The 138,448-nt window shown below is 46.7% G+C and overlaps 2 protein-coding genes and 1 non-coding gene across 3 annotated transcripts; 2 read left to right on the plus strand and 1 right to left on the minus strand.

Moving 5' to 3' along the window:
• Positions 1-14,020: 14,020 nt before the first annotated feature.
• On the minus strand, positions 14,021-48,351 carry KPNA7 (karyopherin subunit alpha 7). Its single transcript, XM_060078890.1, has 10 exons — positions 48,286-48,351; positions 46,398-46,523; positions 31,723-31,805; positions 31,025-31,293; positions 29,561-29,643; positions 27,026-27,289; positions 24,864-25,097; positions 23,160-23,342; positions 19,218-19,364; positions 14,021-14,149 (listed from the first exon to the last, which is right to left on the minus strand). Exons 1-10 carry the CDS (start codon positions 48,349-48,351, stop codon positions 14,021-14,023), a joined length of 1,584 nt encoding a protein of 527 aa, XP_059934873.1.
• LOC132477170 (U2 spliceosomal RNA) lies at positions 33,603-33,791 on the plus strand. Its single transcript, XR_009530195.1, has one exon. It is a non-coding gene; the product is annotated as a U2 spliceosomal RNA (small nuclear RNA).
• A 24,680-nt stretch (positions 48,352-73,031) lies between the features above and the next one.
• LOC132477082 (myosin-16) lies at positions 73,032-130,140 on the plus strand. The gene is made up of 43 exons (XM_060079379.1): positions 73,032-73,187; positions 75,797-75,940; positions 78,550-78,706; positions 79,309-79,336; positions 79,673-79,769; positions 80,491-80,583; positions 81,539-81,602; positions 81,977-82,075; positions 83,519-83,622; positions 84,425-84,563; positions 85,420-85,688; positions 87,304-87,474; positions 88,977-89,156; positions 90,870-91,014; positions 91,877-91,935; positions 93,075-93,162; positions 93,545-93,662; positions 94,846-94,966; positions 98,231-98,367; positions 99,703-99,784; positions 102,370-102,543; positions 104,211-104,438; positions 105,447-105,551; positions 107,945-108,031; positions 108,257-108,402; positions 109,756-109,846; positions 110,297-110,353; positions 111,008-111,094; positions 111,384-111,629; positions 112,513-112,630; positions 113,888-114,015; positions 114,379-114,575; positions 115,876-116,008; positions 117,055-117,271; positions 118,375-118,511; positions 118,604-118,707; positions 120,938-121,130; positions 122,070-122,273; positions 123,240-123,365; positions 124,274-124,444; positions 124,980-125,180; positions 126,213-126,371; positions 129,755-130,140. The coding sequence occupies exons 1-43, from the start codon at positions 73,056-73,058 to the stop codon at positions 129,824-129,826; spliced, it is 5,808 nt and encodes a 1,935-aa protein (XP_059935362.1). The 5' UTR covers positions 73,032-73,055; the 3' UTR covers positions 129,827-130,140.
• The last annotated feature ends 8,308 nt before the right edge of the window (positions 130,141-138,448 follow it).

The following is a 138,448-nucleotide window of genomic DNA, read 5'->3' on the forward strand; positions in this document are numbered from 1 at the left end:
AAGCAGCCACATAGCCCAGGGAGATCAGCTCGGTTCTTTGTGACCACCCAGAGGGGTGGGATAGAGAGGGTGGGAGGGAGACGCAAGAGGGAGGAGATATGGGGATATATGTATATGTATAACTGATTCACTTTGTTATAAAGCAGAAACTAGCACACCATTGTAAAGCAATTATACTCCAATAAAGATGTTAAAAAATAAAGTATACGGGAGGATATGCATAGGTTATATGCAAATACTACGTCATTTTGTATAAGGGACTTGAGCATCTGAAAATTTTGGTATCTGCAGGAGATCCTGGAACCAATCATCCACAGATAAGGAGGGATGACTATACTAAAGATATCTGGAACAAATAGATGGGAAATGTCAAACAATTCTGCTGAGGCAGAGATGAAATTCAGTGTCTCTGCAAGTATCCTCTTTGCAATGACTTTACAAAATGTAGTTTTGACCCTGCTTTCTGTGTAGGATTTAGTAGCTGATTTTATTGCCCCCAAATGTATCACTTCCCTGAGTCAGTGTTATTGGGCATTTGAAAGGTTTTCCAGTGGGGAAAAAAAATCTCTTTGGATCTGGCTGCAGCAGTTCTTAACCTCTTTTTGAGTCCCAAACCTCTTGGGAATCTGATGGCAGCAATGGAGACTTTCTCCAGAAAATTTCATATGGGCAAATACACACCAAATTTTGCATCCCATTTCAGTGGGTTCATGATCTCCTGAAGCCAATTTGTGTATCCTGTAAGGTCCCATCGCCCCTAGATTAAGAACTCCTAACCTAAAGGCAACGACCAGGCAAACAGCATTGGGAATATCCAATATGTATGTGTTCCGCAGGGCAGTAGCTCCTTTTGAAGGCAGTGGGTGTGCTGAAAAGAGGGCAGCTATAATCCACACAGACCTACAATTTACCCTAGCTTCATCCTATTACCAGCTGGTGCCAGAGCAAGTTAATTAAATCTCCAAGTCTCACTTTGCTCATCTGTAAAATGGAGATAAAAATACCTCTCACTCAAAGTTATCATGAGGCTTAAATTAAATCTTGGGTGTAGATTTAGCAGTCTAATATAGCAGGCACTCGGTAAATGGTAGTTCTTATTAGTACATGTAAAATGCATGTGCTAGTCTTTGCTCCAAAACCTGCAAGTTCTATTACCCTAGGGAAATCTGTTTGGAATACTGTGCAGGGGATCCCTTGTGGGAGCAGAGACAGCTATAAAAAATGCCTCTTGAGGACATGTCTGGACCTGAGCTGTTGCCTCTGAGGCCAGTGGCTAGATCAGACTAGACTTTAAGGTTTTTCGTAGATCTGGCATCTAGTATTCTTTTACTTTTCACCTAAACATCAGATTTTTAAAACAACAGGGTGTATAAAGTCTCATTTAATTAGCACATTTATTTATTCTTTTATGTCCAGAAGCCTTTAGGATCTTTCTCTAAATTACAGCCTAAACTTGATGCAAGTCTTAGTACATTATTATCATTGGTAAGGTTTTTTACTTGTTTTTTCTAATTGAATTTTTTTTTCTAATTGAAATTTTTATTGAGATAATTGTAGATTCACATTCAGTTGTAAGAAATAATACAGAGAGATCCTTTGGACACTTTGCCAGTTTCCCCTGATGGTAACATTGTGCAAAATCGTAGTATTCAATATAATATCACAACCAGGGTACTGACATTGATACAATCCAGTGATAGAGTTTCCCAGTTTTACTTATACTGATGTGTGTGTGTGTGTGCGTGTGTGTGTGTGTGTGTGTGTGTGTATTAAATTTTATACAGTTTTAACATGTGTAGTTTCAAGTATCCACCACTATGGTCAAAATACTGAACAGTTTCAATGCCACATGGATCCCTCATGTTGCCCTTTTGTACCCACACCTTTTGTCCCACTCTCAACACCTGGTAACCAGTAGTCTGTCCTCCATTTTTAAATGTTGTCAATTTTAGAACGTTACATAAATGGAATCATATAGAATGTAATCTTCAGGGATAGTTTTTTTCATGCAGCATAATTCCCTGGAGGGTCATCCAGGTAGTTACGTGTATCAATAGTTCCCTCCTTTTTATTACTATGTAGTGTTCTACAGTATGGATGTATCACAGTTTGTTTAACCAATCATCCTTTGAAGGACACCTGAGCTAACTCCAATTTTTGGCTATTACAAATAAACTACTATGAACATTTGTGTACAGGTATTTATGTGAACAGAAGTTTTCATTTCTCTGGGATAGCTACCCTAGAGTATAATTGCTGAGTGATAAAGAAATTACATGTTCAGTTTTATAAGAAACTGCCAAACTCTTTTCCAGAGTGGCTGTAGCATTTCACTTACCTACCAGCAATGCTCCTCAGCATTCTTGCCAGCATTTGGTGGTGTTATTTTTCTTTTAGCCATCCTGATAGGTGTGTAGTTGTTTTATGGCTGTGGAATTATTTGAGATATAGATTATTTCTTCAAATAGATGCAGCCAAGTAATTAGGGGCAACTGCAGAAAACTAATTCCAAAGTCTTTCTTTAAACATCATAGCTGAACCCCACAGTCCGTGTTCAGAAAGAGGTAAGGTCATGAGTGAAAATGAGAAAATGATTGAACTGCTATTATTCATTTAAAAAGGTAATTTTGTTTATAGAGTAGCTCCCACTTAGATGAACAATGTTCTAATCAATTAAATTGATTATCCAAATAAAAGTAATTAAGACTATTAAGAATATAATAAGCTCAATTTTAAAAATTCAGACATGACAATTTTATTAGAAATAGAAGAGATGTCCAAGGTTCTGGTCTATTACTCCTTCAAGATTTTATGATTTCTATTGGTCTTAACTACTTTTAAGTGTAAAGTTAGAATATTGTGTTACATCACCATCCTCCATCTCTGGGGATCTTTTCATCTTGGAAAACTGAAACTGTATCCATTAAACAGTAAGTCCCTTGTTTCCTCCCTCTCCCCCAGCTCGGCACCCACCATTTTACTTTCTGTCTCTGCAAATTTGACTATTCTAGTTACCTCATTTAAGTGGAATCATACAATATTTGTCTTTTTGTACTTAGCCTATTTCACTTAATGTCCTCAAGAAGGAGAACAGTATGGGGGTTCCTCAAAAAACTAAAAACAGAGCTACCATATGATCCTGCAATCTCACTCCTGGGCATATATCTGGAGAAAGCCATAACTGGGAAAGATACATGCACCCCAAGGTTCAGAGCAGCACTACTGACAATAGCCAAGACATGGAAGTAACCTAAATGTCCATCAACAGAGGAATGGATAAAGAAGATGTGGTGTATATATATACATACATACAATGGAACATTGCTCAGCCATAAAAAAAGAATGAAATAATGCCATTTGCAGCAACATGGATAGTAAGTCAGACAGAGAAAGACAAATATCATATGACATCACTTATATGTGGAACCTAAAAAAGTGATACAAATGAACTTATTTACAAAATGGAAACAGACTCACAGACATAGTAAACAAACTTACAGTTACCGAAGGGGAAAAGTGGGGAGGGGAGAGGGATAAACTAGGAATGTGGGAGTAACATATACACACTACTATATATAAAATAGATAAACAAGGACCTACTGTATAACACAGGGAACTATACTCAATATTTTGTAATAACATATATGTCTATAAATAACTGAATCACTTTGCTGTACACCTGAAGTTAATACATTGTAAATCAACTTCAATCAATCAATAAAAAACAAAAAAAATCATCTATGTTGTAGCATTTGTCGGAATTTCCTTCCTTTTTAAGGTTGAATCATATTCCATTGTATGGATAGACCACACTTTGCTTATCCATTCATCTGTCCGTGGACACTTGGGTTGCTTCCATGTTTTAGCTACTGTGAATAATGCTGCTATGAACATGGGTGTACAAATATCTCTTCAAGATCCTTTTTTCAATTCTTTTGGGTAGATACCCAGAAGTGGAATTGCTGGATCATATGGTAATTCTATTTTTAATTTTTGAGGAACCACCATACTGTTTTCTGTAGCAGCTGTACCTTTTTACATTACCACCAACAGTGCCCAAGAGTTTCAATTTCTCTACATCCTGGCCATCACTTGTTATTTTCTGGGGCTTTGATAGGAGCCATCCTAGTGGGTGTGATGTGGTATCTCAGTGTGGTTTTGATTTGCATTTCCCTGGTGACTCATGACATTTAGCATCTTTCCATGTGCTTGTTGACCATTTGTATATCTTCTTTGGAGAAATGCCTATTCAAGTCCTTTGTTTTTGAATCGGGTTGTTTGGCAAGGGATTTTAAAAGGTCCATTAGCTATGGTCCCTGCATTTTGTGGCTGACATCTAGTAGTGGAGACCATCACAGAAGCAAATCATTCAAACAATGTATAAATGAGACAGAAGAGCCAGACTGAAGGCTTCCCTTTCTCAAGGACACCAGTATGCTGTGGTTTGCAGTGGAGAAAAGGAAAGGTCAGCTGCTTCACCTGGATGCAGGGGGAGGGTGACTTGTTTGTTTTTACCTCATATCTTAAGTAGCAAGTTTCTAAAGAGGCTCAAAAATTGTCAGTGATTAATTCAGGAGCATCATCAATTTAAATATACTTGGGAGGTATGGTTGGTAACTTTATTTCTCATAAGGCAGCCCCCCAACACTTGCTTCTTTTTAAAAGCCTTGAGCAGCTTTCTCAACAAGCCACATCTATTTCGGCCATGAATTTTCATCTCAGGTTGTCACTTAGAGGTATAATCAATGTAGACGTTGCAATTTGCTCAGAGAGCAAAGTCTGTGATGTCTTAACTGAGCACAGGACAAGGCTGTCATACTTCTCTTTTAAAAGTGAGAGTCCTTGGAATCAAGTGGGAAAACAGTTTGATTTTCGCTCTGGAAAGTTCTCGCTGCAAAGAAAACAGACTGCCCTTACTGCAGTTGAATTTATGGATTCTGGTTAGATTCTCAACTCATGGATGAAAATTAAGAGACTTGAATGTTATCCTAAATAAACCACATTGCATCCAGATGGAATATTTTGATAATAATGGGCTGGTCTTAGGAGAAGCTTGTGTTGGAAAAAGGGTGAGGCTAAGTATCATTAGAGATGTTTCATGGAACCCATCTGGCTGACACATCCTTTCCCTGAAAGAGTTTCCACCTCCTGAATGCAATCCTTTGCAGAATACTTCATATCTAAGTGGGTGGGATAAGAGGGTGAGAGGGGATCGGTGCCAACAGTGAATGACTTAGGAAAGCTATGAACCTGCCATTGGCCTGGAATATGGTATTTGGGTAGCACTAGATTGTTTTGCCAAAGAGCTATTTCTCTTCTACTGGGAAGACTTGGTCTGGAGGTTCAAAGAAATAGTTGCTGCTTTGGCCCGTGATCGCTCAGATGAGAAAACTCCTGTGTCTTTTGTTGTTGTTGTTGCTGTTTTGGTTTTTTGTTTGTTCGTTTTGCTGCACACAGCTTGCAGGATCTTAGTTCCCCGACCAGGTATTGAACCCGGGCCCTCAGCAGTGAAAGAGCCAAGTTTTAACCACTGGATCGCCAGGGAATTCCCACTCCTCGGGTTTTGATAGAAGAGTACTTTTAGTTCAGAAGCCAGATTTATGGCCATGGGCAAAGAGAAAGCCCATGTCTACAGTCTACCAGGGTTATTAGGGTGGCTATGCTCCTCAGAAATCCTTCTAGAGAAGTCCCATGGAAATCACTTTCTAGCCTCCTTTGGATTCTAATTTCTCAATCACCCCAACATTTCTTTCCCCACCTTTCCTCAAAACTAGAGACTTGCCATGAATTGTTTAACAATCATCAGAGTTTCCTTCCCTCAAAATGCGTGGAGAACTAAAAACCCAAGGCATATAAGAACGAGGATAAACCCCAGAGCAATTAAGTCCCTGGCAATCACCACGTTAGGTAGATGAGCTGGATCAGACTTGGTATCAGCAGAGTGGGTTTAAATATTCCCCTGTTTGCTAGCTGTGGGATCCTGGGTGATTCCCTTAAATCTCTGAACTTCAACTTCTTCATCTATAAAATAGATATAATACCAATATCATACTGTTATTATCAGCATTACCTGTATGGAAGATGTCTATAACAATATTCTGTTAAGGTGTCCTGTGATTGTTCTTAATCTAGGGGCATTTGTGTCTAAAACTGCAAGCTTCCAGAGAGGGATTTTGGTTTCCTAAGTGTATTTATTTAACTGAATGTGCAGGTAATGACCAAGACTTTATAAACAATAAAAATTCCCCTAATTTTTAATAATTGTTAAATGTTATGATTCTCTGCCCCCTCCCCCCACCACACACAAAGAAAACCACTTTAAAAGTTTTCTAAACAATCAGATTTTTCAAAGACAAGCAAATCACGGATTTGGAATATTTTCCCAATTATGATTCACCCAAACTGAGTGAATGGGTATTTACTTTGGAGGAGAGACGCTTACACTCTAAAGTGCCTTTTTATTACTGGTAGCTCCCAACTTGTTCATCAGACTTTCATCGTATGTAGTTGTGCCTCAGGAATCTAGGACTCAAATCCACATTCATGTGACACACCAGGAGATCACACAATTCTAATGTCTCTGAGGTTTTTAAATTTTTAATTATTACTAAAAAAAACACCCATGACAAAATTGGGACTCCTGTCTATCTCCCACCAGAAGTTAGCAGTTTGGTGACTAGTCTCCCAGAAATTTTTTCTATACATATGCTACCAGATATATAATATTCTTACAAATAATAACATATATATATACACTGGTATTTCTTGATTCACCACCAGTTTAAGACTTCATCTTGTCCATCAACAGATGAATGGATAAAGAAGATGTAGTACACATACGCGTGTGTGCGCGTGTGTGCTCGCAATGGAATACTACTCAGCCATAAAAAATGAAATTTTGGGCCTCCCTGGTGGCGCAAGTGGTTGAGAGTCCGCCTGCCGATGCAGGGAATACGGGTTCGTGCCCCGGTCTGGGAGGATCCCATATGCCACGGAGCGGCTGGGCCCGTGAGCCATGGCCGCTGAGCCTGCGCGTCCGGAGCCTGCGCGTCCGGAGCCTGTGCTCCGCAACGGGGGAGGCCACAACAGTGAGAGGCCCGCATACCACAAAAAAAAAAAAAAAAAATGAAATTTTGCCATTTGCAGAAGCACAAATGGACTTGGAGGGCATTATGCTAAGTGAAATAAGTCAGCCAGAGAAAGAAAAATACTGTACGATATCACTTATATGTAGAATCTAAAAAATACAGCAAACTAGTGAATATAACAAAAAAGAAGCAGACTCACAGATATAGAGAACAAACTGGGGGGGGGAGGGGGCAAATAGGGGTGGGGGAGTCAGAGGTGTAAACTACTGGGTGTAAGATAGGCTACAAGGATGTGTTGTACAGCATGGGGAATAGAGCCAATATTTTGTAATGACTGTAAATGGAGTATAACCCTTACAAATTGTATAAAAAATTTTTAAAAAATTTTTAAAAGACTTCATCTGTTGACTCCCGATCATGAAAGATGAGGAGTTAGGTAGCTAGCACTTCCCTCCACCTGCCCCCACTTTTGTAGTTACTGTTTTCAGTTCTTCTATTTGTCCTTTTAAATATTTTTTCTTGAACCTGTCTTTGCTTTTCAATCAGTCAGCCTGAAACACGTGACCCCTCCAAGTTAGATGAAGGAAGATATTGGTACTCTACCTTCTGCTCCACTCCTCTACATCCCCACCTGCATCTTTTTTAAAAATTAATTTATTTATTTATTTTTGGCCACACCCCACAGCATGCGGAACTTCCCACAACAAGGGATCGAACCCCTGTCCCCTGCACTGGAAGCAGAAAGTCTTAACCACTGGACCATCAGGGAAGCCCCCCAACTGCATCTTTTGTCTGCTGAACTTTGACAGTGTCAAGGACAACATTCACCATCTCTTCTGCATGTAGAGTTACTTGCCTGTTTTGTCTGTTGGTTTCATGAGTTGTTTCAGAATCAAGATCAAAATCACACCACATCTTGTTTGCTTCACATTTGGTCATGAGTTTCTTACACAATTTTTCCCCTGTTGTTTCTAATTGCCTTACTTACTTTCTTCTTATTGATGAGAAACAGACATATTTTCTTCATCATGTCATTAACATCATCTGGCTTCTTAGTCATCCTATTACGTGGATCTATTTCATTCCTCTTGTTGAAGCCGTTCTACCTGAAGGTCTCTGCCTTTCTGTTCTAATATGGCACAAAGAGCTTTCCAGCTTCACTCCATAACTCTTATCCTGGGATTCCTTTTAATTGGAATTCTGGGTTGGTTCCACCATTTTTTGTATCTTATGTCTTGCTCTTTTTCTGGTGGGGGTTGGAGATAGATTGTTTTCATCCTTTTCTGAAAGAGTACATTCTCAAACAGCTTTGCTAGTATTTGAAAGGTAATCCCTCTGAGTTTATATCTGAAAATATGATTATGCTTTATATGGCTACAGAATTCTCAATTCTAAGTAATTTTCCTTCAGAACTTTGAAGGCATTTTTCCATAATCTTCTAGCATTCTGTGTTCCCAGAGAGAAATCTGATGTTAGTCTGATTCTCATTCTTTTGAAGGTAACATTTTTTCTTTCTGGAAATTTTTAGGATCTTCTGTTTATTCTTGGCGCCTGAAATTTCACAGCATTGAATGTAGATATTGGTCTTTTTCTTATTTATTCTGCTTGGCATCCAGTGAGCCCTTCAACCTAGAGATTCCTTCAATTCTGATAAGTTTTCTTTCATGATATCTCTGGTAATGTCTTTCCCTGTGTTTTCTCCTCTGTCTTCTTTTTTGGAACTCCAGGTACTCAGATGATGGGCCTCCTGAATTGATCCTGTCTCTTATTTTTCTCCCAACTTTTTCATCTCTCTGTAATTTTCTGGTCAGTATTCTGAAAGATTTCCTTATCTTTATCTTCAAACCATTCTCTTGAATTTTTTTTCCTGGCAATCATTCAATTTCTCAGATTGTTCCTGGTTCATAGCATCTTCTTGTTTTATGGCTGCAATATCTATCTTCTCAAATCTGTTGAGAATATAAGTTAGAGATTTAATTCCCCCTACCTTCTCTGAATTATATGTCTTCTAGCAAAAGTTGTTGTTTCATTCACCTTGGCCTTTCCCTTTCATCATGCCGATTTTCTTCTTGTGCTTGATCATGAAAATTTAACAACAGGAGCCTGGGTTAATTTTTCTGAACAGTTGGTTCAGATTTCTTATATATATACATCTATGTGTTCCCATTAGGATTCTCCCATGAATAGATTAGCTGACTGGGTGTGATAAAAGGTTTCATGACCAGCAGGTGAGTAAGAAGAAAGTCATTCTGATTCTTGATCTTTTGTACATGATTTATTTTTACTCTCTGGAAATTTGTAGGATCTTTTCTTTTACCAGAGTTTTGAAATTTCACAGTGATGTGCTTTGGGCATAGGTTAATTTTCATGCATTTTTCTGGACCCCTCGCTGGATCCTTTAAGTTTGGAAATGTTTTCTTCTGCTTTGGGAAATACTCGAATTATTTCTGTGATAATTTTCTTTTCTCTATTTTTTCTTTCTCTACTTCTGGAATAGCTCTATTCAGATTTTGGACCTCCTGGATTCCAAGATTTATATAACCTTTTTTATTTTATCTTCATCATTTTGCCCTACTTTATGAGAGATTTCCTCAACTTCATCTTCCAACTCTACTGTTGAGTTTTTCATTTCTACTATGTATTTTTAATTTCTAAGAGTACTTTTTGTTCTTGGGTTTTTTTAAATAGCATCCTATTTTTGCTTCCTGGAAGCAATAGCTAATTTCTTGAGTATACTAATGATACCAGGATTGTTTAATTTTTTTTCTTTGTATGACTTTTCTTCCAAATCTCCCACCAGTGCTATTTGTCTTGCCTCTATTATGTCAAAGACGTTCCTTAAATGTTTGATGATTCCTGGTGGCCCTTGGCCTGTTCATTTAAGAGTGAGGTACTAAAAAGCTGATCGGAAGCTCTGAGACCCTGGGATAATCTGACTGGTTGTTTCCTTGTGGAGCCAACAACATCAGTGTCTTTAGGTCTTTTCTCTTGGGGTGGTCAGATTTCCCAGAGAAGGATCTTCTAGTCTCCTACCTGGAGGATCTACACCTGGCTGAGAGCATTCCATTTACCCAGTGGGGTGTGGGGATGAGGGGGTGCTCACTGTTCTCTATGTAATTTATTTAATTTCCCTGCATTCAGCATGATAAATCTGCTTTCAACATTGCCCAATGTATTCTAGTACAAAGACCTTTTTCACCCAATTGAGAAAACTTCCAATTTACTGCCAGGGGACGGATCAGATGATCAGCCCCCTGGAGTAAGAGGACATAATGGTTTCTTTTTAACTTTTAATTATGGAGAACTTCAAATATCCACACAGGGCAAAAAAAAACCCAGAATAGTATAATAACTACCCCTACCATGGACCCATCACCAGCCATCACCACATTGTCAGATGCACAAAATATATTTCTTTTCTATTTCCCTTATCCCATATTACTTTGAAACAAATTCCAAACATCATTGCATCTGTAATCATTCAGTACATATCTCTTTAAAATGACATTTTAAATTAACATAACCCTAATATTAAACCTAAAAAATTAACATTTAATATCAAACCTCAATTCAATGTTCAAGTTTCCAATGTCTCAAATATCCAATGTGTTTTATTTTTACATTTGTTGTAATCAGAATACAAATAATATAAATACACATTCCAGCTGGTCAATATGTCTTTTATAGGTTCCCTCAATGTGCAGTTTTTTATTTGAAATTTATTAAATGAGGAAACTGAGTTGTCTGTCCTGCAGAGTTTCTTCCAGTCTGGATTTTGCTGATGGCATATCTGAAGTACAGCTTCACATTTTCCTCTGTCCTCTGGATTTCCTGTAAATTGGTAGTTGGATCTAGGTGCTTCTTTCTAATGTTGCCTCTTCAAGTCTACCGGTTCTTTCCTCTGTCTCCTCCATTCTGCTGTTGAGCCCACCCAGTAAAGTTTGAGTTTCAGTTATCATATTTTTCAGTTCTAAAATTTCCATTTGGTTCTTCTTCATCTCTTCTATTTCTTTGCTGAGACTTCACGGGCTCTAGGCTATCACCTAAATGAGGTCTTTTAAAATGTTAACACATGGTAGCATGGCAGAGCGTGGTAGCCAGCCTCCAAGGTGGCATCCAGTGATCCCTGTCTCCTGGTCGCACACACCTGTGTAGCCCCTCCCACTTTCTATGAGGGTTCGTTTGTACAACCAATAGCAGATGGCAGGAGGGGTGCTATATCCCTTCTGAGATTAGGTTATAAAGGTCTGTGGCTTCTGTCTTGGGCACTCCCTTTTTTTCTCCCCCATGCACATACCCTCAGATCACTTGTTCTGGAAGAAGCAAGCTGCCCTGCGGTCAGGTGGTACCTGAGGCCCTGCTCTGCCCCTTACTAAAAGATGCAAGACAAATTAGATAACCTTGTGAGTTCCAGCTTCTTTACTTGGAAATTGATCATTTTTGCCTCACCTACTTCTCAGGTCATGAGTCTCATGTAAAATAAAATACATGCAAACATTATATGACTATTAACTTATCTAATCCTTATTTCACAGATGAAAACCTGAAGACCAAAGGAGTGAGAAGAATCGACAGGTGAGGCACAAAGAGAGCAGAGGATTTAGAAAAGGAGCCAGATCTGGAGTCCAGAGCTTGCAACTTCAAGTCCAGTTATCTTCTCTGCTATGCCTAACGGGTCACGTGCTATTATGGTTAAACAGTCACTCCACGTTTCAGAAAAACAGCAGATGAATTATGGATCATACGTGGTTAACCAAGAGACTGACATTTCTTCTACGGTATATAACAAATTGGGGGTAAATGCATGAGGGTCAGAGTTTTTCCGTTTAGCTTTTACATCGTGAAATTGACAGAGCCAGTTATTCCTTCCTTCCTGTCTGTTTCTCTGCCAGTCACTGCAACATGCCTAGTCCAAGCATGTGGGCATCCAGCCAGAAGGTGACCAACACCATCTCTTTGCACCCAAACCATGTACAATAGGCAAATAACTCCTGTATTTAAAACCCTGCTAGACAAGTTGGTATCAGTATCTTTAAACTATAAATACTCCTTTGCTGTGCAATTTTAGTAAAGAATAGCTGAGAGAAAAGAGGCTAACAGTTAAGAACCAGCAAGGCCAGACCATTTGGGCAACAGTGACTAACCTTGACAGGGCTTCAAACTTTTTTTAATTAAAGTTTTTTTCTCTCAGAGAAGTATTTTTGTAAGCCACCTCACCTTCTGCCTTCCCCTCTGATAGGGGGAAAAAGTGATGTTTTAAAATGTTGAAAAAATCTGATCCGAATCAGGTTAAAAAAAAAAGGGAGGGGTATGTTGACTCAAACTGGAAGGGAAACTGCAAACATAAAACTAGTTGTCCTGGGGACCCTGGTCGGGGAACTAAGATCCCACATGCCGCGTGGTGTGGCAAAAAAAAAAAAGTTCTGCTAGAGTGGAAGGATTATCTTTTCTCTCATTCTTAGTTTTGTCTTTCATTTTTTAAAGTATATTTATATATAATAGATAAGACATTATATATACACTAGTAATATATTTGATATATAATTTATATATTTTTTGCATATTTTTAACTTAAAAATTCAAATGTTATACACTATCTTGACAGAATGAGATGTAATAGAGATTTTGGATTTAAATAATAACTAGTTATGGTTTAGTTTTTCACTCTTCATGTGTGTCAGTTAAGATTCTTTCAGTTGCAAGCAACAGAAACTAACTATAGCTACTTTAAGAAAGACAATCTAGGGAATTCCCTGGTGATCCAGTGGTTAGGACTCAGCGTTTTCACTGCCGTGGCCGGGGTTCAATCCCTGGTCAGAGAACTAAGATCCTGAAAGCCGCGTGGCACAGCCAAGATATATATCTCTCTACATATAAGACAATCTATGGGAGGAATATGGGAGAATGTATAGGACCAAAGGGCAGCCTTGGAGAAGCAGGAAGCAGGCAACCACTGAGGACATCCACTCCAATGAGTGTAAAGACTTGCCGCTGAAGCAAACACTTCCTAATTCTCTGTTTATTCTGGGCTCAATGCCTGGGTCTCAGATTCAAGGTCCTCAGAGAATGAGGTTCTGCTTAGCCAAAGATGTGCCCAACTAGGAGGTTCTGAGCTGATGAACAAAAGAGGGAGTTAAGAGGAATCTCCCAGGTCCCCTCCATTTTCATGTGGGAGAGCAGAACCCTTAGAGGATCCCATCCCCCCAACACAGCCCTCAGCAGCTGGCGGAGTCACCCCAAAAGGAGATGAGGATACTGACTGGAAAGCCCAGTGTCCACTGAATCATAGATTTGTTCTCACCACTGGATGAGAAGCTTGTGAGACCACGAACTGCCTTACAGCCATATTTTGGATGGACACCCACACATCTTTCCTCCTTACCTGTCAAGGACCAGCAAAGACTGTGCTTTGGGCATGACATTTCCATGTGACGCTTTAGAGCAAAATATAACTTGATTTAGTCTCTACACTCACATCATACAAATCGAGTCCAATCCTCCTTTAAACATACCCCACATCCATTCCCACACCACCTAGTACTGTGTTTCTAGGTCTTTCCCATCCCAGTCACTCTCTCCCTTTGACCACTGCCCACCCAGCTCTCCTTGAAGAATGTTCTATATTAACAGGCATTACATGACAAGGAAAAGGGAAGGGGGCCCACAGTCAAATAAATATAAGAAATATTGGTTAAATTGCAACTCAAAGTTTGTCTAGGTAGCTATAGACCATCCCACTCTGAAGATCTTCCTTGAAGATCCTGAAAGGTAACCACTAAACCACATGTTCTTAGGAGATGGATTCCACGTGGCTTTAAGGTACAAGTGGTTTAACTGCATTTTTGATAGATGGAGGTGAAAGTGTGGAAATTTTTATTATCATTCAAGTTTTAAAAGCTTTATACCTGTGGTACACCAAGGGGAAGGGGTTCTTAAAGAGGTGACTCTTTGGGTCTGGTCCCTGATTTAGGAGTTGTGGAGCTTTGGTATGTGTTTGTTAAGTGCTTTAAGAATTCATGGTCTTGGTCCCGGTCTGGTAAGGTTGTGCCAGTTTCTTCTTCCTTCAGGGGAGAAGAGACACTGTTATACCTTCAGGCTCTCAGCACATTATTCCTGCACAATTGACTCCTTCACATCTTCTGTGGATTAGAATTTGCTCTGTCAGACTTGAGGCTTCCTCAGAGGAGAGATCAAAGGAGAGAAGCATTGAACTATTGTTCAGGATGGACCTTAAATGCAGTTTGTGCATGTGGTGAAACATATATCCCGTAAAATTTAACCTTTTTCACCACGAAGTAGACAATTCAGTGGCATTACTTCGCCACCACCACCGTCTGTCTCCAGAGCTTTATCATCATTTCAAACCAAAACTCTGTACCCATTAAACAACTCCCCGTTCCCATCTCCCTCCCAGCCTCTGGCAACCACCCTTTTACTTCCTGTCTCTATGAATTTGACCACTCCAGGTCCCTCATGTAAGTGGAATCGTACAGTATTTGTCCTTTTGTGTCTGGCTTTTTTTTTTTTGGCCGTACCGCGTGGCATGTGGGATCCAGTTCCCCTAACCAGGGATCGAACCTGTGCCCCCTGCATTGGAAGGGCAGAGTCTTAACCACTGGACCTCCAGGGAAGTCCCCTGTGTCTGGCTTTTTTTTTTTTTTTTTTTTGCAGTACACGGGCCTCTCACTGTTGTGGCCTCTCCCGTTGCGGAGCACAGGCTCCGGACGCGCAGGCTCAGTGGCCATGGCTCACGGGCCCAGCCACTCCGCGGCATGTGGGATCTTCCCAGACCGGGGCACGAACCTGCGTCCCCTGCATCAGCAGGCGGACTCTCAACCACTGCGCCACCAGGGAAGCCCTCTGGCTTATTTCTAAAAGCAGTTTCACTATAAAGAACATTAATCTTACACTGAGTTACGGGTATGATAGGTGTAGCAATTGCTTCTAGATCAGAAGTCTTTAACTTGGAGCCCTTGGAGGAGTCCTCAGGAGCCATCTCCCCTTTAAGGGATGAGTTTCCTAATTACAAGGTTTTCTTAGGAGGCTTTAACCCAGAAGATGCTAATCACTGTTCTGGGTCTTCTCTGCTTTGAGAGCATCCTCTTGGTCCCAGACGAAGATTAGCTGCCACTCATTAGGAAGAGCTACCAATCTGGTCATATTTACTGTATGGCTCTGGATTTTGCTAATGATTCAAGTGTGACACCTAACAGAGTGTAAACCCCTAGTCCCATGTTTACCTGGCCACTTAGGAACTTTGATCTCACCTTCCTCATATGAAAAATATCTAATCAAAAACTACAAAGAGTCAATGAATCTACGACAAAGGAGGCGAGACTATACAATGGGGAAAAGACAGCCTCTTCAAAAAATGGTGTTGGGAAAACTGGACGGTTTACATACAAAAGAATCAAACTGTACTACTTTCTCAAACCATATACAAAAATAAACTCAAAATGGATTAAAGACTTAAATATAAAACCTGAAACCATAAAACTTCTGGAAGAAAACACAGATACCAGTCTTAGTAATATTTTTTTTGGATAGGTCTCCTCAGGCAAGGGAAACAAAAGCAAAAATAAACAAATGGTACTATAGAAAATGAAAACGCTTTTTGCATAGCAAAGAAAACTACCAACAAAATGAAAAGGGCTGCCTACTGGATGGGAAAAGATATTTGCAAATGATATATCTGATATGGGGTTAATATCCAAAATATACAAAGAACTCATACAACTCAGCATCAAAAAAAAAAAAACCTGATTAAAAATGGGCAGAGGAACTGAATAGATATCTTCCTAAAGAAGACATACAGATGGCCAACAGGCACATGAAAAGATGCTCAGCATCACCAATCATCAAGGAAATTGCAAATCAAAACCACAATGAGCTATCACCTCACACCTGTCACAGTGACTATTATTAAAAATACAACAAATAAAAAGTGCTGGGGCTTCCCTGGTGGCGCAGTGGTTGAGAGTCTGCCTGCCGACGCAGGGGACACGGGTTCGTGCCCCAGTCCGGGAAGATCCCACATGCCACGGTGCGGCTGGGCCCGTGAGCCATGGCCGCTGAGCCTGCATGTCCGGAGCCTATGCTCTGCAATGGGAGAGGCCACAACAGTGAGAGGCCCACATACCGCAAAAAATTAAAAAAATAAAAAAATTTTTTTAAACTGCTGGCGAGGGTGTGGAGAAAAGGGAACCCTCGTGCACTGCTGGTGGGAATGTAAGATGGTGCAGCCACTGTGGAAAAGAGTATGGAGTTTCCTCAAAAAAATTAAAAACAGAACTACCACATGATACAGTAATTCCACTCCTGGGTATATACCCAAAGAAAATGAAGACACTAATATGAAAAGATACATGCATCCCAATGTTTATAGCAGCATTATTTACAATAGCCAAAATATGGAAGCAACCTAAGTGCCCACTGATAGATGAATGGATAAATGATATGATATATATATATATATATATATATATATATACATACACACACACACACACACACACACACACACACACACACACACACACTGGAACATCACTCAGCCATAAAAAGAATGAAATCTTGCCATTTGCAACAACGTGGATGGACCTAGAGGGCACTGTGCTAAGTGAAGTAAGTCAGACAAACACAAATACTGTATGATTTCACTTATATATGGAATCTAAAAAGCAAAACAAACACAACAGAAACAGAGTCATAGGTAGAGAGAACAAACAGGTGGTTGCCAGAGGGAAGGAGGGGGAAAGAAATAGGTGAGGGAGATTAAGAGGTACAAACTTCTAGTTATAATATAAATGAGTCATGGGTATGAAATATACTGTATGGGGAATATAGTAATATGTAATATCTTTGTATGGCAACATATGGTAACTAGACTTACCTTGATCATTTCCTATACATTTAAAAAGGTATAGAAATATCAAATCACTATACTGTGTACCAGGAACTAACGTAGTATTATAGGTTAATTATACTTCAAAAACAAGCAGACTCATAGAAAAAGAGATCAGATTTGTGGTAACCAGAGGTGGGGGGGTGGGAGGGGAAGGCAAATTGGATGAAGGCGGTCAAAGGGTAAAAACTTCTAGTTATAAGATAGTTATTAGGAATGTAATGTGCAACATGAGTAATATAATTAACACTGCTGGGACTTCCCTGGTGGCGCAGTGGTTAAGAATCTGCCTGCCAATGCAAGGGACACGGGTTTGATCCCTGGTCCAGGAAGATCCCACATGACGCAGAGCAACTAAGCCTGTGCACCACAACTACTGAGCCTGTACTCTAGAGCTCACAAGCCACAACTACTGAAGCCCGCACACCTACAGCCCATGCTCCACAGCCAGAGAAGCCACCACAATGAGAAGACTGTGCACCACAACAAAGAGTAGCCCCCACTCACCACAACTAGAGAAAGCCTATGCGTAGCAACAAAGACCCAACACAGCCAAAAATAAATAAATAAATAAATAAATAAATAAAAAAGACACTGCTGTATGTTATATACGAAAGTTGTTAGAGTAAATCTTAAGAGTTCTCATCATAAGGAAAAAAATTTTTTTCTTCTATTTCTTTTATTTTATACCTATGATATGATGGATGTTCACTAAACTAATTGTGCTAATCATTTCATGATGTATGTACATCAAATCATTATGCTGTACACCTTAAACTTATACAGTGCTCTATGTCAATTATGTCTCAATAAAACTGGAAGAGAAAAACCACAATGGGATACCACTCCATACCCATTAAAATGGCTATGATCAAAAAACAAAACACAAGAAAACAAACAAAAACAACAACAATAACAAAAAGAAACAGAAAACAAGTGTTGGTGAAGATGTTGAAAAATGGGAACCTTCGTGTGTTGATGTAAAATGGTATATACACTATGGATAACAATATGGTGGTTCTTCAAAAATGAAAAACAAAATTACCATATGATCCAACAATTCCACTTCTGGGTATCTATCCCAAAGAGATAAAAGGAGGAATTCGGACATATCTGTACTCCCATATTCATAGCAGCATTATTCATAGTAGCCAAAAGGACAACCCAAGTGTCCATCAATGAATAGATGAACAAAATGTAGTATATCCATACAATAGAGTATTATTTAGGCTTAAGGGGGGAAATTTTGACAAATGCTACAGCACAGATGAAACTTGAAGACATTATGCTAAGTGAAAAAAGCCAGTCACAAAAGGACAAATACCATACAATTCCTCTTATGAGGCACTTAGTAGTCAAATTCACAGAGACAGAAAGTAAGATGGTGGTTACCAGGGCCTGGCGGGGAGTCGGGGGAGTGGGAAACGGGGCAATTTATTGTTTAATGGGGACAGAGTTTTCATTTGGAAAAGTTCTGGAGATGGACGATGCTGATGGTTGCACAACAGTGTAAAATGTACCTAATGCCAGTGAACTGTACACTTAAAAATGATTTACATGGTAGGGACTTCCCCAGCGGTCTAGTGATTAAGACTCTGCCTTCCAGTGCAGGGGCTGCGGTGTGATCCCTGGTCAGGGAACTAAGATCCCACGTGCTGTGGGGTGTGGCCAAAAATTAAGAAAAAAAAAAAAGATTTACATGGTAAATTTTATGTTACATATGTTTTACTATAATAAAAAGCTTTTAAAAAGTATCTAATGCTCTCTGATCATTATTCCCTGCTCCTGCAGGAATTTTGGGAGCCTTTTGTTGAGTTCATTCCCAATCAACATATTCGGGAAAGAGACAAAATGCAGTAAGTAGCAAAAAGTTTGTTCAAAAGCTGGGCCTGCCTTCATTGTTTGTATTTCTCAGTACAAAGTCACTTTAGCATCATACTCCTTTCTTCCCCCTCTCCCTCCCCCAAGAGAGGTGAGTAGGGGAAAACAAAAACAAGAGTGAAATTCTACACCAGAGGCAGCAGGACAAACTTCTATGAGATTAATGGGTCTAGAACAGCTTCCAGGAGCCAGGAAGCTGCCACTCAAAGGTGGCCTGGATAACATGGATGGGGAGAAACTCAGGGCCAAGTCATGAGAGAAGCCCGCCTGTCCATCACCCACATCCCAGGAACAGCTCAGGTACCTGCCAGGTGATCACCTGCCCAGGAGGTCTGGGCACTTACCTCAGAGAAGTGTCTCTCAGTAATGTTCAGAGCAGTCAGGGCAATCTGACGGTTCTCGTGAAGTTGCAAAGCCTCAATTCTATCAATCCCACCGAGTCCTTCTATCAGCAGACACATGTTTTCCTTCTGAGAAATCTTCTCTGCTGCCTGTGGGCCGTAGAAGAGTGAGACTCTAAACCAAAGCCCTTAGGACGTGGGGCTTCACCTCAGCAGAATCGGACGAAAGCCACCCATTCCAGAATGGGTGGCTGTAGTGTTATTTTCCCAGACTGATTTAAAATTGCATTGTCTTCCTCTCATTTTGGATATTTGTCATCTGTCTATTGAGGTTTATCTTCACTGCACAAAATACAGGGTTTTTTTTTTGTTTTTTGTGGGTTTTTTTGCTGAATATGCCATCATCTATATATCCATCACTAAACACTATTTGGTAGGTATCTCCCTTCTAATTAATGGAGATTGTTTTAAAAACAGAGAAAAGGGGCTTCCCTGGTGGCGCAGTGGTTGAGAGTCTGCCTGCCGATGCAGGGGACACGGGTTCGCACCCCGGTCCGGGAAGATACCACATGCCGCGGAGCGGCTGGGCTCGTGAGCCATGGCTGCTGAGCCTGCGCGCCTGGAGCCTGTGCTCCGCAACGGGAGAGGCCACAACAGTGAGAGGCCCACGTACAGAAAAAAAAAAAAACAATTAAAAACAGAGAAAAGAATGTGCAAGTGATGCTATGTAAATGCAGATGTTCTGGCCCTGCACTCCCTGGAAAGCCTCGAGGGGTCGGGCAGGAGACCCTGGGTGACAGAAGCCACACCATGGCAACTAATGAGGTCCCTGGAAACAAATGATGTGATTTGATTTAATCCAATGCTGATCGTTGGATTTCTCATCCATGGGTATTCACTCACTCAACATTTGTACATATACTATGAGCAAGGCATACAAAACTAGAAATAAAGGTAGGATTTAGAGAAAGCCTTTTCATAACTCACACTATCGGGGGAGACAATAATTGCTGTAGTATAGAAAGTATAATATCCTGGGATAAACCATATTGGAAAAGAATATAAAAAAGAACGTATATATTTGTATAACTGAATCACTTTGTTGTTCAGCAGAAATTAACACATTGTAAATCATCCATACTTCAATAAAAAAATTAATTTAAAAAAAGAAAGTATAATAAATGATCAGAGTTTTAATTTATAGAAAGAAGATGTGCACAAGAGGCTTGGAAAGTATCAAGTTCTTAATGGATAGTACGGTGCCAGGGTCCATCACAGGGTAACAGCATCCCCAAGAGAAGGAATGGCAAGGACAAAGTTGTGAGGGAATAAGTGCTGCATATTTATAGAAAAGGGAGTGGTCCAGCTAAACAGAATATTTGGGGGAAGTGGAGAGGGAGAAAGAAACAACTTTGGCATCCTGTAGTGTTCTGCTGACTATTTTGTGAACAGAAATAAAAACAAACAAATGAACACAAAACCCAAACCTTCCTATGGATCAAATTAAATATTGTTTAGGCCATAATTTATCTGATGAGAGTTTGCACTTCTGTCTAAGCCTTGATACCTTCTAGTCCTATCTGTACATCCAAAATGAGCTCTTGGCTTTCAGTGAAAAAATGGAGGTAAGAACCAATGTGCTAGGTGAGCCTCCAAGAAAACAGGGAAGTGGGGGATGCCCCAGGGCAGTAGGAGACCTGGAGAAGGATTCTGGACTTTGACAGAACAGCAGATGGCCCCCAAGTTACTTCAGAGAACCACAACTGCACTCTGCTGCCCACTTGAAACTGTTTTCTATCTCATCTTGACTTCTCTCAGTGTCCCACGTGCCACTATCTGATATAGGGGCTTCACTGGTCCATCAAATGGGATTTGCCCAGACTCTCCCAAGAAAAAAAATCCCAAGTGTTTAATTCAAATGAATGAGATGAACTTAAATTTCTATAGCCCCCCAAGTGTGCTTTCACACGTTTTTTATGTCCAACTTTGCCTCTGGCTGCCAAGTGGGTACTCTGTGTCTGTGGTTTGCTCAAAGTCTAAGCGTTTAATTGGGCTGTTTCCAATCTGTTCTTGACTCAGGGCAGTTCTTTCCAGGACAGTTACATGAAAAGGATGCTTTAAGTGAGCTTTTAAAAGGAGCCCTCTGGGGACTTCCCTGGTGGTCCAGTGGTTAAGCATCTGCCTGCCAATGCAGGAGACACAGGTTCAAGCCCTGGTTCGGGAAGGTCCCACAAGCCACGGAGCAACTAAGTCCATGTACCACAACTATTGAGCCAGTGCTCTAGAGCCCCCAAGCCTCAACCACTGAAGCCCGCATGCTCTGGGGTCCGTGTGCCGCAACTACTGAGCCCACGTGATACAACTACTGAAGCTCTCACGCCTAGAGCCCATGCTCTGCAACAAGAGAAGCCACCGCAATGAGAAGCCCATGCACCACAACGAAGAGTAGCCGCAACTAGAGAAAGCCTGCACGCAGCAACGAAGACCCAGCATAGCCAAAAATAAATAAATAAAAGGAGTCCTCCAGTGTTACTTTGAAACTTTTCAAATGGCTTAGTCACATATAAAAAGACCTTAACCAAATGAATATTGCCAGCCTCCACGATGGCCTGAGATGATCCCAGCCTCTGGGTATTTATGCCCCTGTGTAGCCCCCTCCCATGTTGAAATGGACTGATCTGTGTAACCAATAGGATGCTGTTGAAATAACCTCCTTCTCAGGTCATAAAAGACATTGGGGCTTCCACTTTGCTTTCTAAGGTCACTTGTTTCAGGGGAAGCCAGTTGCCATGATGTGAGGGCACCCAAGCAGTCCCAGGGAATCCATGTGGTAAGAATAACTTTCTAGGCATGTGAGCGAGTCATCCTGGAAGCTGATCCTCCAGCCTCCACCAAGCCTTCAGATGAAACTGCAGCCCCAGTTTCCATCTTGAACTTCATGAAAGCCCCTGAGCCAGAACCATCCAACTATGCTGCCTCCAGATTCCTAACCCCAGAAACCATGTGAGATAATAAATGTTTGTTTTAAGCCACCAAGGAGTAATTTGTTGTTCAGTATACAACCGACACAAATAGTATGTAAATATTGGCTTAACTTACATTTCAGAAATAAGACTTTTCTAGAATTCTAATTCAAGGCTTTGTGGTCCATTTTCCCAGCCACATAGCTGAATGGAAAAGGAACTCTAGTATGGTCCCTCAAGATCTATCATCGCTAACGTCCTGCTGCTTCCTTCAAGTATATTCTATGTTTCAGTCTTCCAAAAGAGCCAGCCACGTGGTTCATTGACTATTTTTTTCCTTGCTTCAGACCTTTGATTTGTTTCTCCATCTCACTCAGAGCAAGTCCAAGTTCTCACAGACCTTCCGTGATCTGGCCCCTGGGTCCCTTGAGCCTGTTTCCCACCACCTTTCATCCCTTTGTTCTGCTCTGGCCACACCCCGCTCCTTGCTTTTTAAGGTTTCCTTCACCTAGAGTGCTCTTTCCCAGGTATCCACAGGACTCACTTCTTTCAGGTCTTTGCTCAAACGTCCTTCCTCAGTGAAGTTTCTCCTAACTACTACATATAAGAGATAACCATCCCCTCTCCACTCTGGGCCATCAGTAACTACCCCTCTATCAGATATATTTTACCCGTAACTCTCTATCTGATGTGTCTGTTCCCCTCCCCCCTAATACATAAGCTCTATAGAACAAGGACTTTGTTTTGTCATTTCCTGAACATCTAAAACAGTGCTGGGCACACAAACACTTATCTGAGAAAATGAAGATGATGGACCTTCTTTGAAAGGCCTCTTGTCTTGTCATCCACAGGATGTGTGGACAAAGGGAGGGGGTGAGGAAGTGGAGAGGAAAAGAGAATCCTAGTTAGGTTTTAAGGACCAAATTAAACATCTTAATTTAGAGACTGCTATTTAGAAACCCACCTGTTCAGAACAGCTCACCTGGAGGATAAAAAAGAGGATGTCGAGAATGATGAGAACAATTTTGGTGTCTGGGATGGTGAGAAGATTTATTAGTGGCTCCAGGACTCCAGCCTGGACAAGCTGGATCAACTGGTCCACGGTGCCCCCAGTTGTGAAGTTAGCCACTGTCCAGACAGCCTCTTTCTGGACTTTAAATTCTCCCTGCAGAGAGAGAACATTTCCATTCTTGACAGATCCTGAGGAATTTAAATATAGTGATGCAAACATGGTTCAATTTCTAGGTAGGCTGGACTACCTAATTCCCAGGACTATATGTGCAATTTACACAGAATCCCTTGGCAACCTGCCTTTAGTTTTTGAGCAGAAGACAGCATCTTTGAGAAGCCAAGGAGGAGGAAAGGCAGACTCATGTGGGGTCTTAGAGTGAGGTTCTAAGTTCAAACAGACTCACTTTCTTAAGGCAGGTTATCGGAAAAAGAGAACCAACATCACCCAATCAATACAAATTAGGGATTTTAGGTTATAGTGACCCATGTCTACATTTCTAGTCTTTCTGCTCCAGTAAAACTTTGGACAAGAAGCTCCAGAGCTACAAAGTTGAGCACACTGTCTGGAGGGGACAGAGGAAAGCCACAGAGATATCACTCAATGCATCCCTTACATTTATAAAAAGCACTTGGCCCAGAGAGAAGGGAGTCATTTATCACAGATCCTTCTATCCCTTTGCAGGAGGAGTTATTCCCATTTTATGGCTGGGGAAAACTGACTCAGTTTAAAACAAAGTTAAAAAAAAGAACCACCAAAAAAAAAAACCCAAAAAACAAACAAAAAAAACGTATGGCTCCAAGCAAGCTATAGTTCAAAAGGTGCAGTTTGAAAAAAGATTACTTCTTGATTCTGACTGGATGTTTCTGATTAGAATATGTACAGACTCACAGCAGGATAGGAAATGTCCAATAGACTGGAAGATGCCATGATTTGGGTAGCAAACCTGGGCTAGCTTTTTGTACCTAATGCACACCTGGGAACCCATCAGCCAACCTGAGAGCAGGACACGGCCAGTGCCTCCTTTTCCCCATCCTACTCAGTAACCTCTGCCCACAACCCCGGGTCACCACTCCTGACTTGTTTCACAAGTCGATGGTTTAAACATAGCTCATCCACTAAAAGGTGACAAAAAGAAATGCTGACACTCGTAATTGCCCTGGGGAAAGGAAGTGGGAATCAGGAGGAAGAAGGAAGCTTTATTGTATTTCTACTGTTATATCTGGATTTTCTATATATATTACCCCTTTCATCAATGTGATTTTTACACTGCAAAGGCCACGTTTCTTCAGTGTATAATATCACTGTAACCCGATACGTTTTGCCTCCTAAAACAAAACAAAACCAAACCTCATCCCTTTTTGCCAAGGAGAGTAGATGGCACATTCTTTTAACGCTGGAGATAAGCCAGTATTTACCAGCTCAAGATTCCTCTGGATATTTGAGCTGTGGGATCACCTTTTCACTGGCCAATGCTTGCTGAGCCTTCTAAATTTTTAATGGATTGTCCAAAATGGGATGCCCCTTTCTTTTTTTCAGGGAGAGTTAGGAAACTTAATGTTTCATAGGTTCGTCGTGATCTCAATTAGTTTTGCTTCTCAGCCTGCCTCTGAAGAGCTAAAGGAGTTCAACACAGGGCCCGTTGGAGAGTAACCTTTTGTCATGTGGGTCACTTACGTTTTCTAGAACAGCCACCAAGGGAGGCAGCACACCGCAAGCGATCAGCTGCTGGATGTGCTGGCGGGGCCCCGCGGCCACGTTGCTTAGGGCCCAGGCTGCCTCCTTCTGGATGGAGGAGCGGGGGTGTGTGAGGAGCTGGGGCAGCACAGCTAGGATGCCCGCGTCCAGGGCCAGCTGGGTCTGGTGGTCCGTGCCTGTGACAATGTTCCCCACAGTGCGCAGAGAGGGGGTCTGGAAGAACAAGGTGAGAAAGTGTCACCAAGTACCGTGAATTCATCACCATGGAAGGTGACCATTGCACCAAGCTCCGTGCCCTCCCAAACATCCGTCGTGCTGTGCTGATGGTTTTCTGGAAGCCTGTGAACAATGATTATATCCACGATCCTTATTAATTCCGTGCATCCATGGCTGTTTACATAGTTTAAAGGTACTCGCCAGCCTCCCAGTAGTTCCAGCTCAAGTGGGATAGAGGTCAAGAGATATATTATCAAATGATGCCGTCCTTTTCATATCCTTACATTGGGAAAATTGGTAAATTGATGGTTGTCTTTACAATGTAATAATTTCTACTGAATTTGTATTTAGCACGAGTATCAAGTTTCTGTTGTAGGGACTTCCCTGGTGGCGCAGTGGTTAAGAATTCACCTGCCAATGCAAGGGACACGGATTCCAGCCCTAGTGTGGGAAGATCCCATATGCTGTGGAGCAACTAAGCCAGTGCTCCACAACTACTGAGCCTGCGCTCTAGAGCCCGCGACCCACAGCTACTGAGCCCGCAAGCCCATATGCCTAGAGCCTGTGCTCCACAACAAGAGAAGCCACCGCAATGAGAAGCCCGCACACTGCAACCAAGAGTAGCCCCCGCTCGCCGCAACTAGAGAAAGCTCGCGCGAAGCAACAAAGACCTAATGCAGCCAAAAATAAAATATAAATTAATTAATTAATTAATTAATTAAAATAAATAAATAAATAACTACTCAACAACCACAAACCACTTTGGGAATGAGGCTGGTCCCTATAATTAACCTCATTTAAAAAAAAAAGTTTCAAAAAAAAAATAAAAAATTTAATTTAATTTTAAAAAGTTTCTGTTGTATATGTTATTAGAACTAGTGAAATCTCAGTGGCATTTTTGTTTTGGTGTATTCATAAAGCTTCTCTCAATAACTTTGAAGGTCCCCAGGATGGGTCTATGATTGGGCTTAAGACAACTGTCCTAGGAGGGCTGACTGTGGATTTATTTTGGTTTCTCTGCATGGTAGTGGCAGCCCCAGCACAGCCCATCAACAGTTCTAGAGTTTTCCTAGCCTATCATGCTAGGTATCTGCTACTCGAGTGAGAGATGTTGGAAGTGCCATAGGCCAATCACAGCCTTGCCAGGACTGCCGCAGTTGGGCCCCAAGCCCCCACGATAAACAACTTCTTGAAGATGTTGTCTTCACACCTTCCATGCCCCCAGCACTATCCCCAAACTAACCTTGACTTCTGAGGAATGCTACCCTCATCTCAGAACAGATGATTGCTAAGACTGCATAATATACAATATTAGGCATAGAAATCAAAAGGGGTACCCATGCTTCAAACTACATTTTCAAGAAGTATATTATGTAAGTGACATATGTCTCAGAGTCAAGTATTTGACCTTGGTTTTACTTACTTTTCACCTATATCTGAAGTAGTCTAAGAGAACCAGCTGGGGAGAAGATAAGGGGGAATTATCTTTTATACTTGAGTAAGAAATTCAAATGTTACGAGCTTCACTTTAAAACACACACACACACACAAACATGCACAACAACTTGTTAACATCTACATGCATAGACCAGTAGAATGAAAGGCCACAAAAGAATAGTTCACTGGGTGGAGGGATTATAAGCAATTTTAATTGGTGCTCTTCTATCTTTTCTAGTTATCAGACCAAGAAAAAGTAAGTCACTGAATACCCACTAGGATTTTGGATCAAAGTCAATTCAAGTCTTTGGCTACAGTGTAGCAGAGACCAGGGAAATGCAGATGAACAGCTTTGTTCCAGGTAAAGGATGAACGTCAGCTGGGGAAGGCTGGGGGGTGGGGAGAGAACAGAACCTGCTAGAGTGACGATGACCCACAGACGCTAATCTGAAGGCCCCTACAGAGACGACACGACCCGGGACACTTACCAAGACATTGAGTTCTGAGCTGCTCATGAGCTCAACCAGCCTGGGCAGGACCCCCGTGTCCACCACTTGGCTGATGCGTGTATCACACCCATCAGTGAGGTAGGACAGAGCCCAGCAGGTGTCCGAGAGAACCTCTCCGTCTGGGTGCCACAGGAGGTAGAAGAGGGCAGGCAACATCTGCTTCACTGCGTGATCAGAAGGGTATGGGTTCTTGTTCCGGCACAGGTTGGACAAGGTCCACGCGATGTTCCGCAGGAATGTGACCTGTAACGAGGAGACTGTCTCCAGCAAGGGGTGCAAAGAAGGAAAACACCAATGGCAATGTGTCCTGACCACCTTTGATCAATAGGATTGACCCGCATGAACCCAAGCCTTTGAGCTTCAAACAGGAATTTATTCTAGGTAATAAGTATAGGAGGAACACAGAGAATGAGCTTTGTTTTATATGCAAACGTCAGATGGAGGTTTCCTTATATTCTTCAAAATGTCCTTCCCCACTTGACTCGATTGATGACCTAATTTCATTTCTCATTGATGAAACAAAGATCAAGCAGGAGTTACTTGGTCTTCCCACCAGCCTATGAACTCTACCAACATGTCCTAACCACGTTTTTGATCTTCTAGTTGAAGATCAGTCTTCCCATCCATCCCCAGGATCACCTCTCTCCTCTGGATCAGACCCACCAGTACAGAAACACACTCTGCGACATTCAACCCCTACCCTTGGCACCTCTCCAGCCATCACCCCACTTCTATTTTTCAGAATCCATCCTCAAGGAGGCATCCGTATTCACTGTCTATCTTCTTCTTCTACCCCTTCTAGTCTGGTTTCTTCCCCTACTTCTTTGGAGTTAGTGATGAAATCAGCTCCTTCCAAGTCACCAAATCCAAGCTTTTTGAAAAAGCTCTTTTTTGCCATCTGTGATACCAAGCCTGGTTTTGTATTGCCAAACGGGCTGTTTCTTCTCATTCTTCTTGGCAGGTTCTACTGAGTTCTGAATTTCAGAGCCCTTAGAACTTGGTCCTGGTTTTCCTCACACTCTAGAGCAGAGGTCAGCCAACTTTTTCTGTAAAAGGCCAGATAGTAAAGTTTTTCAACTTTGCAGGCCACGTGGTCTCTGTTGCAACTTATCCATTCTTCCCTCGTAACACTGCAAAAGCCACAGCAATATGTATGTAAATGAATGGGCGTGGCTGTTTATTTCAAATAAATAAAACTTTATTTAAAAAAACAAGCAGTGGGCCAGGTTAGATTGGCTGATCCCTGCTCTGGTTGACCTTGCCCAGCTGGATGACACATACATGCACAATCATCTAGACAGACCTGCATATCTATCTATCTGTTATTGCTGCAATGGTGCCTCTCACTGGCTTCAACTTAATAGGTACAACTAAGGCTCCGATTCCTTCTTCCCTCTATCCTCCCCACATCTCTAGGAGGACAGTGCTCTAAACAAACTAACCTGAAACCCGAGTGCATCCTCGCTTCTTTCTGTCTCCCCCTTCTATGCCCATCAGAGCAGCAACCCAGGTCCATCTGCTTCTCCATCTTCCTCTGCTATAATCCTACAGCAAGCAGCCAGAATGGTCTTTCTGGAAAATCAGGCCACTTTACTTCCTGCCTTGAAATCCTCCAAAGCCTTCCTTTTGCCACCAAGATGATGTCTAAGTCCCTCGTCCTACTTGTCATCTTATATTGCTCTCTCCTTGCAAGCTCCCTTGGTCATGCCAGCCTTTTTCCGGTTCAACCATATCAGGTTCTCTCTCACCTTGAAGGCAGGGCATGTATTCCCTTGACTTTTGGAAGCTGCCTTCTCTTCGTTTTTGTTTGAGGCAAATCTAGAACCCAAATTTCATTCCTAACCCAGGGAGTCCTCTAGTGTTGCCACAGCAATCGACTTGGACCCTAAGCTTCCAACCTAAACCCTATTTATTACCCAGGAACAGAACTGGTGAGCCACTAATTCTGTCTGTGCCCCTGGAACAGAGAGCTCAGTCATCTACTTTTGCAGGATTGTAAGCTTAGAGAAACTTGAATGGATCTCTTCTAATCCTCAATGCCCCCCGCAAAGAGAGATCAGCACTACTGCCCTTGAGGACAAATTTGGATCAACTCTTACCCAAAGTAATATTCAGTCCTAGGCCTTGTTCATCACTGCTGTCGTTAGGGGGCTGGGCAGCAACCACATGGCCTAGCATTGATTTGGAATTACATACCCCATTTCCCAACTTTGGGAACCTGTTACCTAACTAGGTTACCTCATTAAAAAGACGCTCACTGGGGACCTCCCTGGTGGTCCAGCGGTTAAGAATCTGCCTTCCAATGCAGGGGATGCGGGTTCGATCCCTGGTCAGGGAACTAAGATCCCACATGCCAGTGGGCAACTAAGCCGCACACTGCACCTACTGACCCCATGCACCACAACTAGAGAGAAGCCTGTGCACCACAACGAAGAGCCCGCATGCCGCAACTAAGACCCGATGCAGCCAAATAAATAAATGAATAAATAAAATTAATTAAAAAAAGACATTCACTGGTATACTTGATGAAACCAGGGTCAGCAGATGTGGAATGGCATCACTCAAGATAACGTCGTCTCTGAATTTTGGTCCATCACCTACAAATAGACAAGAACATGACACTCAAAGAGAGAACAGAGAGAGTCCTGGTTTGGGTGAGTAATTCTTCACAAGTCTCTGCAAAGGAGGAGAGGCCAAAACTCATTCCTGGTTTGGGCAAGTAGTATAGCCATGAACTAGACCCTGGGTCTCTGACATGTTGGTTGAGTAGGTGGCCTGACGTGGAAATCAGGCACCACACAGCAGGGATTGCTATAAGCAGAGTCTCTGGACCCACCAAGGAGCCAGCCAACTGGGCCCAGGCAGCACACTCTAAATGCTGGTGGCATTTCACAGCATGGTTCTCAGGAGACAAAGGCCACTATGGACCAAATTGTCTTCCCAGAAGGCTTTGACATGGGGCAGTAACTTCCAAATGCAACTCAGAACAAAGTCTGGGAGATGGATAGATTCTAGCCATCAGTTGTCTGCTACTTTGGCTAGAATACCAATTTTAGACCCTAGACGTCTCAGCCTGTAATTCTTCAATCATCAGGCAAGGTATAAGTTATACTACACCACCCGATTTTGCCTGTTCTTACTGCACTAAGCAAAATGAGAGACGAAGTCTCTGTAATAGTTGCTTTATTTCTGCAAGCTTTTAAAAAGTAGACTTATTTTATATTCTGTGTTTGCTAATTCCATCCTCTGAAGTCCTTGGAGGTCTAATCACATTGTTTGCTTCTGCTGACTCAGTCATAGTGGATTGTTGACTTTCTGAACTTGAAATTGCTAATATTTGGCCGACCTTAATTTGTCAAAATCCTGAGGGGCCCAACTGAGTTTGTTTCCCCCAGAGAGCGTCACATTTATATTCAGCCAGGGATCCTGGAGTTCCTAACCTGACAGCACTCACTCCCCAGCTTGTGTTTTCCCAGACCATGCAGGGAATACAGCATCCAGTCCCAAATCCATGAGGCCACTCTTAGGATTGCGTTTTCAGGGGAGACTTTTATCCTAAGCTAAGCAGACATTTTCATGTGTATTCCCTGGGCAACTTTCACTGAAGGTAGAATTCTTTTAGGGTACTGGGTGATGTAAGTGTCTGTCATAAAATCCCCACATTGCATGAGCCAAAGACTTGTCTTTTGTTCCTGAAGCCACTAAGCCCTGAGGCTGTAGGACCCCAGTCTTGGCAGGTGTCCCTACGCAGCCTGGAGCTTCAGAACATACCATGTCTTCTAGCTTCAGCTTCAATTTTTGGCCTCTGAACTTGACTCTGAATTTTGGAAAGGCCCGTTCTACTCTTCCCAGCATTGCTAGGTATTTATACTTAAAGTGTCTGATCTACAATACTACCCAAAGAATTCCTATCGCATGCCACTCACAAGGCCCACCATTTTCTTTGCCCCTTGCCCCCCACCGAGGGGAGAGGCTCACCTGCTATATTACCAAGGGCCCACACTGCCTGTTCACACACAGTCATATGAGGGGAAGACAGGAGCTCAACCAAGGGCTGGATGGCCCCTCCGTCCACGACAGCACGCGTCAGCTCCGAAGTACCAGAGGCAATATTGGTCAGAGCCCAGGCTGCCTCGAGCTGCAAGCGGGGATGAAGGGATGACTTCAGGAACTCCACCAGCCTGGGAATGAGCCCTGCATCAACAATCAGCTTCAGAGGAGGGTTCTTTTCCCGGGACAGCATTTTCCTTCGCAGTGTAAGAGAAAAGACAAGAACATGTCCTGTGAGGCAGGTAAGAAGAACCTCCTTTACGGATGTTCTTGGCATTCCTAACTATCAAATGAAACAAACCGCTGGGCCAGAGCTCCTTCATATCCTAGAGTTCAGCCTGTAGCACTCTGCAGTGATGAAGCAATATTTTTCCCTTTAGTTATTATCTATGAGCCGCCATTCCTGTTGAGGCCAATTTAAATTAAGCCATTCATCTCTGACCACAGTTGCATATCTTAAGTTGTTCTCAAGGACAGTGTAGAGGAGCAATTTCATCTCACTTTTGGATGGACTGGCCTTTTCTTATATTGTGTGGGCATTTTGCCACTGCCAAGAAACCAAATAGGCTGCTGGAACCCATTTCTAGCTATGCATCTGTCAACAATACAAGTCTGTTTGGCGATACCTGGCTGCCTGGGTGGCCTGGAAACACAGTTCTGGATCTGAGGCATTGACACCATTGATTATTTCTTGTAGGGTGAGTCTGACCTGCAAGGAGACATACATTCAAGTCAGAGTCTCTGCCAAAAGGAACCATAGGTCATCTAGTCTAGCCATCTATCTGATTAGAAGAAGCTGGCTTGAACACTATGTCTCAATGGGTATGCTGGTCTGTATTAGGGGAAGGAAGAATATTTGGTGGTCTCACTGATTTGTGGGACACTCCCCATGCTCTGGGGGATAGGTAATTCCTATCATCACTTGGATCTCCAGCACCTTTTTATCCCATGCAGTAAGAACATGCTAGTGGGTGGCAGCAAAAATGGGAGAACAAGGACCTCAAAATTCTCTCCTCCAGAAAAGCAACAAGAAACCTGAAAAATAGAATCAACTTTTTTAGAACTCTGGAAACTGACCAAAGGTTTGCAGCAATTTGTTTTATTCAAGCTGAAAAGGGTTTATTCAAGAAAAATGTCTAAATCTCAGTAAGAATAGCAAGGCTTATGGCATTTTGCCTTGTCTTATTCCCACTCCTCCTCCCCCAGCTCCGTGGTAGCTTTGAAAACCAACAGCCCAGCAGCCACTGGAGGAGGCAGAACGGGTTGGTGCTCCCTTAAAGCCTCATTCCCAGAGAATTATTATTATTCGATGCTTCTCGTGGTTTCCTGGGAGATCCCATTTGTAAGAAAGACTCTATTTTATTTGACTCAGAGCTCACACAATGCAAAAAGTCTTTTCCCTGGAGGCATTTGTTAAAAACAGTTAGAGGAAGTGGTTCAACTTCACAGCTGCTTGGGGAGGGGGGTGGGGGGGTTAGATAACAGTTGGGGGCAAACAATAGACTAACCAAAAAACTTAAAAGGCAAAGCTGGGAATGAGATGTTCATCGGGACTTTGAGAACTCCAACATGTTCCTGAAAATCTAGAAGGTCACATGCATCTATAGAACTGCTGCACATGCTCACAGAAAATGGAAAAGACCCTGAGGTCTCACCTCTGGCTGACTTTGAGGCTCTGTGCAAGCAGGAAGTGAAGGTTTAAGGCAGCATTGTCAACTTCCTGGTTGAATGTTGAAGGCATGCCCCAACATGCACACAGAATGCCTTGGCAAAGATTGGGTGAATTTTTGCTTCCAAGTGTGTAAGGAAATCTGTCCAATCATTAGCTGACCACTAAGCTAACTGAGCAGAGAATTCAGTGCCTACACATGACAAAGAATACAAAAACTTTACAAAATCAACTCAAAAGTCACTGAACGAACAAACAATGAGCAACAACAACAAACCCTGGGCAAGGGGTGGAGGGGCAGATCTTATATCCAATGTTGCCACATTATTGTAAATGACTAGTTGTTAAAGAAATTACAAGACATTCAAAGTATAGCACGTATACAAGCAAAAAACAAGGCAATTAATAGAAACTGTCCCTGAGGAGCCCAGACATTGGACTTACTAAACAAAGACTTTAAATATGTTCAAAGAACTAAAGGAAAGCATGTCTAAAGAACTAAAGGAGGGCTTCCCTGGTGGCGCAGTGGTTGAGAGTCCGCCTGCCGATGCAGGGGACACGGGTTCGTGCCCCGATCCCGGAGGATCCCACATGCCGCGGAGCGGCTGGACCCGCGAGCCATGGCCGCGGAGCCTGTGTGTCCGGAGCCTGTGCTCCGCAACGGGAGAGGCCACAGCAGTGAGAGGCCCGCGTACAGCAAAAAAAAAAAAAAAAAAAAAAAAAAAAAAGAACTAAAGGAAAGTCTAAGAATGATGTCTTAGACACAGAACAAATCATCAGTGAACTTAAAGATGGGTCTATTGAGATTAACCAGCATGAGGGAAAAAAAGAATGAATAGATCTTAGCCAAAAGGCCAAGAAGCAAGAATAGTAGCTATTCCTATCAGTTTAATATCTGTCACATCCTCTATCCAAGGACAATATATTAAATGGATTTTTGGAACTAGGAGATGGAATAGAACTTGCTCCATCCACTCCACGCATTGACCCAGGTATTACTGTACTTCCAGGAATAGTGCACCCCCTTTGAGGGAAATAAAGACTGTGTTTTTTAATTTTTTAAAACAAAAAAAAAATGAAGATTAAACTTAACAGAGCCTTACAGATCAACAACATATGCATAATAGAATGGAAAAGAGAGAGAAAGGGGCAGAAAGTATATTTGAAGAAATAATTTCCAAAAACATCGCAAATTTGATGAAGAAATTAACTGACACCTCTGAGAAGCTTAATGAACTTCAAACAGGAAAAATTCCAAGAGATCCACACTTAGACACATCATAAAATGTTGGAAGCCAAAAACAAAAAGAGAATCTTGAAATCAGGAAAAGAGAAGCAACTCACCATACACAAGTCCTCAACAAGATCAAGAGCTGATTTATCCCCAGGAAGCATAAATGACATATTTAAAATGCTGATAGCAAGTTTGTCAAGCTAGAATTCTATACATGGCAAATTATAATAAAATGGAGAAATTAAGACATTCTCAGATAAACAAAACCTGAGAGAATCCATTGTCAGCAAACTTACTCTTCAAGAAGAGAGTTCTTCAGGTACTAGAAACTAGATAATAACCAAAGACATGAAGAAACCAACAACACCAGAAAGGCAAATATAATGGTAAAAGACAGTATAGGGCTTCCCTGGTGGTGCAGCGGTTGAGAGTCCACCTGCCGATGCAGGGGACATGGGTTCGTGCCCCAGTCCAGGAAGATCCCACATGCCGCGGAGCGGCTGGGCCCGTGAGCCATGGCCGCTGAGCCTGCGCGTCTGGAGCCTGTGCTCCGCAACGGGAGAGGCCACAACAGTGAGAGGCCCGTGTACCGCAAAAAAAAAAAAGATAGTATAGTAGATAGCCTCATCCACCAGCAGGCAGACAGCAGAAGCAAGAAGAACTACAATCCTGCAGCCTGTGGAACAAAAACCACATTCACAGAAAGATAGACAAGATGAAAAGGCAGAGGGCTATGTACCAGATAAAGGAACAAGATAAAACCCCAGAAAAACAACTAAATGAAGTGGAGATAGGCAACCTTCCAGAGAAAGAATTCAGAATAATGATAGTGAAGATGATCCAGGACCTTGGAAAAAGAATGGAGGCAAAGATTGAGAAGACGCACGAAATATTTAACAAAGACCTAGAAGAATTAAAGAACAAACAAACAGAGATGAACAATACAATAACTGAAATGAAAACTACACTAGAAGGAATCAATAGCAGAATAACTGAGGCAGAAGAACGAATAAGTGACGTGGAAGACATAATGGTGGAATTCACTGCCATGGAACAAAATAAAGAAAAAAAGAATGAAAAGAAATGAAGACAGCCTCAGAGACCTCTGGGACAACACTAAACGCAACAACATTCGCATTATAGGGGTCCCAGAAGAAGAGAGAGAGAAAGGACCCGAGAAAATATCTGAAGAGATTATAGTCGAAAACTTCCCTAACATGGGAAAGGAAATAGCCACCCAAGTCCAGGAAGCACAGAGAGACCCATACAGGATAAACCCAAGGAGAAACACGCCGAGACACATAGTAATCAAATTGGCAAAAATTAAAGACAATGAAAAATTATTGAAAGCAGCAAGGGAAAAATGACAAATAACATACAAGGGAACTCCCATAAGGTTAACAGCTGATTTCTCAGCAGAAACTCTACAAGCCAGAAGGGAGTGGAATGATATACTTAAAGTGATGAAAGGGAAGAACCTACAACCAAGATTACTCTACCCAGCAAGGATCTCATTCAGATTCAATGGAGACATCAAAAGCTTTACAGACAAGCAAAAGCTAAGAGAATTCAGCACCACCAAACCAGCTCTACAACAAATGCTAAAGGAACTTCTCTAAGTGGGAAAAACAAGAGAAGAAAAGGACCTACAAAAAAAACCCCCCAAAACAATTAAGAAAATGGTAATAGGAAAAAACATATTGATAATTAACTTAAACGTGAACGGATTAAATGCTCCTACCAAAAGACACAGGCTTGCTGAATGGATACAAAAAGAAGACCCATATGTATGCTGACTACAAGACACCCACTTCAGACCTAGGGACACATACAGACTGAAAGTGAGGGGATGGAAAAAGATATTCCATGCAAATGGAAATCAAAAGAAAGCTGGAGTAGCAATACTCATATCAGATAAAATAGACTTTAAAATAAAGAATGTTACAAGAGACAAGGAAGGGGCTTCCCTGGTAGCTCAGTGGTTGAGAGTCCGCCTGCCGATGCAGGGGACACGGGTTCGTGCCCTGGTCCGGGAAGATCCCACATGCCGCAGAGCGGCTGGGCCCGTGAGCCATGGCCGCTGAGCCTGCGTGTCCGGAGCCTGTGCTGTGCAGTGTGAGAGTCCACAACAGTGAGAGACCGGCGTACCGCAAAGAAAAAAAAAAGAGACAAGGAAGGACACTACATAATGATCAATGGATCAATCCAAGAAGAAGATATAACAATTATAAATATATATGCACCCAACATAGGAGCACCTCAATACATAAGGCAACTGCTAACAGTTATAAAAGAGGAAATCGACAGTAACACAATAAGAGTGGGGGACTTTAACACCTCACTTACACCAATGGACAGATCATCCAAACAGAAAATTAATAAGGAAACACAAGCTTTAAATGACACAACAGACCAGATAGATTTAATTGATATTTATAGGACATTCCATCCAAAAAAAGCAGATTACACTTTCTTCTCAAGTGCACATGGAACATTCTCCAGGATAGATCACATCTTGGGTCACAAATCAAGCCTCAGTAAATTTAAGAAAATTGAAATCATATCAAGCATCTTTTCTGACCACAACGCTATGAGATTAGAAATGAATTACAAGGAAAAAAACGTAAAAAACACAAACACATGGAGGTTAAACAATATGTTACTAAATAACCTAGAGATCACTGAGATCAAGAGATCACAGTTGCCTATCTCCACTTCATTTAGTTGTTTTTCTGGGGTTTTATCTTGTTCCTTCATCTGGTACATAAATCAAATAGGAAATTAAAAAATACCTAGAGACAAATGACAATGAAAACATGATGATCCAAAACCTATGGGATGCAGCAAAAGCAATTCTAAGAGGGAAGTTTATAGCTATACAAGCCTACCTCAAGAAACAAGAAAAATCTCAAACAATCTAACCTTACACCTGAAGGAACTAGAGAAAGAAGAACAAACAAAACCCAAAGTGAGCAGAAGGAAAGAAATCATAAAGATGAGAGCAGAAATAAATGAAATAGAAACAAAGAAGACAATAGCAAAGATCAATAAAACTAAAAGCTGGTTCTTTGAGAAGATAAACAAAATTGATAAACCATTAGCCAGACTCATCAAGAAAAGAGGGAGAGGACTCAAAACAATAAAATTAGAAACAAAAAAGGAGAAGTTACAACAGACACTGCAGAAATACAAAGCATCCTAAGAGACTACTACAAGCAACTCTATGCCAATAAAATGGACAACCTGGAAAAATGGACAAATTCTTAGAAAGGTATAACCTTCCAAGACTGAACCAGGAAGAAACAGAAAATGAACAGACCAATCACAAGTAATGAAATTGAAACTGTGATTAAAAATCTTCCAACAAACAAAAGTCCAGGACCAGATGGCTTCACAAGTGAATTCTATCAAACATTTAGAGAAGAGCTAACACCCACCCTTCTCAAACACTTCCAAAAATTTACAGAGGAAGAAACACTCCCAAACTCATTCTATGAGGCCACCATCACCCTGATACCAAAACCAGACAAATATACTACAAAAAAAGAAAATTACAGACCAATATCACTGATGAATATAGACGCAAAAATCCTCAACAAAATACTAGTAAACAGAATCCAACAACACATTAAAAGGATCATACACCATGATCAAGTGGGATTTATCCAGGGATGCAAGGGTTCTTCAATATATGCAAATCAATCAATGTGATATACCATACTAATAAATTGAAGAATAAAAACCATATGATCATCTCAATAGATGCAGAAAAAGCTTTTGACAAAATTCAACACCCATTTATGATAAAAACTCTCCAGAAAGTTGGCATAGAGGGAACCTACCTCAACATAATAAAGGTCATATATGACAAACCCACAGCAAACATCATTCTGAATGGTGAAAAACTGAAAGCATTTCCTCTAAGATCAGGAACAAGACAAGTATGTTCACTCTCACCACTATTATTCAACATAGTTTTGGAAGTCCTAGCCACTGCAATCAGAGAAGAAAAAGAAATAAAAGGAATACAAATTGGAAAAGAAGTAAAACTGTCACCATTTGCAGATGACATGATTCTATACATAGAGAATCCTAAAGATGCCACCAGAAAACTACTAGAGCTAATCAAGTTGGTAAAGTTGCAGGATACAAAATTAATGCACAAAAATCTCTTGCATTCCTGTATACTAATGATGAAAAATCTGAAAGAGAAATTAAGGAAACACTCCCATTTACCACTGCAAGAAAAAGAATAAAATACCCAGGAATAAACCTACCTAGGGAGACAAAAGACCTGTATGCAGAAAACTAGAAGACACTGATGAAAGAAATTAAAGATGATACCAACAGATGGAGAGATATACCATGTTCTTGGATTGGAAGAATCAATATTGTGAAAATGACTATACTACCCAAAGCAATCTACAGATTCAATGCACTCCCTAACAAATTACCAATGGCATTTTTTACAGAACTAGAACAAAAAATCTTAAAATTTGTATGGAGACACAAAAGACCCTGAATAGCCAAAGCAGTCTTGAGGGAAAAAAGTGGAGCTGGAGGAATCAGACTCCCTGACTTCAGACTATACAACAAAGCTACAATAATCAAGACAATATGGTACTGGCACAGAAACAGAAATATAGATCAATGGAACAAGATAGAAAGCCCAGAGATAAACCCATGCACCTATGGTCAACTAATCTATGACAAAGGAGGAAATGATATACAATGGAGAAAAGACAGTCTCTTCAATAAGTGGTGCTGGGAAAACTGGACAGCTACATGTAAAAGAATGAAATTAGAACACTCCCTAACACCATACACAAAAATAAACTTAAGGGCTTCCCTGGTGGCGCAGTGGTTGAGAGTCCACCTGCCGATGCAGGGGACACGGGTTCGTGCCCTGGTCGGGGAAGATCCCACATGCTGCGGAGCAGCTGGGCCTGTGAGCCATGGCCGCTGAGCCTGCGTGTCCAGGGGCCTGTGCTCCGCAACGGGAGAGGCCACAACAGTGAGAGGCCAGAGTACAAAAAAAATAAATAAATAAATAAAAATAAACTCAAAATGGATTAAAGACCTAAATGTAAGGCCAGACACTATAAAACTATTAGAGGAAAACATAGGCAGAACACTCCATGACATAAATCACAGCAAGATCCTTTTTGACCCACCTCCTAGAGAAATGGAAGTAAAAACAAAAATAAACAAATGGGACCTAATGAAACTTAAAAGCTTTTGCACAGCAAAGGAAACCATAAACAAGACAAAAAGACAGCCCTCAGAATGGAAGAAAATATTTGCAAGTGAAGCAACTGACAAAGGATTAATCTCCAAAATTTACCAGCAGCTCATGTAGCTCAATATCATAAAAACAAACAACCCAATCAAAAAATGGGCAGAAGACCTAATAGACATTTCTCCAAAGAAGATATATAGATTACCAACAAACACATGAAAGAATGTTCAACATCACTAATCATTAGAGAAATGCAAATCAAAACTACAATGAGGTATCACCTCACACCAGTCAGAATGGCCATCATCAGAAAATCTACAAACAACAAATGCTGGAGAGGGTGTGGAGAAAAGGAACCCTCTTGCACTGTTGGTGGGAATGTAAAGTGATACAGCCACTATGGAGAACAGTATGGAGGTTCCTTAAAAAACTAAACATAGAATTACCATATGACCTAGCAATCCCACTACTGGGCATATACCCAGAGAAAACCATAATTCAAAAAGACACATACACCCCAATGTTCATTGCAGCACTATTTACAATAGCCAGGTCATGGAAGCAACCTAAATGCCCATCGACAGACGAATGGATAAAGAAGATGTGGTACATATATACAATGGAATATTACTCAGCCATAAAAAGGAACGAAACTGGGTCATTTGTTGAGACGTGGATGGATCTAGAGAGTGTCATACAGCGTGAAGTAAGTCAGAAAGAGAAAAACAAATATCGTATACTAATGCATATATGTGGAACCTAGAAAAATGGTACAGATGAACCAGTTTGCAGGGTAGAAATTGAGACACAGATGTAGAGAACAAATGTATGGACACCAAGAGGGGGGTGGGGGGTGGTGGTGTGATGAAGTGGGGGATTGACATGTATACACTGATGTGGATAAAATGGATGACTAATAAGAGCCTGCTGTATAAAAAAAATAAATAAAATTAAATTTAAAAATTTTTTAAAAAAAGAAAAAAGAAAAATAAGGAAATGCATAGAACAGACCTGACCCAACACACAGCTTGGAGCCAAAAAAATAAAATTAAATTAAATAAAAAAATAAATAAATAAGACAGTATAAATGTTTTTTTTTTTTTTCTGGTTTTATTTTTTTATTTATTATTTATTTTTTTGTGGTATACAGGCCTCTCAATGTTGTGGCCTCTCCCTTTGCGGAGCACAGGCTCCGGACGCAAAGACTCAGTGGCCATGGCTCATGGGCCCAGCTGCTCCATGGCATGTGGGATCTTCCTGGACCGGGGCACGAACCTGTGTCCCCTGCATCGGCAGGTGAACTCTCAACAACTGTGCCACCGGGGAAGCCCTAAATGTATTTTTTATTGTAAGTCTTTCTTCTGACTTAAAAGACAACTGCATAAAGCAATAATTATAAACCTATATTAATGGGCACATGATGTGTAAAGAGGTAACTTGGATGATAATGAGAGCAAAAGCAGGGAGGGAATAAAGTTATATAGGAGTATTGTTTTATATACTATTGAAATTTAAATGGTATTACTCCAAACTAAATAAGCAATGGATAAAAAGAAGAAAATTCCAGGGAACTTAGAAAATACTTTGAGATGAATGGAAAAAAAACATACAATATACCAAAACCAATGAGATGTAAATAAAGCAGAGCGCAGAGGGAAATATGTAGCCATAAATGCAAGTATTGAAAAAGTAGAAAGCTCTCAAATCCATGACCTAACTTCCTACTTTAAAATATTAGAAATGAAAGAAAATTAAACCCAAAAAATATCAGAAGAAAGGAAATATTAAATACTAGAGTGGAAATAAATGAAACAGAATGAAAAAAATAGGAAAAAAATAATCAATGAAACCAAAAGTTGGCTCAAAAGAGCAACATAGGGCCTCCCTGGTGGCGCAGTGGTTGAGAGTCCGCCTGCCGATGCAGGGGATACGGGTTCGTGCCCCGGTCTGGGAGGATCCCATATGCCGCGGAGCGGCTGGGCCCGTGAGCCATGGCCGCTGGGCTTGCGCATCCGGAGCCTGTGCTCGCAACGGGAGAGGCCACAACAGTGAGAGGCCCACATAACGCAAAAAGGAAAAAATAAAATAAAATAAAATAAAAAGAGCAACATAAATGACAAATCTTTAGCTAGACTGACCAAGAGAAAAATAGATGAGACTCAAGTTACTAAAACCAGGAATAAAATTGGGAACACTACTACTAAATTAACAGAAATAAACAAGATTAGAGACGCTATGAAAAAAGTATACAAACAAATTAAATAATCTAGATGAAAGGGACAAATTCCTAGAAACACAAACCAAAAGTGGCTAAAAAATAGAAAATCTGAATAAACCTAAAACAAGAGATTGAATTATTAATTTTTTTAAAATTCCACAAAGAGAAGCCCAGATACAAAAGGCTCCACTGGTGAATTTTTACAAACATTTTAAGAAGAAATAACAGCAATCTCTCACAAATGCTTCCAAAAAATAGAAGAGGGAACTTTCTAGCTCATTCTATGAGTCCAGTATTACCCCAATATCAAACTGGACAAAGACATTACAAGAAGAAGTACAGACCAGTATCTCTCATGAATATATCTTAAAATCCTCAACAAATTCTAGAAAACAAAATACATCAACACATGAACAGGATTATACATCATAATCAATTGGGATTTAACCCAGGAATGCAAGGGTGGTTCAACCTATGAAAATCAATGTAGCACACCATATCAATAGATTATATGGGGAAAAAAAAACACGATCATCTCCACAAATGCAGGAAAAGCATTTGACAAGATCCAGCACCCTTTCATGATTAAAAAAAAAGAAAAGCATTCAACACAAACTAGGAATAAACGGGAACTTCCTCAATCTAACAAAGGCATCTACAAAAAACTCACAGCTAGGGTCATACTCAATGGTAAATGAATGAAAACTTCCCCCCTAAGATCAGGAACAGCATAGGATATCCACTCTTGCCACTTTTATTCAACACAGTATTGAAGTTCAAGCCAGGTTAATTAAGCAAGAAAAAGAAATTAAAGGCATCTAGATTGGAAAGAAAGTAGTAAAACTCTCTCCGTGTGCAGATGACATAATCTTGAATATAGAAAATCGTACGGAACACACACACCAAAATTTAGAGCTAATAGACAAGGTTCAGCTAGGTTTCAGGATAACATACAAAGATCAGTTGTATTTCTGTACACTGGCAATGAACAATACAAAATTGAAATTAAGAAAATAAGTTTATTTACAGTAGCATCAAAAATAATAAAATACTTAGGAGTAAATTGAACAAAAGAAGCACAATGCTTATATGCTGAAAACTATTTTTAAAAATTAAAGAAGACAAGTACATTGAAAAATATCCTATGTTCATAAACTGGAAGACTTAACATTGTTAAGATAGCAATACTCCACAAACTGATCAATGCAATCTCCATCAAAATCTGAGCTTCCTTTAGTGAAAAAATTGACAAGCCAATTCTAAAATTCATATAGAAATGCAAGGGATCCCAAAGAGCCAAAATAATCTTGGGGGAAAAAAAGAACAAAATTGGAGGACCCACACTTTCCAATTTCAAAACCTACTACAAAGTTACAGTAATCAAGTCTGTTGTGCTGGCATAAGGATAAACATATAGATCAATGGTAGAAAATTCATAGTCCACCAATAAACTCTCACATTTATGGTCAACTGATGTTTGACAAGAGTGTTAAGACCATTCAATGGAGAAAGAATAGCCTTTATGGTGCTGGGACAACAGGACATCTATATGTAAAACAATGAAGTTGGACCCCTACTCATACCACTTACAAAGATTAACTCACAATGGATGAAAGACCTAAACATAAGAGCTATAACTATAAAACTCTTAGAAGGAAACATAGGCATAAATCTTGGTGACTTTGGATTAGGCAATGGATTTTTAGATATGATACCTAAAGCACAAGCAAACCAAAGACAAAATATAGATAAATTGGACTGTTTCAAAATTTAAAACATTTGTGTTTCAAAGAGTCTATCAAGAAAGTAAAACAACAGCCCACAGAATGGGAGAAAAAATTTGCAAATCACATAACTGGTAAGGGTCTAATGTTCAGAATATATAAAGAGCTCTTTCAACTCAATAAAAAGACAAATTGGGCTTCCCTGGTGGCGCAGTGGTTGAGAGTCCGCCTGCCGATGTGGGGGACACGGGTTCGTGCCCTGGTCCAGGAGGATCCCACATGCTGCAGAGCGGCTGGGCCCGTGAGCCATGGCTGCTGAGCCTGCGCGTCCGGAGCCTGTGCTCCGCAACAGGAGAGGCCACAACAGTGAGAGGCCCGTGTACCGCAAAAAAAAAAAAAAGACAAACTACTTGATTTTAAAAATTGTCAAAGGGTTTGAATAGACATTTCTAGAAAGGAGATATACAAATAGCCAGTAAGCACATGAAAAACTGCTCATCATCATTAGTCATTAGGAAAACATCAAAATTACAACAATACAACCTTTCACACCCATAAAATGGCTCTAATCCAAAAATGGACAATAACAAGTGTTGGTAAGGATGTAAGAATGTACAGTGATGCAGCTGTTTTGTAAACAGGTTTGGCAGCCTGTTTCCTATTTGTACTGTAAAAAATTACCAGAAATTTAGTGGCTTAAAACAAAGTTACAGCCTACAGTTCTAGGGGTCAGAAATTCATGATCAGTTTCATTGGACTAAAGTCAAGATGTTGGCAGAGCTGTTTACTCCTGGAGGCTCTGAGATAAAAGTCTATTTTCTTGCCTTTTTCAGCCTCTAGTGGGGTTTCCTGTGTTGCTTGGCCTTTGACCCGTCCCATCTTCAAGGCACTACACGCTCATCTCTGCTTTTGCTCTGCCTTGTCCTTCATCCTTCTTATTATTATAAGGACAGATGGGATTACATTGGGCCCATCCAGATAATCCAGGATAATTTCCACATCTCAAGATCCTTAATCTGGGGACTTCCCTGGTGGTGCAGTGGTTAAGAATCCGCCTGCCAATGCAGAGGACACGGGTTCGAGCCCTAGTCTGGGAAGATCCTACATGCTGCGGAGCAAATAAGCCTGTGCACCACAACTACTGAGCCTGTGTGCCACAACTACTGAAGCCCGTGCGCCTAGAGCCCATGCTCCACAACAAGAGAAGCCACTGCCATAAGAAGACCGCGCACCACAACAAAGAGTAGCCCCTGCTTGCCACAACTAGAGAAAGCCTACGCACAGCAACAAAGACCCAATGCAGCCAAAAAAAAAAAAAAAAAAGAAAAGAAAGATCCTTAATCTAACCACATCTACAAAATCCCTTTTGTCATATAAGGTAACATTCACAGGTTCTGGGGATTAGGACAGGGAGATATTGGGGGTGGGGGGACATTATTCAGCTCACCACAAGCACTGCCTCAAAGAGTTAAACTTAGAATTATCATACGACCCAGCAATTCAACTGCTACGTATACCTGACAGAACTGAAAATATGTCCAGACAAAAACCTGTGCATAAAACGTTCATAGCGGGGACCTGGTGGTCCAGTGGTAAAGAATCCACCTTCGAATGCAGGGAACGAGGCTTCGATCCCTGGTCAGGGAACTAAGATCCAACATGCCACGGGCAACTAAGCCCATGTGCCACAACTACTAAGCTGGCACACCTTAACAAGAGAGCCTGTGTGCCGCAAACTACAGAGCCCATGCGCCCTGGAGCCTGCATGCCACAACTAGAGAGAGAAAACCCACACTCCACAACTAGAGAGAAGCCTGTGCACCACAACAAAGAGCCCGCGTGTCACAACGAAAGATCCTGCATGCCTCAAGGAAGGTCCTGCATGCCACAACTAAGACCCAATGCAGCCGAAAATTTAAAAAACTAAAAAATAAAAATAAATTTTTTGAGGGGAAAAAAAGTGCATAGTGGCATTACTTATAACACCCCCAAAATGGAAACAATCCAAATGTCCATCAACTAATGAATGAATAAACAAAATGTGGTATATAATGAAATATTACTCACCCACAAAAAGGAAAGTACTGACACATGCTACAACATCAATGAACCTTGCAAACACTTTGCTGACGGAAAGAAGCCAGGCACAAAAAGCTACGTATTATATGATTCCATTTATGTGAAATATCCAGAATAGGTAAATCCACAGAGACAAAGTAGATTCATGGTCACCAGAGGCTGGGGGAAGGAGGAGTGAGGAGTGACTGTTTCATGGGTGTGGGGTTTCTACTGAGGTCATGAGTATGTTCTGAAATTAGTAAGCAGTGATGGTCTCACCACCTTGTGAACATACTAGAAACCACTGATTATATTCTTTAAAAGGGTGAATTCTGTGGTATGTGAATTAGAATTTTTAAAGGAACGTGCTAATATAGGATAAAAAAGGAAACTCTTTCATAGTTTTGTTTCATAGTTTCATCTTCCTTGGGTGGCAGGAATCCTAGGGACTCCTCTAGACGAATGAAACTGGGTAGAGTAGGGTTCAGAGTCCTACGGCAATTCAAAGAATGATCACAGCCATCCCATTTGGTGGACAGTAGAACATCATGGGATCCATTTGCCCAGATTGAACCAATCTCTGCCCTCTAAGAGGCTTAATCCTAGCAGGATGCAAGGATGCACATGGATAGTTAACATAACAGATCATAAAAGACATGAAGACACAACACCATCAGAGTTCTAACCCTCCTAAGTCAGGGCATTCTGCAAAGGATTCACCAAAACAATACTGGCCTGGAAGTACCCCAGGATTTGCCTTGAGTGAGGTTGGGGCCGATGGAGAATGGAAGCTAGATGACAGCATTCAAGTCCTAGGTAAGACGTGACACGTCGAGTGACTATGTGCCTCCAGTGAGGGAGAACCTCCATGACCCCTCATTTCCTTTTTCCAGCTGAATGGCAGCAAGTGAATTTTCAATGAGATGCAGCATCTTCTCCACCCCGTTAGAACATAGATCCCAGACTCACAGCCACAAAGCTAATGACACTTAGCTTTCTGAAAACACCAGTTTAGTTCTAATCACCATCTCTCTACCCCTTTCCTTAAAGGAACTCCATTAGAGCTTGCAAGTTCTGACTCAAACATTTTCAACGCAGAGAAACTTACTAAGGATGTATTTTATACCCAACTGCTCTAAATGCCATGTTCCCGACGTACCCCTTTGGTCTGTTGCTCAGAAGGGTCAGGGGAGACATCCGTGATGTTTCTCCTCTTCAAGGACTGCTCATCCTTCTTAGCTTTCCGGAGCTCCAGGCTGACTGCTATCCTCTGCTGCCGCCTCATCTAATGAGGAAAAGAAAGGGAGCCCTTAGAGCTGGGAAGTCAGGTTGTCACCCTGTTTAGCCTTTAGAGCACACTTCAAAGCATCCAATTTCACTTTTACAGATGCAACAGGCTGGAAGAGTTCAGATCACACAGCTAGTCAACAGTCAGCTCAGTTAGCCTCCTCTGCTTCTTTCTCCTCCTCTACCACCTCTAGAGAGATCGTCAATCTTCCTCCCAAAGTGAAGGAAGACCATGCACACCCATTGGCCAGCCAGGATTCTCAGGTGTAGAGACCTCTAAACAAAGCATCCCATTGCCCTGAATCTGAGCACATCTTCATTGGTGCTGATTACTTCCAGAGAAGCAGGCCTGTGCCTTCTAGCTGTGGGCACCCAGGTGGGGCAGGGGACTGAAGGGAGCACTCCGGCTCCAGATGTCCTTGACCATTTCCACTGTTGGGAATCAGCCTATAGGTCATTCAAACCTTGATCCAATCCCAAGAGTTTTACTTGGACACCAGACTGAGGAAGATAGAAATTCTAAAAACAAACAAACCCCCCTTTTCTTCTTTTATCAGGCAAAACTCAGACCTTACAGTATTGAGAATCCTGGGGAAATGATCTAATCTTTATGGATAGATGAGTTTGGGGTTGAAGACTTTAAAATATTAATTATAAGGAAGTCAGTGTGTATTAGATACTTCTGGTTCCTTAAAGGAGCTATTTGAGCCTTGCTTGAAACTAGGGTCAATGGGAATTCCCTGGTGGTCCAGTGGTTAGGACTTGGCGCTTTCACTGCTGGGGACCGGGGATCAATCCCTGGTCAGGGAACTAAGATCCCGCAAGCTGTGCGGCGCAGCCACAAAAAAAAAAGAAAAGACTATAGGGTCATTGGGGTGTTATCCGGAAAGGCGGGGACACACTGGGGGCCTATGGAGCCAGTTGTCTTGTGGCTCCCATCACTAAGCGGCCCTTCCCCATAGAGAATTTGGTACCTTTGGCTTCTACCTTCTCATCTCCTGGTCCTTCCTGCTGCTGTCCCCATAGAGGGTTTGATTTCTTTGTTCTAATTGGTTTCTTTTAATCTGTGGTGGTCTTGGAAGCCAGACAGCCAAGCTTGTTGGAAAGGGCATAAGTAAGAGGGATTTGGCTTTGGATGGTGTTCAACTGGGCAGCTATGCCCTTGTGCTCTCCTTATCCTCAGCTGCCTTTCAGATTCCCAAGGCGTAGCCAACTTGTTATGTCAGGCAAGATACATAGATATAGGACACAGAGCTAGACAGAAAACTTGGAGACCAGAGAAGCTGAATGAGAGATTCACACACAGCACAGCCTCCCTGGCCCAGCCCTCGTGCTCATCCCAGTAGAGAGAGCAGTCTGGACTTCTCACTTCTGAGTCCTATTTCTCTTCAAGGCATGCTGGTTGGTACCTGTATTCCCAACATCTTAGCTCCTTGGTAAGCCCCCTTGACATGCAGAGCTGCAGGTAAGCATCTATATACCAGGCCCTTGATGATGCTACCCAGGTCCTAAGAGGTAGGTATCAGCCCTGTTTTATAGATGAAGAAACTGAAGCTCTGAAGTTCTATGAAATTTTCAGATATACAGAAAAGTTAAAAGGCTTATTCAGTGAACATCCATGCACTTACCCACAATGAACATTCTGCTATACTTGCTTGTTCACCCCATCTAGCCTACTCTCCACTATTTTTAATGCATTTCAACCATGTGCTTTTTACTGAGCCCATCCTTGATAGAGTAAGGTATTGCTTCATACTCACAGATGCATCTTTGCCACGATACTTAAATTTTCTCAGCCTCTCTTCCGGAGCTTCTAAAGTCGGCATATTGACTAGAAGAAGTAAAGCACCTGTAGGTAGGACAGTTCCAAAGAGATTTTCAGTGCCCAGTATGTGGTTACTGTGTTAAAGCCATCCGGGCTGTAAGCCCTTAAAGGACGCACAGTGGAACAGAGAGCAGCATCCACAGGCATCACATGCCAGTTCAATAGGCAATGAGCATCGTGGGAACTCAGAGGGGACCAGCCCTGGGCTACAGGAGGAAGGGATATCTTTTTAGGGGCAGTTTGGCTTGAACTGGGCTTTTGATGGCTAGGGTAGGCTGGAAGGAAAGCAGAGAACCCTTCCATGTGGCTGGGTCCAAGGAGTTCTGTACAGAGCCTATGTACAGGATGCTGAGGAGCCCAACCAGGCTATGACAGGAAGATGGTCCTCTTCTCCTATATCCAATCCACCAGCACATTAGTATAGGACTCTCTCAAGCATGTCCCACTCCTAAGTTTTTAGAGGACTTCCTCCACCCTGGTCCAGCCCACCATCATCTTTCACCCACACTATGGCAGCTGCCTCCAAACTCTACTCCCTGCTTCTACCATCGCCTTATCCCAATCTGTTCTCTACACAAAGCCATGTGATCTTTTAAAAAGAAACTGACCATGTAATGTCCCCCACTTTTTTCCCGCCCTCTACTGGCTGGTTGATCTTAGAAGAAAACTCAAGTTCACCATGATGCCCACCCTACGTGAGCTGGCCTCAGCCCACTTTTACCCAACAATTCTTTCCTATCTAAGAAGCTAAGTATCTTCCCAATCTGTCTGTTTCATTTTCTCCATAGCTTTTACCACAACTCAATATTTTCTTGTTTGTGCATCTTCCCCTCCATACTCCCAAGGACAATGAGACCATGCGTGTCTTAGTTACGATTCCTCAGCCCCTTCACAATGCATGGCATGTAGTAAGTAGTTACTCAAATATTTGTTAGAAGAGGGTGGTGAGTGATAAGCTCACAAAGGGAGTTAGCCGTCCATTAGAGGAGGTTATTCAGATCAGGGCAAGTTTGGACTTCCTACAGGGCAGCAGGGAATAACCTTTCTTACAAGCATGCAATGAATATTTGTCTGTTTCTAAGTATACAGGATGGGCCAGACTACATTATACCAAAGAGAAAACTGGATAAAGATGACCAACAGACTCTCTTCTTGAGAGTAGAACAGCTGGGAATAATTTTGGTAGGAAAGACTAATTTAGACATATCAATTTGGGTGGGATGGTGTAGACAACTTGGAGAATTCTGTAAGTGAGGAGAGAGCCAAGGAGAGAGAAGAGGAACTCTATCTGAGAACAGAACAAGAATTGAGTCTTGGTGACCTGCGTATTAGGGTCCAAGAAAACAAAGAGCCAGCAAGGGACCGGTGAAAGGAGGGAATTTGAGACAGAACAACAGAAGCACAGCCTCAGAGGCACTACCGGTTAACAGCGGCTACCATGCCAGGGACAAATCCATAAAAAGAAGCACCACCAGCCCCAGACAGATAGGAGAGCAAGTCAGCTGAGCCTCAGAGCTGAGGCTTCACTGCCGTGACTTTGCTTGTTCTTAGGCATTAGTTTCTTTAGGAGCCTGGGCAAGAATAGCTGACAATGTGTGCAAATCTGAGAGTGGGAAATGCAAATTACTTCCCAGAATTGACCAGTTGCTCCCTCCCCCCAGCACATCTCATCTGGAGAGGTGGAGAGTGACACAACGGGTCACACAATGGGTCACAGGAACATTTGCGAAGCTCTAAACATTCCATTAACAAAGTCACACTGGTCACCTCCACCACCCCAACCCCCAGAGAGTCAAGGAGCCTCGGTGACATCTATAGCCCTTCCATTGCTGTGTATTTACCAGGAGAAGCACCACGTATAAGTTGGCTTGAGACAATCTCAGGCTTTAGATTAATTTGGTTAAAAGTTCAAGCTGGAGGTAGATTGACCTCCAACAATACACCAGAAGCCAGCACATCAGGAAGAGGAAAGAATGATGCTGCAGGACAATCTCAGCCCTGGAGGCTCAGGTCAGAGAGTAACCATGTCCCATCCCTTCATCTACTTTAAAGTCATCTCCAATCCTGCCCCATCAGGAAAGAAAGAGTTGCTTTTTATGACCCAGTGACCCACAGGTAAATCATTGCTATTCATCATGACACCCTTGAAAACACCATTGCAAAAGAGTTTTCCAGTTGCTGTAATAGCCAAGGTCAAAAGGATGATCAGTTGCAACCCGAGATTTGGGTTTAAATAAGGAGCTATATGCTACATCTCCGAGAGGTAAGACATATGGCAATATAAATTTGGAGCAGGATAGTATTATGGGCCTATTTCAGACAGCAATGGCCAAAATGTGTTTATTACATACCAGGAATATTGGACACTTAGGATTAAATGAAGCAACATTATGAGGTATCACCCCACACCAGTCAGAATGGCCATCATCAAAAGTCTACAAACAATAAATGCTAGAGAGGGTGTGGAGAAAAGGGAACCCTACTATGCTGTTGGTGGGAATGTAAATTGATACAGCCACTATGGCGAACAGTATGGAGGTTCCTTAAAGAACTAAAAATAGAACTACCATATGAACCAGCAATCCCACTCCTGGGCATATATCTGGACAAAACTAATTTAAAAAGCTACATGCACCCCAAAGTTCATTGCAACACTATTTACGATAGCCAAGACATGGAAGCAACCTAAATGTCCATCAACAGAGGAATGGATAAAGAAGATGTGGTATATATATACAATGGAATATTACTCAGTCATTAAAAAAAACACGAAATAATACCATTTGCAGCAACATGGATGGACCTAGAAATTCACTTCATACTAAGTGAAGTCAGGCAGAGAAAGGAAAATATCATACGATATCACTCATATGTGGAATCTAATTTTAAAAAATGATACAGGGCTTCCCTGGTGGCCCAGTGGTTGAGAGTCCGCCTGCCGATGCAGAGGACGTGGGTTCATGCCCCGGTCTGGGAAGGTCCCGTGTGCTGTGGAGAGGCTGGGCCAGTGAGCCGTGGCCGCTGAGCCTGCGCATCCAGAGCCTGTGCTCCACAACGGGAGAGGCCACAGCAGTGAGAGGCCTGCGTACCGCAAAAAAAAAAAAAAAAAAAAAAAAGATACAAATGAACTTATTTACAAAACAGAAACAGACTTACAGATATCAAAGACAAACTTATGGTTACCAAAGGAGAAACGTGGAGGGGAGGGATAAATCAGGAGCTTGGGATTAACATACACACATTACTATATATAAGATAGCTAACCAACAGGGACCTACTGTATTACAGGGAACTCTACTCAATATTCTGTGATAACCGATATGAGAAAAGAATCTGAAAAAGAATGAATATATGTATATGTATAACTGAATCACTTTGCTGTACACCTGAAACTAACACAACATTGTAAATCAATTACACTCTGATAAAATTTTTTTAAATAAATTAATAAAAAAACTCAAAAAACATGAAGCAACATTAACAGTAAGGGAGAGAGAGCTCCATTTTGCAAGTGAGAAAACCTTTGCAGATGCCATTTGCCAAAGTTCCCACAGCTGTTAAGCCTCAGAGCCAGGAATCAGCCTATGTCTGACTCCTGCGTCATGCTTTGGATCACTAAACTTTGCAGCCAATAATCTGTAACAAGGTCAGATTAGGAAACACCAAGTCTCCACCGTGGGTGGCACTTAACACATGGGTGAGATGTTGGAAAACAGGAAAGTGCACCGTTTTAGGCAATGGAAACAACAGAGGCCACTTTGGAAACACTCTGTTGCCACCTCATTGCTGCGTCTCACTCACTGTTAGGGGCCCGACCAACTCAGCTCATGAGACTGAATGTGCACAGAGGCCGGTTTGGTACACGGGGATGAAATGCTTTTGCTCCTTGAGAGACCCAAGGCAGGGCCTAGTTCTAGGACTGTTGCCATGGGAACCATGCATGCTTCTGCCACATCTCAGATGGTATGGCCATAAGGAACCTGGGAAGTGGATCCAGGGGTTCAGATGGCCGCCACTTTCCTTCAAATCAAATATGAATGGGAATTCCCTGGAGGTCCAGTGGTTAGGGCTCAGTGCTTTCACTGACATGGGCCCAGGGTTCAATCACTGGTTGGGGAACTAGGATCCCACAAGCTGCACGGTGCAGCCAAAAACCAAAAACCAAAAACCAAAAATCAAGTGGAAGGCCTTTATCAGGTGGCATAAGCAGGAAAGCCTGACTTCAGATCAGAGTCCTCCCTTGTCCCTGAAAGCAGTTTGAAAGTCACAGATTTGGCCACACCACTTCATTTGGGGACATCCTGCAAAGCCAGCTGCAAAGCAGATCCTTCTGGTTTTCACAAGCTTCTCTACTCACAGCTCAAATGTGATTCCTTCCCCTCACTTGGCTATTTCTAGCACCAGGAGAGCTGGCTACCCCATCATCCTTTACCAGTAGTATAATGAGAACGCTAATTTGGAGGCTTTGAGTTATGCACCAAAAGCAAAGTCAGTAGCTTTTTTCACTGATTCTCTAAATTTGAGATCCAGAGAAAGCCAGACTAGTTACGTAGGCAAACATCATCAATGGAGGGGCTGACACCACCCCCGCAGCCTCAGGCCAGCTCTGCTACTCCCCACACTATGAGACCCCCTGCCCTGGGTGTCAGGTGGCAGAAGCCCACCCAAGGGACCCTCCCTGGCCACACCTTAGTAATGGCACTGGGTCACTTTCTCTGGTGGGAGCATTACAGGCCATTTGGTCTTTTCTGTCCTTCCCTAGGTCTAGCCAAACTTTCACTGTGAGCATCTTTCATGAACCCAAAACGGTTTTAAATTAAGATATGTCTCATCACCCCAGAGCTGGCTTCTATAAAGCAGGATTTTTCTGATTTTAACACATGCTCACGGCTTAAAAAAATGAAATACTTCAGGAGGGTACTGAGCATTAACTCCCCATAACCCCCCTCCTCCAAGTTAACCTCTGAAAACGCGCACCACCCTCTACACGCCCCAGCCGCTCTGCACGTGCCCCAAGGCGCTGATTGCAGGAGGGGAGCCGATCACAGACAGGGTTTGGCAGCATGCTTCTCCACTTCGCCTGTACCGGAAACATCTTTCGATGTGTGTTCAGATCTACACCACTAACAGCCCCCTGTTCAAACAAAGCGGGATTTGTTTTAAGCTAAAACCACGCATTGGGTTGGAGTGAGTGAGGCTTATTCAGAAGGACTGAGCCGACCTCAGCTCCAAGGTCAGCAAGCAGACACCGCTGGGGCTGGAGTGGGCCCCCGGGGAAGGGGGGTGGTCTCCAGTTCCAGGGTCCCCGCCCCCTCCATCGGCATTCTTCGGCTCCCTGCACGGCTTTACCAAATAGACGTGTCCTGACACCACCTTGGAGGCAGGGAGACACACAGCCATGCCTCCCTCCCCGGCCCATGCTAGCCAAGATGAGAGGCACGTGTCAAAGCAAGAAGGAAGCAAGGGGCTTCCCTGGTGGCGCAGTGGTTGAGAGCCCGCCTGCCGATGCAGGGGACACGGGTTCGTGCCCCGGTCCGGGAGGATCCCACATGCCGCGGAGTGGCTGGGCCCGTGAGCCATGGCCGCTGAGCCTGCGCATCCGGAGCCTGTGCTCCGCAGCGGGAGAGGCCACTGCAGTGAGAGGCCCGCATACCGCAAAAAAAAAAAAGGAAGCAAGCAACCAGGCCTTCTTCCCGTGATCCACCTCCAAGGCTTGGAAAGGCTTTGTTCCCCAGGTGAGAACGTCCTGAGGGATATTTCAGGGAGTAGGACACCAGCAAAGACGCAGGGCACACGGATCTACAGGCTGCCGGCTGCCGGCTGCCGCGTGGGTGACGCAGCCCCAGGCCCCCTGCCATCCCCCCAACCCCGCCTGGGCTCTGGAGGGTGAAGGGTCCCCACCAACTACCACCCCCTCCTCACCCATCCTGAAAACAAGCCAAGCGCCCCTTAGCACAGCTTCTGTTGACCAAGACTGAAGTTCAACAGGGAAAGGCCCAGCCTGGGCCTCCTGGGAGCCACTGCTCCAGGCAGGCCACCAGCTTTGGGGAGGGCATGACCACAGCAACCTCTCTGGGGCCCCCAAACAGCGTCTAAGGTCCCGGGCACCCTCCACCCACCCATCACTCACCTGGCAGGGAGCCGCAGTCTCCAGCCCCCTGGTTGGCCTTAAATGCCCTCAGCAGGTGGCATGTCTTTGGGGGCATTTGGCCCATCCCCACGGGGCTGGTTTCTGACCAATGTCAACTGTTCTTGGAATCACGTGGGGAGCTCCGCCCACCCTGCCACCAGGGCCCCACCCCAGAGACTGATTGAGCTGGCCTGTGGGTGTGGCGGGAGGCCTAGGTCTCCAGGTGACTCTCATGCACAGACAAGGTACAGATGGGAGCCTCAGAGGCACCGCGGACCTTCAGGCTCTGCAGCTGCAGCCTTGGAGACCCTCAGATAGATGATCAAGGGGCGAGGGGCGGCAGCATCTACCTCCAGGGAAGCGTTTGTATTCTGGGTGTTTTAAGGCTTCTGGGATTCAGCTGGATTGAGGGGCCTCTTCCTAAAATTGAAGGATTAGGCTTAAAGCTGCTGTCGAACAGTTAACAAATGTTTCTTCCCAAGGTAGGCAAAAGATTGGGTGGTGGCGAGAATGGGTCTGCCTCGTATCGAAATGGAAATAGGAACAAAATTTCATGTATTTCTTCAACAAATATTTATTGTCCCCACTGTGTTTCAGGCCCTGGCGTGCAACAGTGAACAAGATGACCTGGTTCCCGCCCTCCCATCAGGAGCAGAGATGGGCCTAGAGTGGGAATAGGAGAGTAATTGCGACAACACAGGGCAGGGGAGGTCAGGGAGGGCTTTCTGGGAGAGGTGATGCTAGAGCCACGTCTGTAGGCAAAGGAGTCAGCAGGTGAAAAATTGTGAGAAAAATGCTCCAGGCAGAGGGAACAGCATAGGAAAAGGCACGGAGGCAAGAAAACCCAGCCATGGTTCACTTGGGAACAGAGGCTGTTCAGGATTGTTAGAGGGACAATGGGGTGAGGTACCAGGTCAAAGATGGCCTGGTGTACAGGGGAGGGGCAGAGGGAGCCATCCACTCTGGTCCAGGCAGTAGGGAGTTGCACTGTCTATAGGGGATTTTATTTTTTTTAATTAATTTTTTAAAATAAATTTATTTCATTTATTTATTTTTGGCTGTTGGGTCTTTGTTGCTGTGCACGGGCTTTCCCTAGTTGTAGTAAGCGGGGGCTACTCTTTGTTGGGGGGCACAGGCTTCTCTTTGTGGTGGCTTCTCTTGTTGCAGAGCACGGGCTCTAGGCGCATGGGCTTCAGTAGTTGTGGATTGCGGGCTCAGTAGTTGTGGCTCATGGGCTCTAGAGCACAGGCTCAGTAGCTATAGCACATGGGCTCAGCTGCTCTGCAGCACATGGGATCTTCCTGGACCAGGGCTCGAACCCGTGTCCCCTGCATTGGCAGGCGGATTCTTAACCACTGAGCCACTAGGGAAGCCCTATAGGGGATTTTAAATCAATGATAAAACCAATTACATCTGTTTGCTTTTTGAGCCAGGAATTTCGAAGAGTGTCAGGGGGCTGCACCCACCTGTTACTCACTCTTTGAAGGTGTTTGGACTTTGTCTGGAGAGCAGCAGGCAGCCCCCGAAGGTCCCAGCAGCGTTGTGTTCCTATTTGCTTTATTTTTACTTTTTTCTTTTATTATGGAAAGTTCCAAATTTGTAAAAGGGGAGAGAAGCGTACAAACGAATCCTTGAGGACACTGAGGTTCAACAGTTACCAACTCCACCTTTCCTTCTTCTCCCTCCATCTTTTTTATTATGTATTTATTGATTTTGGTTGGTATGTTATAAAGGAAATCACAGGCATATCATTTCATCCATAAAGTTTCTGAATGAATCTCTAACAGATAGACTTAAAAACTAAACCAAAATACCATGATCACACCTACCAAAAGCAACATTCTTAGTGGGTCATTTTACAATATTTAGGCTAGCCTGGAGGGAAGGGGTAAAAGGAGGATTCTTTCCCAGGTGGGGCTAGAAAGAGGAGGTGTCTGACCCCAGGACACCCTGGTTACAGCAGGAGATGGGGGTGGAGAAATCGGGGTTCTGAGTTGGTGAAGCGTGGGGTTCAGGGTTGGACCCATACGTACATCCAGGTGCCTGGAGAACATCGAGGTGGGGATACAGCAAAGGCCAGTCGGCTCAGAACTGGGGTGGGACCCGGTGAACCGCTCGAGGCAGTGGTGGGTGATAATGACACAGAGATATAAGTTAAAGCTGTGGTTTCAAGCTGAGGTGGCTGGTAAGGGATGGTGTCAGAAAAGGGGGATTCAGGATGACTTACAGGAGGCCTGATTCCCACAGGATCCAAGGCCAGCAGAGAGATTGCCCTAGGCCTCCCTGTTCTACCCAAGGCATTTGAGACAACCCACCTCTCTCCACCTCCACTTGGGACCCAGGCCCGACGGCGACCCTCTCACCTCATCACAGCCGTCACTGCTTTGGCCTGTGCCCCTTCGGGCTCTTAAACACACACACACACATGCACAGATCCTTTAAACATTTAAGTCAAGTTACACCACTTTGCTGCTCAAACGCTCCAGTGCTCACAACCTCCTTACAATCGCCTGTGAGGCCCTTCATGCTCTGCCTTGCCTCCCATCCTCGTCCTCTGACCTTACTCCCTCCACTCTGGCTCCAGCCACTCTGGCCTCCTCTCGGTCCTGCAAACACATCAGGACCATGCTGGCCTCAGGGCCTTTGCACCTGCTGTTCCCTGTGCCTCCCTCACTTCCTTCAGGTGTCAGTTTTGAGAGACCATTCCTGGTCACCCTGTCTAAAATCAAACCTCACCCCATCCTTGCATCCCCACCTGACTCACTTCATTCTGATGTTCTCCCAGGCAGCACTTGCTAACAACTGAAATGCAATGCATTCACTTGCTTGTTTATTTCCCATCCCCACCCTTGAAATAGAACATAAGCTCTACGAGGGTAGGGGCACTGTCTGTGACTCGATGCTTTATCCCCACGGCCAGGAAGAATCATTGCTCGTTATATTTGTGGAATGCATAAGTGGGCGTGCTGGCCCCAGAGCCAGGCTCTCCCTCTACCCCCACTGTGTTCCAGGCGTCCCCCCTCCATCACCCAGGAAGTACCCAGGGTGTACAGTGGGCGCGCTCAATACCCTTCCTGAGCCAAGCATTGAGCTGGCATCCTTTGAGTAAATCGAATCAGCTCACCAAACAGAGCCCACAGTCGCCACCCAGAGGACTCAGAAAAGCAGCAGGAAGATCACTTCAGATGGAATCTGAGTCCTCAAGTGGAGGTCACGTCATCCTCTCCAACTCCTAAGCCCCGATCACTGGCAAGGGCCACACCGTCCACCCAGGCTGGGAGCATGACCTCAGCTCCCTGCTTCCATCTCCTTCTTCCATCAGCCCCACCCTCCACTGAGCCCCTTTCCTCGACCCTCCCGACCTCTGCTCGGGGCTGACCCCTGGGGACCACTTGCCCACTGGTCTGACGGCAGGTTCCTACACCTTTCCAACAAACTCTTATGTTAAGTTCTCGAGATTGAATTACCTGGATGGGTTTGTTTACCTGGTTTGTTTAACCTGCCTTGACTCCTTTGATGCAGTAGGAATTACCAATCGCATTTCACAGAGTGGGAAACTGAGGCTGCCGACCTCGATGTGAATTGCCTGAGGTTACATGATGGGAAGACCAGGTCTGTGTGGCCCCATCTTTGCCTCAGTGTGCTACTGCCTGTGCTAGGGTTGCAACTGTTTCCCTTCCTTCCTCCCTCCCTCCTTTCCCCCCTCCCTTCTCTCTCTCTTTCTCTGTCTCTCTCTTTCTTTTTTTATGGTAGTAAAATACGATAACATAGGGCTTCCCTGGTGGCGCAGTGGTTGTGAGTCCGCCTGCCGATGCAGGGGACGCGGGTTCGTGCCCCGGTCCGGGAAGATCCCACATGCCGCGGAGCAGCTGGACCCGTGAGCCATGGGCGCTGAGCCTGCGTGTCTGGAGCCTGTGCTCTGCAACGGGAAAGACCACAACAGTGAGAGGCCTGCGTACCGACAAAAACAAACAAACAAAAAAACCCATAACATAAAATTGACTATTTTAACCATTTTTGAGTGTACAGAGTGGCATTAAGTACACTCACACTGTTGTGCAGCCGTCACCACCGTCCATCTCTGAAACTCTTTTCATCTTTCCAAACTGAAACTCTGTCCCCATTAAACACTGACTCCCCAGCCCCTGGCACCCACCCTTCTACTTTCTGTCTGTGTGAATGTCATGACTCTAGGGACCTCATATAAGTGGAATCACACAGTATTTTTCCTTCTGGGACTGTCTTACTTCACTCAGCATGACGTCCTCAAGGTCCATCATGTTGTAGCAGGGGTCAGAATTTCCTCCCTTCTGATTTCTTTCTCTAAAACAAGAACATGTTTTTCATGTTCATGTAGCATCATTAATACTGTTATTTACAGTGGACTCCCAAGTGGTGGGGGAGGGGGAGGAGTATTTACCGTTGACACGGTTTACACCGGCCAGCGCAGGGCTCTAGTGAACGCAGACTGATTTCTACTCGGTTTTCATTGTCTTTAAATCCTCTGCAGTCAGGATCCCTCCTTGTTACCCATGTCCCCGGCCACCAGCTCCATCATCCCCCAACTCCGTGCATCACTGGTTATTTATAAATGCCCATTCATTTATATTAATAATGTAAAAGGGGTTAAAAAAAGAACCCCAGAATTGGAGAGTTGATGTCACAATTCCTCAGGGGATCCAGGGAAGGTTTTGTCCTTGAGGTCAGTCTTTGAGAATCCACAGCTCCGTGGGAATCCATGGCTCCTGACAAACGCAGCTGTCACCGTCCTTGGCCTCTGCACATGCGAGCTTGTGTGTACGTGTGTATATGTCTGTGTGTGTGTCTGTGTGGGTATGCCTGTGTCTCTGTGTCTGTGTGCATCTGTGTATGTCTGTGTGTGTGTCTGTGTTGTGTCTGTGTATCTGTGTGTATTTGTGTGTGTCTGTGTGTCTCTGTGTCCATGTGTCTGTCTGTGTCCCTGTGTGTCTGTGTGTGCACACATGTGTCAGAATGTCCCCAGATCCTGGGGGGACTCTAACTTCCCAGGATGCTGACGCTTAAGGAGTTCATTTCAGATTCTTGGAAAATGCTATTTGGCCCAGAACCAGGAGAAGAGGAGGAAAGGGGATATTAAGGAAGACAGAAAAAGGAATCCACATTGATTATTTATCAAGTCTGAGGCTCGCCAGTAAAATCAGGCCTGAATCCTTCCACACAGCAGTTATTTCCTCAAAGCATTGTATTTTCTGGGCTGCTCGGCACCGTCCCTCCCAAGTTTCTCATCCACCTGATTGTCCTAAGCATTTGGTTTTCTGGGGGTGAATTTTCTCCTCGTTGGGGCCGCTGAATAGCAGAGGCACAAGTCTCACCCAGGGTCCAGGGTTGTGTGTGGCTTTCCCCTGACACCACGTGACCTCAGGAGCTGGGCTGTGGACATGGCTCCTTTGGGAGCAGCTCCTGGGTGCCTACTCTGTGCTGGCCTCTGCGAGGTGCAGGAGTGAACCTGACAGGGTCCCTGCTGCTGAGAAAATAAGAATCACAGTTGTCATTGCTCGAGCACCGAGGCTCTCACGATCACATAGGGTCTTTGGTCCACCATCATCACCTTGCCATGTGACAACTGGTGAGATATTATCATCATCCCAGATAAAGGAGGGAGGGAGGTATTCAAAGACAGCACTGTGTGTTCAGCACGGTACTCCCACTCCCTGTGATGGCTCTGTCAGAGAACAGGAGAATAAGGCCAAGGTTCACGCCACCCCAGTCTGGGGCCCCAAAGGGAGTTGTGACATAAATACGTGTTGAACGGATGGGTGGATGAGTGGATGGATGGATGGATGATAATGATAAATGGACAAATGGATGGATGGATGATGGATGGATGCATGACTGGATGGATGGATGGATGGATGCTGGATAGATGAATGAGTGGATTGATGGATGGATGGATGAGAGATTATTCAGCTGAGCTGAGGTTTGAATTCACCAGTTATTTGACCTTGGGGGATCCACAGAAAGCAGAGATTCTCTCCCTCAGAAAAATAAGAATAAATACTTCTTGACAAAGAGGAAAGATGCCGGGGGGGATAAAAAGTGAAAATAATTTTTAGCTATTTTGAGATAATGAAATGAAAATGGCACAATAGTGCCAAATAAAATCATATTGAGATATAGGTCTAAATGCAGTATGAAAAAGAAAGAAACACAGCTGGAGAAATCTATCTGCAGCAGGCTTGACCACCATATTTCTGGGATTCCACAGGATTCACGATTAATTAGGAGATCTCCAGCTGGCTTGGAATCAGAGACTTGTCAAGCTGGGCTGACTTTGGAGAACTTGCCCAGGTTCAGCTTGTGTTAGAGGAGCCTGTCTTAGCCCTCATCTTCCATTTCAGAGTCTGCAAGGAAGTTTCCAGCAGTGGCCTGCTCGGGCTCTCCCCTTCCTGAGATGACCCTGCAGAATTCCAAGGGTCTCTGGGGCGATGGGCTATTTCTGGGCCCAGGCTCCGTGTCCATGTTTGGCCTTCAAGGAGCACACTGTGAACTTTCCTGCACCTGCCAAGGTTTCATCCTGCAACCCTCCCGGGAGGGCACTGATCCCCCTCCCCTTCCTCCAAGGAATCAAACAGCAGCTGGGAATGCAGCTCCAGGAGCTGCCAGGAAGTACCCTCCAACCACCACCCTGGGGCAAAAAACCGAAGGAAGATCTTGAGATATCTCTGACAGGCATTTGTTACCTTTTTTTTTTGCGGTACGCAGGCCTCTCACCACTGTGTCCTCTCCTATTGCGGAGCACAGGCTCCGGACGCACAGGCCCAGCGGCCATGGCTCACGGGCCCAGCCGCTCCGCGGCATGCGGGATCTTCCCGGACCGGGGCACGAACCCATGTCCCCTGCATCAGCAGGCGGACTCTCAACCACTGTGCCACCAGGGAAGCCCCATTTTTTACCTTTTTGATGCTAAAAAATAATTTCAGATGCTAAAAACAGTCCTTCTCATTGAGAAAAACTTTAGGCAACACTGATAAGTTTAAAGACAATTTAACAAAAATCACCTGAAATTCTGCCGCCCAGAGCTAATGGGTCTGACCACCTGGCTGAGGATCCTTTCAGATAAGCTCTTGGTGCCTCTGTTTACACAGGTGCCATTTTGCAAAAAAGGGCTCAAGCTGTTCTATAACCCTTCTTAAAAAACAAAACAAAACAAAAAACCCAACAGTCTGCTGTGAGCCTTGTTCCATGCCAATAAATATGAATTTACATCATCAGTTTAAAAAATATCCATTGTGCTTTTATTTCACTTTATTTATAGTTCATAATTAGTTAGATTATGAACTAATCCCCTATGGATGGACATTTAGGTTGTTTCCAACTTTTCATCCTCACAGTTTGTTTGACCATCCCAATAGCAATCTCCTGCAGAATTTCCCCTTCTGCTCCCTTCTATGCAAAGCTAACTCAGAGATGCCTGAAGGAGGGAAGAAGAGAGAGAAGAGAAAAAAAGGAGGAGGAGAGGACAGAATAACGGTATTTGGGCTTCTAAAGAGGTTCCCCTGAGGAGCTGAGACGGGAGCCTGGGTGGGCAGTGCCTGGTGAGGGGCTGCTCCAGGCCCAAGGTGGGAAGTTGGGGCCAGAAGCCTCAGGCTTGACTCAGCTGCCCTTCCTCAGATCAGAGGGTTCCAGAACCTGGATATCCTAAAGGCATGCGTCCAGCCTACACATCCAAACTGTGTGGAATGTGGAGCTGGGACGATCAGAGAGGTGGCAATGAGATGCTCCCATGAGGGGGTGGGGATTGGGCTGCCGAAGACTCTGCCGACACCTGCAGAAACCGGCTGAGGATTACCAGGCGTGATAAATATATTCCAACTCTGTCCTCACCCCACCCTCCCAGCCCCAGCCCTGAGCCAAGTTCTCAGAGCTCACGGCTCCAACACCTGTCCTTGCTCAGAGGAGCCCAACATGCTGCAGGGAAGCTGCCCAGAGATAAGCAGAGGTGGATGGAGGGGGAATTTCTTGGGGTCTCCATTCTGAGTCACGTGGGGAGATCCTTAACATGTAGGCAGCGTATCACCACTTAAAAACAATTTAAAGACGAGCCACAGGAGAAAATAATTTCATAGCACATATCCAACAATGGCCTTGTGTCTAGAATATATAAAGAGCTCTCAAAATTCAATAAGAAAACAAACTACCTGATGATAAAAAAAAAATGAGCAAAAGATCTGACCAGACACCTCACCAAAGAAGATACGTAGGTGGAAGATAAGTATGTGAAAAGATGCTCAATATAATTCATTAACGATGATTAGTTACAAATTTTAAAAAAGCATTTTCGAGTCCACAATCCATTTGATCATTTCATCAGTTCTGTGAAGTCAGTAGTTGTTATTATTATTATATTTTAAAATAATTATTATTATAATTATTTTATATTATTTTTATTAATTTTTAAATTTTTTTATTTATTTTTTGGCTGCGTTGGGTCTTCGTAGCTGCATACTGGCTTTCTCTAGTTGCTGCGAGTGGGGCTACCCTTCATTGCAGTGCATGGGCTTCTCACTGTGGTGGCTTTTCTTGTTGCAGAGCATGGGCTCTAGGCATGTGGGCTTCAGTAGTTGTGGCTCGCGGGCTCTAGAGAACAGGCTCAGTAGCTGTGATGCACGGGCTTAGTTGCTCTGTGGCATGTGGGATCTCTCCAGGTCAGGGCTTGAACCCATGTCCCCTGCATTGGCAGGCGGATTCTTAACCACTGCGCCACCAGGGAAGTCCTATTGTTATTACTATTTTTCCCATTTAATAGTGAAGAACTGGGAGGCTCATGGAGGTCAAAAGACTTACGCAAGGTCAAAACTGAGACTCAAAGTCATGGAACTCTTTCCACTTGGGAGGTCTCTGCATTCTAAGAATGTTCTAGAAGCCGACACTTTGTATCCAATTGGACAAGGGCACACTTCTCTTTTTATTTATTTGTTTATTTTTTTTGCGGTACGCAAGCCTCTCAGTGTTGTGGCCTCTGCCATTGCAGAGCACAGGCTCCGGACACGCAGGCTCAGTGGCCATGGCTCACGGGCCTAGCCGCTCCGCGGCATGTTGGATCCTCCCGGACCGGGGCACAAACCCGTGTCTCCTGCACCGGCAGGCGGACTCTCACCCACTGCGCCACCAAGGAAGCCCACACTTCTCTTTTTAAACAAGGAGAGAAGACCACACCCACCCACAAACCCCCACCATCATGGATGGACAGACCAGCTTCATAAGTAGGAGGCCCTTAGGAGTGTACAGTAAATGTGTGGAGGGGGTGACCACTGAATGTCCAACAGCAGTGGCACTTGTAGGCTGGGAAAGCCCGCCCTGTGGACCTTCCAGAGCTGGCGCTTTGCTTCATAGGAAGGCGGTGCGCTGTCCCAGGAGCAGCTGGCTCCTGTCCAGGGCCTGGCACACGGCAGGGAATCTACAGCTTTGGCTTCCTGACTGCGGATCTGAACGGGGGTCCGATTTACTTTGACTTACCTTGAGTGCGAACTCTGTTCCATCCGAGGTTCTGGGCCCTGGCCCTGGCACTGGGGGGCCCTCCAGGGGGCACTGCCAGGGTTGGGGGTGTGGTCCTCAGGCTGTAAAAGAGCAGAAGGATCCAACATGGCGCTACTCTTCCGCCTTTATCTCCCAATCTCGTCTGCCCTCCCCAGTCCTTCTCCCACTATAGCACTCAGCACAGTGTTTCCCCACCAGAGGCACAGAGTCAACAGAGCAAACTGCTTGGAGGCAGAGAATGAGTCTAGTTAACTGTATGTTTTTGCTGGGGTAGCAAGGAACCTGGCACAGAGCTCAAGGGACTGGGGAAAGGAAAGAAGGGGTATGGGGGGAGAGATTGACACATAAGGACTATCAGGCCTATTTCCTAAGCCGGCTGCTTGGGGGCAGGGCCCAGCCCTCTGTGTATGCTAAGTCCAGGGGTTTCTGGATGTAGATGACAAGAACAACTTCCATCTAGACAACCCCCCGAACAGAGTACTGCACTTGGTGTCATTGTTTCCCATACACAGCTCGGGCTTTCATTCATTCAGCGAATATTTATTGACCATCTAATAGATGTCAGGCACTTGTATGAGCTCATTTAATTCTCATAACAAGCCTATTTGGTAGGTACCACTGTTATCCCCATTTTCAAGATGAGAAAATTGAGGCACAGAGAGCTCATAAGGGGCAAACCCAGAGAATCTCGTTTCTGAGTCCAAGTTCTTGACCACCGGTAAAGAGACCAAGTCCCTGCCCTCACCACGCTTATGTTCTATGAGGCAAGACCCCCAAAATCATCCAGTAGATCTATAATGCATCGTTTGGAGAGTGATTTAAGTGCTAGGAAGAAAAACAAAGTCATTTCTCAGACACTGACTTGCTGTGTGTCTTCTGGCAAATTGCTTCACCACTCTGAGCCTCTGTTTTCTCATCTGCTATAAGTAGGTCATTACTCATCTGCCCTATGCACCTGCCTGGGTTGTGGGAAGGATCAAAATGAGCTCATGGACAAGGGAGCCCTTTGTTTTTGTGGTTGAACCAACACCAACCCATGACTCCAGGGAATTTTTCGCCCAAGGGGATTCAGGTCAGCTTGCCTTCTATAGAAAGACATCACTAGACTTCCCGCTGGTACCTTTAGGGGCTAGATGACTCCAAGTCCAATGAGATTCTTAGTGTATCTTTTAAAAAATATTTACTTAGGGCTTCCCTGGTGGTGCAATGGTTGAGAGTCCACCTGCCGATGCAGGGACACGGGTTTGTGCCCCGGTCCAGGAAGATCCCACATGCTGTGGAGCAGCTAGGCCTGTAAGCCATGGCCACTGAGTCTGCGCATCCGGAGTCTGTGTTCCGCAACGGGAAAGGCCACAACAGTGAGAGGCCCACGTACCGCCAAAAAAAAAGTATTTATTTGGTTGCACTGGGTCTTAGTTGCAGCAGGTGGGCTCCTTAGTTGTGGCACGTGGGCTCCCTTAGCTGTGACATGCATGTGGGATCTAGTTCACCAGGGATCAAACCCGGGCCCCCTACATTGGGAGCACGGAGTCTTAACCACTGCGCCACAAGGGAAGTCCCTCTTAGTGTATTTTTAAAGACAGAGAACAATGCACGCGCTCACCTACTCTTGGGAGGTAGCAGTCACCTGACAGTTACTTCAAGGGCTTTCCCCAAGCACACTACTGAGATGGAATTTTCTGGAATGCTGACCATTAAAAACTCCCCCGTGAGAAGCTCAAACCAAGAGACAGTTGCTGGAGGTCCTACATTTGCTCCAGATCTATTTGCAATCCTTCACCACCCTGTTCCATGTCCCAGGAGGCTGGCCTTCCCCTCTGCCCCCCGCTGCCTCCCCAGGTCCCCACTCTGCTGCTGGGTCTGGTTGGGCAGCAGCTGTGCCAGCTCCTAAGGGCCATGCCTTTCCTACAGCCATATCTGGGGTGTGGTGGCTTTGCGGTCACCTCTCTAGGGGTAGGGAGGGTACCTCACCATCCTCCATTGGTTTCCCGTAAGGTTGCCCCAATTAGTCAACAATCTCTTCATCACACTCTAGGCAGTGACCCCACTGGAGTGGGCTCCTTCCTGCTGGGGCCCGGGCTGAAAACCTCCTGTTGGGGAACATCCCTTCCCAGAATCACGGCAGGGCCGGGTCCCTTTTCTCACTGCCCACTCCCACTGCTCATTAGCCAGAAGATGATGATCATCAAGATCATCACGGGGGCTTCCCTGGTGGCGCAGTGGTTGAGAGTCTGCCTGCCGATGCAGGGGACACGGGTTCGTGCCCCGGTCTGGGAAGATCCCACATGTCGTGGAGCGGCTGGGCCCGTGAGCCATGGCTGCTGAGCCTGCGCGTCCGGAGCCTGTGCTCTGCAACGGGAGAGGCCACAACAGTGAGAGGCCCGCGTACTGCCAAAAAAAAAAAAAAAAAAAAAAAAAGATCATCACGGGAAGAAGCTAGAAGTACCCCGGGTTTTGGGTGGGCACTGCATTCCAAGGACGGACTCTAGGCCACCACTGCCAGGGGAGGGCTCCCCCCATTGCCTCTCCTGGCTGTCTGGGTGCTGTCCTCAAAGGCCCCAGGGAGGGTGGAGGTGGGGAGGCCTCCTCCCCTGCTCTACCCAGAAAAGCTCCACTTTTCTCCTGCACAAACCAGACTTCTGCACAAAGGTCTGCCCTTTAAAAGTCCTGCTGCTGCAATGAACATTTTGGTACATGACTCTTTCTGAATTATGGTTTTCTCAGGGTATATGCCCAGTAGTGGGATTGCTGGGTCGTATGCAGCTCTATTTACAATAGCCAGGACATGGAAGCAACCTAAGTGTCCATCGACAGATGAATGGATAAAGAAGATGTGGCACATATATACAGTGGAATATTACTCAGCCATAAAAAGAAACGAAATTGAGTTATTTGTAGTGAGGTGGATCAACCTAGAGTCTGTCATACAGAGTGAAGTAAGTCAGAAAGAGAAAAACAAATACCGTATGCTAACACATATATATGGAATCTAACAACAACAAAAAAAAAGGTCATGAAGAACCTAGGGGTAAGACGGGAATAAAGACACAGACCTACTAGAGCATGGACTTGAGGATGTGGGGAGGGGGAAGGGTAAGCTGTAACAGTGAGAGAGTGGCACGGACATATATACACTACCAAACATAAAATAGATAGCTAGTGGGAAGCAGCTGCATAGCACAGGGAGATCAGCTCGGTGCTTTGTGACCACCTAGAGGGGTGGGATAGGGAGAGTGGGAGGGAGGGAGACGCAAGAGGGAAGAGATAAGGGAACATATGTATATGTATAACTGATTCACTTTGTTATAAAGCAGAAACTAACATACCATTGTAAAGCAATTATACTCCAATAAAGATGTTTAAAAAAAAAAAAAGTCCTGCTGCTGAAGAGATGAAAAACAACCCCGTGAGGTGATTAGACTCTGGAGAGCAACAAGCGGGCAGGAATGGTGCCTCGACAGCATTGCGGGCAGCCATGCTTGAAGGCATCTCAGTCAAAATCTGATTTTACCTTTGGGGAAACTGAGGTCCCACATGGGAGAAGTGAGGTTCATCCTCAGGCGTGAAGTATTCTGGCAGAGCAGGTGCTGCTAAAGGTCAATGTCATCACTGCTTATCAATATGATTCTTCATTGCCAGATTCCGGTTTTCAGAATACAGTACCATGCTGTGGGGATCAGATGATAATAGAAAACACCTGCAGAACATTACTATGTACTAAATAAAAGATTCTTTGGGTTTAAAGTAGTTGCTTCCCGGGTCCCAACCCAGAGAGACAAAAAGGGAAATCAGCTCTGTACTCAGATGGGTTCCTTTTTCCTTTAAGAGTGAATTGAGGCATCAAACCTAAATATAAAATTAAAACCATACAACTCTTAGAAGAAAACACAGGGGCAAACCTTCATGACTTTGAATTTGGCAGTGGTTTCTTACATATGACACCAAAAACACAGGTGGCAAAATAAAAAATAAATTGGACTTCATTAAAATTAACTTTTGGGGGGATGGGGAGGGAAGGATTGGGAGTTTGGGATTAACAGATGCAAACTTGTCTATACAGGATGGATAAACAACAAGGTCCTATTGTATAGCACAGTGAACTATATTCAATAACCTGTGATAAACCAAAATGGAAAAGAATAATATGAAAAAGAATATATATATGTATAACTGAGTCACTTTGCTGGACAGCAGAAATTAACACAAATTGTAAATCAAATATACTTCAATAAAATTTTAAAAATAAATTTTAAAAAAATTAACTTTTGTGCATTAAAGGACTTAGCAAGAAATTGAAAAAGCCCACAGGATGGGAGAAAATATTTGCAAATCACATATTTGATAAGGGCCCAGTATGTAAAATATATAAAGAACTCTTACAGCTCAAGAACAGAAAGACAAACAACCCAATTTAAAAATGGGCAAAGGACTTGACATTTTTCCAAAGATATGCAAATCACCAACAAGCACATGAAAAGATGCTCAACATCATCTGTCATCAGGGGAACCTAAATAAAAACCATAATGAGATACCACTTCCCACTCACTAGGACACCCATAGTTTTTTTAAAAAAAGGAAAATAACAGGTGCTGGTGAGGATATGGAGAAATTTGAACACTTGTGAATTGCTGGGGAGAATGTGAAATGATTCAGCCGCTGTGGAAACAGTTTGGGGATTCCTCAAAGAACTAAACAGAGAATTACCAAATGGCCCAGGAATTCCATTCCTAGGTAAATACCCAAAAGAATTGAAAACAAATATATGCACATATATGTTCACAGAAGCATGATTCACAATAGTCAAAAGGTGGGAACAACCCAAATGTCCATCAATGGAGGAATGGATAAAGAAACTATGGTCCATCCATGCAAAGGAAGATCATTTGGCCATGAAAAGGAATGAAGTGCTGGTACATGTTACAATGTGGATGAACTTTGAAACCATGCTAAATGAAAGAAGTCAGGCACAAAAGGTCACATATTGTATGATTCTATTCATATGAAATCCCTAGAAGAGGTAAAACTATAAAGACAAAGAGTAGATTGGTGATTGCCAAGGGCTGGGGGAGAAACTGTTTAATGGGTTGTAGTTTTCCTTTTGAGCTGATGAAAATGTTTTGGAACTAGATAGAGGTGGTAGGCAGTTGCATGACATTGTGAATATACTAAATGCCACTGAGTTATCCACTTAAAATGGTTAATTTTATGTTACTTTTTTATCAATTAAAAAAGTAGTGAATTAGGGACCTGGGGGTGGAGATGGGTTAATGGCAGATGCCAGGAAGAAAGTCCCCCAGGCAGTTTCTCCCTCCAGACCCAGAGGCCATCTCCAAGCTTGAGAAGGGCACAAAGGACTCTTAGAATCCATCCATCCCATTTTATAGGTGGGAAAGACAAGCCCAGAGAGGACAGGGACTTGCTCAAGGCCATAAAATGCATGGAAAACCATGGAAGAATTAGAGGTAAGGCTTTAGAACTCAAAGCTGCCACCACACCAAGGTGCCCCATGGGCTCTGGCACCACACCAAGGTGCCATGGTGGGTTGGAGGGGGCCCACAGCCATCGTCAAGGGAGGGAAGTCCAAGTTCGTATTTCTGTCCTGAGTTTATGAAAGGGACAAAGTCATCAACCAATTGTTATCCAGGCTCATCCATGCCCAAGGCTGCGGATGAGCCCACCCAGGGCCTTACTCCTTGATCATCAGCCCCCTCCATGGTGCAGTTACAGCTTTAAGAGGAAAACTCATTAGCCAGCTGTTCTATTTCTGCCCACAGCCTGCATCCCTGCGCTGAGGTCATCAGTTTCCCCACAAGGGCAATGGGAGGAAAGCAAACGTCCTAGAATCAAGGCATTCACTGATCCCCCCTAAGGGACCCAGGAGTGTTCAGTCAAGCCCTGGAAGGTGAGGCCAGCTGAGCCACTGGAGACCTGGGAGGTTCTTTTCTTTTTTAAGTTTTGCTGGCTCAGACCTGTTGGGCAGGTATAAAAGGGAATGGCCAGCCTCTGCTGGGCATCCAGTCTCTTCCAGTGTGGTCCCAGGTAGGTACCACAGAGGATGCTGGGGGAGATGGGAAACGGGGAGGGGGTGCCGTGGAGAAGCCTCCAGAGGAAAAGAGATGTAATGATGAGAGATTTGCAAAGGGGACTAGGGGGTGGGCATTTCTTGAGGGGCTGCAGAGTGGGCACATCATTCAATGCTCCAAGGGATCTGGATCTACGGGGCAGGAGAGAGCTGCCTCGTTCCACAGCGAGACAGGATTTGAACCCAGATCAACCTCATTTCACTGCACTACCCGCCTCCCCCCAGGGGATTGAGGGGATGCTGGAGTCACGCTGGGTTCAATCCCCACCACCCCCTTCCCACACTCTGTAATGCATCTCTCCCCCCCTGAGGACCCTTTTAGCTTTTGCATTCCACAAGCTGAATTTTTTCTCTGTTTTGTGGTTCATGATTTTGAAAAATGGGTCTTGGTTGTCAAAGATGCCTGGAAAAGCAGTTGTCTGGGGGCGGGGGTAGGGGGCAGGAGTGGTTTGGATGCAGGGGGCCCTGGAAGGTGGGGTCACAATTGAGCAGGAGGCTGGTGGCCACTGAGAGGGGGTGGGACCTAGTGTCAGTGGCCTGCACAGCCCTCAGGCAGTGCCTGGTCCCAGGGGTCTGTGCCCCAGGCCACCAGGCCAGGACAACAGCCATCATACCTTAGCCTGTAGTTCATGGCAAAACCACCATTAAAAAAAAAAAAAAAAAAAAAAGCAAGCAGCCTAATTGGAATAAACAAAGGAGAATTTCTGGCCCTTCCTCCCCCACTAGGACAATTAAAAAGGAACCCAGCACTGAGACAGGAGCAGTTGTTGTTTTAATGACAAGCCTAATGCATTTTTTAAAATCTGACCTTGCTGATACTCACATTTTCTTTTCATGTGGATTTTGGTCTCATGTCCCTGGTGACTTCCATCTATGTCAAACAGAACCACAAAAATGAGACCGCAAAAAGGCAATGCTTTGGTGTCATCAGGGACAACAAATGGCAAAAGGAAGTTTATGTCACGCAGTTGTATCTTCCAGAAAGGGGGTGGGGGACAACGAGGCCACTGAGCTGCCCACGGTGACTTGTGGCAGAGCTGAGTGAGAGCCTGGTCCCCTGGATGCTGGACAAATACTGTCCAAAGCTACCAGCAGAAACCAAGGACTCCCAGCCCCGTGCTCCCCAGAGACGGGACTCATCAGGAGGGATCAGACAGGGTTCCTACCCTGGGCTGGGGGGTCTCCAGTGGAAAAACAATTGCTTCATGATGTTCACTACCCTTAACTGAAATGTATCATTTCCTCCCTTTTTAACACAGTCGTATGAGCAATACCTGTGACTGTCAGCAACAGAAGTCACAGGTATTTTCATATCATATTACAATTGTTGCAGAGAGGTCAAAAGATTGTTAATTCTCACGGTTGCTTCAAAACTAAAGTGGTTATTAGACCTGCCGTTAGGAAGCACACCTAGTGCTGTATCATGCATGTTTAATATTGTGTTAATTACATTTCAATGTCATTTGTTTCCTTGGTGATCTTATAGTTCATTACCTGAATTTAAAATTTTGTCCAGTGAGACCACAGACATCACCAGATGGACAAAGAGGTCAGTGGCCCATGAGGGCACAGGACCCCTACCCCCCCACCCCACCCATGCCCCTTCTCTCATTCTTATTTTCTGCAAAATGGACCAGCTTTGGGGTTGGGGAACCCAGGCTCCAATCAGAACTCTAAGCTGGACCCCACAGCAAGATGAGAAGAGGAGAAAGTGTCTGGCTTTGCCTCCATCGTTTGCCTGTCCTGGCTCAGCCTCTTTTGGAAACACCAGGACCCCTGGCAGGGAACACTGGAGCTCCCCCGAGGATACCTTGGTGTAGCAGGTGTCTGGGGGCACCGTCGTGAGACGCTCCATCCCCAGCTGGGTTACTTAAAGGTGGAGGCTGAACCCTTGGCTTGAGAACAGCACTGCTGACAATGGGGCTCAGAACCACATCCTCCCCAAACCTCCGAGAAGTTTCTTCACCCCCAAGACAAACTGCGATGCCCGACTTCTCTCTTTGCTACTGAAAGTCCCCAGTCCTCCTCCTTCCTGGTTTGTCTGCATTTGGAAACCAAGAGGTCCAGCCTTGACCCCAGGCTGGCCTCATCTTAAGAGAGGTAACCATTGAACCGGGGGCAATTATTCTGTACCAGGGACTCGCTTAGCATCTGGTAAAGCCTGTGGACCTCTGCTCAGATTAGAGTTTTTAAATGCATAAAATAAACTACATAGGGTCACAAAGGAAACCAATGGTATCAAAATATTACAAAATCAGTTTGTGATATAGCAATTAAAAGTGTACTTTTTTGTTAGTAGATTTAAATAACAATTTCTAACCGAGGGTCTCATGAGACCATCACTTCAAAGTTGAGACGAGGGTAAGTAAGTCATATTTGGAGATGCCTGCTACCATGAAAGGAGAATAGCTGTGATTTCTGTTGGGGACAAGCCACAGCAGTGCTGGTACTACAGTGGCTTGTGGCCTCTGCCCAGACCTTAAGGGAAAATGAAAACCAAGTGGTAATCCTTTTCTCGTCCCAGTTCATGGTTAAAACTGCATGCTTTAATCTCTCTTGGCCTTCGTCTTCTCCTCCATAAAATGGACTCCCTGATTCCTACCTCATAGCCTTAGTGTGAGGGGCATATGGGACCACAGATGCAGAAGTGTTTTGTGGTGGTTAGGGGTACACAACTCTGAGGAGTTATCAGCTTCTTTCTTATTCTTGGTTACTAAGATCTAATAGCAGCAAGACATTCAAAGTGACATGAGAGAAGCAGCCCCATGTCTCTCCCAGGCATTTGCTCCAGGCCATACAACAGTCTTGGCAAACTATCCTCTCTTTCCCCTCCAGCACCCAGGGAAGTCCTGGTTCCCACCCGTGGTTCCTACTTGCTCCTCCCTCAGCCAAGCCACAATGCCCAGTGGATCCAGAGGCGAATGTGGGGACGATGTGGACCCAATGCCCTTCCTGACACCTTCCGAAAAGGAGAGAATGGAAGCCATGAGCAAGCCCTATGACATCAAGAGGTCTTGCTGGGTCAAGGATGAGAAGGAGGGCTTCATTTCTGGGGAGATCCAGTCTGAACAGGGTGACCAGGTCACCGTGAAGACGATCACCAACCAGGTGGGTGGGGAATAATCCCCAGGATGAAATTGAGCTTTAGGAGTGGTGGACACCTGGGCTCAAGAGGCAAGGTGGCAAAAAGAGCAGATGCCTCCGAGTCCCCTGTGCTGGGTTCAAGTTCAGACTCAATGACACTCAAGCTGTGGGGCCCTGAGCAGGACACTTTCCCTCTCTGAGCTTTGGCTCTCTTACGACAGAGAGTCCAACATGATAGGGCATGAAAGTACTTTGTATGCTCTAAAACAGTGCATGTGTGAGAGAGATTATCAGGAGAGTTACTTATCTTTAAAGCCCCAAGCACCTTTCATGGGGAATCTATTTTCTAAGAATGAGAAGGAGCATCCCACCCATCAGGAGTGGCGCTATGTGCCCATGATGGCATGAGGAATGTGAGACAGGGCCCTGGGATACCCTGGCCAACCTGAGTGAGCTCTCCAGCGTCATGAGCTACAGATGGTGGCACCAAGATCCTTGCTGCATGGAGGTGGTGTGCTGGGGCTGGCTTGCCCTGGCTTGTAAGGATCTAATGCTAAACATTTGGGGGCTTTGCAACTGGTTGTTAAACCTTTGGCAGCCTGATGTCAGCCATGGTGGAACTGACAAATGGTACAAATCAGGGATTTTTTTTTTCCCCATGCAGCTGGTTTACTACCACACCACTCTCTGCTGGTCTACAGTGTTCAGCTACAAGGCATGACTTGAGAGAGTGGTTAGAAACTTTGGTTCATGAAACCCCTCCCCTGGGGCAGACTCCTGGGGAGGCGCTAGACCTTTTGCTTAACCCTTTCAATAACTTTATATAGTAGGATGTATGGACCCTATTTTGCAGAGGATCAAAGAGATTTTAGGTAATCTGCCTACAGTCACAAAGACAGAAGGTGATGAACTCAGATTCAAAGCTTACTGTATCTGGCTCCAATGCCCATGACCCCTCTACAGCACCACCTCATCTTCCATGGTTGGGCTGCATCCAGGGAGTGTGAAGTCAATCCTTGGTTAATTTCACAAATAAAAGAACAGAGATATTCCATGATCAGAACTTGCAACGTCTAAGCTTTACTGTGTGCCTCCCCTCCCTTTGAGGGGAGTGGCCACAGAAAGATGAGACTATATATAGCTGTGGTAAAGTGGGTTTGAACATGAAAGTCAAGCTTAACTCTCAGGAGAAACATCCTTTTCAGAAAGGCAGGGCACTGCAGTGTTGCCAGGAATGATGGATGATGAGAGTGGAGCCCCAGAGGCCCCAGTTTGGGTGCAATTTAAGGACAACACAACCTCTGTGAGCATCTGTGGTAGACAGGCCATCCAGCCGGGTTTGGGACAGAAAAGACCAACTCATCTGGCTCCTGCGATAAAGGCACAGGCTTCCATTTCTCTGCTGGGGCTGTAAGAGAAGAGTTTGCCTGTGGGCGAGGACCAGAGATCAGCAACTACCAGAAATGGACTCTGAATGAAACCTAGCCTGACTTACTAGGGGGTGTGGTGACCATTACTGGGTGGATTTTCCAGAACTGTCAAGATTTCAAATTATATGCCTGTTGGACTCATAAATTATTAAAAGTCCCAGAAATCCCAGTAGGTGTTTAAGCCTCACATCTCAGGCTTCAGACAGCTGAAAGATATTTGTTTTCTGGATCACGTCTTGAGCTTCGGACCCAGACACTGCCATTTAAGAGCTGGCATGAGTTTTCATTTACAGAGGAAAAATTGGGGTGCAGAGTGGGGATGGGATTTGCCTGCTTGTGCACAGGAGCTCCAGACTCTTAATGCTATATTATTATTATTTTTTTTTTACTTTTTTTTGCGGTACGCGGGCCTCTCACTGCTGTGGCCTCTCCTGTTGCGGAGCACAGGCTCTGGACGTGCAGGCTCAGTGGCCATAGCTCACGGGCCCAGCCACTCCGCGGCATGTGGGATCCTCCCAGACCGGGGCACGAACCCGCTTCCCCCGCATCGGCAGGCGGACTCTCAACCACTGTGCCACCAGGGAAGCCCTAATGCTATATTATTTTCACCCTAAAACATCTACTGCTCATCATTGTTGTCTTTTTTTTTTTTTTTTTTTTAGTCTTGTTTGCTTGCTTGCTTTCAATTTTATACTTCAAGGTGGTTTGGTGGGAGCAGGGGAATGTCTTTTTATTTTTAATGGAAAAGCTCATTGCTATTTAGAAACCACCACTACTTCTCAAGGCAGAGAGCCAAGAGTCACATCTCTGCAAAGGGTCCCTGGGATCAGTGAGCAAGTTCTGATCAGCTACCAGAATGGACTTGGCTGGAAGAGAAACACAGGTTGGAGGTGCTCTGAATGTAGGGAAGGAACTTCAAGGTCTTTTTACTTGGTGCCACTTAAGTTCATATAGTCCTCCCAGCAACCAGCCAAGGAAGCCACTGTCATCTCTACTTCAGAGGGGAGGCAGTTAGGGCTCATATGGCCTTGGAAGTTCTTCCCCATCCCAAGTCAGTGAGACATAGCTGGAACAGGAGGTGGACCCACTGATTCCAGCTTTTTGCAGGACACCAGAGAATGGGTAGTACCCTGTGCCCGATGCCACTGTGGCTGTGACAGTACTATGTCTTAATGCATGTGCTGCTGTGTCTTGACCCCCCAGACGCTCACCATGAAGAAGGATGATATCCAGCAGATGAACCCACCCAAATTCTACCAAGTCAGTGACATGGCTAACATGACCTTCCTGAACGAGGCCAGCGTCCTGGACAACCTACGTCAACGCTACGTCAACATGAGGATCTATGTGAGTGCCAGGGCTGGGTGTGGGGAGGAAGGGGAGGCTGCAGATCTTCTGCCCCTCTCCTGATGGGGAGGGGGCAGCTACTCTACCCTCCCCAGCAACCCATACACATTATGTCTGGGACAAGGGCAGAGGGACCACGTTTTTGACGTGTTAGAATTTCCACCCCAAGGCTTTGGCATCTCAGTGACAGTACAATCCCCATGGGCAGCTGACAGACCCTTTGCTGAGGCTGTCATCCAGAAGTCTTCCTCCTGACACCACCCCTGCGAACTCTCCAATCAAAACATCATTTTCCCCCTAGTGACTTCATGTGGCCTCAGTAGAGGTCCTTCCCTGTCCATCCACCCTCCATCCATCCATTCATCTCTCCTTTCCTTCCTTCCTCCATCCCTCCTTTCTCCTTTCCTTCTAGCCAATTCCATCCAACCATTCATTCATTCAACAAACACTGAGCCCTGTGCTAGGATGAGCAAACCGGGTTACCATCAGTCTCCCTGACCACCTTGGAAATCCTAAGACTTCCCGAAGGTGCTGGTGGCTAAACTCAAAATGGGATATAAGGAAGTTTTGGTGTTTGCCTCTCTAGATGTCTTTACTAAAAAGGAAAGAGGCTATCCGGTGGGACGAGGTGAGCTGGGGCCTGACTTCAAGGTCAGAGGCCGCTGGGGATTTCCTCTACTGGGTTTTGGTGACAGCCAAGAGAACTGCCACATGCTTCCTCCCCTTGTCCTCCTCAATACTACTTTAGTTCCAGATTCAGACCCTCAGCAGCACCATAGCCCCATGCAGTGCTGGAGGATCTCTGGAAAGTTCTTGGGGATATTTGCTGGGCCTGGAGGCTAGTGGGGCCTCACTGAACCTCAGCCTGGGAAGAGCCACATCTGCCCCTGGCTGAGCCTGGAGCTTTGGCTGAGAATGTCCGTGTGGGCTCAATGGCCAAGCTCAGGGCTGGTGCTTACTCAGGGCCCCCGTGCAGCTGAGCCCTTGCTCCTGTGGGTGGCCACATCATGTCTTTGGGCTAAGGGGCTGCAGGCTCTGTGGAGTGTGGCCTGAGGGACCAGGGCAGGAGTCTCCTTTAAATCCAAACACCTCAGCTGAACCACTGATGGAAAAACTGGGGCAGGCAGGACAGCTCCAAGGCCCCGACTGCTGCCCTCTCGTGTCCCTCCTGCAAGGGTGGCGGGGGACCTCTATTTTACATTCTGACCCAAACAGGGACAGAACTAGCTTCTGGTCCACTATCTGCCCCACCCCACCCTGCAGACAGGGCTGGAGGGAAAGAGTGACTCAGTGGCTGGGTCCCAGGATAAGACACAGTGCATCATCCTCTCAGGTCTTTACGTGGGTTCTCTTCCTCTTCTCTTTGCTCCCCTTTCTTTGGATCAGTTTCTATTTAATAAGGTTCCCTTTAAAAACGCAATATATTGCAGCTCTGCTAAGGAGAAACTGGGGAGATATCCCCACTTGGACCAAAATGGAAAGTTTTAAAGTTTACGTGAAAAGAGGGGGCACCAGAAGTCAATGTGAGTGTCCAGCAGGAGAAGTTTGGGACCCATGGATTTGGCCATTTCCTGCCCTCAAATAATTTCTTTCACTACCTCATTGGTTTCTCTGATTTTTAAAAACTGGGATGATTTCCTTAAAAAATTGCCATGGGGTGAAAAGAGAAGGTGGTGTCTCTTCTTAAGAGTAGATCAAACCCAGCTGTCCACCAGTTGGATTGTGTCCACACGGTAAGGACTCCATGAACTCTCATGGAAAATCTCCCCTGTATAGTAAGTGGAAAAAGCAAGATTAAAACAGTATCATATATCACTTATATGTGGAACCTAAAATACGACACAAATGAACATATCTATGAAACAGAAACAGATTCACAAAGAGAACAGACTTGTGGTTGCCAAGGGGGAGAGGGGTAGGGGAGGGAAGGATTGGGAGTCTGGGATTACCAGATGCAAATTAATGTACATAGGATGGATAAACAACAAGGTCCTACTATTAGCACAGGGAACTATATTCAATATCCTGTAGTAAACCATAATGGAAAGAATATGAAAATGAATATATACATGTATAACTGAATCACTTTGCTGTACAGCAGAAATTAACACAACATTGTAAATTAACTATACTTCAAAAAACTTTTTAATTAAAAAATAAAAATAAATCAGTATCATAGAATACTACTGCTTGTTTTAAAAACAAGGTGAGGGGATACGAACGTGTCTCTGGATTTGTTTGTATAGGTGCATCAAAAAACCGTGGAAAGGGGTATTAGAAACCAACACAGAGCTTCCCTGTGGGAGGAGGGGGCGGTCACTGAGCAGCTGGGGGACTTTTTGCTGCGTATTTATCCATACAAATGACTACGTTATGGATTCAGATAATTAAGCCAAAAGAAAATGAAACAGATATGTATTAAAGAGAAGGCTGGTTTTGTTTACTGAATAAAGACTCAGACATAGATTTTGCCCCCAGAGAGAACATCACTGTACCTCTCTAGGTTGACAGGATGATCCAGCCAGGATGCTCTGTGATGGGCCAGGATATGGAGGGAGGAGGGCATCAGGAGGGAGGGCCAGCTAACCATCTTCCTTCTCTCCCGCCAGACCTACTCAGGCTTGTTCTGTGTGACAATCAACCCCTACCGGTGGCTGCCCATCTACGGGGCCCGCGTGGCCAAAATGTACAAAGGCAAGAAGCGTACGGAGATGCCGCCCCACCTCTTCTCCATTTCGGACATCGCCTACCACGACATGCTCATGGGTGCGTGCAATGAGGTCCGCTGGGGCTGTCATGGCAGGGCAAGAAAAGTCCCTGTGCCACTGGGGCTCCAGATGTATTAGACCCATGTGCTACCCAATCCCAACGCTGACCCCTCATCACCCATTGAAGATTTTTTTAAATATTGCTCAGTGAATGCACTTGCTAAGTACCTGCCCTACCTCACACCCCATCTCATCTAAGCATCACAAAAACATGGGATGCCAAGCTAAATAATGTCCAGAACTCAAGTCAACCCTGAACCATTCCCTGTGCAATCTTCACCATACAATACAACGTGATTTTTATTACTATTTCTCTTTATGTTGCTTACGACTAGGCAGCTTCATGGGACGGTGCTTATAGAAACAGAGTGGCTGGTAAAGTTTTGGCCCCTTCTGCAAGGATGTGGGCTGCAGAGGCAGGCGTGTAGCCTCAGACCTCATGGGATCCTAGGTCTTCGGCGTCCGTGGGCCACTGCAGCCATTCTCCAAGCCGGGTGGGATGCAGAGAGATGCAGACGGTGTGGTTAGGGTGATGCTAAATGTCAGAGTTTCTAAGTGTTTTCTAATTACATCTTCCTGTTGACGGTTCCCTCCCTACAGAGCGTGAAAATCAGTCTATGCTAATCACGTAAGTGTCCCTCCTGCCTCTCAGTCTATAGACAAATAATTAGGTTTGTGTCTTACACATGTCATTAAGCCTTCTTAGCATTAATTGGCAGGACTTTGTATGGAAATCTGCAGGCAGAGAGCGAGTGGGCTTAGCGGGGACGACTAAGGCTGCATCTGCTAAACCAAGTGTGGGGGGTGGGGGCCTCCATGTCCCCAAGTCCCCTCCTGCCCTACCCTGTCTGCCCCTGATGGGTGAGATGTGATGATGCCCAGCCCGTACCTTTCATCGTTTTGCTTCTCTGCGGGCAATCCCCTCTTTGTCCTTCACTCGTCTGCTCCCATTTTCCACCTGCAGTGGAGAATCTGGTGCAGGCAAGACTGAGAACACGAAGAAGGTCATCCAGTACTTTGCCAACATCGGAGGAACTGGCAAACAGTCCTCAGATGGGAAGGTAGGGCCAACTGGGCACACTCGGGGCCTCTCATCCCCAGCCCTCCTTGTCTTTGGGTACCCACAGCAGAGCCCGTGTGACCCTCACAGCTGCTCTCTGGGTTAGGGCCGCTTTACAGATGAGGGGACGAAGGCTTAGAGGGAAGCAACTTGGGTGGGGACCCATAGGGAGAAGGTGGCTGCAGTCCCGGATCTGACCCACTGGATGGACTCTGATACCCCAGGCCACGTCTGCCCCCAGAAGTGCCAATGCTAGAGCCCCTTGTGCTTAGTGGGGTAGAAAGGGGAATGCCAGCTCCTGGTTAAGCTGCTTCTGCAGGCCCTGGCAGCCCCAGAGCACAGGGAGCACTAGCTGGGCCAGAGGCAGCGGTAAAAAGCTGAAAAAGAGGAAAGGAAGACTTTGGTGGAAGACCAGGGATGCCCAGGGAAGGGTTTTCAGGTTCACATAGGAATCTCTCCACCAAGAGCAAAAGGAAGAAACAGCAGCTAAGAGTCAAAGCCTCTCATCTGGCAGGGGCCCTCCAATGTCAGGGTCTGCAGGGGGACAGTCCTTACTTAGGCGGTGGCCCTCCTCCCAGGTCCCCTCTAGTCCCGCTCTCCCTGCCTCCCCAAGGCTGTGCCCCTCCTGGGTTCCTGGCACATACGCCACTGTCATTTGAAAGCCCTGGGTCCCCAGGCAGCAGCCGACAGGCCACCGCACCTTGTGTTTCTCTCTGGGTCAGGGGTCCCTGGAGGATCAAATCATCCAGGCAAACCCTGTGCTGGAGGCATTCGGGAACGCCAAGACCACCAGAAACAACAATTCCTCCCGTTTCGTAAGTGTGACAGAGGCAGTGGTGGCCCTGGGGGGGGGCAGGACAGCCATTATCACCGCATTCCAAGGAAGGAAATCAGGGCTGATTGAAACTCACCAATGGGATGAGTCGAGTCATGGCATCTCCTTCCCAGAGATTTTTATCCGTCAGGGTCTATATCAACTGGAGCCCAGTTCAGTATTGAAATCCAGGTGCTTGAATGCAGAGATGTGGGTACACAGTGATGGAGGGGCTGAGAAATTAAAACAGGAGAGCCAGAGATTTGCAGTGGCTGGAAGCTGACAACGTCCCGCCCCCGACCAGGGGGACCATGGCTGGCGGGATGTAGGAGAGGCGCTGTCCCCGGGGCCCTGGTGGATTCTGAAGCTGGTCTGGTGGGAGCTGGGATCATAGAAGGAGCTCTGTAGTGCCCTGCCTTTCCCTGCTGAACCCCCATCTCCGGCTGGGGCCTCTCACGGCCTGGGGAAACAGGGCTGGGCAGGGAGGAGGTGGGGGCAGGTGAGTAGAGGTGAGGGCAAAAGGTGATGGAGATACAGAGAGTCCTATTTCCAGGAGAGTTTGTCCTTGGTTCTGCCAAAGGTCAGGGAGAGGGATGTGGTGTCTCTCCATAAGGAGATGTGGTACAGCGCCCCCTAGATGTGGCTGGCCAAATTCCCACCACTCCTGCCTCAAAGCCGAATTCCAAAGGGCCCCAGCCCTTCCTGTGGGGCACTCGTCTGCCCCACAAGGTCCCAAAGCTGCAGGCTACCCCCAGACCCTAGATTTAGCTCCAAGACTCTCCTTCTCTGCCCATCCGAGTGGGAAACCCACAACTCCACATACAGCCGCCTCTGGCCCAGTTACCTTCCTGCAGTGCCCTTAGAATTCGGGGGGTGGGGCGGCCAAACCCGGTCGCAGGTTGGTCTAGAGCTACACACGTCCCCCCTCACGACCCTCCCCTCTCCTCCCTGCTCAGGGCAAGTTTATCCGGATCCACTTCGGAACTACAGGCAAGCTGGCCGGAGCTGACATCGAGAGCTGTGAGTCAGGCCACTTTTGGAGGGTTCTTGGGGCCGGGACCAGCTACACAATGCGTGGGGTGCAGCGCACAATGAAAGCGCAGGGCTCCTCGCTCAAAAAGTGTTAAGAATTTCAAAACAGCAGCAGAGGGACTCAAGTGTGGGGTCCTTCTGAACACAGCCTGCCACACCCAGGAGGCCGGCCCTGCCCCCGGGTTCCCCGCCACCAGGAGCCAGCCCCCCGCCCAGGCTGTGGGTCTGGGGCAGAAGAAGAGTGGACCCATGACTGGCCATGGCACTGGGCTTTATGGGGAGGGGAGCCCTGCTTTCCATGGAGCCTTGCACTCCAGGAGAATGGGCTGAACTCATGGGCATGTCTGCTTATTCTTTTCCAGATCTCTTAGAGAAATCTCGTGTCATCTCACAGCAAGCAGCTGAGAGGGGCTACCACATTTTCTACCAGATTCTCTCTAACAAGAAGCCTGAGCTTGTCGGTAAAGATCTTTATGTCTATCTGACTGTCCCTTAACTTGCTTTTCCTCTATTTTCAATAACGAAAGAATTCCCATAGTATGGAGGGTTTGGTGTCATACCTGCAGTTCTACATGAATCCCTTTAGTTTAGAGTTATGTGAAGAGGTTACAGGGAAGTTTCTCAAAGTTCTACTCACATCCATCTTCACAACAGACTATGAGGCTTCACACTATTGTTGGCCCATTTCACAGATGGGGCCTTGAGATGCCTGCAACTCATGGCTGAGACATGGACCTGGGATATAGGGCTTTAGACACCCCATGTCTTGCTCGGACAGCAGCAGAGATGTCAGCCCAGGACGACTGCATGTGACAGGCTCCCCTCTGAGTGGACATAGCCCACTGAGTACACAGCTTGGCAAGCACACTGCACTCCCCCCCTCAGCTTGATGCCCTTGTGCAAGCAACAACCTGCTGAACTGTCCATAGCAGACCTGCTCAGGATCTAAGGTCCAGAGAGGGATGAAGACTCAATCTTCCACATATACACCTCCTAACCTAGCCAGAGACTAAGGCATTGAGTATCATCCCCCCCCCCCACAGGTGTGTTTTGTTTGTGTTGGACACAGTGTACTTTTTAATTAATATATGTCATTTTGAAATTGGAAAGCTTCACATTAAAAACCCTATTTCCTGGTTTTTCTGGAATAGCAGAAGATCTGGTAGCCATGGGCCTGCCCTCCCATGTAGCACTGATCAAGGCAGTTGAGTGGTGGTGGACCCTTTGGATGGAGCTCAAGCTCTCCTGTTTACCACACTCTCCACCAAGCTCTACTGCCTTTCTGACCCTAGAGCAGAGTGGCAGGCACCATTTATCTTCCTTCCTGGGCTGTAGTTTTTCTCAACAGTAGAGAGGAAAGGACAGGAAAATATTTCTTGCATCCATGTCTCTTCCAAGAGTGAAAAAACAAACATAGACCAAGAGGGGCACGTATCTGAAGAAAAATAGAAGTGAGCATATTTCTTTGTAAAAGTGACAACATCCCATGCATAGTATATGCAAGTGATTATTATTGCCTGCTGCAATTGTCCTGTTACCTTCTGCCTTTGAGTGCGACCTGCTCTTTACAGGAGAGAGAAAGGAGAAAGATATGCACTCGTTTATTCCAAAAATATCTACTGGTTGCCTACTAGGTGCCAGGTACTGGGCCAAGTGACAAAGGGCACAACCAAGTTCCAGAGACCCTCTTGCCACTCTAAAGTTCTTCATATGCCCTGTGCAAGTCCCTCCTTGACTCTGGGTGATCCCAGAGGGCAGGGACCACGTCCTATTCAGCCCTGTAACCCCCATGATGACACCATCATGCCTGGCACATGGGAGGCATGTAGAGATATGGGTTAAAAATGAAGAAGAAGAAAACCACGTGTCACCAAGCTGCGAACCTGCTTTCCTGCTCTTGGCAGAGAGTCTGCTGCTGGTCCCCAACCCTAAGCAGTACTTCTGGGTGAGCCAGGGCGTCACCACAGTGGATAACATGGACGACGGGGAGGAGCTGCAGGTCACAGACGTGAGTACTCAGCGTGGCTGGTGAAAGACAGGGAAACTCTGGGGCCCTGCAGGCACTGCCACCAGTACTGGGTGGGTCGGGGATCGGGGGGGACACTCAGAGCCACCAGGCAGCAGCCTGGATTCTCCCATGGAGATTTCTGGGGTTGCAGCTGGCATTTTTCCCAAGGCTGTCATAGCAAGCAGTTTCTCTTTGCAGAGTTGAACTGGAATGCGATAGGGACTTAAGGGGGCCAACTACTCCAAGTGACCTTTCCTCCTCCCCAGCCCAGCTAGATGTGACCCTCTAGTCCCACCAGTTCCCACGGCACCCTCTCTCTCCTTCTTTGTAACATGGAGCACCTGAGAATTCTGTTAGGAATATTGTGTACTCTCTCCACCTTGACAGCCAAATTGATTCCTGATGCACCTTTGCCTTCCCCTTCTCCTGGTACCTAGCAAGGAGCCTAAACAGTAATAATGATGGGAAGAATAACACTACTTCCTGGTTATTATTATGTGTCAAGCACAGGACTAAACATTTACACATCATTCTGGTTTATCCTTATGACCATCTACCACCACCCATTTTGCAGAAGACTAAACTGAGGCCAGAGAGGTTAAATACAATGACTATCTCATGGAGCATCTGGTCTGGACTCCTTGGAGGAAAACAGTCCTCTCTCTCTCTGGTCAGGGTGTGTCTGACCTCCAGAGTCCACAGCGTGCCGCAGCAGCCCATAGGTGCCACCCCACGGTGGCCTCCACTCTGTGGAACAGGGAGCCAGGGGTTTCTTGGCTTTCTTCTCCCTGTGGCCTTGCAGGTAGCCTTTGACGTGCTGGGCTTCAGCTCTGAGGAGAAGGTCGGCGTGTATAAGCTGACTGGGGGCATCATGCACTTTGGCAACATGAAGTTCAAGCAGAAGCCCAGAGAGGAGCAGGCTGAAGTGGACACCACGGAGGGTAGGTGTGGGGCAGGGGCCATGCAGGGAGGAAGCAGCTGGCGGGGGTAGGGGCTCGGGGCTCTCTAGGGCTTCCTGCACATTTGAGAGACACGCTGTAAACCGAGAATGTTCCTTTGATATCCAGACATCAATATCCTTGGGAAGGCACGACAGAGTCGGAGACATAATTTTGGCTTCTATATTGCTTTGCCCCTTCACCTTGAGCAAGCATGGAAACCGTTTTCTTTTGTTCCCTCATTCTTAAATTGTTTTAATTGAAGTATAGTTGATGTATAATATTGTATAAGTGACAGGTGTACAATGTAGTGCTTCATAATTTTTACAGGTTATACTCCATTTATAGTTATTATAAAATATTGGCTATACTCCCTGTGTTGTACAATATACCCTTGTAGCTTATTTTATACCTAATAGCTTGTATCTCTTACTCCCCTACCCCTATCTTTCCCCTCCCCCCCTCCCTCTCCCCACTGGTAGCCACTAGTTTGTTCTCTGTATCTGTGAGTCTGCTTCTTTTTAGTTGTATTCACTAGTTTGTTGTATTTTTTAGATTCCACATATAAGTGATATCATACAGTACTTGTCTTTATCTGTCTGACTTATTGTACCGGCCATAATGATCTCCAAGTCCAGCCATGTTGCTGCAGATGCCAAAATTTTGTTCTTTTTATGGCTGCATAGTATTCCATGGTATATCTATGGCACAGCTTCAGACCTCTGTTTTCTTGTTGGCAACATGGGGGTCTCCTCCCCCTCCCCCCAACCCCTTCTCTAAACACGATAGACAGTGCTGGGTTCTCTGGGGCAGGCCACCACCTTTCTTTCACTCACCTGCTTCTTCTGTCCCTACTCAGTGGCCGACAAAGTCGCCCATCTCATGGGTCTCAATTCTGGGGAGCTCCAGAAGGGCATCACCAGGCCCCGGGTCAAAGTAGGCAACGAGTTTGTGCAGAAGGGCCAGAACATGGAACAGTGCCAGAACTCCATCGGGGCCCTGGGCAAGGCCATCTATGACAAGATGTTCAAGTGGCTGGTGGTCAGGATCAACAAGACCTTGGACACCAAGATGCAAAGACAGTTCTTCATCGGGGTGCTGGACATTGCCGGCTTCGAGATCTTTGAGGTGTGTCTGGCCTTGCCTTCCGTCTCTGCTTTGGGGTGGCCACCCTCCTTTGATAAGCGACTTTTCACCAAGGTTCTCTTTTTTCTCACCTTGGACCTTGGGCCGGCCGATCTCAGTCTCTCCTGGCTCTCTGACTTCTGGCCTCCGGAAAGTTCCATCTTCATTTTTACAGTGCCAAGTCACAAAGAACGGGGAGAACATAACAGATAGAATGAGCGCCGTGCTGGCTGGATCCAGCCTGTACTGGCTCACCAGAACTAACTGGTGAATTTTCAAGAACTCTGTGACCAGTTGCCATCCTGTTGATGCATGTCCGAGGTGTATTTACACCATGGAGATCGGCCAACACTACAAATCAGGTTTTGCTTTTTTTTTTGAGAGAGAGAGAAAGAGAGCTGATTTATCAGCACACTACTGGGGGCTCCCACCTCTTGCCCACAAAAATGAGGCTCAGGTCTCATCATAAGACGAGTGCCGTGGGTCAGGAAGATTTTACCTTTGTAATTGGAGGCAGCATGATTAGGAGCTGGGAGACCTGGTTCTGGACTCGGGTTGGCCACCAACTAGCTGTGTGGCCTTCGGACAGTGGTGACCCCTCTCTGAGCCTCAGTTGTCTCAACTCTAAAATGAGCAGGCTGGAAGACATGACCTCTAAGGTCCATTTCAGCTCCACTGTCCTATTATTCTAAGATTTCTACTAGCCACAGATGGGTTAAAAAAATAGTTTAGCCCAATTTCTCTCAGGCTCTAAAAGGCTAATGTGGCTGCTGTCTACAGTAGAATCATTTAATTCCATAGGTGGAAAGAACCTTAGAGAGAGTTTCCAAACCACGCTGCCTGGACTTCTGGGCAGCCGCTGATGGCCAGCAGGGTGAGGCCAGGGAGTGAGGAGGACACCTGTGTCAACAGCAGGGCAGGTGCAGTAGACAAATGGGGCTGGAATCCCAGCTCCTCCACTTCCAAGCTGTGTGCCTCCGTGTTCCCATCTTTGATGAGGACACTGATCATTCTTGCCTTGTAAGGGTTTTGAGCAGATGCAGCTTAGCCAGGGTCTGACACATGTACGTGCTCCATGCAGGTTGCTCTGTGATGACAATGGCATCTCTCCTTTGACCTGCTTTTCATATGAGGCTTCAGCACGGGGTTTCATTCAGAGAAAGCAGTCTCTGGTTTAAAAAAAATAAAAAGGCTTATAAACCCCTCAAACAGCTTCATCCTCCAGATGAGGATGAGAAAAAACAGAGAGAGAGAGAACTGTCTAAAGGCACACAGGAGGTCAGACCCATAAAGCATCTCAAATGATCCATCTCTAGAAATAAAATGGTTCTTCCCACGTTGATGTTCATTAACCACACGGGGCCAGAGTCTGAGTTTCGGGTGCTGGCAGCAGCACTGGGTGGCCCGGGCTCTGTTTCTTTGCAGGGGAGAGTAGCTGAGAAGGGCTTCTTGCAGGGCCAGTGGGAGCACTGACCAGGTGGTGGGTGCATCCGGGGAAATGCCAGACACTGGTCGGCCCTCAGCAAGCTTTAGCTCTGCTTGTGGACCAGCTCTCAATCCCGGGAGAGGCTGTGTCTGTGTCCGGGCTAATGCACCTCTTTCTGTCTTCCTGCCGCAGTTCAACAGCTTCGAACAGCTGTGCATTAATTTCACCAACGAGAAGTTGCAGCAGTTCTTCAACCACCACATGTTCGTGCTGGAGCAGGAGGAGTATAAGAAGGAGGGCATTGAATGGGTCTTCATCGACTTTGGCCTTGACCTGCAGGCCTGCATCGACCTCCTGGAAAAGGTACCACACTTCTCAAAGGAAGGGCTTGGGGAGAGGTCAGGACCCTGGGGCACATCTCAGGAAGGGATTTCACTGGGGCCTGTGGTTTCGGGGGAGTCAGCAACATGGCTGATGACCTCAGTTTATCTGACCTCAAGCTTCCTCTCTGCAAAATGGGTACAACAGCCACTGCAGTGGCCACTGTTAGTTTGGCTGTTTTATGCCTTCACTCATTGGATCATCACAAGCTACCAATGGTGGGGAGGAATTTATTATAACCATTTCACAGACAGGAACAGTGAGGCACAGAAAAAGGAAGTCACCTATCCAAGGTCATCCATCCTATGAGTGGCAGAGTTGGGTTTTAACCAAGGCCATCTAATAGCCTCCCCTGTAATCACACCATAGGGAATGTTTTAACAAATGGCCTCATTCAGTAATATATAGGATTAGCAAATGCAAATTATTATATATATAATGGATAAACAACAAGGTCCTACTGTATAACACAGAGAACTATCTTCAGTATCTTGTGATAAACCATGATGGAAAAGAATATGAAAAAGAATGTATATATATATATATGTATAACTGAATCACTTTGCTGTACAGCAGAAATTAACGCAAAATTATAAATTAACTACACTTCAATAAAATAAATCTTTTAAAAAATTTTAAAAGAAAAGAAAAAATAATATATACTGTTTGATTAAATGCAGAAAAGGGATAGAAAAAGGACATTAACAAGACAGATGACAAAATTTGAACAAAGTCCGAACAGACTTTGATTTCTTAGTTTGATTTCTTAGTTTTCATCATTATGTACAGAGGTTATGGTAACATTTGGAGAAGTTGGATGAAGGATATACAGGAATGCTTTGCACCATTTTTGCAAGCCTGAAATTATTTCAAAGTAAAAAGTTAAAAAATAAAGAAAGAACATACCTTGTCTCCGAGGTTCACCCTCACGCCCGTCATAGAGAAGCTATCATCCAGGCAGCCAGGGGTCTTCAATAGGGGCCAGCCTTACCTCCCTAGAAAAGTCTCCAAAACAGGCAGTGGACTGCGTGTCCCGCAATACCTACAAATACCTGCCTGTCCAGCTGTCACAGAGCCTGAAACGCCCTCATGCTTGAGCTTTGGGATCAAGCGTTGCCTTCTTCCAGGAGTCTGCTCTAGAAGAGAAGACAGGTGTCATTGATGATGTCACCATTTTTCTGAGAGCCAAGCCTGCCTGGCACCACTATTTAGGTGGGATTAGCATTTGGGGAGCTATGTAGCCCCCTCAGAGATGTCAGTCTTCCCTTCTCTTGGACCTGATGAATTCTAGCCTCTTTCAAGTCTAAAAGGTCGTGGCATTCGAAGGTCATGGAAGACTAGACCATTCCCAGAGGTCACTGCCCAGAGTTCTGCATCCTGGCCGGCCACGTGGAATCTGGGGCACCCCTCCCACCAGCCCCAGGCCAGCACCAGAGTCACCCCATTTGCCCCCTCTAATGCCATCCGCTCCACTTCCCTTCTAGCCCATGGGCATCTTCTCCATCTTGGAGGAACAGTGTGTCTTCCCAAAGGCCACCGACGCCACGTTCAAGGCAGCCCTGTATGACAACCATCTGGGCAAGTCCAGCAACTTCCTCAAGCCCAAGGGGAGCAAGGGCAAGGGGCCCGAGGCCCACTTCGAGCTTGTCCACTATGCAGGCACCGTGAGTACCTCCTCGGCACCCCCTGTGGCCACCTGCCCAGTGCCTCCAGCTCCCACAAATGTAGGTCTGTCCTGCCACACCCTCCCTGAGGCTTCCTCCCTCCCCCTAACCCAGCCACCATCGAACAGGGTGATCAGTTGATCGAAATGACCTCTGGCTTGTACTTCCTCCTCACTTCTCCCTCTGGGAGTTCCAAAGCAATCTAGCCAAGGATGCCCAGCAGTTCATGCCCTCAGACCCGCCAGGGCCATGCCATTGTCTATGGCCCTCCGTTTGACGGCTGAACTTCGATCTTGGTCAGAAATGGCGACGCTTGCAGGGAATTCCCTGGCAGTCCAGTAGTTAGGACTCCATGCTTCTACTGCAGGGTGCACGGGTTCAATCCCTGGTTGGGGGACCTAAGATCCCACATGCCACGCAGCAAGGCCAAAAAAAAAAAAACAGACAAAACTTGCAAAAAGAAGGAAAAAAAGTCCATGAGTCCAACAATTATTCCCCAGTTGACTGATTCATCCCTTTGACAGCACGTGGCCACCAAACTAACAAGGTGACATTTACGGAGTGGCTTTTTCACTCATGACAGACCTAGTCCTTGGGGAAGAGGGAAATTAAGTGCAGCCAGGACTCAGGTTTATTTGAATAACTGATGGGGGAAACAATCAGTGTTGCCATCAATCCAATGCCTCCTGTTACCAAGGAGTTTGTTGAGCCTCTCTGGGTTTCGCTGTGGGGAAATGGCAGGCTTAGGACAGAGCTGTCAGGAAAGCTGCTGTTGGATTGGGCATCGGGGCCAAGCTTTTATGATCTCAACAACCATGATAATGCCAATTACTGGCCAAATGGACTGTGCCGCTACCCAGAGCAAACGGGCTTGGGGCCGAATTGCAGTGTTCCACCCCACCCTCCACGATGAAATGAGAAGGGCTTGGTGTTTGTAGCAATGGGACATCCAAAGTCAAGTGGGGCCTATGTACTTCCAAGAAGGCTCTAAGATGAGGCCCAGAGGTTATGAATGTCACACACCACATAGGAGAAGAAAAGCCCAAAGGTTTTGTCTTCTCATCTGCGTCCCTAGGTTCTCTGTGCTCAGTTGAATGATCTGAAAGGCACCTTCCTCTTTGCCTCTCCAGCTGGGGCTACATGGCAAAATGGGAACCAGAAATTAGTGGATGTCCAATTACTTGGACACAGGAAGCCCCCAGTTTGGATGGATGGAGCCCCCCTCCCACCAGGCAATGGCGGGGGGATGTGTGCTTCTCAGCAAGGAGAGAATAGATGTCCTTGTAGGGAGTTCTTCATGTTGCTTGGGATGCCACTGGTCAAGGTCAATCACTGAGCCAGGAATAAGATCAGCCAACCTGGGTAGAAAAAGACCCAGGGGTCAGGGAGACTCAGTGTGGCCAGCAAAGCAAGACATGTAAAAGAAGGTCACACCTGGCAAAGAGTAGCTGGAGAGTCCTGGTGTGTGGGTAAAGCTCAGAGACAGGGTGCCCTAGACAGGCAAACTGCAAATGCCCAAGAGATGGGGGTTCATGGATGTCCCAGGGCTCCAGGCAAGTCATCAGGACAGGAACTGAAGTCCCAGGAGATGGGGCTGAAGGTTGGTCCTGGGAACCCAGAGTAGACAGAGATGTAGATTGAGGTTCTGGCTGTGGGACCTGAAAGGTGGAATCTGGGCCTGAAATGTAACCACTGGCATTTGCCCCCTTCCAGGTGGGTTACAACATCACGGGCTGGCTGGAGAAGAACAAAGACCCCCTGAATGAAACAGTGGTGGGCTTGTTCCAGAAATCAAGCCTGGGGCTCCTAGCTCTTCTCTTCAAAGAAGAGGAGGCTCCAAGTATGGCTGACCCCTCGTGTGTCCAGTCTCTCTGTGCCGATACCCTTTAGCGGCCAGAAGTAGGGAAAAAAGAAAACAAAAACTCTCATATTTGACTCTTGTTGAATGAATGAATGAACGAATGAACGAATGAATGAAAAGTTGCTTGAGATCGGCTATGGATGCTACTGCAATAAAGAGGTACAGATGCATCCTGGGAGCTTCTTCCATCAACCGAATTGATCACTGGGCCCATATCACATCTAGGTGGAGCGATATTGCTTTGGAAAAGTTGATGCCCAAAAGCTCTGTGCTTATTTTCTGCTCCCTGCTCTCCTGTCTGAGCCAAATGTCAAGCTCAGTTCTGCCTCCTACCCAGTAGAGGTCATGTGACCCATAGGGGAACACCCAACAGGGCCGCCACTTAGAGGGACAAGAACTGCAAATCTCCTTGGGCTCAGAGATGTGTGCGCCACCAGCATGCAATTCCTCCAGATGGTGTGGGTTCTTCCTCCTCCCCAGGCAATGGCAGCAGTGTGTTGCCTTGGGCCAGCCCTAAATCACAAAGGGCTACAGACCCTCCAGGAAGCACAGCACTCCTTGGGACTGTTATGCCACAGTCAGCCCGTTCACCCTCTCCCTGGTAGATCTCGTTTTCCTGGTGTGGGGGTCCCACCTCATCTAGTCCCCAGACAAGTCTTTTCAAAACCAGAGGATGGGGATGTGGGAACATATGTATATGTATGACTGATTCACTTTGTTATAAAGCAGAAACTAAAAAAAAAAAAAAAAAAAAAAAAAAAAAACCAGAGGATGCACGTCCTTGACACAGAGCACTGAATGGGGCTGCCTGCCCCTGTGCTGGGTACTGATGTGAAACATGCTTATCTCTCTTCCTCAGCTGGAAGCAAGAAGCAGAAACGAGGGTCCTCTTTCATGACCGTCTCCAACTTCTACAGGGTAAGTAGGGGCTGCCCCAGAGGCCACCTTGTGACCACTGCCCCCAACCATCCCTTCCAATGGTGTAGTGGTCTGGCTGCCACCTCATGGCCCAGGACAGGATGATTTCATTTCTATGCCTATGGTTGCCTCTTTCATTTCAGGGGTCCGTTCCCTTCTGAAGAGGGCACAGAACCACAGGACCATAGGGCAGAAAAAACCCTTAAAGATGGTCCAGTCTAACTGCCTTGTTTCAGATTGAAACCCAGAGAATGATGGGACTTGCCCAACATAACAAGTGGAAATATCAGTGCCTAAGATCTTGTGCTGGCAGGTCTTCTGGGCTGGGCACAACTTCCACAAAGTTTGGGCACTACTAGAAACATATTCCAAGGGCAGAAATGTAGCCAATGGTGAGATGTTGCACAAAGAATGATTTCAATACTTCCCAAGGATCCGGCTGTCCTGAGGCAGAGTGGGCCACCTCATTGGACGTATCCAAGTGGAAGAGGAGGGATCATCTATTAGGGAAGTTAAAAATGGCGAGGGAGGGGCTTCCCTGGTGGCGCAGTGGTTGAGAGTCCGCCTGCCGATGCAGGGGACGTGGGCTCGTGCCCCGGTCCGGGAAGATCCCACATGCCGCGGAGCGGCTGGGCCCGTGAGCCATGGCCGCTGAGCCTGCGCGTCCGGAGCCTGTGCTCCGCAACGGGAGAGGCCACAACAGTGAGAGGCCCGCGTACCGCAAAAAAAAAAAAAAAAAAATTGTTGAGGGATTTGTCCACATAGGCACTACGGTTCCTTCTAGTAGCAAGATTCTATGATGAGCCAGCACTGAACTCAGAGGGTCCCTCTTTCTGTAAAACATGTCACTTTGGGCAAGTTACTGGACCTTTGAGAGCATCACTATCTGACAGAACTTTCTGTGATGATGGAAATGTTCTCTTCTGTCTAATATGGCAGCCACCGTCCAATATGCTGTCTAGTACGATAGCCACTAGCCACATGTGGTTAGTGAGTACCTGAAAAGTGGCTGGTGTGACCAAAGCACTGAATTGTAATTGTAATTAAATTAATTAAACTCTAAACAAATACCTCTCCTGAGCATGGGTGTCCTGCAACACCAACGCCAAGTTTCACTCTTTCTTTCCCTCTACCCCCAGGAGCAGTTGAACAAGTTGATGGCCACCCTCCATAGCACCTCCCCCCATTTTGTCCGCTGTATTGTCCCCAATGAGTTCAAGCAATCAGGTACATCATGGGGACATGTCTCCCAGCTGCAAGTCCTCAGGATGTGTGAAGTTGGGGTTCACTCCAAATTAAGTCCACTTTTAATCACCAGGAATGACTGGGGTAAAACGGGGCATTGAAAGAAACTCCAACAATGGATCATCCAAACAGCACGTTCTAGCTACTTTGTAAAGCAGAGTGGTGCCCACCTAGGCAGAAGTCACACTCAGGAGAGCCTTTGGGCCTTGGCTGAATTGTGGGGGACCTGGGACACCCTGGGCAGTGACTGGAGGAGATTAGGGTTGAAGACCTGGATATTCAGTTCAGCCTCCTTGAGTGGCAAGGAGTGGCCTAGGGTACCCTAGGGTAGTGACTCCCCATCCTGTGCCCTCCCTTTTGGCAGGTGTGGTGGACGCCCACCTGATCATGCACCAGCTGGCTTGCAATGGAGTCCTGGAAGGCATCCGTATTTGCAGGAAGGGCTTCCCAAACAGGCTGCAGTACCCAGAGTTCAAACAGAGGTGAGTGGTGTCTTCCCGATATCTTGAGTACAGTTCTCGGTCTCCAGGGGTTGACTCTTGATACATGTAGTCCCATTGGAGCAGACAGTATGGGTACAGAGATGGACACTATCTCACTGTCTACTTCAGTACACAATGGCCCAACTTTCAATAGCCAGCACCTGCAGTTCTTTGCCCGAGGGCTCTCTCTGGCTGCTAGAGCCTGCTTTGCTACTTGGCACGCTGAAAGTATCAGGAATTAATGCCTCCCCAGGAGCAGCCCTTGACCAATGACTAAGGACAGTTGGCATATATACGCTTCAGCTTCCTCACCCTGATGATGGGCTAACTTTGAGGCATGTTCTATACTGGCTCTCAGACAGCTGTGTGTTGGTAAATGTTTAACAATGGGCCCTCCAAGTTAAATTTTTTTTTAAAAAAAGAAGCCCTGATTTGTAATATCTACCGATTTCCATGGTATAAATACTCTCACCACGGCTGACTTCTAGCTACCAATGTGACATCACTGAATGCAGGGTTGGGGAGAGATGCACACAGGCGCTTGTGAGCCAGGGGAGCTGTTCCCAGCACACAAGGGTCCCCCAGCAGCCTGAAGCCCCAGTTGCCTGTTCTGATAACTGGCTTGATAACATGCCTTTTGCTGGCCTCCCTGACCCACTCCCCAACTCTGCCACCTCTCAGATAAACTACTTGCACTTGAATCCTGGTCTCAAGGTCTGATTCTGGGGGAACCCAAACCGAGACCTCCACCTGAGAGGTTAATTTACTTCGACCCCTTCCCTAATTGCTAGAACAGAGGACCGCAGACTGATGGAGCAAGAAGGGTCACTAGAGGTCATCTTGTCCAAGCCCTCTGAAGTCCCTAGCTGGGGAAGGACTAAGGGAGAAACTGGCAGGTCAGGAAAAGAAGCGGTTCTCCCATGTCTGGAGGAAAAGATCAGGAAGGAAAGATTTTGGTGTCTTCATTTCTAAGACCATCTCCCCGCTGAACTTCCAACCCACACCGACATCTACTCCCCAGCGTCTCCTGTCAGTCCCCTCCCTCTGCCTGCCGTGGGCCTCTGTGAAACAAGTCTAATCCCTGATTTGAAGGCCATCTCACAGGTTGATGATAACTGTGAAGGCAGACTTCCTGGGCTGCCAACTTGGGGATGATGGGGACTGCCATCGTCTCTCCCGACAGGTACCAAGTGCTGAACCCCAGTGTGATTTCTCAGGGGTTCGTGGACAACAAGAAGGCCTCAGAGCTGCTGCTCGGGGCCAGTGACTTGGATGTGAATGAATACAAAATCGGACACACCAAGGTAGGGTCTTCCCACTCAGCCTTGTCCCAAGAAGGTGGGTGTCAGGGTGTGAATTCCAGCTCAGCCGTAGACCAGGTGGTCAAGCCCCTCAGCTGCTGAGAGCCTCTGTGTCCTCTTCCGAAAAAGCAGGGCTGGTAAAGCCAATCTCACAGGATTGGGAGTAGCGTGCGTGAGAACCCAGCTCAGACAGAGAGGTACTCAATAAACAGGAGAATATTAGGACTGCATGGGCCACAGATTCCTCAGAATAAAAGCAGCTGATCGGAATCAAGGTCCTGGACTGGACCAGAGCACCACGGTACGTGTGTGGGCGAGGTCCAGGGGTGAAGCACCCTAATCCCAGCCCACCCACACCACGAGCCCCAGCCCTGAGTTGGCAGGTGAGTCAGGGTTGACTCAGACAGAGCGGCCGCCTGATCCTGACTCATGGGGCCCATGTCTGTCCCACTTCCTGGCCCCGCAGAGTCCTGTCAGGATTGTAAGGGCCAGGCTGATGGTGGGAGGTGCCCATCGACACCTGCCCAACCAGACTGCACCCCAACGTGACGGTCAGGGTGATGCAAGAGGGGCCCTGGCTTTGCCTCAGGCTCAGAGCCTGCTGCTGTGAAGCCTGGAGTGGGTCACCTGCCCGTCCTGGTCTCGCGGTGGGGGGCACAGGCAGTCCCAGCTTCTCCGCAGGCCTGGTGTGGCACAATGCCCAGGGAAGCTCCCAGCTGCATGTACATCCAACACGTACGGAGGGCCTCCTGCGTGCCAGGCACAGTTCTAGGCTTAGGGATGCGCAGGTGGACAGAACAGAAAGAGTCCCTAGCTCCCTACAGCTTGCTGTGTAGCCATTGGCGTTAGCAGGATGATAATACTCCCTTCAAACCTGCCAGAACTATGAGCTTTGGCCTCCTGCACCGCTGAGACGTGCTGTGTGGAGATAAATTGACTTATGGGAACTCTCAGGCTTTGTCACAGAATCACTGAATACCTGAGCCGGAGAGAACCTCGGAGACCAGCTCCTTCCCCCACCCCACCTTTGATGGGTGGGAAACTTAAGGAAGCCTGGAGAAGACATAGAGGTGACGTGCCCAATTTCACAGAACTAGGCAGGACAGAGCAGGCCTCAGGCCCCTCGTCATGGGATCAGGGAAGTCACGTGACTTGTATCTGACACAGCTACCCCTGGGCAGACAGACTGATCTTGCTGTTGTTCGAGGGTTGCATGGGGCACCTCAGGTCCAGGTAAAGGCCTGGGGCTGCTGGGGACTGCTTTGCTCCCTGGTGCCAGGCAGGCCCTGGCGGCAGGGGCAGAACAGAGAACAGAATGACTCCGCCTGTACACTGTGTCCCCATCCCTGGCTTTGGCTCATGCGGGCCTTCCCCACCGGCCACATGCTTGCCCCACTGCTCCTCAAAGACCAAACCTCAACCACAATTAATCTGGAAATATCAAGCCCAATGTCTCTACCCCATGACTGGTGGGGAGAGGGCAGAGGGAAGAAGCATCCCTTTCCATCCTTTCCCTGTAGGTGTCCAAGCATCCACATCTTTATATTCATCTGGGGGCTCTAATCCCTGCCCCCACGTGTAGAATCAGAGGTTCCCAGGGCTGAAAGGACTTGGGGTCCTACACTCCCACTGGACAGGAGGAGACCACTTTCCCCCAAAGGAGACTGACTTAACCAAGGTGCCCTAGCACATTCAAAGCAGGCTGAGGCCAGGTGTTGGGCTCCTGATTCCTTCTATACTTCCAGAAGTTTCTATCATGTCCTATTAGAAGCCTATAAAACTATGGTGTATTATAAAACACACTGATAAAGCGATCACCCATGAGCCCACTTAAAAACCCAGAACTTCATCTTTACGTCTCTTTCCTCTCCTTCCTCCCCACCCCAAGGAGTAACCTTTGCCCTGAATGTTAGCTGTACCCTTGCCTTTTCAAAAACAGTTTTATCACATATGCACGTGGCCCAAGGTTTGCCTGGTTTTGAGCTTCATGAAAGTATCATACTTGATATACTCTTATCTGACATGCTTTTGTCACTTAATCATGTTTCTAAGATTCATCCTTCTTGGCTGGTATGTGACGTTTGTTCATGGTCATAGCCATATCATAGGACTTCTGATGGCCATGCCACAACTGTCCTGTCTCCTGTCCTTGGAAATTGGATCGCTCCTTCTTTTTTCAGTTACCAGCATTGCTGCTATCAACATCCTCACACATGGCCCTATGCAAGAATTTCTCTAGAACAAAGTTTTCAACCTTGGCTGTACATTAGAATCATCTAGACTGAGGGTGGGGGCAGAGAGGTTGGAACACTGATGCCTGAGCTCCCCACCCCAGAAACTGTTTGAAGTCACCTGTGCCCAGGCAACGGCATCTTTCCAAAGCCCTCCAGGTGGGGATGATGTGCAGCCAGGGTTGAGATACACACTGAGGGAGTGACAACCAATTTCCAAAACTGTACTTACTCACCACCCACCCCCTCGTTGATTCACATGCCTGCCAACACTTGTTTTATCAGAAGTCTTCAGTGTTGCAGGTTGCGGGGAGGGGGAGTGGTATCTTGTGACCTTAATTCGCATTGCCCTGAGGTTGGGTGTTTCTGGCCCTTTCTAACATGCATTGCAAAGCTGTTCTTGTTTTCCTGGGGACGAGACCCACTCATAGAACAGAGTCGGATGCCTGAAATTGTGCAACACTGGGAAAACTCTGTCCCCTTTCTAGAAAGTCAACTCCCCCTGCTGACCACTCTCCCCTCTTCCCACTCCCATATCCCGTGGGACCATGACTGTCCCAAGGCTGCTTTGCACAGTGGTAAAAAGGAAGGCCCATTGGCACCCTGCTGCCAGGCAGTCACCACAGGTAGCAGTGAAGATCCAAAGGATCTATCACATTTTACTCAGAGCTTCACAGTTTGCAGAAGTACTTTCCCTGGTATCTCATTTAATTTTTATAGCAACCCTCTAAGGGAGGGATCAACAACCCCATTTCACAGATGAGGCATTGAGGCCCTAAGATGTGAGGAGGCATGTCCAAGGTGACCCAGCTAGTAAGTGCAAGGCCCATAGGAGTGTCCAAGAGCGAGAGGAAATAGATGCCAAGGCTGGCATGCCCTGCTGTGCAGATGTCCAGGCCAGGGCCAGCTGTTTCCCAGGGTCTCTGAACTCTGAAGGACCCGTCGGAACTTCTTGTTCTTTGATTTTGAACTCCCCGCTAAGCAGCTGCTTTGGTGGCAGAGGGGCTATTCTCAGATCCATGTGTCTTTCCCCCAGGTATTCTTCCGAGCAGGCATCCTGGCCAAGCTCGAGGACATGCGGGACGAGCGTCTGGCCAAGATCATGACGATGCTTCAGTGTCGGCTCCGGGGTTTCCTCATGAGGGTCGAGTTCAAGAAGATGCTGGAACGAAGGTAGCACCAATAGGGCAGGCCCACTGAAGCCACACCATCCACATGGAATGACCAGGGACCCCTCCACACACACGGTGCTCAGCTCCACCAGTGACACTGGGCAGTGAGATAGGGAGGGTGCCAATGTCTTTGTTGTCCCAAAGAACCCTCTTTGGGGCCTGTGTTGGTTTCCTGGGGCTGCCATTAACAAAGTACCACAAACCAGGTGCCTTAAAACAATAGAAATTTATTTTCCCATGATTCTGGAGGCCAGGAGTCTGAAATTAAGGTGTTGGCAGGCAAGCTCACTCCAAAGCCTCGAGAGGAGAAGCCTTTCTTGCCTCTTCCAGTCCTGGTAGCCCCAGGCACCCCTTGGCTTGTGGCTACATCTCTCCAATCTCTGCCTCTGTCCTCACAAGGTCTTCTTCTGTGTCTGTCTTCACATGGTCTTCCTTTTTTTTAATAAGGACAGCAGTCATCTTGGGTTAGGGGCCCCCCACTACTCCAATATGACCTCATCTTAAACTAAGTTAATTCCATCTGCAAAGACTCTTATTTCCAAATAAGATCATATTCACAGGTTCTGGGGGTTAGGACTTCAGTGTATCTTTTGGGAGGGGACACAATTCAACTCCTAACAGGGACCACCTAATAGAAACCCTTCTCTTTACAGTCTACAAGTCACTTTCACAGGCTTCCCCTTACTTGATCCATATGGTGATGCTGTGAGAGGGATGTGGTAGGATCAGCACCCCCATTTTACAGATGTGGAAACTGAGATCAGAAGGGTTAAGGTACTGGGCCAGGTTCATGCAGAAAGAGTCAGGATTCCAAGCCAGAAATCCTCGTCCCAAATCGCTGCCCTCAGAATTGTGTTTTTCAGCCATCTCCCTAAACTGGTAATTAGAAAATAGCTCTGGCTGCCCTGTGGTTGACTCTGGCTCTTGTGGTCATAGTATTAGTAATAATAACAGTAATGAATAAATAATAACAGTAATGAAGTCCTGATATCCACCAGCAGGGCCCCTGTGACCCCGGCCAAAGGCAGGGACACCAGTTAGGGGCTGAGTGGTGGGACTCAGCGCACAGAAGATCCTCAGTAAATGACAGGTGAAGGAAGCTGTCAGGGACAAGGAGGGCTGATTCCAGAGACCGCAGACGGATGGGATTTGGAGACTAACGGATGATTTCCGGTGAGGGAACAGAAGGAGGGAAATGCAGGAAGAAATGAGCTCAGCCCTGAGCTGTCCGGGAGGAGCTGGTTCCATCGGGGAGGCCAGTCCCCCGCCCCCCACTGCACCCCCGCCTTCATTTTAACCCATGCAACGCTGGATTCTTCCCTTTTTTTTTTTTCAGAATTGGCCTGAAGGTCATCCAGCGGAACACACGCAAGTTCCTGGAGCTGCGTTTCTGGGGCTGGTGGAAGCTCTATCACAAGGTGAGGACTGAGGGGCTGCAGTCCTGGGCGGAGGGGCCTCCTGGGGATGGGAGGCCGCGGGATGCTGCAGGGACAGTCTGAAAATGAGGGCACCTTGGAGGAAGAGTGTAGCCTCCTTCCAGGAGGGGGCTGAGTCCTCCCTGAGAAAAACAATAGTGTGTCTTCCCACCTTTCAACTCATCCCTCAAAATAAAACCCACTTAGGATGCAGAGAGCCCCCTCCCCACAAAAGTGGGCTTGGTGCGCAGTGCCTCACCCTTGGGCATGTTGAAGCATCTCAACTCCTTCAGTGAAGTCCTGGACTTCAGGAAATCACGGGATCCGACCTCTCCTTTCCCAGGCTGTTCTGAGGCAGCACTGGGGCTGAGTGAGTCAGCCAGGAGGGGGGGCTGCAGGCGCCCAAGCAACCAGTCCACCCTCAGCAAATGCAGGAGGCCATGAACCAACCTACTGCCTGAGGCTCCGGTGGCGCTGGGGCATGGCGTCCCACCTGGGGTCCCTGTTACAAGGAAGCACGCCACTGGACCCCGGGGCAGGGCTGCCGCATTCAGGGGGCCAGAGGGCAGTGTTGTCTTGACGGGCAGGGTGCTCAGGGCAGCTACGTGGAGGGTTGGCACAGGTTCCAGGTCATCTTAGGGGGCCCTGAGCCCCCGACAGCTCAAGCAGAAGCTTCTCTCCCCTCCCCATAGGGAAGAACTTTCTAACAACCCATGCTGACCATACATTGAAAGGGAGGGATAGTAAGTTCTGCATCCCCAGCGGTACCCACGCACAGGCCGGCCCACTGGAGGGCCTGAGACGGCAGAGGGATCTAAACAAAAAGTTCTCAAATGTAGTCAGTATGGCACTTTCCCCACCTGTTCTATGACTGACCTTTCTTTATATCAACTCACTTTTTTATTTCGAAATTTTAATTTTAAAAGGAAACTTCGCATCCTTACCTGTCTCATCCTAAGCAAATGTTATGCATAAAACTGTGGATTTCACGAGATCTTTTCATTTTTAAAAATTATTATTTTTCAAAATCATGTATTAAACCATTACTTTTCAACATTATTTTTAAAGTAACCATGTAACAATGAAAATCAAAAGGTTTCCGTACAAAGGTTGAATCCATCTCACCTGCTCCCTCAGTGTATGTATTACCCTTTGGGAAGCCCCAGACCAACAGCCTTTAAGATTCCTTCCAGGGCTTCCTTGGTGGCTCAATGGTTGAGAGTCCGCCTGCCGATGCAGGGGACACGGGTTCGTGCCCCGGTCCGGGAAGATCCCACATGCCGCGGAGCAGCTAGACCCGTGAGCCATGGCCGCTGAGCCTGCGCGTCCGGAGCCTGTGCTCCGCAACGGGAGAGGCCACAACAGTGAGAGGCCCGCGTACCGCAAAAAAAAAAAAAAGATTCCTTCCAAGCCAGACATAAGTGACCACAGATGACAAGGAGACAGAGCCTAGAAACTTCTCTGCTCTTTACCAGAAAGTAAAACTTCACCAATTAAACAGAGTGGAGGGCCTCCCTGGTGGCGCAAGTGGTTGAGAGTCCGCCTGCCGATGCAGGGGATACGGGTTCGTGCCCCGGTCTGGGAGGATCCCATATGCCGCGGAGCGGCTGGGCCCGTGAGCCATGGCCGCTGAGCCTGTGCGTCCGGAGCCTGCGCGTCCGGAGCCTGTGCTCCGCAACAGGGGAGGCCACAACAGTGAGAGGCCCGCATACCGCAAAAAAAAAAAAAAAAAAAAAACAGAGTGGAGCAAGATCCTGTTCCAATGAGTAAAAACATAAAATTAAGTTAAAATCCTTTACTCTTAGCGTGTTACGAGCTCTAATCTTATTTAACTAAGTCAGATAGGCTGAATCAATGGAAAAAAACAACACCTTGGGGGAGGCTTTCACTGGATAAAAAGTGTAACACAGTTGCAAGTGATGCTTACTATCACCTTTTTTTTTTTTTGCGGTACGTGGGCCTCTCACTGCTGTGGCCTCGCCCTTGCGGAGCACAGGCTCCGGACGCGCAGGCTCAGCGGCCATGGCACACGGGCCCAGCTTCTCCGTGGCATGTGGTATCTTCCCGGACCGGGGCACGAACCCGTGTCCCCTGCATCGGCAGGCGGACTCTCAACCACTGCGCCACCAGGGAAGCCCACTATCACCTATTTATGCAAATTTTGCACTGCAGTATCCCAGATCCCCACAGACCAGGCTGGCGATGACAGGTTTATCTGTCATCTTCAAAGAGAGGCGATTCCTTCTCCCAAATCCATGGTGTTTGCGCTCCTGAATAATGTATCCATAGATCAGGAAATATCCCGAGGGCCTGTCCTGCCTGCTCTGCTTGGTGCTGTAGAGACACCGAGGGCAGGAGGGAGATGGGGAGGGGCAGGGGGCAGGGTTCGTGGTCTAGCAGGGCAGAGGACCCAATGGATCCAGGCATTCTTGCAGGATGAGAAGTGCCAAATGCACAAAGAGGTCCAGACAGGTGCTGTGGGTGCAGAAGAGGAGCGACTATTCCTGGTTGAAGGCAAAGCAGCCCCCCACCTAGCCCCCTGGCAAAGCCCATCCCCCTAACACTCTGCAGTGTTGTTCACCACCCAGGTCAAGCCACTCCTGAATGTGGCTCGGCAAGAGGAGGAGATGAAGGCCAAGGAGGAGGAGCTGAGGAACGCCACGGCCAAGACACAGGAGCTGCTAGGCAAGATCAAGGATCTGGAGGAGAAGATGGCCACACTCAGCCAGGAGAAGAATGACCTCACCATCCAGCTGCAGGCAGTATGTGGGGCCCTGGGGGCAGCGGCAGGAGCTGGGGGCCTTGGCAAGAGTCAGACCCAGAGAAGGAGGGAGAGTGGCCTTCCAAGAAGCTGTGTCCTTCCAGACACTGGGGAATTCCCAGCCTTCTCTTTCTTTCATTGCCATGTCACCCTGGACCCAACTGCCAAAAAGTCTCCATCAAATTCCTGTTTGCCCACAGCAGCAGGCTGGGCACATACACATATGGTACATGCTGGGCCTGGGGGATCGTCCAGACATGGGGGCCACGAGATGGTGGGAGGAGCACCTCTGGGGTGAGCCTGGCTCCCTGGGGATCTAGGGAACGTGCCCTCTTTTCTCTGCTTCCTTTTCCTCACCCATCAAGTGCAAACACAGAGGGGAAAACATATGCCCTAGTTTCTGTGGGGAGCCTGACTCCCAATACGATGAGCGGGTTCACAGCCATGACCCTTCTGGTTTACAAGGGTCCTTCCTTCTTTGATTCGAGCTTCACAACCACCTCATAAGATGCCCGATTTTCATGTGTATCTTCAGGGTAGGAAACTCCACTTGACCAACCTTTAGAGATTTGATCAAGGTCCCAAGCCAGTCAGTAGAAGACCCACGACTGGGAGGGGTCCAGTCCCATCTTGGTCATTCCTGCTCTGTCACAGCCCTGTCTCCTCAGCCGAGAGAGTGTCAGCACTGGCCTTAGCTATCCATTTTCCCCAAGCTGTCTCTGACATCTTTTCTCCCATCCTTTCCATACCGCTGAGAAGTTGCTCAGGCTAGGACCCTCATTTTATGTTTGGGGAGGCTGAGGCTGAGCATGAACACAAGGATAAAAGAATCTTCCGTTTATAGAAGCGCCTCCATGTGCTCCATCCCTTTATGCCTCACAGTGATCATGTCCCTTATTTTGCAGAGAATTGAATTTCAGTAAAGTTATGCCACGAGCCAAAAGTCATCTAGCTGGTCTGATCTTCTGACTCCATGGCCAGTTGTTGTCTTACACCACTGACCCCATCTCAGGGAGACCCCAGTGGACACCCCGATTGTCCCTCCTCTGCCACTTACTGCCTGTGTGACTTTTGACAACTCCACCCCCTCTGCATATCAGTTCCCTCATCTCTGAACCCTAGCTTATAGATGACACCTGTCTGGCTTGCTTCTCAGTGTTGTTATAAGGAGAAACCAGGGACAGGAAATGGTTTGTTAACACGAAAGTGCTAAATCAATGCTGGGAGTTATTTGGGTGGACATGCCCCTCCACGTTGGCGGATGCAAGCATAGGCCCACATGGGATCAGTGGATGAGATGGCAGAGCCTGAACGGACAAAGGCGTCCTGCCTGAGTGGCCCGGACTTCTCCTAGACCACTCTGCTAACGCCTCAAGGTGAATCTGATCACCTGGGATCTCGTTAAAAAGCAGATTCAGATGAACAGGTCACAGGTGGGGCCTGAGATTTTGCATTCTAACCGGCTCGCAGGTGATGCTGCTGCTGCTGGTCTGGGGACCACACTCCCGGACGAGGCTTCATCACCAAGAAGCTCAGAGATAGCCAGCCCCTGTCCAGCCCCCAGGACACGTTTGTTGGGGGCCCCTCAGCCCGAGGCCTATCCATCAGCACGTTCCCCTGCAGGTGCCCGGCCCCTGCCTTTGACCAATACTCTCTTCCTTCCACCAGGAGCAAGAGAACCTGATAGATGCGGAGGAGCGCCTGACCCAGATGATGAAGACCAAGATGGAGCTGGAGAGCCAGATCTCCGACATGCGGGAGAGGCTGGAGGAAGAGGAGGGCACATCGGCCTCGCTGGGCGCCACCAAGCGCAAGCTGGAGGGGGAGCTCAGTGACCTCAAGCGGGACATGGAGGGCCTGGAGACCACGCTGGCCAAGACGGAGAAGGAGAAGCAGGTGGGGAGGCCCCTGGGCCAGACTCTGCTCCTCCCAGGGCCAGGGAACCCCCAGCCCGCTGCCCTGCAGGGGCCACACCCAGAGCCCGTACAGCAGTGTTGCCCGGGACCCGAGCCACCAGCCACATGCAAACTTAATTCAGTACAATTTCAAATGTCGTTCCTCGGTCAACCTGGCCGCATATGGAGGGCTCAGTAGCTGCTCGCAGCAAGTGCTACGATGTCGGATAGAGCAGACGGAGCACACGTCCATTGTTTGGACAGAGCAGCTGACTCAAGGGGCTGAGAGCTGTTCCCCTCGTGGGGATGCCCAGGCCTGGCTGGTTCTCCTCGTGCCTGAGATTCCTGGGCGTCTGCCTGGCCTTCTGCCCACTCAGCCTCAGCATCCCTGGGGCCCCTCACAGAACATCCTTCTGCAGCACCATGTCCACCCCTCCCCCTTCCCAGAGGAAGCAACTGTATTGTAAGGCAGGGTCACCTTTAGCTGTTGGATTTCTGCCCAAACAAGCAGCTGCTGCCCCTCCAAGTGGCTCCCTGACTCCAGGTACCGTCTGGTTGGCCCTTTGTCCAGGCCCCCTTCCTATCTCACAGTGGGTGGGGTCCCCGAGCAGGGGGAGGTGGACGCTGCCTAAACTGGGGCGTCTGCAGCTTTGATGTGCACTCAAACCACAGGGACCTCAATAAGACGCAGGCTCTGGGCCAGCAGGTCCTGCAGGGCCCAGGGGCTATATTTCCAACACAGTCCCCAGCGAAGGCACAGCTGCCGTCCAAGGACCAGGCTCTGAGTAGCCAAGGCCTGACGGTGTTCTCTCTGCCCCCTCACCCCCAAGATTCTGACTTGGTTGGCTGGGCTGTGCCCTGGGCATTGGTATCTCTTACGCTCCCAGGTGGCTCTGGGGAACAGCCAAGCTGAGAACCCTCTCTTGGGGCAAGTGCTCCCCTCCCCTTCTCCCCCTGAGGGTGTTCCCAGCCTTAAAGTCCAGCCTCTCCCCTGCCACCCCATCTCCAGGCCCTGGATCACAAGGTCCGCACCATGACTGGGGACCTCTCGCTTCGAGAAGACTCTATCGCCAAGCTCCAGAAGGAGAAGAGGGCCCTGGAGGAGCTGCACCAGGTAGGCACCGGCCACTTCTCCTCTTGGTGGAGCAAATGGAGCTCGGAGACAGGAGACCCTTGTTCGAATCCTGGCTTTGCCGCTCCTCAGCTGGGGCCCTTGGGGAAGTCACAGAATCTCCCTAAATCACAATGCCCTCATCAGTGAAGTGGACACAGTCACTTGCTACCTTCCTTCCAGGTTTGTTGTTAAGTGGGGTGAACATATCATTTATCACCCAAACTAGGACAGGTTTCAGAGTGAAAGGGGACAGCAGGCATGCGTCAGAATGGTCCAGGCACACTGGGAGGGATGCTCCCAGAGTCATAAGGATGAAGTGGGCATATGGAAGTGCCCTGTGAGCTCTAAAACACCAGGGAAACCTGGTTCGTTGCGGCAACAACAGGCATGAGTTCCTGAGGTCGTGGTGAGCCCACCCGACTGTTCCAGTTGCTCCTGAGTGTGGAGCCAACTCTGACCACCCACCAGTGCTGACCATGGCGTGGAGCACCTCCTAGCCTAGACACGGGTGCCAGGAGCAAATTGAAGCCTAGAACTAGACAGTGGACCCTCATCCCTGTGTTTGCTGACATCATGAATCTACAATATGTCCCCGGAGCACATTTCTCTGTCGCCTCTGGAAACACCTCCCCTTAGACTGTGACTCTCCATCATATCAAACCCAGAGCCCCCTGTTACAGCAAATATGCTCAGTTCTCATTATTCAAGGTAGCAATGTTCTATAGAGTCACTGAATTAGCAAATACTGAACCTTTGCTCGCGGGGAAATACAGGGTTATGTTCCTGCAAGCCTCTAGTCACAGCGTTTTCGTCAACCCATGAATACATCATATATATAATGGTGATCAATACATTATCTTGTTTTATGTGTACTTCTGTTGAAAAACACCTTATTTAGTACATGTTTTTTTTGTTGTTGTTGTTTTTTGCGGTACGCGGGCCTCTCACTGCTGTGGCCTCTCCCATTGCGGAGCACAGGCTCTGGACGCACAGGCTCAGCAGCCATGGCTCACGGGCCTAGCCGCTCTGCGGCATGTGGGATCTTCCCAGACCGGCACACGAACCCGTGTCCCCTGCATCGGCAGGCAGACTCTCAACCACTGCGCCACCAGGGAAGCCCCAGTACATATTGTTGATACCTTGACATTGAACTCACGGTCAACAGCCCCTGTATCTCAGGCCTGAATGAAGCTCATCCAACACACAGATTTTCTCTGCAAGGCACATCACAGCCTTCTTGCGTCAGGAACACCAGACAGCACTGCAGAACTGTGCTTCGTGCCATTGTAAGCAGTGAAATCACCAACAAAGAGCACTGACATGTAGAAAACGTAGCACTACATAGACTGGGAAAAGGACACGTGTTTGCAGTCTGAGCCGAGCCAAGGAGGCAGAGCATCATTCATCCGACCTCAGCTGGGAACATGCCCCGTTTCGCATGTCCACGAATGACCACGAAAGCACCATGAGTATTGATTTGGGGATTACAAATAAATTTTAGCGAGTAGGTAAATTGGCAAATAGATAATTCACGGATAATGAGGATCAACTGTATTTTGGAACGCCCTCTTACTATCCTGAATTGAAAATTATAATAATGTAACTAATATATAACTTCAGAAAAATCAATAGAGTGCCCTTCCATATAAAAGGAGAAATGAATGAAAGTAATTTATAATAATTAATGGGGCTGTCAAAGTGTAAAAGCTCAGGCAGATCTAGGAGGGCTGCCTGCCCAAGCCCGTCTTTGACGGCTATAGACAGGCCCCGAGGGGGTGCTGGTGACTCAGGTAGCCAAGTGCGGTTGCTACCAGGGATGCAATTTTACAAAACAGTGAATAATTCTCAGGGAGATTTTAACAACAAGAAGTAAATCTTCTCTTAGTTTTCATGGTAGATCATTCTTTAAAACTGTAGTGTATGCTAAATGAAAAAAATGTTGAGTTATGTGTGAAGAGGTACTGGGTTCTAGGTTCAGAAAAGTATAAATAGTTGTTTACTTACATAAATGGCTGAATGGGACAGCAAGTGTGTGAAATGCAGAATTATTCTTCACGGCACCCATTATCCAGAGCAAGGCCAGATGTCCAGCGTCCCTGGAAGCACCCACAAAGTACCAGTGAGGCCCCCAATCATTGTGACAACCAAAAGCACCCCCCCCCAGATTTCCTATATGCCCCATGGAGAACCAGAGCCCCCAACAGACCCCTAGGGGCCCACCTGTGGCTGACGGGTGATCAGTGTGCCGTGGCCTCACCCACCACCCAGGAGCAGGTGCTCTGTAACTGATCACTGACATCATCAACTCAGCTCGGAAGTGATGGCAGAGAACCAGATCTGTTCAGCTGCTCCTGCCTGCCTCACAGGACACACATGTGTATCTTTCCTTCCAGAAAACGCTTGATGACCTGCAAGCCGAGGAGGACAAGGTGAACCACCTGACCAAGAACAACAGCAAGCTTAGCACCCAGATCCACGAGGTAATGCCCCATCATTGGGTCTGATTCTATAGCTCGATGGTCAGGTCTGTCCCAGGGCACAGGGGCCTCAGATACATTTTGGGGAACTGGGAAGTGAGGCCCTTTCTGATGCCACAGCTAAGGAACCAGGCCCAGTATGGGTTCTTTATTGCATTCTGGCCTCAGACAACACCCCCCACCTCCACACACACACCCTAATTTCTTTTGCATTTTTTGTCTTCGCAGCTGGAGGATAACTGGGAACAGGAAAAGAAAATCCGGGCGGAAGTGGAAAAAGCTCGCCGGAAAGCTGAGAGTGACTTGAAGATGACCATTGACAATCTCAATGAGATGGAGCGGTCCAAGCTAGATCTCGAGGAGGTGGTGAAAAAGTACGCAGTCTTTCATTTTGCCCGTAGCAGTGTTAGCAATATCTAGCACTTCCTGGATGGCACCCGGCGCCAGGCACTCTGCTGAGGGCTTCATGTGTATCAGTGCATGTCCCCTGAACCTGCTCTGTACCAGGCACTGTGCTCAGCTTGGAGGATTAGGGAGGGAGGAGCAGGTGCTTCCCTGTTCTCAGGGAGCTCCCAGCCTCACACAGGGCCTGTTAGGCGCTGGAAAGGACACAGGTACTAAGCAATGCACCCACCCCAGAGGTCAGGGAGTCTTTGCAGAAACCTGCAAATGGGGCTCTCAAAGATCACAAGGAGTTGAGGGGGTATGTTAGCAATACCACCCTGGTAATAACATGGAGGACATGTGGGGTGGAGAAAGCAGGAAGACAACTACTGCAATAGTCCAAGCATAAACCGAAACCAAGTAAGAGGCTGAAGGGCTGGAGATAAGGAGGCAGGTAAGGAAAGCTTTAAGGGGGCAGAATTTGGACAATGCATCTTTTTAAAAAATATTTATTTATTTATTTATACGGTTGCACCAGGTCTTAGTTGTGACAGGTGGGGTCCTTAGTTGTGGCACATGGTCTCCTTAGTTGTGGTATGCCAACTCTTAGTTGCAGCATGCATGTGGGATCTAGTTCCCCTACCAGGGATCAAATCCGGGACCCCTGCATTGGAAGCACAGAGTCTCATCCACTGTGCCACCAGGGAAGTCCTCTGGACAATGCATCTTTGAAGTACATTTTGATAGGGCAATTCTAAAGCACCACAGGCTGCCAAGAGGGCGTGTGCAGCTAAATCTGCATCTCAGCACATTTCTTGGGAAGCACCCCCAGAAGGTGCAGGTGACCCTGCCCATCCTCCCCATCTGCTTGGTCTCTGGCATCTTAGCTCTCACACGTGGCTCTTGACACATGGAACTCACATCAGGAGGAGACAGCCTTTTGCAGAAAGTTTTTGGAGGAACGTTTTCCCTAAAAAGGCCAAGCATCTGTGTGATTCTGGAGCCCCTAGACTGTAAGCTGCACCAGAGCAGTGACTTCTGTCCGTTTTGTTCACTGATGTGTCCCTGGAACTCCAAACAATGTCTGGCACCAGGAGGGACTCAATACATTGAAGGCAAATTAATAAATGCACAAGTGAATGAATGAGTGAGTGAAAAACCAGTGGAGCAGATCCTGGGGCTCTGTAGGGCAACTCATCTGTAGGGTGAGAAGGCCAGGGGTCAGGGCTGAGTGGGTCTCAGCAGGGTCAAGGTCTCCACCGGCAGCCCCAGCTCCATTCCCGTGCCAGCTTGCTGGTCTGGCCTCAGAGCTTTTCCTCAGGAGGTCAAACTTTCTCTTGCAGGAGAGATATGGAAATCAATTCTGTCAACTCTAAATATGAGGACGAGCAGTCTCTGAATTCCACGCTGCAGCGGAAACTAAAGGAACACCAGGTCTGTCTGTGCGGGATGGAGGAGACCCAGATCCTCTTTTGAAATGCACTGGCCTGCGCCTTTGCTCACATCAGCTGATCTGCTGCTGCCACAGAGTCCTCGGAGACTGACTCATGTCCACCTCCTGCTGGGATAGATTCCAAGTCCCCACAGTGGCCACAGGGCCTTCCACAATAGCCCCTGCTCCCTCTCTGGCTTGTCACCCACCGTTCCCCCACCACTCCGTCCAGCCCCTCTGACCCCTTGCGGGGTCTCATACACCCCAGCCTCCCTCCTGCCTCAGGACCATTGCACACACTCTCTTGTGCCCCGCTTCCCTCTGCTTTTGACAGCGTCCCGCATACACTTAGCTGCCTTCCATCATTTTCATTCTAAAAGGCCAGTGGGTGGGTCTCTAACTTCACCCAGGAGACATAAATTCCCTGCTCTGTCTGCTTATTTGCCTGCTAGGCCCGAATCGAGGAGCTGGAGGAAGAGCTGGAGGCTGAGAGAGCAATGAGAGCCAAGGTAAGTGAGATGCGTCTACGCTTCCTGCCTCCTTTCCTGAGGCAAAGGACCCAGTGAAGCCACAATCCAACAACGAGCAGAAACTCCTGTTGGGAAACCAGTAGAGAGGAGGATGGGGTTCTGGTTGGAAAGGCCTCATTGTTTCCTGAGCACCTACTGTGTGCCAGGCACTGTGCTACACGTGCCCATTAATGACGACGTAAGAGGCACAGATGCTCTTTGTTGTGCGGTCCAAGGAGTGGGCAATGTTAGCCTGGGGACTGGAAGATTGCATTCAACAGGCTGAGGCAGGGAGGAGTTTCTAGGCAAAGGGAATCAAATAGCACTTATGTGCACAGGTACAAAGGTGTGAAAGGAAGAGCCAGGAGTGGAGGGAGGCTTGAGGGCAGGGATCCTGTAGGGAGATGGATCGTAACACACCTAACTCCAGCTTCAGCCCAGCTGGGCTGGGGGGCAGGATGGGCACTAAGGCCTCCCCAGTGCAGGGAAGAGGACAGCATCCTCTGCTGAGTGTGGGGGTGGTGACGGGCAGAGTTCAGAGCTCCCCAGGCGCAGGCCCCTGGCCTCACAGACGCCACGCGGTCATCACAATCCTTACCAGAGAAACAGGAGCTCTTGGACGGCCAAGGTCAGTGTCATCCCATCTCCCCCCAGGTGGAGAAACAACGCAGTGACCTGTCCCGAGACCTTGAAGACCTCAGTGACAGGCTGGAAGAGGCTGGGGGAGCCACGTCTGCTCAGGTACCATCCTCGGGGTGTCCAGGAACCACAATTCCTGCCTGCCTGCCTGCATGGAGAAACAAATGCTGGACGATGAGCAGGGGGATAAGGACCAGTTAGTTCTTGCTGAATTCCTGGGGCTCCCTTGAGGAGAAACCAATCAATGATAAAGAATAGGCAAGAGGGGGCTGGTTCAGTCCACTTTCTTCTGGGGCTCCTCGGTTCAGTGGATGCAGGTGGGATTGGGACTGAATGCCTCAGGGAGGCCAGCACCGGCCAGCCCATGAGCCCTGCTCCTGCTCCGCCCCAGATCGAGCAGAACCGCAAGCGGGAGGCTGAGCTGCTGAAGCTGCGGCGGGAGCTGGAGGAAGCGGCCCTGCAGAGCGAGGCAGCGGCCTCCACACTGCGCAAGAAGCACACAGACTCCATGGCCGAGCTGACCGAGCACATAGAGAACCTGCAGAGGGTCAAGTCCAAGCTGGAGAAGGACAAGCAGGTCATGAAGGCCGAGATCGACGACCTCAACGCCAGCGTGGAGACCATACAGAAGTCCAAGGTGAGGGGGGACACCCCGCAGAGCCTTCACGAATAATATCCCCCGATTCCCCCAACAGGCCCGAGGCCCATTCTAGATGCTGTGAAGAGAACCAAGATGGACCCGTCACAGACCCCACTGACTGTGTGTATAACCTCGGCCAAGGTGCACAACCTAACCGCGCCTCGGTTTCCCCACCTGTCAAATGGGGAATAATGATAATCCCCACCTCATAGTGCTGTTGTTAGGGCTACGACAGTTCCTGGCACGTAAGAAAAGCTCAATAAATGTGAGCTGTTAGGATCATCATGACATTAGTATGACTATATCCTCCAGGAGTTGGAGACTTAGTAGGAGAAACAATCATTGCCACAATGAAAAAGTGATGTGTGGCAAGAAAGAAAATTAAGTACAATTAAAGTAAAATTAAGCCACTCAACATGAATTTATCCAGCCCCTGCCACAGGAAGAGTCTTCTTGTGACACAAGGGAAGTGGCGGATGGTGCTCCAAAGGTGAGCAGGGATGATGCTTTGGGGGTCCAGGTCCCAGCCAACTAATGTCTCCAAACTTCAGACACTCACGAGGCACCTTCGTAGTTCCTGTTTTATCTGCAGACGCCTGCTCTAATGCTGGTATTTTTCCTTAAATTAACTGGCTCCCGGCATTTTCCTAACGGGTGAGGTCAGCAGGGGCCCGGAAGTGAGGGGCTGTGTGCCAACCCAAAGGCTCTGGGCTTACGTTGATAGAAAATGGTGAGCCGCTGGAGGTTTCTGAGACAGGGATGCTCTAGAAGGATGAGGTAGGTGGCCTGGGAGGCTGCACTAGGGCAGCGCAGCTGGGAAGCGGGGAGGGCCTGGCCTGGCCCTCCCCGCTTCCCCACTGGGTTCGTTCTCCCTGAGCAGGTGAACGCCGAGGCCCATGTTCGAAAGCTGGAAGATAACTTATCAGAGGCCAATGCCAAGGTGGCTGAGCTGGAGCGGAACCAGGCGGAAATCAACGCCATCAGGACCCGCCTCCAAGGTGAGCTCTCCCCTCCCCACAGCTTCCTAAGGGACAGCACATGGAAAGGAGTGGGGATCCTCAAGGAAACTGAAAGAGTACCTGGGTGCCCTCCCAGAGCTTCCTTGACCTTGGAACATCCACATCCCCTGTGATGAGACGAGAAGATTTTCTTCCACCCACTGAGTGCTCCAAGTAACATCTTTACAGTGTAAAACAGGGAACACTATCCAAAACATTTTCCTATCAGTTCTCTCAATCACCCCGCGAGATCAGTGGGAGGAGCAGTAATACCGACAAAACACAATTTTCAAACATTTTCAAACATGACCTGCCTACTAACGTAAAGCGAACACGTGTCACTAATGAGGGAACCAGAAAAATGGGAAAACTGCCTTTGAAAAGCACCTGAGGGGGCCGAGATTTACATAGCCAGTTGGGAAAGGAATGTTTCAGTAACTCTGCTGAGTTAGATGCAAAACTGGTTCATGTCCTATGCGGCAATACTGCAACCTCTAGGTTTGATTTGGGGTTTTTTCTACCAGAAGAAATTCTCTAGGTCAAAAATAATTTGCAACTCATCAATATGCAAGTTAACATCTGACTTCGCAGAGTCTGGGCTCTAAAGAGGGGTCAACAGTTAAGTCAAGCAAAGGTGCATTTCCTTCGAGAAGTTAACACTCCTGAGGCACACCAGTTAGACAACACTCTTGTTTGACACCAGAGAACCTCCTTTGGCCTTATTTTCCACATTCTGAATAGTTTTTAAAATCAATATCCCCATTTGATGGCTAAGAAGAGTGAAACTCAGTGAGGTGAAGTGACTTGCCCACGGTCACAAAACCGAAGATACAGGGCAGAACTGGGAACCCCTGCTGGTTCTCTGGCTCATGCACCTTCTCCTGGCCTTGGCTCCGGAAAGCAGCCCACAAATGACAGGAGTGTAGGTTCTGGGACCGTGACAAGTGCATTTTTTCAAAGTAAACACTCTCAGCCCGACTGTTTTCTCCAAACTTCTTTGCTGTATCTCCTGCCAGGGGCTTCGTTATCTGAAGCCGCTTATCCCATGCAAATCACCTGGATGGTGGCGACCCTTGGGCACTTGCTCGCCTCCTGGGTCCACTTGATTTGGGCAGCTGATGTGGTGGTCGCCCTGCTCCCCATTCCAGCTCAGCTGGCCAAGCCACTATATTGATGGGCACTTTGGGAGCAAGGCTTACGATCTGGCAGGGGAGCTAGTTCTCCACCCAACGCTTCTCCCGTTCCCTTCTCGTCCAGCTGAAAACAGTGAACTGAGCCGGGAATATGAAGAATCCCAGAGCCGGCTTAATCAGATCCTGAGGATAAAGACGTCCCTGACATCACAGGTGGACGATTACAAGAGGCAGCTGGATGAAGAGTCCAAGGTTGGTTTGGGGCTGAGGTAGGGGGTGACAGAGCTACCTCCTTGAAGAAAGTCATATGTTATGAAGATGTAGAAGGAACATGAAAAATATTTGATTCCACAGCAAGTAAAAGAGTTAACAAAACCAGAGTACGCTATATGTGCAACTAAATGAAATTAACGGAATTACGTATCCTTGTGGATAGTAATTGGAAGAAATCAAAGACAGTTAAACCCTGGTGTTTTGGGTTATAGACTCCTGTGTCTTCCACCCCGCCCCGCCTTTACTTGCTGTACTGTTGATCCAATGTCATGTATCTCTAAGTGACAGCCCTGGGTGCCACAGAGACTGGGGGGCCCTGACAGGCTGGTCTGGTCACTGCAGTCCCGCAGCACGGCCGTGGTGAGTCTCGCCAACACCAAGCACGACCTGGACCTGCTGAAGGAGCAGCTGGAGGAGGAGCAGGGAGCCAAGTCGGAGCTGCAGCGCCTTGTGTCCAAACTCAACACTGAGGTGACCACCTGGAGGACCAAGTACGAGACGGACGCCATCCAGAGGACGGAGGAGCTGGAGGAGACCAAGTGAGCGTCACCCTGCGCCAGGAGGGCCGGGGAGGCCAGCGGGTTGGCGGGTGGGTGCGAGGTGGGGGTCTGAGCACCACAGCCACAGCTGACGCCAGGGCCACACCCAGGAGAGGGCAGTTCAGGGGCTCCTCTTAAAGGGGAGACGAGTGTCAGGACAGGGAGCCCACTTCGTGCCCTCACCAGGTCACGCACTGCATGCCCTACTGCCTTCAGCTTCCCTCTTCAAGGGCTCTCTTACCTACATCTTCTGCCCAGAAATGCTCAGGCTCCCTGCAGGGAAGTCAGGATGGGGGGGGGGGGCGGGATCTGCCTCCAGGCAGGGCTTCTCTGCCTCTGAAGTGCTCAGAAGCTTCCACGGGCCTGGTGGGACTGGGGTGAGGCCCCTCGGTGATGCTGGGAGGACACGGGCCACGCTCCGCGGCAGAGGGCCCCCCTCGGCCAGATCCCCAACTCTGTGGCGAATGCCCTCAAGTCCTTTGAGCTTTCTTCCTTCACAAACTAGAGACACAAACGCTCTGCTTGACGGGTCTGAGGAAACAAGAGTGGACACGTGAACGTGGCTCAGAGCTGCCCTCTTGCACAAGAAGAGGCTGGCATGGGTGCCCGTGGGCCAGGGCACCCAGGGAAGGCCTGCGTGTGAGCCCCCAGTGCCAGGCGGGGAGGGAACCCCAGCCTGCTGCTGGTGCCTTCCATCCACTGGAAATTTGTGGTGACGGCAGTAAGCGCAGTGCCTTCCAGCTGACATCAATCTTTATCTGGCACTCTTTTTTCGCTGAGCCTACACCTGCCTTCCTGCAGCTCCACCTCCTGCCCTCCAGCCCTTTTCTAATATTTTCTATTGAGAGCTACGGGGGCTGCCTGGTCCCACCCCAGGCTCTCACTCCAAGCTAAACCTCAATTTCAAACCCTCCCCTCTCTCTGCCTGGAACCTCTTCCCCAGACACCCACAGGGTCCTGGCCTTTGCACATGTGTCCCCTCCCTGCTTTATTTTCCCATAGTGCTTATGTCATTTTGTTGTGTTTTCTGTCCCCCCTCTAGAACAGAAGTTTTGAGGGCAGGGATCTTAGTCTGTTTTATTCACTGCTGCTTTCCTAATGACTAGAATAGGACTTGGCACTGAGTAGAAACAATGAATATTTGTGAAATGGATGACTGGACACTGGTTGCTCTGTTCCAAATACCCCCCTTTTTATCTGCATCTTTTCCATTGTGACACCAGAGCTCAGCGCCATGCTGGGCTCCCCTGCCCGTGGGTGCCTATGTTTCCTTGATGGCCTCTCTTGCTCTCATCCCCAGGAGAAAACTGGCCGCCAGGCTCCAGGAGGCAGAAGAGACGGCTGAAGCCGCCCAGGCCCGAGCCGCCTCCCTCGAGAAAAACAAACAGAGACTCCAGGCAGAAGTTGAGGACCTCACCATTGACTTGGAGAAGGTCAGAGGGCCAAATGCTCCAAGGATGACCATTTGCCGGGTCCAACAGCCCACAGGAAGCTGGATGAGACTGTCATGTGTTGGGTTAGCAAGAAGGAACAGGTGGCCCAAGAGGGTGGAGAACAGGGTTTGCAGTCAGGCCCACTGTTCACTGCTTGAACATGTGTCAACATGCTCATGATTCTGAGATCTTAACTCAACCAGCCACTATTTAAATAGGTCCGTGACAAGGATAAAACTCAGTCCCGGGAAGTCCAGGAACCTATTGCCCCTGTTCCCCTTCCTCTTCTGCAAACCATGTCCCACACACTTTGTGTGGCTAAATATTCCCATTTGCATCCCTAGTTCAGACTGATTCACCAGTCTTTAGCAGAATTAAATAAGATTTCCACTGGCACACACCAACCCAGTCTTGGTCCAGATAAGGTCATAGCCATGTGAGAGGCTTTGGGGGAAAAAAGTCCTATAACCCCAAGAAGGTTTTTGCTCCCTCCAGATTAAGAAGTTAAGCAGAAAAAAAAAAGAAGAAATTAAGCAGAAATTTACAACGTCTAATATTGTGCCGCAGCAAATACACAGTTGCGGGGAGTTATGAAAAAGATGGAAGGGCTGTGAAAATAATGTCTAAGAATAATGAGCTTTGATGCACAAGAAAAATAATACCCACCCATCTCTGAGTTGGGCAATGATGTATATTAGTATGTTATAGAGAAATACGTTATGGGGAGTTAGGTGAACATGATGAATCTGGGAAGGCTGTTGTGGCCCAGATCCCTCCTTTCACACCTGAGAAAACCCTCACCTGGGAAGATAAGGTGGGCTGCCCAAGGTCACACGTCTAGTAGTAGATGTTTTGGAACTGAAACGTAATTATTTCTGGACTCCCTGTTCTGTGCTTGTGCCACAAATGTTGAATTCTATCCCCATTCGAAGAAGTCTGGGGTCACCAGAGTTACTGGAGAGGTAGAGGAAAGGAAGGGAGAGGGCAGAAGGAGGGGAAAGGCACAGGAAAGGCAGACCCCTGACACCATCCCCCCCTCACCCCAGGCCAACGCCGCGGCCGCCGCGCTGGACAAGAAGCAGCGGGTCTTTGACAAGATGCTGGCTGAGTGGCAGCAGAAGTGCGAGGAGCTGCAGGTGGAGGTGGACGCCTCCCAGAAGGAGGGCCGCATGTACATGACTGAGAGCTTCAAGATCAAGACCGTCTACGAGGAGTGCCTGGAGCACCTGGAGTCGGTGAAGAAGGAGAACAAGACCCTGCAGGGTGAGTCTGGGGGCAGATGGACAGGCCTGCAGGGACAAGGACACAGCCGGACTGCCCCCCTCCCGTCATGGGTCTGAGCACCCAGCACATAGTAGGTGCACAATCAGTGTTTGCTGACTGGCTGGCAAGCACTTGGTCCAAGCACGTGGGCATTCAGCAGTATAACTTCAGGCAGGTGAGTTACCTAGTTCTTCTGCGCCTCATCTGTAAAATGGGGAAATAATACTGCCTTCCGTGTAAGGCTGTTGCGGTAATGAAATAAGATAAAAATGTCTTAAGTCTTTGCTCGGTAGAGTAGCTGGTCAAATAAGGGCTCAGGAGATTTCAGATACTGAGCCCTTCCATCTACCATATGTAAATAATATGTGTATGCATATGTGTTTCTTACACATAGGAGTCTCAGGCTGGAATTTCATTCTGTTGGATATTGCTTGAAAAGTGCTGGTTATCTAATCTTGCCACATGAAATGTGTATTATTTGTTTTTGTGGTTTTCCTAAACACAAACTCAGTGTTCAAGAGATGTCACTTTTTTTCCATTTTTGAAGAACTGTTTTGGGGTCCCTGTTCTGCTGAGCGGCAGAAATGAAAACTCACTCAATGCAGGGTTTCCTCAATCTGGGTTGCCCCACCCTGCTTCCTCCCCAGTGTTGTATTTGAGTCCCGGGGGGGTTGATGTAGCATCACTGCAATGGAGGGTAGAAAAAGATGGTCCTTGATTGTCCCCAAAGCTGCCCAAGGTCCTATGAGTCACTCCCAGAGGAGCTCTCTGCTTACAGGAGATAATCTTGTGAGTTAACTGTTTGAGGCCTCTGCTTTCTTAATTTCAGAAGTGTAAGTACTGAAGGACTTGGGCATAAAGTAAACACAATTAAAGATTGGGGAGGAAGAGCTGAACCAGGTACAGGTTGACTGGACTAGGAGAGGAAGGAAAAGAGGAGGGGGTGGTTATGATCAGGTGCTGCTGAGGGTCCCTTGCCTACCACCCGCTATCAGCTCCCGGTGCAGGTGAGAAAAGATAGAGGAATAATTGTGTCACATGCCATTACCCCGGGAAGCCGGCAGTCCTCATGCTTCTTGTTAACAAGAATATTCCTTTCTCAGAGGAGATAAAGGAACTGATTGATCAGCTGGGTGAGGGAGGACGGAGTATACATGAGCTGCAGAAAATGAAGAAAAAATTGGAGATTGAGAAGGAAGAACTCCACGTGGCCCTGGAGGAAGCTGAGTCTTCCCTGGAGGTAACCATGTGGTCATCACATTGGGGGCTGGACCTTGGCCAGGGACCACACACCTGCTGGGCCAGGAAGACTGATGTTTATATTCCTGGCAGGTTGAAGAGAGCAAGGTGATTCGAATTCAGCTGGAACTGGCTCAGGTGAAAGCTGATATCGACCGGAGAATCCACGAGAAAGAAGAGGAATTTGAAGCTACGAGGTATGAGGCTGATGGGACAGGAGACTGGTCTAGGTAGCATGATGGAGCAGAGTCCAGAAACCTGGGTCTCTGCCACATACCAGTCATGTGTGAGCTTGGGCAATTTAGGTGAGCCTCTCTGAACCTGTTTCCTCATCTGTGAAATGGGAATAATGATGGTACCTCATACTAATGTGGCACTCTCTGGTTTGCACTTAGAAATATAGTACTTTAAGTGATTCATCACAAAACCCCATGAGATAATAACCCAATTCAAAAATGAGTAGTGGGGCTTCCCTGGTGGTGCAGTGGTTGAGAGTCTGCCTGCTGATGCAGGGGATGCAGGTTCGTGCCCTGGTCCAGGAAGATCCCACATGCTGCAGAGCGGCTGGGCCCGTGAGCCATGGCCGCTGAGCCTGCGCGTCCGGAGCCTGTGCTCCGCAACGGGAGAGGCCACAACAGTGAGAGGCCCGCGTAACATGTAAAAAAAAAAAAAAAAAAGGGGTAGTGAAGTAAATCAGAAGGAGAAAGACAAATACCACATGATATCACTTACATGCGGAATCTGAAATATACAAATGAACTTATTTACAAAACAGAAATAGACTCAGAGACATAGAGAACAGATTTGTGGTTGCCAAGGGGGAGGGGAGGTGGGGGAGAGATGGATTGGGAGTTTTGATATTAGCAGATACAAACATATAGAATGGATAAACAACAAGGTCCTACTATATAGCACACGGAACTATAGCCAATATCCTGTAATAAACCATAATGGAAAAGAACATGAAAAAGAATAGTTATGTATTACTGAATCACTTTGCTGTACAGCAGAAATTAACACAACACTGTAAATCAACTATACTTCAATAAAATAAAAAAAAATGGGTAAAGGACTCAAATAGACATTTCTCCAAAGAAGATATACAAATGGCCAACAAGTACATGGAAAGATGCTCAGTATCATTAGTCATTAGGGAAATACAAATCAAAACTACGAGATACCACCTCTCTTCCATTAGGATAGCTACTATCCAAAAAACAGAAAATAACAAGTGTTGGCAAGGATGTGGAGAAATTGGAACCCTTGTACACTGTTGGTGGGAATGTAAAATAATGGTACAGCTGCTGTGGAAAACAGTATGGAGATTCCTCAAATTTTTTTAAATAGAATTACCATACGATCCAGCAATTCCACTTCTGAGTATATACCCAGAAGAATTAAAATCAGGGTCTCAAAGAGATATTTGTACACCCAACTTCACTGCAGCATTATTCATAATAGCAAAAATGGAGAAGCAACCAAAATGCCCAGTGATGAATGAATAGATACACAAAATGTGGTCCATCCATACAGTGGAATATTATTCAGCCTTAAAAAGGAAGGAGATTCTGACATGCTATAACATGAATGAACCTTGAGGACATTATGCTAAGTGAAGTAAGCCAGTCACAAGAAGACAAATACTGTATGATTCCATTTATATGAAGTACTTAAGAGTAGCCATTTGCTTATAGCCATCCTGGTGGACGTGAATTGCATTTTCATGATGGCTAATGATGCTGAGCATCTTTTATGTGCTTACTGACCAGCTATATATCTGGTTTGGAGAAATGTCCATTCAAGTTCTTTCCCCAAAACTGGGTTGTTTATCTTTTTATTGTTGATTTTAAGAGTTCTTTATTTATTCTGGATACTAGACCGTTATCAGATATATGATTTGCAAATATTTTCTCCCATTGTGTGGGTTGTCTTTTCACTTTATTGATAACATCCTTTGAAACACAAAAGTCTTAAATTTTGACGAAGTCCAATTTATCTATTTTTTTCTTTGGTCACTTAACTGTTGCTTTGAAAAGAGAGATTCTGACCTGTATAGCCAAAGCTCACATTTTATAATGAAAACAAACAGAGACCTTAGCATCTGACCTTGAATTCTGACTCCATTGTGGACTAAAGGGTGATCTTTTGGCGTGTTTTTCATCATGTTGGAGCCTCAGTTTCCTTGCCGGGCTGTTTTGCATATTAAATGAATTGAGATCACAAAGACACATGGTAAACATTGACCTTCCATTCCTTTTCCCAAAGCATGATGCTCCCCCACTTAAAGACTTTAAGAGGAGATACAGTTTAATCTCACAGCATGGTGGCTGCATCCACATTATTGCTGAGACTTCTTATCTAGAGAGGTTTAGCACATCCTGAACAGTGGGCCCAGTACACCAAGGCCTTCTCTGCTTGGACTTGCAGGAAGAACCACCAGAGGGCCATCGAATCCTTGCAGGCCAGCCTGGAGGCGGAGGCCAAGGGCCGGGCAGAGGCACTTCGGCTCAAGAAGAAGATGGAGACAGACCTGAATGAGATGGAAATCCAGCTGGACCACGCCAACAAGAACAACAGCGAACTTGTGAAGACGCTGAAAAGGCTGCAACAGCAAATCAAGGTAGCAATCTGGGAGCAGGAAGAACTAATCACAAAGCCAGCCAGCCCTGAGCCTGCAGGCTCACTGGGAGCTAACGACATGCCTGTCCAGCCAGGATAAAGACACGAGAGCGAGAACGTGGGGTGGCTGGCAGTCTAGGGAGCAGGAGACTTGGGGACTGTATAAATGAGAGACCCCAACTACCAAGATCCGTATCCTAGACCACTGGAAAGAGGGAAGGAGGGAATCAGGAAGCTGGGCCTGTCTTGCTTTTTAAAATCATTTTTGACTTATTAGAAATGATTACAGACATAGAAAAATAAAGAACATAACAAACACCCATATACCGACCACTCACCTTAAATAGAGTTGAAGGCCTGCTTTATCACTTGATGTCATCAGCCTGGTCTGTAGCACATGCATAGCTGGACCCATGCATTCAACATGTGTTTACTGGAGCCCTGCCCTGACCAGGCACTGTATTAGGTGCTAGGGGTACAAGAATGGATAAAACAAACAAACTTCCCTGCAGACAAATAATAAGCAACAAATAAATAAAACTGTAGTATTAAAAATGGTCAGAAGTGCTATGGAGAAAGAACAAGACAGGAGAAGGGAGACGGGAATGAGCCAGGGCAGGGTGTAATTGTCAAAGGTCACTGAGGAAGGCCTCGTTGAGAAGATCCTGCTGGAAACACCAGGTCCTCGTCATCAGGAAATCCTTGACCTCATGCTGACCAGACTGGACAGATCCTCCTGACACCTGGGCCCTGCATCAACCAGACCCTGAACTCCCCAGGGCAGGGCTGCACTTTGCACTCTCTTCCCCTGTGGCCTCCACCTCCCCACCTTCACCCCAGCCCCCTGCTGAGCCTGGTCCAGGAAGGTCATAGCACCCTCAGGCCTGGGCAACTCCTGGCCGTGGGAGAAGGGCTCAGGCCGGGGTCTCTTGTCCCCCAGGACCTGCAGATCCAGATGGACGAGGACGCCCGGCAGCATGGGGAGCTGCGGGAACAGCACAACCTGCAGGAGCGGCGCCTGAGCCTGCTGCAGACAGAGCTGGACGAGCTGCGCTTGGCCCTGGAGGGCAGCGAGCGCTCCCGCAAGCTGCTGGAGCAGGAGGCGGTGGAGGTCACCGAGCGGCGCAACGAGCTCAACGTCCAGGTGGGGGCAGCTCCCGGCCATGTGGACTCCCACTCGGGGCGCTGGGGAGAGGCCAGGGCGGTGCCCAAACCTCACGGGCTCCCCTCAAGGGCCCACTCAGCAGATCCTCAGAATGCACCTGCAGAGCTTTCTTTCTGTTGTGGTTAGAAAACAAACAAACAAACAAAACCCATAACATAAAAGGTACCATCTTCACCATTTTTCAGTGCAGAGCTTTTCAAGACAGACTCCCAGACTCTCCCCTGGAGATTCTGATCCAGTGAGTCTGTGGTGGGACCCCCGGGAATTTAACTGCTGGAAACTCATGAAATTCTGATGATTTAGCCAATTTTAAGGACAACCGTTACCACCCCCATCCTCCCACCCCGCCCAGTGTACTGAAGATAGAACTTCAGAACTGGAAGGGATCTAGAATATTCCAAAGTCCGACATTCGTGGTACAAATGAAAAACTGTGGCCGAGAGTTGAGTGGCTCACCCATGGTCAACACCAGGGACCCCAGCAGTGACGCAGGTGCTTCCTGCCGCTCACAATGCAGTCCTTTACCAACACGGCTTCATCCTTACTCACCATCTCATGCGAATTCACCGAAAGAAAATAATGTACATGGGACATATAGGGATTACAACCCCACTTTAGAGATAAAAGAAAGACCAATCCCAGGGGTAAAAATTAGACACATAGGCAGAAGCACTAGGGCTTGAACCTGGTCTTCCCAGCTCCACGTTCAGGATTGTTCTAGAGCTACCACCCACCCCAGGCCTAAATGATGTTCTTCCCAGGCTCCGTGTGATGCAAATTCTAATCTAAAACTCAAGAGAAGAATGCAGGATAGAGACCTTCACCCCAAGCAGGGGGCCCAGGGCCATTTCTTGTTGGGGGTCTGGGAGAGGGTGGCTTTTCCTGGACACAGGAAGGGCTGTGCAGACTCCGGGCTCATGGCAATGTCTTCGTTTCCTCCTCCAGAACCAAAGCCTCCTCGTGGTCAAGCGTAAGCTGGAGTCTGATGTCCAGCGCATCTCCAACGAGCATGAGGAGCTCATCAGCGAGTTCCGCTCGGTCGACGAGAGGGCCAAGAAAGCCATGACGGATGTAAGTGCGTGCACTGCCTGCTGCAGCCAGGAGGGGCCTGGGCACCCTACCCCCACCCCAGCCAGGCCCCCTGCCGGGGACCAGGCCACCCTAGGCAGGGAAGGCCGCCTCCTTTGTTTTCTGAAAAGCCAAGAGATTAGAGCATGAGGCCTGGGGACACAGACCAAAGGAGCCATTGAAGTAGGCTCATCTGGGTGGGTATTTTGGCAAGTAGAGGAGCCTTGAACCAGCTTTAAGGGGAGGGTTAGTGAAAGGAAGATGGGTGCCGTGCCCAGGGTTTCAGGGCTGGAGGTCGGCAAGGGAGGCCTCCAAGTGTTTTCACCCTAGTATCCCTTTGGGTGCTCAGTGGTGGATGCTATGTGCCCCACTTTAAAGATGAGGAAATACAGATTTTAACGTCAAGCTCCTTAGGCTTGACTGAAATGCCAGGAGCTCAGGAACATTGTTGGTCTTATTTGGTGCTGTGTCCTGAGATCACAGACTGGTACCCGGCACGCTGTAAGCCCTCCACGAATATTTTACACAAGAACAAGTGGGTTAAATGACTGGGGCTGGGTGCAGACCTTGGGCTTTCTACTCAGACCTGTGTTTTTCCCGCTCTCTGTGCTGTGCCCCTCATGGAGGAGACAGCAGAGTCTGGCTGGAGAGCGCCGGCTGGCGGGTCCATGGGATTGGGCGGCCTGGGTCTGAGCACAGGCGCCTGCCTCCTCCCGTCGCTCGGAGGGATGTGGGAGCGTGGGGCACCCCCTCCACCACACCCCAGCAGCATGTCAGCCAGGGTCCTCTTGTCCACCGCTTGGTGTCCCAGAGGCTGGGAGACAAGGTCCCGCATCTCTCAAAGGCACCAGGAGGCTGGATGGGAGCCCAGCTCCAGCTCCAGTGCTTCCACCCGCCCCCCCCCCCCCCAGGCTGCCCGCATGGCCGAGGAACTCCGGCAAGAGCAGGACCACTGCATGCACCTGGAGAAAATCAAGAAGAACTACGAGGTCACCATCAAGGACTTGCAGGCCAAGATGGAGGAGGCTGAGCAGCTGGCTCTCAAGGGAGGGAAACGCACAATCATGAAGCTGGAAGCCAGGGTGAGGGCGGCACTGAAACAGAGAGGGAAAAAGGAGATCGGAAGGGGGTCTTTTCCCCGCAAAAGTGCCAAGCATCTGATGAGGAGCTGGGCCTCTAATCTATTTCTACAAAGGTCTCCTCTCCTCCTCCTCTCCCTGTCACCTTTCCCCCAGAGTGTCCTTAGCCCCCAAGCAGAGTGGTTCCCCATATTCTTCCTCTGTCTCTGTTCCCAGTCTCTGTTTCCAACATTATTCCTCTCTTATTACTTACTTAAAACGAGCCTCCGTCTTCACCTCAAGGAATGTCAGAGCTGGAAGGGCCCAGGGGGTCAGTCACCTTGTCCCACCCCTGCCTCCCCCATTTTCCAGAGGAGGAAACTTGAGGCTCAAGGCATCTGACCACCTGCTGGTGAAAGGCTGAGCCCACCCAACCCTCCTGGGCAGGGCTCACCTCTGGGCAGGAAGTGGACACTGCGACACCCCTGCCCAAGGCCACTGAGCTCTGAAGTTCAAAAACCTGCGTTTCCCCAGCTGCATTCCTCTCCTCCTCCCCCAGATCAAAGAACTGGAGACAGAGCTGGACGGGGAGCAGAAACAGCACGTGGAAACGGTCAAGACGCTGCGGAAGAATGAGCGGCGCCTCAAAGAGCTGGTCTTCCAGACGGAGGAGGACCACAAGACCAACCAGCGCATGCAGGAGCTGGTGGAGAAGCTGCAGAACAAGCTGAAGGTCTACAAGCGGCAGATTGAGGAGGCGGTGGGTGCCCGCCGTGTGGCCCCAATTCTCCCCCATTCCCAGCCCAGGTTTCCAGCCTTGGTTAGAATGAACCACAGGAGAGGACTCAAGTCTTGGCCAAAAGATGGCTTCCTGTCCACAGCACTTCATCCTCGCTATCACATGGGGGGTGGACTAGACATGACACACCGGAGATAAGAATGTGTAAAAAATGAAAATATCCCCTGAGAACACCCATGTTAACGAAAACACCTACTTCGGTGGGATCTAAAGCCAGGGATGCCTCCGTCCTGCTTCCACTGCCCCTTGGGGCCTCTCCTTCCTGGTCAGAAGGTTAAACACCAGGACCTTCCCTTATTTGATCCCCTTGACACAAGGCAGGAAGGCTGATACTCTTAATCTATTTCACAGGTGAGGAAACAGCCCAGAGTAGGGTACTTATGTTATTTCAGTCAAAGTCACATGGTTAGCAAATGGCAGCTTCAAGTCTCAACCCTAGACCGCACGCCCACCTGCCGCCACCAACGTCCCCCAACCAGGATGTAGGTATTTGACTCTGCTGTCCTTTGCTGCCAGTTCTGGGACCACCACATTGACTCCATCATCCACCCACGCACCTAACACTGTTCCCAAGAGGCTCAATAAAGGCCCGGCTTACAGGAAATACAGTTCTAACCAAAACAACACTATGACTCTCTTGGGAAGATGAGGGGGTGGGAAACGTGTGACGGGGGCTCAAGAAAGCACCAAATCCACATCTTCCATGGTGGGGTACCAATAGCTAATGCCTAAAACCACACATTACAGAAGCCACAACAGAGCACATTTTATTTAGAAATATGGACGTCAAAGCCAAAAACAATCAGCTAAAAGCGTTGAAGGTGGGTGTCCGTGGTGACCTGGAGGATGCCCCGACCCAGGACTGCTGTGTTTCCTAATAAGCCTTACAGAACGACTGGACTCTTAAGATGTCCATGTAGAACTGAAAACAATGCACGTTTAGCCAGAACAAGCCAGGTTTATGCCCCATTTTCCACTGTGCCTTTGTCACAGGAGGAGCAGGCCAACCAGACCTTGGCTCGCTATAGGAAGACGGTACATGAGCTGGATGACGCCGAGGAGCGGGCCGGCATGGCGGAGACCGCCCTGAACAAGCTGCGCACCAGACACCGCGTGGCCAGCAAAGGGCTCACCTCTGTGGAGATCATCCAGGTGTCCAAGACAGGCACCTCCCAAACCCCTTCTGAGGAGTGAGGTGCTACGTGTGCCAGCTCACAGCCGCTAGGTGTGGACTCCACGCTCCAAGTTCACCTTCCCTGCTCTTGCTTGGCTCTTTCCAACTTCTCTGCTTCCTGTCTGCCATGCCCCGACCTTATGCAACGGGGATCCCAAAGCCTCCCCCGTCCCTTCAGCCGCAACACTCCCTCAGCACTCTCAGGTGTGATGCCGTCCACTTGTGTCACAGGTGCTGGTGGTCGTGACGCTGCCCCAATCTGAGCGGAATCTCTTGGGAGGCAGGTTCCACGTCTAATGCCCCTTCACACCAGGCCTGGCAGACAGGTGCTCAGTACATGCTTGTTGTCACTGGAGAACCGCAGGGACATTTGCAAGCTTACAGGTGGTGTGCACTCATCTTTCACATCCCCCACAGTATCATCCCTGAGGACTTCATCAATGCTGGCTGAAGTTAGGTTTCTAACATCAAGGAAATCATCATCATCACAGCTACCATTTCTTGAGCACTGAGCGCCGGTGGGATTTTAGGGGAATTTTTTTAATAGTCTTTTATTATTTTCCTTAATCCAGAACCAATTGAGAAGAAATACAGGAGACAAATACATAGAAAGTCACAATGCTAGTTTTATTATGATGCAATTCTAGATTGAGAATTCATGGGTGTCCACCATGAGCATCCTTGTACTTCACCCCAGAATTAAAAGTACCTGCAGAACTGAACAACCACAGCCCTGCTCCCTGGGGAGCAGCCCCTACTCCAAGGGCAGGAATGACCAGAGCTCATCGACCCTGCAGGTAGACCCAAAAGGATACCAGATGGGGTTCATCCCCGCCTTCCTGGTTCCTTCTTCCAAGCGCAGGATAAACCACTCCTCTTCCCATGAGAGGAGCAAGGGAAAGGTGAGAAGCAAAGAACATTATTCTAGAGCAGTGGTTCCCAAAATGTGGTCCTTTGGACCAGCAGCCACCTCAGCATCACCTGGGAAGTTGTTAGAAATGCGAATTCTTGGGCTCCACGCCAGACCTACTGAAGCAGAAGCTCTGGGGGTGGGCCCTGCATTTGAGGTTTAACCAGCCCTCCAGGTGATTCAGACATATGGGCAAGTTTGAGAACCAGTGCTGTAGCAGAAATCTCCCCTTACAGAAACAGGAGCCAGGGAATGCAGGTTTCTTCTACTTTCATAAGAGCCAGACATGTGGTAAATGTTTTTCACTCTAATTTATCCCGTGAGGTAGGTATACATATCTGCGTTTGTCAGGTGAGGAAAATGAGCTCAGGGAAGTTCAGTGACGCCCATGGTCACGCAAGCCCTGTGCTATGGAAAGGCAGGCTGTCCTTTATTTTAATTACTGTGGAGATTGATAAGGTTACCGTCTGATTAGGATGAACCGGGACAACTCATGATCAAGGACTTGGTTTAGGTTGGGAGGGGCAGGGGTTTGGAGTCTCAGTGCCACGTGCTGATGTTCAACCTCCATGGATTCTGGGAATTTTTTTCTGGCCTCGTGTTCAAGCATCCAGTTGAGTCAGCCCTTGGTGAGGGTAAGGTCCCCCACTCACTGCTCTCTATCTCTCAGGACTGGGTCCAGTTTGGGTTTTAGCCAGAAGTGATAACCCCATTGACCTCTGAATTCAAGCTGAGCCTTTTCTCACCATTTGCTTAGGGAGGGAGCAAAAAATAGGACACAGAATCTTCTTTTTAATTCTCTAATTCTTAAATAATGGTTAGCTCAGGAAGTTAAGGAAACCAGAGGCTTGCCTCTGGATGAGTCCTACAATTAACATGTAACCCCCTCCCTTCAGGGCAAAACCCTCAAAGGGGTCCCTTCTTTTGAGCTCCCCCCTTGGTGGGGGTTACTCCTGAGGCCTCTTGCACCACCCAGACTCAGGAGGCGTTTCAGCTCCTTCTGCCTGCTAAGTCTTGGACTCCAGGATTAGGCACCTTGTAAAGCAGATCCCCTGCCCCAGCGTGGTGACTGTTTATTCCTGGGGTCTGCCGGCCCTGGTCCAACTACTCTGTCTTCGTGTCAGTGGGTTACAGTCCTGCCAACAGTGCCCAGAGGCAGAGCCCCTGGGGTCTGCTCTCTGTGTCCTGGTCCATCCTCACTCTTTTACCCCATTTTCCCTTTATCAGTCACAGATATGCCATTGTGGCCATGAGATATTGCAAGCAAACTAGTACATGGGTTACTACTAAGCCAAAATCCCACAGGAATTTAGTTTTCCAAAGTGGCATTACCTTCGATCACAAATACTGACCAAGCTCTGAATATGGACTAGGCCTGTACTCTGGGATACAGAGATGAAGAAGAAACAACATCCTCCCTCGTGGAGCTCAGAGTCCAGTGGAGAGGCAGACGCACACAGCAATCACCACAAAGCTGTGAGCGACTGTTCTGCAGTATTTGCTTCTCACAGGAGGGGATTCCAGGGGAGGAATGACTGGTTCGACCTGAGGTGGCTAGGGAGCAGCTCCATGGAGGACATGACCCGTATGAGAGTCTAGAGCAGTGCCACTCAGTGGGTGGTCCCCACTGCAGAAACTTGAGAGGAAGCGTTTAGAAATTTCGGGAGCAATTGGATGCTGCCATGACATCCAAGTGCATGGTCAGTGTATTTCATAAAAGTATTCATCTCAGATAGTAATTAAAATAAACAAAAATTAAAAGTAAAAATAATAGAATTGAAATTAAAAAGAATAAATAAAATGGATCCCTCACCAGGTAGAGAGGGAAAGAAGGGAATTCCAGATAGAAGGCCCAACACATGCAAAAGTGCAGAGGTGGGATGCGCACAAGGGTACAGCATGACTGGAGAAGAGGGGCTCAGGATGAGGTCAGAGTGCTGGACAGGGTGGGAGACAAAGCTGGTGGGACAGGTGTGGGGGGTGGGTGTGAAGGGTCCTGTTGGGAGCAAGTATTCCATAATCTCCATGAGGAAATCTTCCTTATTTTTAAAATCCAGTTGTGGGATGTGATAAGTAGTAGCTTTTCTTTCTTGGGAAGACACATCAAGTTGGCAAAAGAAGCCTCTTGGCCCCTCATGAGACACTGCAGACAAGTGTATGGTGAGCATTGCATCCCAGGGCATCGCACTCTGGCCTTCTCAATGGCCCGACTAGAGTTCAGGCCTACCTGGGCATGCCAGGCCCAAAGAAGGTGTCCCTAAATCCGCACAACCTAGCAAAGAATGAGCCAGGTATGACCCAGTGGTGTCCATTACAAGGAAGGAAACCTGTGCAGCAGCAGCCCAGGAACCTGAGGGCGCTGTCTTTTTAGCAAGAAGGGGTCAAAGATGTCAGAATTCCCAGCTCTGGCCCACAAGGGTCTTCTCACCCTCTCTCTCTTTTTTCTTCCAGGGTGACACAGATCACAACAGCAAACCACTGAGAGGAAAAATATATGAAAATGGAAAACTGGGTCTATCCTGAGAATGTTTACTATGCAAAGGAAAGTGCAAGCCAGAGATAGGTGCAAGAGAATAAAGATAGCTGTGGGGGGAGATGGGCTTGGGGATGTAAATACCCAGCCATTAGAGGAATTTAAATTAGCGTGGCTTCTCCGAGATGGCATCAACCTGTCAAGCAGTTGGAGTACAGTAACAGTGGGTCTGATTTAGTTGAGATTCTACATGTTCATGTCAAGGACGGAATATGTAATGTCTGTGGGACTTGGCTGTTCTCTAGAAGTAATTCCTCGTGTGGACAATTTTAATACCTTGTTCCCATGCATCTTAAATAAAAGAAACTTGAAAAACAGACCGAAAGGAGATTGTTTTTAAGTGAAGAATTTTTTCTGAGACTTCCTAATCCAAAGGCAATTTTTATAGTATATCAGAGTTCTGTTGTGTCCATGACCTCATTCATAGGCTTGTGTCTATTGGAAACCATGAAACCTATGTAGTCATGGTGAGGTTCTTTGCAAATTCTGAAAGCGTGTATCAGAGATATGAAAACAAACTAGGTTTCATAAAGCTGAGATAGTTACAGGACCCCCTAAAAGGATGTTAAGATCTATCCAGGCCAAAGGCCCCCCACGCCACGCCTCAGCATCTCCCCGGATGCTCAGACACAGGCAGGTCAGCTCTGTGAGGGCAGGCAAAGTGTATCTTGTGTGTTTTATTCACTGCTGTTTCTCAGCAATAAGATAGCGCCCGGCCTGAAGGGAGAACACAGTAAATACGGTAAATACGTTTGGAGTGAATGCCTCCCAAGGCAGTGCTTCCTGACATTGCACAGAGCACTTCCTTAAATCAGGCTGAGCCCTGCCCCCTGGTGGAATCCACCTGTCAACCCTGGTTTTGACACCCAGGACCCTACAGAACCACCTGAATGGAAGGCAGGTCTCACGGTCCCTCCAAGTTGCTCTTCCCTTCCTGGGTCCTTCCATCTTCCCAAGTGTGATGGGATTTCTTTGTCACCTTCTGACACTCCTCGACCCTGTTTCTCTCCTCACTGTCCTAGTCTTTGAGGTGCAGGGGCAGAGGGAGCAGCCCTCAGAACGCCCCTCCTCCCCAGCTTCATGGAAATGGGGTCTTCCCTTTGAATTTCAGCACCCTGACCTCTCCAATGCACTGGCAGACAGAAATCATTGTTCAGGCTGGTAGAAGAAGGGATATTAATATGCTGGTGGTGGATCCCTCTCCGTCTTCACACGGGCCCACATCACCCCCATGATGGTTCTAATCTTCGCACTCTCTAGGCACCTCGGAGGGAACGGGGTTTACGTCCGTCAGTGCAAGTGCACCAAATGTGAAGACGCTGCCCTCCGGTGGTGGGGTCTCCAACTGCTGTATGTGAATTTCCTGGGCGACACCAAATCACACAATCTTAGAATTATATTAGAATTTTAGGGTTCAAAGGGACATTTGGAGGGTGTCTAGTCCAACTTTCAGCCAGTTTGGGATTCCCTTCCATAGCATCCATGAAAAAAATGGTAATCCAACTTGAACTCTTCCAGTGAAAAAAAGGCAGCCCACTGCACTTTTGGCTAGCAATCATGGTTCAAAAGTCCCACCCAGTATTGAGTCGAAATATGTCTCCTCTATTTTGCCCTTACTTCAATCTAGTCTTCACCTCTGTAATTACATAAAATAAGTCTAATACTTATGCTTTGAAGTCAGATATGGGTTCCACTTTCCCAGCAGTGTGACCTTGGGCAACTTAACCTATCCTATCTCCTGTTTCCTCAACTATTAAATGAGGAATAATAAGAGTATCTGCCTCATAGGAATGTGAAGTTTAAACAAGATAACTTGGCACGGAGCCCATTGTGCATGGCGCTGAGACACTCGCCAAGTTTCTTCTAGCATTCCCTAGGACTCTGACACTTGACCTCCTGGGGGAGGCTCTGCTGGGCTGTCAGTCTAGTAGCTGATGGCAGCAAGCCTCTTCCTGGAGAGATGCCAGGAGCATTCCATGAGGTTGAAAGACCTCATCATTGTTTCCTGGAGGACAGTCCACTTGTGGTCCCCCCACACTCAGAGAATTTCAGAGCAGCTCCTGACTTTGCCAGGGAGGGTGGGGGCCCAGAAGTAGACAGGCTCAGTGACTTGCCCAAGACCATTCAGTTAATGCAGAGATAGAAATAATTCTTTGTGGCAGGAGATGAGGTGAGGTCTCTGACCCAGTGTTTATATGAAAACGGACTTCACCTCGCCACATATGTTGTTTTTGCCTAAGGACATGAAATTTCAGAATGGCTTAAAGGCCTAAAAGGGCATAATCTATATGGCCCTACAAAATAATAATATATAATTGGTATCCACGATGATTGAAATCAGGGCTCTGGCACCATGTTCTGTAGAGTAAATGGAGCAAAGACTATTTAGATGGTTTTGCTAAATGTTTTGGGATAGCTTTTAAGGCTGCTAAATTTTGTATCACTGATTGTATTAAGTATATTTTCTTATTTTCTATATTCTTGAAGGTCTGGCATCTGGGGCTTCCCTGGCCTGCCTCTCCCAGGGCTGCCAATTCTTAGGGATAGCAAACAGCTCTCATAACACAGACTAACCAATCTGGAGCCCAAACTCTGAACCACCTCCTCTATCCAGTTCTTATACTCTGGGAGGCAGTATTCCCCTGCCCTAATTATCCCAGGACCAGGTAGCAGACGAGGGACTGCCCCTCTGTCCCAGAGCCTGCTGAAATTAGCCAATCCTAAGCCTGCTCACCCTGCATCGCCCACTCCTTCCCATGGAAACCACAATGAAAGCTCGTGCCCATGCTTCCCCCTTGCTCCTTCTGCTCCTGACCAACCCTGGCGCTTCCCCACATGGCCCTCTGAGTGGCATGTCATGCCATGCCTCCTACTTCTAGGTCTATGAGTGTATAAACTTCTTCCTTTATGACAATCATTTCTATGTCTGTGTATCTTCCCACACCTGATTAAAGCAAATCCCAGGTACATTTTAAGGTACATACATCAATTATCTTCCTCCTCCTTTCACATGTGAACCACTCCTGGGTCCTTGTAGGGAACCCAGCAGGTTCTGGGTCATCCCCATGGAGCACAACTTTGGGTGTTTCCAGAAATCACAAAGACCCCGGGCCCTTCCACCCACAAGCTACCAGGAACTGAGGCTGGAGATCTGCTGTGAAAAGGCCAACCTTGAGTTATGGTAAAACCTCAAGACAGGAAGGGAACTTGCTGGCTATTATAAGGGACTGTTCTCTCCTCTGAACCCTGAACCCTGGCTTAGGCTAATGAAAACTGTATCCTGAGACTTTGGAGCAGTGATTCCGTAACACTTTTCTCTACAGACATTTAAAAAACCAACTTTTAAATACAGACAGCAAAACAGTAACCAGATATTTCGACCAAGGGGGAACCTGTATTATGAAAATTAGGTTTGGCAATTAGAAAGGCTACTGTGGGGGTAGGTACAGGATGCGACAGGAGAGTCCTGGAAGGTAGAGGAAATCGTGTCTTTGCTGGTGCCTAAGGATGCGTAGGAGGCAAAAAGGGGAGGGAGAGCCTGTGGGAGTGGAAGGTAGGAGTGGGGAGAACCCGCTGAGAGTGTGCTTGGTGGCAGGTAGTGGCACATGAGCCAACAGTGGTGCAAGCAATAGTGACATCTAATGATCTTTCACACCAAGCCCTGCAGTCACAGGTTCCAGAATTAGTGCAATGTGAAGGACCCCGGTCTCTACCTTTCCACACTGCTCTACCCTTCTGTCTGTGAAGACAGTTGCCACAACTGGTTAACTTCCCTCCAACTATGAAATTGCTCAACTTTTGCCAACATCTTCATTTGGGAGTATGATATGAGAAGCAGCCACAAATATATATGTGATAAGCACACAAAACCAGAGGCACGCTATATGCTACAATAGAAATATAGCCATCCCAGGTTAATCCATTCCCCAAAACAACTCTAAGACCAAAGGAGTCTATATCACACTATTTTAAGTGAGAAAACAAGAATGCATTCACCATCTGTCCAAAAATTCCAACCGATTTCTCTAAATATCACTAAAACCCTCCTGAACACCTATAAAACAATTCTCCAAACATTTCTGCATAATATAAACATTTTATACACTAATTACCTATTTAACACTTAATGAACTCCATAGTGATTACACTTGTGAGCAGTACATGATGACATGCACTATACTATATTTGATGAGAATTGAATATTCCCTTTAACCTACAACTGACATGTACCACAAAGCAAACAATGTAATAATGTGTAAAAGACATATCATTAATGCAACAGGGTTTAGCAAAATAAAAATAACAAACAGGATAATTTTAAAAAATGGTTACTTACCAAATGATTCTGGTAATGGAGGACTAGGGTGACAGACAACTCTCTCACTAACGATAACTAGACAAGTGGACAAAATACACAAAACATCTACTCAAAATTAAGAGAGAATAAGGTAGTAATTACCAGGTCAATATCCAAGAGAAACACCAGAGAGGGGGTTCAGCATTTTAGGACTGCTTTACTCAGAGGGCTATTTGCTAATTCCAGTACAAGTGGTTGAGAGTCTGAGCAGTACTTCTGACAGCCTATCATGACCACAAAGACAAAAGTCAGAGTCCAGGGCGCTCCAAGGATGAGGGTCCTGGTAAATGTCTGTTGTATTACTTAGAGTTCTCCAGAGAAATGGAACCAACAGGAGAGAGAGAGACAGACAGAGAGACAGACAGACAGAGAGTCAGACAGAGAGATAAAGATAGATACAGAGTCATAAAGATATATAGGTAGATAGATGTAAAGAGATTTATCATGAGGAACTGACTCACATGATTATGAAGGCCGGCAAGTAATGTCCTGGTTCAAGTGGGAAGGCCAGAAGCTGCTGTAGAACCAGAAAGATCCAATGTTCCAGTTCAATTCCTCCTGTCACGCAGGAGGAATTATCTTTTACTCGGAGGAGGTCAGCCTTTTGTTCTATTCAGGTCTTCAACTGATTGGGTGAGCAACATCCACATTATGGAGGGCAATCTGCTTTTTTCAGTCTACCAATTTAAATGTCAATCTCATCTAAAAAACTCCCTCACAGAAACATCCAGAATAATGTCTGACCAAATATCTGGGCATCTTAGGGCTCAGTCAAGTTGACAAATAAAATTAACCACCACACCTGTGTTTTGGGTTGGGATTCGGGGAGTAAGGGTGAATTAGAAGATGAACATTCTTCCCAAGGACTGGAGCCCAGCTTTGAGTCATCTGGGGGTCAAGAAAATCTCAAATCCTAAAATTAGATAAAGGTGATTCCAGACTGTTGACATCTTTGAGTACATGGCAAGATGAAAATGAAAACCTTATCTGGGCAAAGATAAAATCATTTTAGGTCTCAAATTATTCCTACACAATTTTAAAAATAAAATGTTAGACACAACATTGGTAACCAAGCGTATGAGAGGACAAGAACATAAACTAGAACCAGTCAAAACAACATGTTAGTAATAGAAACAATCCCACAGGAACTTCAGAAAATGGCAAACACATGATATTTACTATAGAATTAAAATGCATGACAAGAATAGCATATAACTATGGAGAAGGATAACAAAGGAGCTAAGGTATTCTAAGATCCTTGCATTATCCAGGAAGAGAAAGTACTAATCATTGGTTGCTGGTAAACATTTAGCAACCAGCTCTCTGTAGGACAAAAGCCCTGATCTGAAGCCTTTGTTACTTTCTATGGTATAAATGCTCTACCACGGCCGATGTCAAGCCACCAAGAGGTTACTGAACATGGAGTTGGGAGGAGATGGGCATTCTTGGCTCTCTTGAGCCAGTCTGAGCTGGCTCCAGCACAGCTCTGAATTAGTCCTTGAAAATGGAATATAAAAAATAATCAATCCGCGGGACTTCCCTGGCGGTCCAATGGTTAAGACTCCGAGCTTCTAATGCAGGGGACGCAGGTTCAATCCCTGGTCAGGGAACTAAGATCCCACATGATGCACGGTGCGGCCAAAAAATAAAATTAAAAAATAAAAATCAATCCAAAAGAAGGCAAGAAAGAAGAGAAAAAGAAACAGAATAGGACAAAAATAAAGTAAATGATAAGATGGTAGGGTTCAACTCCAATATATCAGTAATTACTTTAAATGTAAATGGACTGGATGTTTCAAGTCAAAAGATAAACATGCTATAAAAATAAAATGCAACTATATGTTGTTTATGAGCAGCTCATCTAATAACATAAGGTAATAGAAAAGTTTAAAGTAAAAAGAGAGAAAAAGATATACCGGGCAAACACTAACCAAAAGAAAGCTGGGGTTGGGCTTCCCTGGTGGCACAGTGGTTGAGAGTCTGCCTGCCGATGCAGGGGACACGGGTTCGTGTCCCGGTCCGGGAAGATCCCACATGCCGCGGAGCGGCTGAGGCCGTGAACCGTGGCCGCTGGGCCGGCGCGTCCGGAGCCTGTGCTCCGCAACGGGAGAGGCCGCAACGGTGAGAGGCCCGTGTACCGCAAAAAAAAAAAAAAAACCCACAAAAGAAAGCTGGGGTTGCTATATTAATATCAGAGAAGCAAACATTAAGACAAAAAGCACTATCAGAAAGGAACATTTCACAATGGTAAAACATTCACTTTATCAAAAAACCTAACGTATTATATAAAATAGATGCACCTATAATATAGCCTCAAAATACATAAAGAAAAAAATGACAGAATTAGAGACAGACAAATCTACAATCATTTGGGATGTATTAACACACCTTTCTTAGCAACTCAAAGAATAAACAAGCAAAACCAAATCAGTAGTTAAGCTAGAAATTATGCAGTTAAGGCAGAAATCTTTAACAAAAATATAACTTAAAACTTCCATGTTGGGCTTCCCTGGTGACGCAGTGGTTAAGAATCCACCTGCCAATGCAGGGGACACAGGTTCAAACCATGGTCCTGGAAGATCCTACATGCCGCAGAGCAACTAAGCCTATGGGCCACAGCTACTGAGCCTGTGTGCTGCAACTACTGAAGCCCGCGTGCCTAGAGGCTGTGCTCCGCAATGAGAAGCTACCACAAAGAGAAGCCCACGCACCACACCACCTCTGCTCGCCGCAACTAGAGAAAGCCCGTGCGCAGCAACGAAGACCCAGCGTAGCCATAAATAAATAAATAAATTTATTTATTTATTTATTAAAAAAAAAAACTCCCATGTTTAGAAACTTTAAAATGCTAATTCTACACAAACTCCTCCAGAAAACTGAAGAGAAAGGAATACTTCTGAACGCATTTTACGAGGCCAGAATTACTCGGATACCAAAACTAGAAATTACAAGAAAAGTAAATTACAAAACAATACCCTCCATAAGCAAAGATTTTAAATTATATTTTAAATTGTCAAATTCTTAACAAAATTTTAACAACCGAATACAATACTGTGTAAAAAGAATAATACATAAAGACCAAGTAGGACTCTTCCCAACAATGCAAGTTTAGTTTAACACCCTGAAATCAATCAGTGTAAAAACTATAAAACGTATAGAAAAATACAGGAAAAAAATCTATATAACCTTGAATTAAGCAAAAATTTCTTAAACATGACACTTGATAAGTGGACTTCCTCAAAATTAACATCTTCTGCTCTTTGAAAGACATTAAGAGAATGAACCAAGAGAAGCCACAGACTGGGGAAAAACAATTGGGAAATAATAAATTATGACAATCAATTTGGTATTCTCAAACAGTAATTGCCACAATTTATTGGCTGCTTTTAATGTGTCACGAACTCAAGTACTGTATATATGTCATCTATTTTAATCCTTAGAACCACCCTAAGAGGTGGGAACTATTATCATTTGACAGAAACTTATAGAAGTTGATTGACTTGCCCAAAGTCATATATGTACTGTAGCTGGTAAGCTGCAGAGTAAGAATCTGAACCCAGTTCTATTTATTTCCAGTCAATGAATTCTCTTAAGCTGTCCATCATACTACCTTTTTATTAAAATAATAGAAGATTCCATAAAAACATGAAAAAATGTGTTAGAAACAAAATGTGTAAGAAGTGGCCCTGGCCTCCAGGAGATTTACAAGCTTGTAGACTACAGATTTCACTTATCAAATTTGGAAAATGATACTTAGTATTCATAAGTATGCTTATCTGCTTGTTCTTCTAAGTATGGTTATTAGTGATTGTATGCTATTTATATACCATCTGAGACTATCTTACGTCCCTAGACACCCCATAAACTGGTCCCATCCCTGCGCTATGGAAATGAACTGGGTGAGCAGCCTAGAGTGGAAAAATCTGCATGCATTTTTCAATCCCTCTGCACTAATTGTATAAAATCCTTTCTATAGGAAACCTTCCCCCCTTGGGGCCACACCCAGCAATTGGGACAATATCTAAATCATAAGGATTATTAAGTATTAACACAGAGTATGCATTTAGGTTTTTGTCCTTCTGTTAACTTATAGCTTTTATATGCATTGATTCAGTAACATTTCCAAGAGTCTTGTGGTGAATAGGCTGCAGGCCTTAACCCATGTAAGAGACAGAAATGGAGGCAAATTGGCAATAAGTGTTCACTGTCATTCAGCTGGTGGCACAAGCAAGAACAAATCTTCTTACTCTCCAAA

The sequence above is a fragment of the Mesoplodon densirostris genome, chromosome 16 (assembly GCF_025265405.1).
Source record: "Mesoplodon densirostris isolate mMesDen1 chromosome 16, mMesDen1 primary haplotype, whole genome shotgun sequence".
NCBI classification, from domain to species: domain Eukaryota; kingdom Metazoa; phylum Chordata; class Mammalia; order Artiodactyla; family Ziphiidae; genus Mesoplodon; species Mesoplodon densirostris.

What these genes read in the sequence shown, in the direction of transcription:
- LOC132477082 (XM_060079379.1), top strand. Translation starts at nt 73,056, where the DNA reads ATGGAAGCCATGAGCAAGCCCTATGACATCAAGAGGTCTTGCTGGGTC. An exon ending in CGGAGCTGACATCGAGAGCT is followed by an intron (nt 81,603 to 81,976) that starts GTGAGTCAGGCC and finishes ATTCTTTTCCAG; the next exon opens with ATCTCTTAGAGAAATCTCGT. An exon ending in CCAAGAAAGCCATGACGGAT is followed by an intron (nt 123,366 to 124,273) that starts GTAAGTGCGTGC and finishes CCCCCCCCCCAG; the next exon opens with GCTGCCCGCATGGCCGAGGA.
- KPNA7 (XM_060078890.1), bottom strand. Translation starts at nt 48,351, where the DNA reads ATGCCGACTTTAGAAGCTCCGGAAGAGAGGCTGAGAAAATTTAAGTAT. An exon ending in ATCGTGGCAAAGATGCATCT is followed by an intron (nt 46,524 to 48,285) that starts GTGAGTATGAAG and finishes TTTCCTCATTAG; the next exon opens with ATGAGGCGGCAGCAGAGGAT. An exon ending in TGGTTTCATCAAGTATACCA is followed by an intron (nt 27,290 to 29,560) that starts GTGAATGTCTTT and finishes TCCTCGTTACAG; the next exon opens with GTCACATTCCTGCGGAACAT.